Below are 144,179 nucleotides of genomic sequence, written 5' to 3'. Positions count from 1 at the left end.
ATGCAGGGAATAACTTTGATATTATATACTTGGATCTTAGAAAGGCTTTTGATACTGTTGCACATGGAAGACTGCTACACAAATTGGAGCAGTGTGACATTGGAGGCAAATTACTGCTATGGATAAAGGGGTGGTTGAGGGGGAGAAGACAGAGAGTGGTAATCAATGGACACTGCTCATCGTGGACTGATGTTATTAGTGGCGTCCCTCAGGGCTCAGTGTTGGGTCCATTGTTGTTTTCTGTATTTGTGAATGATATTGATGATGGTATATCGGGATTAATGTCCAAGTTTGCAGACGATACAAAGGTTGGCAGGGTTGTCAAGGACACTACTGACACTATGCTGCTGCAACAGGATCTGGAAAGGTTGAGCAGATGGGCTGAGAGGTGGCAAATGAAGTTTAACATTGACAAATGTAAAGTACTACACATGGGAAACAGCAACCCCAGAGCAACGTATCAACTCTGTGGTACAACACTGACAGTGGTAGAGAATGAAAGGGACTTGGGGGTGGTTGTGCAGGCAGATATGAAGTTCTCTGAGCAGTGCAGACGGTCTGCTAGAGTAGCTCATGGAGTATTGTCAATGATATACAGGAATTTTTCCAGCAGGGATAAGGAGGTGATTATTCCCTTGTATAAGGCGATGGTCAGGCCACACCTAGAGTACTGTATACAGGTCTGGAGGCCTCATTTCAAGAAGGATGTAGAGCTGCTGGAACGAGTACAGAGAAGGGCAACAAGATTAGTGAATGGAACAAAGGGGTGCTCTTACGAAGAACGGCTTAAGTTTTGCAAATTACAGTGTCTGGAGACTAGGCACCAGCGAGGTGATCTGATAGAGGTGTATAAAGCCTTGAATGGTTTAAGCATGCTCAATGCTGATGGGATTCTTCCTCTAGCTCAGAATAATCACCTGAGAGGGCATAAATTCAAATTGAGGAAAGACAGATGTAGGATAGACGTGCGGAAATTTGCCTTTAGCCAGCGGGTGGTTGGTTGGTGGAACAGACTTCCATCCCTTGTGGTGGAGGTTGATAGCCTAAATAAGTTTAAGGCTCAGCTGGACAGGTATTTTGAACGAACGGAGGGGTGAAGTGGAAGTGGTTTTTTTTTTTTTTTTTTTTGGCTGATGCTGCATAAGCTTGCTTTCTTGCATCAAATGCCTCTACTAATGCTAATGCTAATGCTAACTTGAAGGACCCTACAGTACAGGAATGTATGATACCCTCCAGAAATTAAAACGGAAAAAACGAAAAAATCGACAACTGTACCGGTAAGTTGTCGATTTTTTCGTTTTTTCCGTTTTAATTTCTGGAGGGTATCATACGGAAGTGTTCTACGCAGTATATTGAGGTAAACTCCTCTTATTATTTTACTAATGTTACCTGTAACAGAAAGCACAGATTTGATCGCAACTTACCACTGGTCTGCATCAGGATCGAGTTTCATTAGCCTCGTTGTAGAGTTTGGTGAGTTGAGAAAAAATTTCTAGTCTCTTCAGTTGTGTTTCAGAAACAGGCTGATGGAGCTTAAATTTCTTCAAAATCCCAAATGTTCACGTGGTCTAGTTCTACTATCAATTGTTCCACTATGAAGTAACTAGAGGCTCACATCTGGTGAGTATGGGCTTGGCACACCCATGGCCCTGAGCTGTATATCATGATTCTTCACTTTCTTGTTGATTTCCTTCTACTTTTGTCTCTCTCTCTCTCTCTCTCTCTCTCTCTCTCTCTCTCTCTCTCTCTCTCTCTCTCTCTCTCTCTCTCTCTCTCTCAGGGTAACTCTAGAATTTTTTCTGGCTGGTGCAACATAAGCCTCAGGCTTCCTTGAACCATATTGCTAATAATAATAATAATAACAACAATAATAATAACAACAACAACAACAACAATAATAATAATAATAATAATAATAATAATAATAATAATAATAATACAATACAATACAATACAATTTATTTTATCATATAATAATAATAATAATAATAATAATAATAATAATAATAATAATAATAATAAAACAGTGTTGGGGTGAAGAAGGGGGAAATTAAGATCCTCAAGAAGCGGTAATCTGGAGAGGGAGATGGAGAAATGAGGAAGTTTGCACGTCCGCTTAAGGATTCAAAATTCTGTAAAGAAACTTTTTAGATTATAGGCATCCGATGCTCATAGATGTTGGAAGCATACATGATTGCAAAAAATATTTTAAAATAATATTCACATTCTAATCTTCACTAGATCTAACTTCACCAGCCAGAAACGACCTCAGATTCTCTCAGTATAATGTTCTTTGCGGATTTTAAAGGTGAGCTTGGATTCTAGAGAGATTCCAAGGAACTTAAATTCAAAACAGTACTTAAAATCTGACCCTGGACAAGAATTGGCAGCTGAGAGGTTTTTCCTTACAATCTGATTACTGAGTTTTGGTCGAATTCTGATTCAGGTTAAAGAAGGTAAAGTAATTATTAAAGTTTTAGCATTAGCATTAACATTAGTAGAGGCATTTGATGCAAGAAAGCAAGCTTATGCAGCATCAGCCAAAAAAAAAAAAAAAAACCCACTTCCACTTCACCCCTCTGTTCGTTCAAAATACCTGTCCAGCTGAGCCTTAAACTTATTTAGGCTATCAACCTCCACCACAAGGGATGGCAGTCTGTTCCACCCACCAACCACCCGCTGGCTAAAGGCAAATTTCCGCACGTCTATCCTACATCTGTCTTTCCTCAATTTGAATTTATGCCCTCTCAGGTGATTTTTCTGAGCTAGAGGAAGAATCCCATCAGCATTGAGCATGCTTAAACCATTCAAGGCTTTATACACCTCTATCAGATCACCTCGCTGGTGCCTAGTCTCCAGACACTGTAATTTGCAAAACTTAAGCTTTTCTTCGTAAGAGCACCCCTTTGTTCCATTCACTAATCTTGTTGCCCTTCTCTGTACTCGTTCCAGCAGCTCTACATCCTTCTTGAAATGAGGCCTCCAGACCTGTATACAGTACTCTAGGTGTGGCCTGACCATTGCCTTATACAATGGAATAATCACCTCCTTGTCCCTGCTGGAAAAATTCCTGTATATCATTGACAATACTCCATGAGCTACTCTTGCAGCCCGTCTGCACTGCTCAGAGAACTTCATATCTGCCTGCACAACCACCCCCAAGTCCCTTTCATTCTCTACCACTGTCAGTGTAGTACCACAGAGTTGATACGTTGCTCTGGGGTTGCTGTTTAGCATTAGCATTAGCATTAGCATTAGCATTAGTAGAGGCATTTGATGCAAGAAAGCAAGCTTATGCAGCATCAGCCAAAAAAAAAAAAAAAAAAAAAAAAGTAACATAAATAAATAAAAATAACCACTTCCACTTCACCCCTCTGTTCGTTCGAAATACCTGTCCAGCTGAGCCTTAAACTTATTTAGGCTATCAACTTCCACGACAAGGGATGGAAGTCTGTTCCACCCACCAACCACCCGCTGGCTAAAGGCAAATTTCCGCACATCTATCCTACATCTGTCTTTCCTCAATTTGAATTTATGCCCTCTCAGGTGATTTTTCTGAGCTAGAGGAAGAATCCCATCAGCATTGAGCATGCTCAAACCATTCAAGGCTTTGTACACCTCTATCAGATCACCCCGCTGGTGCCTAGTTTCCAGACACTGTAATTTGCAAAACTTAAGCCTTTCTTCGTAAGAGAACCCCTTTGTCCCATTCACCAATCTAGTTGCCCTTCTCTGTACTCGTTCCAGCAGCTCTACATCCTTCCTGAAATGAGGCCTCCAGTCCTGTATACAGTACTCTAGGTGTGGCCTGACCATTGCCTTATACAAGGGAATAATCACCTCCTTATCCCTGCTAGAAAAATTCCTATATATCATTGACAATACACCATGAGCTACTCTTGCAGCTCGTCTGCACTGCTCAGAGAACTTCATATCTGCCTGCACCACCACCCCCAGGTCCCTTTCATTCTCTACCACTGTCAGAGAACTTCATATCTGCCTGCACAACCACCCCCAAGTCCCTTTCATTCTCTACCACTGTCAGTGTAGTACCACAGAGTTGATACGTTGCTCTGGGGTTGCTGTTTCCCATGTGTAGTACTTTACATTTGTCAATGTTAAACTTCATTTGCCACCTCTCAGCCCATCTGCTCGACCTTTCCAGATCCTGTTGCAGCAGCATAGTGTCAGTAGTGTCCTTGACAACCCTGCCAACCTTTGTATCATCTGCAAACTTGGACATTAAGCTTGATATACCCTCATCAATATCATTTATAAATACAGAAAACAATAATGGACCCAACACTGAGCCCTGAGGGACTCCACTAATAACGTTAGTCCACGATGAGCAGTGTCCATTGATTACCACTCTCTGTCTTCTCCCCCTCAACCACCCCTTTATCCATAGCAGCAATTTGCCTCCAATGTCACACTGCTCCAATTTGTGTAGCAGTCTTCCATGTGCAACAGTATCAAAAGCCTTTCTAAGATCCAAGTATATAATATCAAAGTTATTCCCTGCATCCAGTTCTTTTGTGACTGCATCATAGTATCCAATCAAGTTGGTCAGGCAAGACTTCCCCTTAACAAAACCATGCTGTGTCTGAGCTATAACTGAAGTCTTGTCTAAATGATCCTGCAGTGCTTCTTTAACCAGTGCCTCCATTAATTTTCCTGGAACAGAAGTTAAGCTCACAGGTCTATAATTACTTGTGTCAGCCTTTGATCCTCCTTTGTGAATTGGGGTCACATTTGCACATTTCCAGTCTATGGGTACCTCCCCTGAGTCCAAGGAAGCTCTCATAATTATGGCTAAGGGTTTGCTTACTTCCTTTGCTGCCTCCTTTAATATAACTGGATAGATCCCATCCACCCCGGGTGCCTTTCTTGTGTTTATCTTCAACAGTTTCTCCTCCACTTTACTCCCAGTTATTTCAAGATTCTGTAGCTTACTGCTAGAGTTGAATACACCTCTGGCATTCCCCTCGCTGAATAACTCCTCATGTGTGAATGTCGATGCAAAATATTCATTTAGTTTGTTAGCTACCTGAGCAGGATCATCAACAGTTGACCCATCAATATCAAGTGGACCAATCTGATTCATCCCCTTCCTTCTAGAGTTTACATAAGTAAAGAACTCTTTGCTGTTTTTCTTTGCATCCCTTGCCAAGGATTTCTCGTAATCTGCCTTCGCCTGCCTAACCTCCTTTGTAACTTGGTTGCATATCAACTTGTATCTATCATAGGCTTCTGTGCATTGTGTTAATTTATATGTATCCCATGCATTTTTCTTCTCTGCCATATGCCTCATTAGTTCATCTGACATCCATTTTGGCCTAAACCTTGAACAATATATCTTAGTTGGTATGTAAAGCCTAGTAGCTTCCAAGATAAGTTCTTTGAATGCTTCCCATTTTGAATTTGCTGTTGGTAACATCATCAGTTGGTCCCACTGTATAGAATTTAAATACTGTCTCAGTCCATCGTAGTCGCCTTTACGGAAGCAATAACCCTTCCCTTTACCCCTAATGGTAGTTACCTCTTTCAGTAAATCCCACTTCAGCACACTGTGATCACTGCCACCTAGTGGTTCATTTATCTGCAGATTCTTAATGCATGAAGAATCACTGCTGATAATCAAATCAAGAGTATTACTCCCTCTAGTTGCCTCCCGAACATGCTGATGTAGAAAACAATCATCCAATAAATCCACAAAAGCCCTGCTAGTGTGTGAGTAACCAGCCCCCAAATTCCAGTCAATATCTGGGAAATTAAAATCTCCCATTATAAGACTCTCTGATTTACTGGCCCACTCTATTTCCCTGTACAGTTCCTTATTATACTCATCAGAGTCATTAGGCCTATAGCACACTCCTACTCTCAATTTTGATCTCCCAATGCTTATGTCACACCAAACTGACTCAACACTGCACTGTCCAGCGATGTCGACTGGCTTCACTTCCTTGGTTTTTATGTGTTTCTTAACTAATAGCATAACCCCTCCCCCCTTCCTATCCTGTCTATCCTTTCTGTAGACGTTGTACTCCCCAAATTGCAGTTCTGCATCCCTTATATCTGTGTGACACCACGTCTCTGATATCCCAACAATATCTGCCTTCGATGTTTTGAGCAATACCTCAAATTCATCAAATTTATTTACTAAACTCCTAGCATTGGTGTACACGCAAGTATACCTGCACCTGTTTCTATTCTTAGCTACCCTAACACAACCCATGTGTTTACTTGTACCGCAATGTCTCCCAGCAGTCTCTGAAATACCATGCATCTTGTTTTTCAGGCTTCTGCTCATTCTAATAGAAGCAGTGCAAGAATCTCTTTCACCTCTGCCAGTGGCTACTGTCAATCTATTGGTCTTTGTCTCCCCCCAAGCTAGCAGTTTCCGACCCACCTAACACTGCCTCGATAGCATCAGCAAATATTCTTGCACCCTTTCTATTTAAGTGTATCCCATCCCTGTAGAAGCAATCTCTCCTGTTAACAAGTACAGTCCAGGCTGAAAAAAATTCTACCCCTTGAGCCTTGCACAATCCTTCCAGGGCCGAATTGATCGACAAGGCTCTCATCATATACTCCCTCCTATCGTGTCCGGGCAGAATTGCAGACACTTTCAAATTCAACCCTAGAGTTTTCGGCAGAAGAAGCAACATTTAAAAACTTTAAGCAAAGTGTGGAAGATATAACCCCAGTTTTTATTTAAAAAAAAAAAAAAATGTGTAAAGATGGCAGCAAACAGCAACCCTAACCCCTTTGAGGGTTCCTTCTGTCATGGGGTTCTTGGTTAATACTTGATCCCCAAATTAAAAATGACGTATTCTTTTTGATAGAATGGACTTAATAAACGAAAACACAGAGTTTTTGATTAGAAAGAAATGTTCAAGTAGAGAACGGAGGCACTTAACGGAAACCAATCAAATATTGCCCTGGAATATGTTCAGGACAACAACATGAAGCCAACCCATCCCCTGATTCCAGCAATTAAGAAAGTTAAGAATTAGCTAGACATACTTTAGTCTGTTAAGTTAAAAAGCATTCGTTTTTCTGATAATCTGACCAAAAAACTGAAGAGACGGAGATCGTTTTAAAGTCTAACAATCCGACTGGCATATTTGTTTTAGGCAGAAGAATCACTCTACACTTCAGCCGAGAAGGAGAAACCGAGACTTACATGAATATTCTGTTGACCATAATAATAATAACTTGTGATTTTGAAAGCATAACTTGGTAATTAATCTAACCTAAGACTAAAGCATTAAGTAAATTATTTATTCTCTCAATCGGTTCTTGTTTGGAGATATTGATCCTACGAAAGGTCAGCATATTAATTGAGTAATTTCCCCATAATGGATACATCACTCTTGGTAGAGGAGAAGAATCTGGTTATGTGGTCGACCCATTCTAACGGTTGTAGGATGTGGAGAGTGCTTGATTTAGCGTGGAGAAACAGCTGAAAAGATTTTCCCTTGCCTAGCATTCCTGTTAATGAAGAAGCATAGTGCTCGCTGCATTAGCTGTTGGAAGAGTTTCCTTACATCAGCGATGTCACTGAAAGTGTCGATCGATAGGTTCCAATTTTAATTTCGATGAGTAGATTGTTTTTCTTTAAAAGTAGATAAGAGCTCCTCATTTCACCATGATTTGGAATGATGCAAAATTGCACAAGTCTTAGTTATTGCAGTTTGAATAATGAAATTAATTCAGTGCAAAAGCCAGTTTGGAGAGGAAGTTTGGCAGTTTGGAGAAGAAGATTTTTTAAAGAATTCCAAGGACACATTTCAAATAGAAATTTGGCCATCGGAATGTAGATGAAATTTGGGTTTAAAATCTTTTCAGCCAACCTTGTCCAATGGTCATGGGCAACCACTACATTGGTTTTTGTCCTGATATAAGTTCAAAGAAAACTTAAGGTCAGAATTAAAATAGTTGGTGTCTGCTTCAGTGACATCGCTGTGGTTGCAGTTTGAAAAAAATCCTGCAAAGTTGTGGATTGAGCCGTCTAGCAGGTACCTAACATTAAAAGTTTCGTACTTTAAAAACAAATTTTAAAGTCTCTTTCACACACACACACACACACACACACACACACACACACACACACTGTATTCTACCTGTAATTTCACCATACCATATGAATTACGTGTTATCAACTAATCAAGTATTATTATTTTTGTTGTAATCTGTATGTACTTCTCTTCCAGTAATGTTCTATGCCAGTTCGGGCTATTATAAATACAAAAAAATAGAACAATTTAAAAATGCGCAACATTAAAAATCCTAATCCAATATGTTTACAGTATGTTTACTGTTGTTGTAGGGTTTTAAGCGCGTCATCGACCAAGGCCGTATTGCCCAGTATATATATTTTCTTTAAATCTACAGTTCCTCTTCTAGAATATAAAACTACTGTGTCGGGTGGTTCTTACTGCTAGGGTGAACTGCGTTCCAATAAGTCTCCCTCCCATTGGTCCTGGGACGGGATCAATGCTTATTGGAAACGTGGGTATGGTGCTCTTAAGCGAACTTGGCGTCCCATTCGTGTAAGCAGAACCTGTTAATTCACGAGTAGGCGTCCCTTCGTTGGGCTCCGTAGTGGGCATCGGAAACTTTCTGTCTACTCCTACGAGTAATTTAAATCTTTGAAACCGCTCTGGGACCTCTAAAGAATATAACACCAAAAAAAGGGGCTCACATCTGGTGAGTATGGTCTTGGCACACCAAGGGTCCTGAGCTGGATATCATTATTCTTCCCTTCTCTCTCTCTCTCTCTCTCTCTCTCTCTCTCTCTCTCTCTCTCTCTCTCTCTCTCTCTCTCTCTCTCTCAGGGTTTTTCAGAATTTTTTTTTTTGGCTGGTGCAGCAATTTATTATTATTATTACTGTATATGCATGGATATCTACTGAATGATCACATGAATGCTTTATCAGCAGTTCTCAAAATGCTATGCCTAAGGCTGGGGATCAACTGCACGTGATTTCAGGTCAAATCCAGAAACATTGCTCGAACTAGGAGTGGTAGTATTGTAAGCGACCATTCGTTGTTACTAAGGGGTAAAGGTTTTCTGCTACTGGTGGCGCAAACATTCACTAGGACTCACCTAATGCTTTTTCTCAAACCCAATAATTTTCTTTGTCGTTAGTTTGCACTATCTGAAACGAATTTAAGACTGGCGATGACTAATTAAAGACTAGAATTTAAGACTAATTAAAGACTGGCGATTTTGAGAAGTGTGCTCAATAAACTAGCTTCCAGTGTTACTAGTGCACTTGCGATAAAAGGCTCGATAATTCGAATGAAGCGATAGTATTTCGTGCGATTAGCAATTCACCCGAAACCACATGCGGTGACCATGCAGAAACATACACAATCACATGCACTAACAAAAAATTTTTGGCAGGTTTTTGTTGTAGCAGGATATTTAGGAGCATCAGCGAGTAAGGCCATATTGCCCCGTTTATACTGTCCCTAAATTTTGTCCTGTATGTTCTGTGGTCAATTTTGTTTGCTGGGCGAAAAAAATAAGTAGCCAGGAGAAAAACCATGCTACTTCACCTGAGACAGACTCGGCCATGTTGTGGAAAAAAAAAAAAAAAAAATTTAACTATTATTTTTAGGCCACCTGAATAATTAAATTCATCTGCTGTGCTGTGTGTCTTATGTCTGTTAATTGCGTGTGTTCTATGGTCGATTTGTCCGTTTTGCTGGACGAAAACCCGTTTGTGGGGGAAACCTCGCTATCTACGCCTGAGATCGACTAACTCGGCCGCGGAGTGAAAAGAGCCCACTAAAGTTCCTCGCGTCATAGACGTGATTTGAGTCCTTACCTTTTCCACCCTGTGTGGGGAGGACAGTGACGATACCACTACGTTACCCATGTAGAGAGCCATGTTGTGAAAAAGGCCCTTAAAGATTCCTCATGTCAATGACGGGACTCAGGGCTGGCCACCCCCTGGTTGAGAGGGGTGCACTGAACCCAGGCGCTAAAGTTCAAGGGGCACATGAACTTGAAACTTACATACACATATGATTTTAAAGGGGGACACAAAATTTCAATTGGCACCAGGGCGCGAAATTGCGATTTGCACTCAGGTACCACATACCCTAGGAACAGCCCTGTCGGGACTCGAACTCAGGTCTTTTCCACCGGCTGTGCAGAAATTTTTTGTGGATCACAAAGCTTTACAAAACTTTTTTTACAATACTTGGTGCAGCAATGAGTACGAGTTTATAAAGAATAATCATTATAAAGACATCCTTAGTAGCACATGTGGAAAAGTTTAGGCTCAAATTATACATATGTGGTCATTGTATGGTTTTATGTTTATCAGCAATATTGCGTCGCATACACCGATGAGCCAAAACATTATGACCACCTACCTAATATGATGTTGGTCCTCCATGTGCAGCCAAAACAGCTTGTACTTGGCGAGGCATGGATGCTACAAGATTTCTAAATGTGTCTAGTGGTATCTGGTACCAACATGTAACCAGCCGATCCTTTAACTCTTGTAAGGTCCGTGGTTGAAACACTGCAGATCGGAGTTGCTGTTCCAACACAAACCACAGATGCTCAATGGGACTGATGTCTGGGAAATTTGGAGGCCAGGGCAATATCTGGAAGTCTTCATGTTCCATGAACCAGTCTTGAGCAATCCAGGTGGTGTGGCATGGCACATTATCCTGCTGAAAGAAGGCACTACCAGAGGAGAAGACCATTTCCATGAAAGGGTGTACCTGGTCAGCAATGTTATTTAGGTGTTTGTGTTGGGTTGCCTGAGCAAAGCCCGGAGTTTCCCCCATTAGCCACTTCATTTCTTCTTGTAATATGGTTTCTCTCTTCCAGCCATTGTTCCGTTGTGTTTAGTGGCCAGATCGGCAACCTGGCAGGTGGGGGGGCAGAGATACCGAGTCGCCGCCTTCACCCCCAACCCACCATGTGAAGACATGCCGGGTTCTACTGTTGTCATGCTGAGCACTCCTAAAGAACTTTAGGAGTGTTCTAGGTAGAGGAAGGAGGGGGATAGAAAGGGGGCAGGTCTAAGGGAAAATCGGCCCGAGTTAGAAGGAATAAGTGTTAAGCAAGTAGAAAGATTCCCCCACTCAGGATGGTGGGGGAGTAGAGGAAAAGTTGAGATTTGGCGTTGTCGTCATTTAATTATTGTCCATAGGCATGCCGCGTTTTATTGTCATCATTCGGAGCACTCCTAGAGAACTTTAGGAGGGCTCAAAGTAGAGGAAGGAGATAGAAAGGGGCCGGTCTAAGGGAAGATCTGCCCTAGATTGAAGAAATAAGTGTTAAGTAAGTAGAGAGATTCCCCCACTTAGGATGGTGGGGGAAAGGTGAGTTTTGATGTTGTCGCTTAATTATTGTGCATGAGTTACTGATTGTCAGGTCCAGTTCAGGCGTCCTCTGGACCTGACATATAGGTGGTAGATTTCAGAGTGCCTGGCACATGGATGACTGGACCCAGGGTATTCCAGCAGAACATCTCCCAAAGCATGACACTGCCATCACCGGCTTGTTTTTGTCCCACAGTGCATCCACTTCCCCAGGTAAATGACACACACACATATCCGGCCGTCCACATAGTGCAACAGGAAACGTAATTTATCAGACCAGACGACCTTCCAATCACTCAAGGTCCAGTTTTGATGTTTGATGGCCACTGTAGGCACTGTCGCCAGTGAACTGGTTAGCATGGGCACTTGGAGAAGCCTGCAGCTATGCAGCCCCATTTTCAGCAGGGTTCAATGTACCGTGTGTTGTGACACATTACTCCCATCAACCAGAATTCCAATTACTGGCAAGTTATGCCATAGTTGCCACGTACCATTTGGGAGAGCCTTCACTCACCTCGAGCATCATTGAGCTGCCTTTTCCATCTGAAGAACAGGAGTAACACTGATTAACGGAGCTCAGTATCAGGTGTTTTTTATACCATGTCCCGACCCGCACACCATAGTTCATCTGCAGTTGCTTCAATTTGCATAACGACTCGCTGGTCAAAATGTTTTGGCTCATCAGTGTATATATATGTCTGCAAATTGCATGTTCTGTGAGTTATTTGCAGTTTGCTCGATGAAAAACCTGTTTTCTGGAGAAAAACTATGCTACGCTTGCCTGAGACCTACTCAGCCACAATGTGAAAAAGACCCATAAAAATTCCTTGCATTATTGACAGGATTCAAACTCAGGTCTTTTCCACCTGGTGTGAGGACAGTGATAATACCAACTGTGCTACTCATAAGGGTTATGCATGTGTGTGTGTGTGTGTGTGTGTGATTAGGCACAAAGGCTTTGAGGTGTCAGCAGGGTTGGCCCGAAGATAAAAGGTCCACCAAGAAATTATAACTTAAAATCGTGATATAAAGTAGGTTTGTATGGTTAAAAAAATTAAACAGAGCAATTACTTATATTTCCTTTATTATAACTCAAATTAACAAATGCAATAATAAAGGCTAAGTATATAAAAATGAATAAATCAGATACAAAAGAAAAATAAGTACTTTTCTGATTGAACAGAATTATGGAATAAATTTTTTATATTCCTTACTTTGAGAAGCAAAAGTATCGATAATTTTATTAAGCTCAGTTAAATGTAGTACATCTTACTCTATATTCATTATCATTAGAGCCTGTAAAATTTCTTCTCCAATGTTGGCAAATGCAATTTGATTGTAACAAAATACATGTTCCTGTAGTACTTGTATGGATGACAATGTTAATAGTGGACAATAATCATGGGATACCCAACTAATAACGAGTAGGTCCACTTTTTTCCCAAATAAGGGCAGTCATACAGCAAGGCATTGGGTTCACTAGTTCACAAAAGTGTTCCACCGGTATTTCCATCCATGCTTGCTGCACTATTATCCATAATTCCCTAGCATTTCTGGTGGAGGAACCAAAAACCCAAACGGACCTTTCCACATCATCCCAAAGATGCTCCATAGGGTTCACATCCAGTGAACGGGGAAGACATTCTATTGTGGTAAAATCTGCAGAATGCTCTTTGAACCATGTTCTAGTCACCACGGCTTTGTGGGGAGGCCACTGTCCTGCTGGAAGAGTCAATTGCCCTGTGGGTGCACGATGATCATGAAGGGATGCAGATGGTTTGCAAGGATGGACACGTAACCTAGACCATTCAGAGATGCAACTAGATGTACAAGGTCCCAATGCCTGCCAGTTGAACATGCCCCATTACTGACCGTCCACCTGCCTGAACAATTCCTTGGTGACATGACAGGTGCATAGCTTCGTGCGGTTTCCACCAGATATGAAATAACTGGAAACTGAACTCATTGGACCAGGAGACTCATCTTCAATCATCCAAGGTCCAGTGCAGATGTTCTTTTGCCTAGCTGAAGTGTAGAGTCCTGTGTCAGCAATGGAACTCTGGTGAGTTGGTGGCTCGCATAACCTATTGCGGCTAATGATCGCTTGATAGTCTTGGTGGAGAAGTTTCTGGCACCTCCCTTTGAAGTCGGCAGTGATTTGTGCTACTGTTGCTCTCCGGTTGACTTACACAATGCCAGATAGACGTCAATGAGCACATTCATTCACCACCTTTCTCCATCCACGATGAGATGTTATTCCGGAAATGGCATATTCCTGATATACTCTTAATACTGTCGAACGGAGATAGTGCAATTTCTGTACTACTTTGCGATAGTGACCCATGCATCAGGCACTGACTATCACCCCTCTTTCAAAGTTGGTTAACTGATGACATTTCTCCATACTGACATTACCATCTACGTGAATGCAGTGTACCTATACAGGGTGTTTCAGTTAAACGTTTCAGAACTTCTAAGAGGGGTAGGGTACATCCTGACAACTCGAAATCATATAGCAATGTTGGGTCGGAAATGCTTTCCTGAAGCGGTGTTGTACACAGAAGCACCATAAAGAAAACAGACCGTAAGTGAGAAATCGTTTTAATAATACATGAAAAGAAGCAAAAGGTACATGGATTAAAGTAAGTGTTCAAAGTTTCTTCCACGGGCTACAATGCACGCCTCACATCTCCGACGCATGGACATCCAAACATTCTGGAATACTCCAGGCGAATTTCGAATTTCTTGAACAAGAACGCCAAGTTAGTAGGATGGATGATTACACGAACGCAGAGTTAGCCGATATGCATTTGGCGTACTTGTTATATCATGGCCCTAAGATATAACACGTACGAGTTTCCTTACAGTTCACCTCTAAAAAAAAACGATTTTTTAAAATGGAGCAAGGCCCCTTATAATGTGAGTCCCTAAACTGTAACTTGTTTAGCATATATGTAAATCTGGCCCTGAGTTTAGTTAATTTCAACTGAAGAGAGTTTCCCCCAAAATTATTCTGGCTTTTTCAGTCTTCACGATATACAAATCATCCCATGAACATATACTTCAATTAAATCCGGCAAAGATATGAAAGGCAAGCACTGGTACCATTAAAACAATATATATATATATATATATATATATATTTTTTTTTTTAAATATTAAACTAATTATGCACTTCATTCAAGTAACAAATTCAAATGACTATGTCTGTATATGCATACTGTTTGGGTATGCAAATGTACAGTTTTAAACAGAGCAGGCCAAATGTGTTTTTCTATATTCCACAGAGCTCCAATATCCAGCCCGTCTGAATAATGTTCAAATGGCACAGAGATGCCATGAGTTTTATAGTAAACCAAATGTTGATGGCATCCTTACTGTTTCTCTGACAACACCCATAAGGGTATATAAATTTAAACTGAAACAGGATGGTTGCAAGATATATGTGTGAAAACTTGATTTCTGGTGAACAACCTTCTGGTGTTGTGGAAATGAATACTTTGAATAGAGTTAAGGAAGGATTAGACAAATTATTAGAGAAGATGACTTTTTTTTTGGCTGGTACAAGGAAGCAAGCTTATGCACTACAAAAATATATTCACAATTTTCAGACTGTTAACCAGCATTATTGAGGGGTGGGTGGGAATGTGCAATTAGGATCACAGTTAATAATCAACTCCAAGGATTTTCAAAGCGTAGTAATTCTTAAACATGATGCATAAAACTGACTTTATGTTCAGCATCTGCGAAAAACTAGTCAGCTAAATGAAAAGGTTATTTATACATGGGTAATGCACTTCCATCATTTCTACTACCCAGGTAGTATGCATGCATTGTTTAATTATATCTCATATTGTGAATACTTCCACAATGAGTTGCCGAGGTATTGCACTGCTTTGAATAAGAAACACTTCATCAGTGGAGAAGACTAATGTTACTTATTCTTGGCGGATACCACCACCCAGATGGCACCACTTCAAAGCTTGTTAGCTTACTCATCAGAGGGTGGGCAGTTACCCTATTGTTGCAATAGTAACAACCCGGTTATGAAGTATAACTCCATAACAAGCTTTGAAACTGTGCCATCCACAATATATCAAAGGCAGATATTGTTGGGATATCAGAGACATGGTGTCACACAGATATAAGGAATGCAGAACTGGAATTTGGGGAGTACATCTACAGAAAGGATAGACAGGATAGGAAGGTAGGAGGGGTTATGCTATTAGTTAAGAAACACAAAATCCAAGGAAGTGAAGCCAGTCGACATCACTGGACAGTGCAGTGTCGAGTCAGTTTGGTGTAACATAAGCACTGGGAGATCAAAATTGAGAGTAGGAGTGTGCTATAGGCCTAATGACTCTGATGAGTATAATAAGCTGTACAGGGAAATACAGTGGGCCAGTAAATCAGAGAGTCTTATAATGGGGGATTTTAATTTCCCAGATATTGACTGGAATTTGTGCGTTGGTCACTCACACACTAGCAAGGCTTTTGTGGATTTATTGGATGATTGTTTTCTATATTAGCATGTTCGGGAGGCAACTAGAGGGAGTAATACTCTTGATTTGATTATCAGTAGTGATTCTTCATGCATTAAGAATCTGCAGATAGAGGAACCACTAGGTGGCAGTGATCACAGTGTGCTGAAGTGGGATTTACTCAAAGAGGTAACAACCATCAGGGGTAAAGGGAAGGGTTATTGCTTTCATAAAGGTGACTACGATGGTCTGAGACAGTATTTAAATTCTATACAGTGGGACCAACTGATGATGTTACCAACAGCAAATTCAAAATGGGAAGCATTCAAAGAACTTATCTTAGAAGCTACTAGGCTTTATATACCAACTAAGAAATATTGTTCAAGGTTTAGGCCTAAATTGATGTCAGATGAACTAATGAGACATATGGCAGAGAAGAAAAATGCATGAGATACATATAAATTAATGGGTAACACGGAAGCCTATGATAGATATAAGTTGATCTGTAACCAAGTTACAGAGGAGGTTAGGCAGGAGAAGGCAGATTATGAGAAATCTTTGGCAAGGGATGCAAAGAAAAATAGCAAACAGTTCTTTACTCATGTAAACTCTAGAAGGAAGAGGATGAATCAGATTGGTCCACTTGATATCGATGGTTCAACTGTTGATGATCCTGCTCAGGTAGCTAACAAACTAAATGAATATTTTGCATCAACATTCACACATGAGGAGTTATTCAGCAAGGGGAATTCCAGAGGTGTATTGAACTCTGGCAGTAAGCTAGATAATCTTGTAATAACTGAGATTAAAGTGGGGGAGAAATTATTGTAGATAAATACAAGAAAGGCACCTGGGGTGGATGGGATCTATCCAGTTATATTAAAGGAGGCAGTAAAGGAAGTAAGCAAACCCTTAGCCATAATTATGAGAGCTTCCTGGGACTCAGGGGAGGTACCCATAGACTGGAGATGCAAATGTGACCCGAATTCACAAAGGAGGATCAAAGGATGACACAAGTAATTATAGACTTGTGAGTTAAACTTCTTTTCCAGGAAAATTAATGGAGGCACTGGTTAAAGAAGCACTGCAGGATCATCTAGACAAGACTTCACAGGCGCCTCCGTAGCCAGGTGGGAAGGAGCAGCAGTGCGTAGCACACGCTTCTTGATTAGCCCGGGGTTCGAGCCTGTCACCACCAAATACGGAGGATGCGGAAAGGTCAGGGAATGACCACCGCATATCCCGGAGCAATATGGCCTTAGTTGCTAATGCTCCTAAAAACAAACAAACAAACAAACAAACAAACAAGACTTCAGTTATAGCTCGGACACAGCATGGTTTTGTTAAGGGGAAGTCTTGCCTGACGAATTTGATTGGATACTATGATGCAGTCACAAAAGAACTGGATGCAGGGAATAACTTTGATATTATATACTTGGATCTTTGAAAGGCTTTTGATACTGTTGCACATGGAAGACTGCTGCACAAATTGGAACAGTGTGGCATTGGAGGCAAATTGCTGCTATGGATAAAGGGGTGATTGAAGAGGAGAAGACAGAGATTGGTAATCAATGGACACTGCTCATTGTGGACTAATGTTATTAGTGGAGTCCCTTAGGGTTCAGTGTTGGGTCCACTATTGTTTTCTGTATTTATAAATAATATTGATGATGGTATATCAAGCTTATGTCCAAGTTTGCAAACGATACAAAGGTTGGCAGGGTTGTTAAGGACACTACTGACACTATGCTTCTGCAACAGGATCTGGAAAGGTTGAGCAGATGGGCTGAGAGGTGGCAAATGAAGTTTAACATTGACATATGTAAAGTACTACATATGGGAAACAGCAACCCTTGGCAATGATATACAGGAATATTTCTAGCAGGGATAAGGATGTTTATTCCCTTGTATAAGGCAATGATCAGGTCACACCTTGAGTACTGTATACAGGCCTGGAGGCCTCATTTCAAGAAGGATGTAGAGCTGCTGGAACGAGTACAGAGAAGAGCAACAAGATTAGTGAGTGGAACAAAGGGTTGCTCTTACGAAGAAAGAGCTTAAGTTTTGCAAATTACAGTGTCTGAAGACTAGGCACCAGCAAGGTGATCTGATAGAGGTGTATAAAGTCTTGAATGGTTTGAGCATGCTCAATGCTGATGGGATTCTTCCTCTTGCTCAGAATAATCACCTGAGAGAGCATAAATTCAAATTGAGGAAAGACGGATGTAGGATAGATGTGCGGAAATTTGCCTTTCGTCAGCGGGTGGTTGATTGCTAAAAAAACTTCCATGTATCATTGTGGAAGTTGAGAGCATAAATAAATTCAAGGCAGAACTAGACAAACATTTAGAGTGAATGGTTGGGTGAAATGGGAATGGTTTTTTTTAAATTTTTTTGTCCGATGCTGTATAAGTGTGCTTTCCTACATCATATGCCTCTACTAATGCTAATATCATCATCATCAGCCATTTTTAATCCACTGCATGATGAAGGCCTCTCCAGTAACTTTCCAGTCATTCTGTTTTGTGCAATGGCCACCCATTTACTACCCAGGAACCAGTGAATTTCATCTATCCATTTCCATCAGTGTCTTCCAGGTTTTCTTCTAGCTCCTTTTGGGTACCATTCTGTTATTTTTTTAGTCCATCTGTCATCATGTCTTTGAGCTATGTGTCTTGCCCAAGACCATTTTAGTTATTTAGTTTTATAAGTATGTCCTTTACTTGAGTTTGCTTCCTAATCCATGTGTTTCTCTTCTTATCTAACAGTCTGATTTCTAATATAATTCATTCCATTCTTCGCTGTGTAGTTCTCAGCTTCTCTTCCATTCTTTTGGTGAGTTCCCAAGTTTCACTTTCATAAGTGTATGCTGCAATGTATACTTCCCACCATGACTTATGGTGGGGAGTATACATTGGTTCATTATTTTAAATTTCATACAAATTCGGATATTGTTTCCCAGTATGCTATCCATCCAAAATTTATTCTTCTCTTGACTTCCAGCCATTTATCATTATTACAGCTAAAGACTTGTCCCAGATAAATATATGAATCCACCTTTTTCAATTACTGCTCCGTCAATGATTATATCCTTTTCTGTGGAATACTTGTTCATCATTACTTTTGTTTTAGCCATATTCATCTTTAGTCCGAAATCCTTACTAACTCTGCATAACTGATTTTAGATTTTCCTCTAATTCTTTGGGATCATGGCTTATGATCACAATTTCATCTGCAAATCGTAAATGGTTTAAGTACTCTCCATTCACATTGACTCCTTTCTGAGAATAATCTTCTGAGAGCTTCCTCAAGGGCAGCAGTAAACAACTTCAGAAATATTGTTTCCTTGTCAAACTCCTTTCTCAATTTTAAATTTGCTACTGTCTTTGTCTAGTCTAACAAAGGAGTTAGCATTCTCATATATTTTCTTCAAAATCATAATATATGGGGTATCTGTACCTTGTCTTTCCAGTGCCAGAAACATTGCCTTATGCTGTATGGAGTCAAATACCTTTTCATAATCCATAAATGCCCGGCATAATGGTGTTTTGTATTCATTTGCTTACTGATATCAGTAAGCAAATACCCATCATGATATCAGTAAGCAAATACCCAGATACCCATCATGCTGGATATCATCAATCTTCTCTTTCTTGGTGATTCCCTTTTGACTCTCTCTCTCTCTTAGGGTAACTCAGGAATTTTTTTTTTTTTTTTTTGGCTGGTGCAGCATAAGCCTCAGGCTTCCTTGCACCATATAGCTAATAACAATAATAATATCATGCTTATTCTTAAAGAATACATCCAGTATCCACTTATGGAATGTCTCAACCTCAACAACTGAACCTGATTTATGACAGTTTATATCACACATAAAGTTTTGTCAGGTGAAGATCATCCCTTCTGAGATTCAGAATTTTCAAGTATTTTTTCTTGTTCTTCCTGTTAGTTTTTTTTATATAACATTAAGCTGATTTACAATTTGAGTAGTATCATCTCTAACGGGCAACATGAAATTTATTGAAACTGGATTAAAATTTTACATGCACAACCTTGTTTACCTGATAAGATGTGTACTATACAGAACAATATCATGGAAACACAAATAATTAGAACCTGAGCAGGTCCCGAAATAAGGAGGATAATACTGGAATTTTTATTAGTGTATTCAACTGAATGAATGTAAAAGGTATGTGGAATTAATCTTTAATCATTATAAACTTGTCCAAGAAAAAATTCATTAAGAAAGTGCAATGTCAACTCAGCATCTTGTAAAACCAAAGAACAGTGAAGCAGAACCTATCAGCAATTCGTATGCAAAATATTAGTTAAGATTAGGCATTAAGGCAGAGTGAAGGAGAGAATGGAAAACTGGTTATTTTCGGCAATTAACAATAAAGGCTAATTAGAGTGGATAGATCTTTACTGTATAACAGTAGAGGGTTGAAATTGTGAAAATGGCTGAAAAACAAGAAGATTAAATAATAAAACAAATCTTCAACAATGCAAGTATCAAAGGGCATGCAGAATTTTGAGTTATCATTTCTTGACAAGTAGGGCAAATTAACCCAAAATTAACTAGTCCACAGTTTCTGGGTGTGCCAGGATATGATGCTAGAGCATTGCTGTAATATACAGGACTAGTAAAATCAGAAATCAGATGTGTGATTTGCCAAGAGTCTTATTCTACTTGCTAAATATCATTCTAGTTTGCTAGAAGGCAAGAGTAAGGATCTTGGTAGCCAAAAATATTCATCTCGTACTGTACACAGGAATGACACAAATGAAGGGAGAGAAACATACAAAAATATGGCTAGATGGTGTCTTCAAGCTGTGAAGGCTACAGGAATTTGTGTGGGAACCAAGTACAAAAATGATGTGTAACAAGAGAAAATAAGTCAGTATAATCCAATTTTGTTTGCTTTATAAAATTATTTCAACAAAAAATATTTTTAATTCTGAATATGCTACTGAATGCATAATTTTTTATGAAATCAGCAGTACTAAGTTCATGTGCATTATATAGATACTGTTCTAAAAATTGGTAACACCTGTTGAATGAACTCATTAATTTGTTATTAAGTCATAATCATCAATTGTTTGGAGAGGTCTAGGTTTGAATTCCATCAGAGACAGGAATAATTACGAAAGCTCTTCAGGCCAATTTGCATGTTTTGCAGGCTGAAAAAGCGTAATATAACTAGATTTTTTGGTCTGCTAAAGGGAATTCATGTGAGGCAGAGGAAGTAGGGCCCCTCTCCCAGGAGCTCTACTCCCTCTGCCTCAGATGAACTTTATTACTACAGTAATAAAGTTCTAAAATAATTTAGAAAGAATACCAAATAATATAAATTTACAGAAATGGTAATAAATTCAAATTTATTGCAACCCCTTGATAGCATCAGGTCCAAATTGCATTATATATCACTATAAATGAAGACCACAGCGTAACCAACATTGTGAAGTAAAAATAAATAAAATATACTGACTATTGTACCCCATCTCATTCGGATGTGATGAGTCATTGCATTTGAAATACAGGACTTCCATGTCAACAACAGCCTGTGAGTCACTACATTCTGAATGCAGCTGGTCACTGTTGCAGGTGAAACCATTGGTCATGTCATTATGATTGTTTATTATTTTTCGTTTGTCTCTGTTTTTAGCAATATTTCATGCAATTTGGTCCTAGTACCACCAAAGGGGTGCCACTAATTTTAATGAATTGGCATTTTTGTAAATTTATATTATTTAGTATTTTTATTAATTGCCATTCTTCCTAAATTATTTTAGGAGCACATTCCTTCTGCAAAACCCTTCATTTATTCCCACCTTCATTTGGTAGTTGCAGTTACATACTAGTTTACTTTTTTTTTTTTATTTGCTACTTACTTGGCTTACCATACAACTGGCATATTCTAATTTTATATATATATATATATATATATATATATAATTATATATAAAAATAAAAGAAAAATTATAATATTTTATTTTTTTGTATGCTTAGATGCCTAGGTTAATATTTGCTACTTGATAATGGCATACTTTTTTTAAAAAACATTTTAAGTTTATTAAACTTTATAAGTGACATAGGCTGAAACACTTAATCCCTTAGACAAGGTTCTGATTCACAACATTTCAAAAAACTGAAATATTCTTTTTTGTAAACAAACATTTTGTAAAAAAAATTAATAGAAAAAATAGCATCCTTCATTAATAATTTTAAGCACACAAGAGAGAGAGAGATTTTGAGTATTTACAAATAGTATAATATCACAATTTTTAAATATACATTTAGTTCTAGAAATATGATCAGTGATTTTTGTATACAAAAGTAGAAACATAACATGTAACTTAAAAAAATTAATTTTACTATTGGGATAAAAAAATGCTTTCTATTACTAGAAGTATTGAAGCACATGTACATATAGTAATTGCATTTCAGATTTCTTTAGTTGTATAATTACAATCGAGTAAAAGCAACCCATGATATAACACTAATTTGCACATTTTTTCAAAAAAAAACGTTTTTATAAAATTCCTATAAGTCACCGATGAGAAGCCAACAAGATTTAAAGTGGGAAAAACAGCAAATGTTCTGCTGGAGAAACTAAAAGAATAATTTAAATCAAAATGATCAGCAAACATGATGTTAGTGGTAGCCCTGTCAAATGGCTTCAATGAAGCCGTACTGTAACATATAAGTTAGTGCAAAAGCATCATTTTAATGTAGCCATCTACCAAAGTAGTTAAATTAATTAATTAAATTGGCATCGTTTTGGTTATATCTCATATTGTGAATGCCTTTGCCATGGTATTGTACTACCTCAAATAAGTAACACTTCACCAGTGGGGAGAAGACTACTGTTACTTATTCTCAGTGGATACCACCACCCAGACGGCACCATTTCAAAGCTTATTGGCTTCTCCTCGATGGGTGGGCAGGTTTTATAGTTTTACAGTCTATAGACAATAGTTTTATAGTCTATATCACTGCACACCAGGCATCTCTCATACTGTGAAGTTATACTTCATAACTGGGTTGTCACTACTGATACACCAGGGTACCTACCCACCCACCGAGGAGAAGCCAACAAGCTTTGAAACGGTGCCTTCTGGGTGGTAGTATCCGCTGAGAATAAGTAACAGTAGTCTTCTCCACTAGTGAAGTGTTACTTACTCAAGGTAATACAATACAATGGCAACTCATTGCAAAAGGCATTCACAATGTGAGATATAACCAAAACGATGCCAATTTAATTAATTAATTTAACTGCTTTGGTAGATGGCTACGTTAAAATTATGCTTTTGCATTAACCTATATGTTAGTCATTCTACCTCGTAGCATGAGGCTTTTCCCTTAAATATTTTATAGCCTTACTGTAAATAAGACAGCACATATGCAGAGACAGTCTTTCAACAACAGACACTGCAGCTGGTCTTTTAACAATGGATGCAATGTTTCTTATATGTGCATATTTTTCATTATTGAAAGACAGTACTCTGCCTATAATATTAATTAACAATATTTATTAATAAATAATTAATAATCATTAATAATTAATTTTAAACTAACAAATAAAATGTACAGAAATTTTCAAAAGTGAATAGCAACGTCAAAAAGTTAGTTACTTTGGTAGCTTTTATAGTAGCTTTGTGCTTTATTATTCAGAAATTCTTGTTTAAAACAACTTTGTATTAATACAAAACAAAAAATACTGAAGTAAATGGTATTAAAAGAATTACACAATTAAGTTGTGAATTTCAGTTGCAATTTTAAATGCAATTCCAGCAAGAAGTTAAAATTAAAATGTGTTGCATCAAGGATGCGAATGATAAATACAGAACAGCCCCATCACACGGTGGTTAACTTTGTGCTAGAGCAGATTATAATGAAGGTAAAAGGGGTATAAGGAAGATATACTAATATAGGAGAAATACTAATTTATCAATGCTTCAAATTATGTGATTTATGTGACGAAATAAATTCCTATCACAGGTGAATAGAAAGAGTGTAAAAGAGTATCAAATACAGAAGAGTATCAATTACAGCACAGAAGAAGAAGAAGAGAATATAAATGAGTATCAATTACTGCAAAGAAATGCATTTTACAAGGGATTTCAGAGAAATTCTCTGACATTCAGTTGACTGCATAGAAATTTTATAACAGTATTTCGTGTATTTTGAAATACATAGTTCAACATGAAATATGTATTTTGAAATTCTCAGTCTTCTTCAGAGGCAACAATATGTAATCACAACTTAAAATGCCATAAGAAAGAGATAACAGAAATTTATTCAATGAAAAACACCTAAAAAATTACATAATTTTTTTAGGTTCTGCATACATACAGAAGTGCTCTGTATATATACAAATTTCATTATATTAATATCATTAACTTCCATTGCAAGATTGAATACATCAAGTTAATAAAACCTATTTTTCTAAATGTAACAAAAAAAAATACAAATAGACAAAAAGATTACTATAAACAGAACAAAAGTTTCAAGGTTAGAGTAGTCAATAATTTACAGTTAATTTCTTGATGAATTCTATATCATACAGAAATTATAACAAAAAATGAAATGCCATTTGTGATACAGTTGTGCCATTCTTTAGAAGAAGACTGAGCTGCCTAACTACAAGCAGAAAGAAAATCCACAATCACACCATTATTTTTAGTTTTGACATATAGCATAAAGAAAAGAGATTTGCCTATATTAATCAATATGAGTGACACCAAAACAGATATCCAAAAATATCTCTGGAATAAACATTAAACTTAATAGAAATTCATTGAACCATTAACATTCTATTTACAGAATGCAATATATACATTTAAATTGTGATTTTTTTTCCCCAAACATAAAGAGGCAGTCACACACAGTGATTATTTTCCACTGTGTATTTTAAGCTGGACAGATATGATGCGAATGCTTAAGACTATCTCAAATGCAATTCTGCCAGAATTTTCCAAAAATTTCTCAATTTTGTAATTATATAATGTGACTGAGTAAGATGGAGATAGTAGACTACTACTGCAATAAGCCTGCACATATTTTACAATATAAATGCTTTTAAGATTACAGTTAATGTAATTTTTTAAGAAACTTCAATCACTACTGTATATGAATAAAAATGAAGTTTAAATTTTCAATTATTTATACAGGAAGATTAAAAATTAATGGGATTGAGCCTAGAAATATGTTACATATTATGTTTTCTGAAAAAGGTATTGCAAATAGAACTAACAGTTCTATCATCTTAATGGTATATTCATATGCATATATTAAATTTTGAGATTACTTAAATTTTCCTATATTTATTATAACTGAGTTCAACAGACTGCCAACTATCCACATTTAGTGTGGGCATTTATATTTGACAGTAAATAGTAATAAATAGCTTACTAAGAGTAAATCAAACTCTTTAGTTAACAAAATGCATAAATATGGCCAAATTAAAATAACTACACTTCTGTGTACATGCAAAAGGAATGAATAAGTTAAATTTATTATGCAACAGCTTTTATACCAACATAATTAAATCATTAAACTTTCCAGCTTGAAAATTATTAAAATGGAATAAATATATATGTATAAATAAATCTCTATGAATCTTGTTAATCAGTTCAGTTACTATGCTGGTGGTTGTTAAGAGTTTCATACTAAATTTCACATTTAATATAAAATTATTAATTTTCGCATGATTTTATTTTCATATGTGATTTTCACATTTAATTTCACTAAATATCATATATTGATTCTATATATATAAATGTTTTTGAAAAACTACTAAAGAACACAAAATAAAAAAACTAACATATCAAATATTTAAAATAATCAGGGTGCAGGCTTATTAATTAGTATAATAAAGAGCAAGATGCCTACCAATTCAAATTAACTAAGATTTCACTAACATAGTTCACTTGTGCAGTGCACTTTTATTTTATTTTTTTTTTATTTATATTAATGATCAATGTCCTTGATAACGTATTCACTTTAAGTTAAATTAAATTACCTTAATATTTTACTAGATAAAGTTGCGATGTTTATATTTATTAAGTGAAATAATGAATTTACTGCTCCAATAGCTGCATGACTGTGTCAGCCAAAAGCATCAGCTTTTACTTTCAAAATTAATAGGAAAATCAAATTTTTAAACATTTTAAAGAAATATATACTTGTGCAAATTAATACATATGTATATATTTTATTTTATTTTTTTCCAAAGAGATGCAAATTACATAATCCTCAGGTATTTATATCACATCATTACTTGTTATTTCATTTACCACATGGTATAAGCAGAAATTACAGGATGATTTTTTTATTCATCATACTATTTCTTTTCTTTGCAGTTTTGCAAGCATCAAATTTTTTGTACCAACAACAACGCTTTAATAGATTATATATTCAGAGTCAATAATGCTATAATAGTAATAGTATTTGCCATATAGTGCAAATACTATTACGATTATAGTAATAGTATTTGCACTATATGGCAAACTGGTAAAAAAAAAAAGCAAGTAGATAAGAAAATATAAATTATATGCTTCCCTCCTCACAGGCATGTATACAGTTCACTTTTAAATTTATTCACTGTCAGCCTCAACTACCTGTGAGAGCAGCTTGTTCCAACAATCAATGACTCACTGGCTAAAAGAAAACTTCTTACAATCTAATCTAAACCTCAAGCCATTTAATTTGAATTTATGACTCCTAGTTCTGGAATTCTTTATTTTAGTTTGTACACTGGTGTGCAAAATTTAAGGACCAGTCAGGTTTTCATCTGTAGCTTCTCATAGGAGTGGTCTGGATATGGGGAAAGCATACCAAAGGAACCTCGTGAGGTACAGAAATTATGAAGGAAACAACACCGACACAACAATTAATTCATCCATAAACAAAACGGTACAGAGGAACTTTGCAAAATTGGCAACATAGCACTGGCTGCCATGATACAGTTGCATCACTGCCAAAGATGGAACAAAGGGAAAAGGTGGTCATCAGTAGGAGATATGGCCAATGCAGGCTTTGCACTGCCCGTCCATACTTAGAACAATGTTGTTGATAAGTTCTTGTGGTAACATCATCCATTCCTCTGTCAGTGCCATCTTCAGCTGGTGGACGTGCTGCTAGGTGTCTCCTCAGAGTATCCCATGTGTGTTCGATGGGATTTAGGTCGGCAGAATGGGCAGGCCAATCCACACGAACAATGTCCTCTCCAAAAGCATATCACAGCTGCAGTGCAATGGGGTGTGGTGTTATCATCCATAAACACGAACTCGGGGCCAATGGCACCTCGGAATAGACATACATGGAGAAGAATTACCTCAGTACAATACCACCTTCCAGTATCTGGAGTGGTGTACATCCATCCAAGATAATGCCTCCCCAGACGAGAAAAACTCAACTGCCATATCGATCCCTTTCAGTGATGTTTGTGGGGTGATACCATGTGCCAATCTCTTGCCAGATTAGCTGACGTCCAGAATCGCTGCTGAGACTGAATCTACTCTCATCAGTAAAGAGTACCTTAAGTAAAGATTTTGTGGTTGTAACCTTTAGAAATAGTGTTGGTCCTTAAGTTTTGCACACCAGTGTATTTCACATTCATTCATTTTACTAATCCCTCTCAGTGCCTTGTAAACCTCAATCAGGTCACCTCTAAGGTGTCTGGTTGCCAAGTTCTGTAGTCCACAGAATCAGAGTCTTTCCTCATACATTCGTCTCTCTGCCAATCTCACCATTCGGGTTGTCCATCTTTGGACCCTTTCAAGAAGCTCAATGTCTTTTTTTTCAGATGAGGTACTCATACTTGAACACAGTATTCCAAATGTGGTCTTATAATTGCCTTATACAGTGGGATTATGACCTTCCTAATCTCTAAAGGATAGTGTTTGACAAATCATCAATAGGACACCATGGGCTTTCCAGGCTGCCTGTTTACACTGTTCAGAAAACTTCATATCTGTGCATATTGTAACTCCCAGATCCCTTTCTTCTTCCTCCACTGTTTTTAATCCAACCCTACCAACAACATCATTACTTACTCTGTAGAAAAATGTTTGGAGATTTGGACTGAATACTGCAGGAGCTGTTCTAGAATTACTGGTTTAAATTTTTGACAATAGGGTGGTTTCTACTCTGTGGTAGAAACCACCCTGTTGTCAAAGTAGTGTATGGCAAAGAACTGGTATGGTTTTCAATGTAACCAGATTTAAACCAATGTTATTTTTATCTCTGGAATTATATCAAAGGTAGAACGTTTCTGAAGAATCCACAAACCGTTCCTCTTCTGAAAAAAGTGATTGAAAACAAAATTTCCTTCTGTGTTGGAAAAAACTTTGGAGCGCATTCTTGTAAACTCCATGCTATGACTGACATATTATTGATTAACTTGAAGAACACATTCAACATATTGTGGCATGAATTTCCAAATGCTGCTAAATATAGTTCAAGCATTAATTTCTGTTTCTACAAAAATTATGTTCTTCAGAAGAATAAAACAGTATGATACATAAAAAAATGCCCTGTACATCTACTCTATATTTTGAAGGATAGATAGCAGCTAAAGGATTAAAATAAAAGACTTAACTTTGTGTGTGTGAGAGTGAGAGATGAATTTCCAACACTTATTACAATCAATATTTAGTTTTTAATAAACTTAATCTACTATCTCTGTTAATAGTACCTTTCATTTTAATTCTTTATTAAATTTCTCCAATGCTTTGCTTTTCTCCCAATGTATAAGAGATTATTATTTATTTTTTTTTTTAATTGAATCAAGCATAAGTTTTAGTACTCATTTGGAACAAAATTCATAAACTACAGAATTGAATAATTAAACTTTCAAACTTGTTTGCATTAGGTAGGCATCTCACTATTCAATAAAATCAAGTACTGTATTAGAAAATTAAAAAAATATGCTGATGAGTTGTATCATCTAGACAGTGTTTCTATAATTTTGGATGTGCTTTACATATTTCTTCTCCTTCTTTAATTTCTGCTGAATTTCTAAAAAAGAAAATATGAGATAAATTAAGTTCTTAATAATGTGAACTACCTTAGGAAAATAATGATAGTGATAAAATAAATAATGAAAAAATGTTATTCTACTAGTGAGCTAGAGCTTTGTGAGCAGTTATTAACAGATTCTTCTGCTAAGCATTTTATTATAAATTGTGTTGTTTAGAATAAAATTAAAAAGTGCAACCCATGAGATATCTGTGTAATTTGTGTGAGTGTATATTTTCTAAATAGTATTCCAGTGCAATAGGATAGGCATGCATTTTTACTAGTGATGGGTATAACTCAGTGGTTTCCATAATCAAATGATTGCCATAATTGAGTATTTTAATTATCAAAATAATTGATTATGAAATAAAAAAAAAAAACACAAAAGTTAAAGAAATGCCAGTGAAATAATGTTATCAAAACTAAAGCTTAAGCTGATTATGAGACCATAATTGATTATTCAATTATGACCTTTCAACTATGCCCATCATTACATTTTACAATGTAATAAATGCTTTTAAACTTCCATTGCATAATTTTTGTTTGTTTCTTACATATTTAATCATTAAATTTAATCATATAGCAAGATTGAAAGTTCATTAAAATGTGTATTATTTTGAGCCTAGGAATATTTCACATACCATGTTTTTTGAAAAACATTACTCAGATCTCATAACAGTTTGGCTTGGGACCGGGAGCAATGCAGCAGTTTTCTTTTACCAAATGTCACTCAGCCACCTGTCAGGAGATTGTCATTTTTTGCACTGATTGGTAGAAAACTTCCACATCCAATTGGCCATCTTATGGCTTTCTAACTACCTTTTGTATATTAATTGTGATCCTTGTTTAGTTGTCTTTTTTCTTTTTTTTTTTGCATGTCTTAAAAGTGTGTTAATAATCCTGATTTATTTTGATGACCCCAAAACAAGTTTGTTTGTTATTTGGTTTTTTGGAGCATTAGCAACTAAGGCCATATTGCTCCGGGGATATGCAGTGGTCATTCCCTGACCTCTCTGCATCCTCTGTATTTGGCGGCCATGGGCTCGAACCCCGGTCTAATCAAGAGGCATGTGCTATGCGCTGCTGCTCCTGCCCACCTGGCTACGGAGGCGCCACCCAAAACAAGCGTTTGTTTCAGTGATTAGTATGTATATACTGTAATTTGTTTAGACTTCTGCACTAATTATTCCCTGAATATTAGTATAACTAGTATTTTTATTTAGAGTTGCCAGCATAGGTGATTTTGAATAATAACATTAGCAAGATTACTATTTTTTTCATATTTATTAAAATTTTAAGGCAGTGATTAAGTCACATCTTGAATATCACACATAGGTCTGGAAGCCTCATTTTAGGAAGTATGTGGATGTGTTGAAATGGGTGCAGAGAAGAGCAACAAGATTAGTGAGGTGAACAACAGGTCTTGAGGCCTCATTTTAGAAAGCATGTAGATTTGCATGAGCATGTACAGAGAAAGGCAACAAGATTGGTGAGGGGGGGGGGATGAAGGGATCCTGTTACCAAGAGAGGCTTAATTTCCGCAAATTGCAGTGGCTGGAGACTAGGCACCTGCAAGGTGATCTCATTGAAGTGTATAAGGCCTTGAATGGGTTGAGCACACTGAATTCTGATGGGATTCTTCCATTTGTTCAGATTACAAACCTAAGAGGGGCATAAATTGAAATTAAGGAAAGACAGATATAGAATAGATGTGTGGAAATTTGCCTTTAGCCAGCGGGTGGTCAATTGCTGGAACAAACTTCAATCTGTCATTGTGGAAATTGATAGGTTAAATAAATTTAAGGAGGAACTGGATAAACATTTGGAGCTAATTGTTTTGTAATTTTTTTTTTGGCTGATGCTGCATAAGCTCAAAAACTTGCTTTCTTGCATCACATGCCACTACTACCACCTGTCGGAATGGGTGCAAGGAAGAGTAGCAAAATTAGTCAGGGACACAAAAGGGTACTCTTATCATGAAAGACTTCAGTTCACAAATTAGTGTTAGTATTAATAATGGCAAATGATGCAAGGAAGTAAGCTTATACAGTATCAGCCAAAGGGGAGGAAAAAACAGAATATATCTTATTTGTCAATCCTCTCTAATAATTTGTATAGTTTTCTATAAATTTATTCAAACTATCCACTTCCATAAAACCAGATGGAAATTTATTCCAACAATCAAATACCTGTTGGCAGAAAGCAAATTTCCACATATCTGTTCTACAACCATCCTTCCTCAATTTTTAAATTTGTTTCCTTGTGTGTCGTGTGTGCTGTCTCAGCAAGAGTAGAGATGCCATCAACACTTAGTAAACTAAGTTTCAATAGCAAAAGCTTAATTTACGGTACTCACCTTGGATGATCTGCAGTTGTTATTTGGGTGAATGAATGACTAAATTTTGGGTTTGGGTAATTTAAAGTTAAGTGGATTAATTGGTAAGTTTACGGGATGAGAATAAATTAATTAAAAACAGAATTAAAATATGCGCAAGGAGGCAGAAGTGCACAACTCCATCCCTGGTTGTCATGGAGAATTAATTAATTAAGAACTCTAAAATATGTGAAATAGATGAGGCCAATAGTCATATCGGTAGACTTTCATTTTGTTAAAAACGTCTTCAGTTGGAAAGTTTAGCGGAGAGAGAATGCATGCTGTATTTTAAAGGAATTTATGTTCCCGTGATGCACTTTGCGACATGCGGTAATCTCAAGTGTGTGAGATTCCAAACTGGGGAAAGGTTGGAGGGTAGTTTCACATTTATGATGTTTAATTTAGAGTAGTGACGGAACCATTCTATGATGAGGGCTTCGTATTGGAAAATTTTGTAACTGGTTTTTAGTTTTACTATGGTAATGGCTGAATCAGTATTAGTATTAATAACGGCCGCATGGTGCAAGAAAGCCTATGGCTTATGCTGCCAGCCAAAAAAAATAAAAAATAAAATAATCCGAACAAAACAATGATAAAAACAAAAAATAAATAAAATAAATAACTAAATAATAATAAATAATAAATAAAAAATATATATATAAATAAAATAAAATATAAATAAAAAGGAAATTAAACCTATCATCCTATGCGCTTCCCTTACCCGAAGGTACTATCCAGATGACCTTTGAATTTCCCCAAACTGTCGGCCTCTACCACCCATGAAGGCAACTTATTCCAGTAATTTATAACTCGCTGGCTAAAATAAAACTTCCTGCAGTCCAATCTAAACATTTCCTCCCGTAACTTGAATTTATGTCCCCTAGTTCTAGCATCATTTATAATCTTGAAAATTTTGTCCTCATTCATTTTACTGATGCCTCTCAGAGCCTTAAACACCTCAATCAAATCTCCTCTAAGGTGTCTAGTTTCCGAACTCTGCAACCCACATATTCGAAGTCTTTTTTCATAAGGACGCCCTTTTGCCGATCTCACCAGGCGAGTTACCCTTCTTTGCACCCTTTCAAGAAGCTCGATGTATTTCTTTAGGTGCGGTCTCCATACTTGAACACAGTATTCCAAGTGTGGTCTAACATAAGCCTTATATAATGGGATTATCACGTCCCTATCTCTACTTGCAAAAGTTCGATAGATCATCGATAGGACACCATGGGCCTTCCTTGCAACCTGTTTACAATGCTCAGAGAATTTCATGTCTGACCGTATCGTAACACCCAAGTCCCTTTCCTCCAGTACTGGGTTTAGTTGAACTCCACCAAGTGAATAAGTTATTTTGGGATTACTGTTTCCCAGGTGTAATACCTTACACTTTGTTGGATTAAAGCACAGCTGCCATTTTTCTGACCATTCTTGAAGTCTATCTAGGTCTCTCTGAAGAAGCTCAGCTTGACAGTGATCATTAACTACTCTACCAATTTTAACGTCATCTGCAAATTTAGACATCACGCCCTCTATCCCTTCATCAATGTCGTTTATGAAAATTAAAAACAACAGTGGTCCTAATACTGATCCTTGGGGAACCCCACTTCTTACATCAACCCAATCTGAGGAATAGCCATTTATCACAACCCTCTGCCTCCTGCCCTGAAGCCATCCTTCTATCCATCTAAGGATTTTCCCAGTGATTCCAACCTGTTCCAGCTTATAAAGCAACCGCTCATGTGGGACTGAGTCAAAAGCTTTGCTGAAATCTAAATAAACAATGTCGAAATTATTCCCTAAATCCAGCTCGTGAGTGACCCTTTCGAAATAGCGAACCAGATTTGTTAAACATGATTTTCCCTTTACAAAACCATGCTGAGTATCCTTGAGAATTTCAATTCGATCCAAATGATCCTGAATTCCACCCTTGATCATTGCCTCCATGATTTTCCCTACTACTGAAGTCAGACTGACAGGTCGATAATTTCCAACTTCAGTTTTAGAGCCACCCTTATGTATGGGAGATACATTTGCACTTTTCCAATCCAAGGGAATCTCCCCAGAGTCTAGTGATGCTCGCATAATTAGCCTCAATGGTTCAATGCACTCGCTTGCCGCCTCTCTTAAGATTATAGGGTATATTCCATCAACTCCAGGAGCCTTACTGGTCTGTAGGCTCGAAAGTTTTTTCATTAAAGAATCTTGCGAAATTTCAATATCATTAATTACATATTTTTTAACTTCGCTCCCACAATTTCCCATTGCCATGGGGCAATGGGAAATTGTGGGAATCAACTAGGGGGGGGTGATTGTGGGAATGCATGTGTGATGTGAGCTCGGTGCTGGATTGTCCTGTTCTGAAACTGTTATAGTGATAATATGCCCATGTATTGGAGGTTTTAGTGGAACCGAAATTCAACTAAACATATCACAAAAGGAAACACGCGTATCATCCTCCCCTACCATAGTGATCTTGCGGGACAATTCCGCCAAGCGTTCGCGGGCACAGACATTACACTTATATTTTCCGCAAATAATAAACTTGGATCTTTGTTAAAAATATAAAGAAACACAAATACTTGACAAGTGACATGAACAACATTATATATTTGATTAAATGCCAACAAAATTGCAATGCTTGCTATATTGGAAGTACTACAACAAAATTCGGTTCCACTAAAACCTCTAATACACGGGCACATTATCACTTTAACAGTTTCAGAACAGGACAATCCAGCACCGACCTCCCATTACACGTGCATTCCCACAACCACACCCCCCTTCCTAGTTGATTCAGCCATTACCATAGTAAAACTAAAACCAGTTACAAAATTCTCCAATACGAAGCCCTCATCATAGAATGGTTCCGTCACTACTCTAAATTAAACATCATAAATGCGAAACTACCCTCTAACCTTTCCTTGGTTTGGAATCTCACACACTTGAGATTTCCGCATGTTGCAAAGTGCATCACGGGAACATAAAAAAAAAAAAAAAAAAATTCCTTTAAAATACAGCACACATTCTCTCTCCGCTAAACTTGCCAACTGAAGACGTTTTTAACAAAACGAAAGTCTACCGTTATGACTATTGGCCTCATCTATTTCACATATTTTAGAGTTCTTAATTAATTCTCCATGACATGTCAGGGACGGAGTTGTGCACTTCTGCTTCCTTGCACATATTTTAATTCCGTTTTTAATTAATTTATTCGCATCCAATAAACTTACCAATTAATTCACTTAACTTTAAATTACCCAAACCCAAAAATTTAGTCATTCATTCACTCAAATAACAACTGCAGATCGTCCAAGGTTAGTACCATAAATTAAGCTTTTGCTATTGAAACTTAGTCAAATCTCATGGTATTTTAAGACATTCTATAATTTATCTAATGTAGCTTAGTTTACTCAATCCATCTAAAGCCTTAAACATCTGTCAGATCCCCCCCCCCCCAAGAGATGCCTGGTTTCCAGATGCTTCAGTGAAGCCTTTTTAGGAATAGTACGTTTCTCTAGGGTTACTTCTACCCATATGCAGTACTTTGCATTTGTCAATGTTAAACTTCAGTTGCCAGTTCTCAGCCCATCTGCCCAAATTTTCTAGATCCTGTTGCAGTAACACACACTGCCATTACTGTCATTAACAAGCCTGCCAACATTTGTATCATCTTCAAACTTCGACACTAAGCCTGATATACCTTTATCAATATAATCGATAAATATACAAAACAACAGTGGACCCAAAATCGAATCCTGTGGCACTCCACTAATAATATTAGTCCATGAAGAGCAGCACCCATTGATTATCACCCTCTGTCTTGTCCCACTCAACCATCCTTTTATCCATTTATTTTTACCCTTAATACCATTGTGCTCCAATTTGTACAATAGTCTTCCATGCACAACAGTGTCAAAAGCTTTCCTGAAATCCAAGTATATGATATCAAAATTATTTTTTGCATCCAGTTCCTTTGTAACCACATCATAATATCCAATCAAATTTGTCAGACAAGACTTTCCCTTAACAAACCCATGTTGGGTCTGAAATATTGCTGCAGTCTTGTCTAGATGATCCTGAAATGCATCTTTAACCAGCGAATCCATTATTTTACCAGGAACAGAAGTTAAACTAACTGATCGGTAATTACTCGTGTCACCCTTCGATCCCCCTTTGTGAATTGGGGAGCCATTTGCATATCTCCAGTCTGTGAGGACCTCCCCTGAGTCCAAGGATGCTCTCATAATTATGGCTAAGGGTTTGCTTACTTCCTTTTCTGCCTCCTGTAATATAACTGGATAGATCCCATCCACCCCAGGTGCCTTTCTTATGTTTAACTTCAACAATTTCTCCTCCACTTTACTCTCAGTTATTAAAAAATCACTAAGCACCCTGCTACAATTTGATAACATTCTGGCATTTTCAAACCTTAATAACTTCTCATGTGTGAATGTAGATGGAAAATACTCATTCAGTTTGCATGCTATCTGAGCAGGATCATCAACAATTGAACCATCGATATCAAGTGGACCAATCAGATTCATCCCCTTCCTTTTAGAATTTATATAAATAAAGAAATAGTTGCTGTTTTTCTTAGTATCCTTTGCCAAAGATTTCTTGTAATCTGCCTTTGCCTACCTAACCTCCTTTGTGACTTGATTACAGACTAGCTTATATCTGCCATAGGCTTCTGTGTTGCCTCATAATTTATATGCATCTCATGCATTTTTCTTCTCTGCCACGAGTCTCATTAGTTCATTTGACAACCATTTAGGCCTAAACCTTGAACAATATTTCTTAATAGGTATGATATGTTTAGTAGCTTCCTTGAATGCTTCCCACTTAGAATTTGCTGTTGGTAACATCATCAGTTGGTCCCACTGTACAGAATTTAAAAACTGTCTGAGTCCACTGTAGTCACCTTTACAGAAACAAAAACCCTTTCCTTTACCCATGATGGTAATTTATCTTTAAGTATATCCCACATCAGTACACTGTGATCACTGCCACCTAGTGGTTCCTTTATCTGCAAATTCTTAATACACGAATGATCACTGCTGATAACCAGATCAAGAGTATTACCCTCTCTGGTTCCTCTTGAACATGCTGCTGCAGAAAACAATCATCCAATAAATCCACAAAAATCTTACTAGTGTGTGAGTGACCAATCCACAAGTTCCAGTCAATTTCTGGGAAGGTAAAATCCCACATTATAAGACATTCTGATTTACTAGCCCACTCTTATTTCTCTGCAATTGTTCATTGTACTCATTCGAGTCATTAGGCCTATAACACACTCCTACTCTTATTTTTGCTTTTGCAGTGCTTATGTCACACCAAACTGACTCAACAGTGCACTGTTCATCTATATCAACTGGATGCACTTCTTTTGATTTTATGTTTTTCTTAATTAACAGCATAACAACTCCTCCCTTCCTATCCTGTCTATCATTTCTGTACACATTGTACTCCCCAAATTCCAGTTCTGCATTCCTTATATCTGTGTGACACCATGTCTCTGCTATCCCAACGATATATCCACTTTGATGTCTTGACCAACACTTCAAATTCATCAAATTTATTTACTATACTTCTAGCATTGGTATACATACAAGTATACATACACCTATTCTTATTCTTAGTTACCCTAGCACATCCCATATACCCACCTGTTTCACGATGACTGCCATAAGTCCCTGAAACCCCCAGCACCCCTCTCTTCAGGCTGCTGCTTATTCTAATAGAAGTAGTGCAAGAATCACCTTCACCTCTGCCTGCGGCTACTTTTAAGCTTTTAGTCTGTGAATCTCCCCAAGCTAGCAGTTTTCCTACCCACCTAACACTGCCTCTATAGCATCAGCAAATATTCTTGCACCCTTTCTATTTAAGTGTATCCCATCCCATCCCTGTAGAAGCAGTCTCTCCTGTTAACAAGCAAAGACCAGGCTGAAAAAAATTCTACCCCTTGAGCCTCACACATTTCCTCCAGGGCAAAATTGATTGACAAGACTCTCATCATGTACTCCCTCCTATCGTGTCTGGGCAGAATTGCAGACACTTTCAAATTTAACCCTAACTCACGACTTTTTTGCAACATTAACCTGTACTTGTTAAGTAATTCCACCAGTCTCCTACTCTTAATATCATTAGTGCCAACATGTACAATAATATCACCTTTTGTGCCCTTAAAAGATGATATCCGCTCTACAACGTCATCAACTTTTTCCCCTGGCAGACATATCCTGGTTCTATTCCATCTATCCTTTTTACACAATATATTTATATATATCTTTATTGCAGGCAGTGATTGGTTACATGATTGCCTGATGCAATAATACCCACAACAGCGATAATGCTAGGGGTTTAACATTAAATAACTTATACAGGAAAAATTACTTAAAACATATATTAGGACATAAAACGTATAATTACATATTTTACATATTTTCCCAGTCTCCCTGACAATAGAATCACCAACAATAACTAACTCCTGTGGGAGCAGTACATTCTGCCTTGGAGGTTGCCACTGTGTTGCCTGATGCCCAGGAGTGAGCTCTGGTGTTGAGTTGGGCAGCTGAGAGCTCGACGGGCCCCTCATATTAATTTCTTCGAGGGCATCTACCATGCACCTCAAGCTCTCAGACGCCCAGTAGAACACTGAGTTGATGCCTAATTTCTAGACACTCTTCGCACTTCGCACACACAAAGACATCCTTCTTGGCTAGATCATGTTCTGTTTCAGAGAGTTCGGCAAACATTTCACAAGTTGCACATTTTTTTAGGCTGTGATGCGTTGGAGAATCATCCTCCTCAGTTCTCCCCCGAGTCACAGCACTTCTGCCACTTTGCTGCTATAGTCTGTAGGGACACTTGGAATACTGTGTTCAAGTATGGAGACCGCACCTAAAGAAAGACATCGAGCTTCTTGAAAGGGTGCAAAGACGGGTAACTCGCCTGGTGAGATCGGCAAAAGGGCGTCCTTATGAAGAAAGACTTCGAATATGTGGGTTGCAGAGTTCGTAAACTAGACACCTTAGAGGAGATTTGATTGAGGTGTTTAAGGCTCTGAGAGGCATCAGTAAAATGAATGAGGACGAAATTTTCAAGATTATAAATGATGCTAGAACTAGGGGACATAAATTCAAGTTACGGGGGGGAAATGTTTAGATTGGACTGCAGGAAGTTTTATTTTAGCCAGCGAGTTATAAATTACTGGAATAAGTTGCCTTTATGGGTGGTAGAGGCCGACAGTTTGGGGAAATTCAAAGGTCATCTGGATAGTACTTTTGGGTAAGGGAAGCACATAGGATGATAGGTTTAATTTCCTTTTTTTTTTTTTTATTAATTATTATTATTTAGTTATTTATTTTATTATTTTTTTGTTTTTATCATTGTTTTGTTCAGATTTTTTTTTTTTTTTTGGCTGGTGCAGCATAAGCCATAGGCTTTCTTGCACCATGCGGCCGTTACTAATACTAATACTAGTCTAGGGAATGATATTTTAAATTAATAAGATCAAAAAATTTAATTAATTAATTGTCAATACTACACTATTTAATAGAATCCTAAATGCAGTGATACGTATTACGCTATATAATTTTACGTTAGAACTACCTGGTTACCACAATTAAAAATTTGAATTCCCTACCACTCTATACAAAAACAATGGCAGCAAGATTCAAACTAAACAACGGTTTTACGTATATTAAGTAGTAATCTACAAAAACTGTTATCTAAATTAAAAATAACCAGTGCAACTAGAAATATAAGGCTACTTATAAAGTACAACATAATATAAAATAACAATTAGCTAAATAAAATGGTAAAAACTTATTGCTTTTTCGGAGCCTGTAATTCACAGCTGTAATTTTTAAAGAGAGTCAAAGCCCTCTGACTCTCTTTAAAGGTAGTCCACATCCTTCCTAAAATGACAGTTCCAGACCTCTATGCAGTACTCAAGATGGAATCTAACCATTGCCTCATACAATGGGATAATTACCTCCTCATCCCTGCTGGAAAAATTCTTGTATATCATTGACAGAGCCCCTCAAGTTGTCTTAGCAGACTGTACATTATCTTTGAGTGTTGTATCAACCAACTGCTAAGTTATTCTGGAATTACTGCTGCATTTAAACCTTGTACCTTATATTTATAAATGTTAAACCTGAATTGCCACTTCTCAGCACATCTGTATAATTTTTCTGGGCCTTGTTGCAGTGGTGTTGTCTTGATTCCTATCATTAGTGACACTGCCTATCCTTGCATTATCTGAAAACTTAGATAATAAACTTGATATACTTTTGATATCATTAATAAATGCTGAAACAGTAAAAGACCCAACACTGAACTCTGAGAACTCCACTAATAATATTAGTCCAAGAAGAGCAGTGTTCATATTAGTCCAAGAAATGTCCATTCATAACCACTCTCTGCCTTCTGCCACTCAACCATCCCTTTATCCATAGTAGAAATTTGCTCATAATGTCATGCTGCTCTAATCTGTACAACACAAGTTGCACATTTGTGCAACTTGTGTTGTACAGATTAGAGCTTGTGTTCTTTTATGTTGAGCAGTATCAAAGCTTTACTATGCTAGGTATATGATGTCAAAATTATTTTTTCCATCCATTTCATTTGTTACTGCATCAGAGCAGCTAATAAGATTAGTCAGACAAAATCTCCCCTTAACAAAAACTATGTGCTGTCATTTTCATACAGCTGCACCTGTTGAGATGATCCTGCAATACTTCATGAACCACTGACTCCATTATATTATTTTGCCTGGAACAAAGGGCAAGCTTACAATCCTGTTCTGTAGTTACCTTTTTATTTCCTCTTTGTGAATAGGAGAGACATTTACACATCTCTAATCTGTAGGGACATTCCCTGAATCAAAGAATGCTCCTAATTATGGTTGAAGGTTTGTTTAACTCTTCTGCTGCTTCTTTTAATATAATTGGATAGTTTCATCAGCCCTAGGTACTGGCCGATCCAGAAAAAAATAACAGGAGGGCACTATTTTATGCCTTTTTTGTGCACAAACAAGGCACAAAATAATGCACAGAACAAAACAAATATGACTCAAATGCAATATGACTGGCAGACACAACTTTGAATTACTTTGAAGTAAATATTACACGTGACCAAACTGCATGACCCTTGAACTAAAATGGTGATCCCATCAGAATCAGTTGAAAATAGCTAAGCCATAATGCAAAAATAGCTAAAATCCTATGTTAACAATGAAAAGAAATTTTTTTTGTAGCTAAAAGGAATTTAAACAATTGGTGTATATTCTCCAAAAAACAACAGGGGGAGGGCATGTGCTCCTACCCTGAATCTGCCTATGGCTCTAGGTACCAAGTGAAGAAATAAAATGTTGTTAGTCTACAAATTAGAAAGCTTATGCAGGATGGAATAATTGAAGCCACATTAAACCTAATTGAAAAAACTGCTAATTTCCTAGGAAATGTTATTCTATGAAATTATCATCTCATTTTTAAAGAATCACTGAGTTTTTTTTGGTTTATTTATTTATTTATTTTAATTGTTAATGTCCTTAAAAATACATTTCTTGCATGAATATTTTTTTAAATCAGATTTGGGCACATCTGATTTTTTAAATCAGATTTGGTATCCATGTTCAACAGTGATGAACATGGATACCAAAATGAAAGGTGAAATGGTTTCATCTTTCATTTTGGATTCTACCGTCATTGTCAAGGAAAGTGGAATCCAAATATGCTGACTGAGCAGTGTTGAACACTGATCAGAGAAGCTTTAAATGTCCATTATAAAATAAAATAAAAAAATGATCAAAAATATTTTGTATTTAATTTGTTATTTGGAAAATTAAATGCACTAGACATAATCCTTATGGGTTTTGATAATTAACTATATAATATCGGTGTAAATACACCATAGTTAACCCATATATTTGAGCTACGATTGTAGCGTAGAAGGCATCGTTTTAAATGTATCTCATAATGTGGTTGCCTTCACAACAAGATAGCTACTATTGAATTACTTCAAATAAATAACGCTTCTCTAGTAGAGAAGACTACTGTTATTTATTTTCAGCGGTACCATCACCCAGACGATCGTTTCGAAGCTTTTTGGCTTCGTCATCAGTGGGCGGGCAGATACCCAGGTAATACAACAAGCCATCTCAGTTGCGAAGTTATATCCACATTATGAGAGATGCCAGAAGGGTGTGGTGGTAATGTATTTGGAAAATTAAATGCACTAGGCATAATCCTTATGGGTTTTGATAATTAACTATATAATATCGGTGTAAATACACCATAGTTAACCCATATATTTGAGCTACGATTGTAGCGTAGAAGGCATCGTTTTAAATGTATCTCATAATGTGGTTGCCTTCACAACAAGATAGCTACTATTGAATTACTTCAAATAAATAACGCTTCTCTAGTAGAGAAGACTACTGTTATTTATTTTCAGCGGTACCATCACCCAGACGATCGTTTCGAAGCTTTTTGGCTTCGTCATCAGTGGGCGGGCAGGTACCCAGGTAATACAACAAGCCATCTCAGTTGCGAAGTTATATCCACATTATGAGAGATGCCAGAAGGGTGTGGTGGTAATGTATTTGGAAAATTAAATGCACTAGGCATAATCCTTATGGGTTTTGATAATTAACTATATAATATCGGTGTAAATACACCATAGTTAACCCATATATTTGAGCTACGATTGTAGCGTAGAAGGCATCGTTTTAAATGTATCTCATAATGTGGTTAACCCATATATTTGAGCTACAATCGTAGCTCAAATATATGGGTTAACTATGGTGTATTTACACCGATATTATATAGTTAATTATCAAAACCCATAAGGATTATGCCTAGTGCATTTAATTTTCCAAATACATTACCACCACACCCTTCTGGCATCTCTCATAATGTGGATATAACTTCGCAACTGAGATGGCTTGTTGTATTACCTGGGTACCTGCCCGCCCACTGATGACGAAGCCAAAAAGCTTCGAAACGATCGTCTGGGTGATGGTACCGCTGAAAATAAATAACAGTAGTCTTCTCTACTAGAGAAGCGTTATTTATTTGAAGTAATTCAATAGTAGCTATCTTGTTGTGAAGGCAACCACATTATGAGATACATTTAAAACGATGCCTTCTACGCTACAATCGTAGCTCAAATATATGGGTTAACTATGGTGTATTTACACCGATATTATATAGTTAATTTGTTATGTACATTATCAAAACCTTTCCTGAAGTTTTTCCACAATTTTGTCCTTAAGCTTTACACCTACAAAAATATATATTATTTGAACATTTTTCTGAGAAATTGAGTTGGACATCAACTAGAATTAAACAAATAAATTTTTAATTATTAACTTATATAAGTAAATAATTGCTTTTATTGCCAATCTGCATAATTTATTTGCTCACTACTGTTACATAGTAAATCTCAATAAGAATATTACAAGCATTTTTAGTAACAAGTAGCATGGAATATAGGCAAGATAGATAAGTTTGTTTGGCAGAGTATAATTACTTCTTGGAGAGTTATTTTTTTTCTTTATTTTCTGTTTGATAAAAAAAATATTCAAGGAAGCAACACAAATGATAAATATAAATAAGAAAACTTATTGCTTGGAAGATATGAGGGTTGAAGGTCAGAAGGTTGATAAAAAAAAAATATCCAAGGAAGCAACACACATGATAGATATATATGAGAAAGCTTTCTGCTTGGAAGAAATACAGTGATAAAATGTAATTTTTGATATAACAAATAATAAAAAAGTTATATAAAGAATTATGAAAAAACGATTAAACAAAATATTATGGGCAGAAATTCTACAATCTATTTGGCTCTTAGTATGTTTATCATGGACAACTTGATAACAGGTCCTAGCACACATTTAAGGAAGAGTACCATTTAACAACCCAATTCTAAAATATCTTTGAGCAGTAGACTTATCAAAGGTATTTTATTACCAAATTAGAGATAAATAACTAAACTTAGAGATAGATAATCTAAAAAACAGTCGAACAGTCGATAAAAAAAAATTGAACAGCTAACTGAAAACAAATTATGTTTTTATTTATTCCCTTGAAATCCTTAATTTACAAAAGAATGAACTGAATTAAATTACACGGATTCAGAAAATAAATTTCAATCTTGGAAATACAAGCTGGAAAGTAGAGAAGTATATTTAAAGTTTCAATGAAAAATAATGGACAATATCACCACTGAATCTATCCAGGAATTTTTAGCAAATGAAATCCTCAACTGCTAAAGTTAGCAGTTTTTTAATTTTTTTAAAAATATTTTGTTAATTATTCAGTTCATAGTAAAATATTTTGTGATACCATAGCACTTTCTGAGGTTACACCTCAGAATTTATGGGATCTCCCACCTTGATCAGATGAAAAATTTATAAGTTACATAGTGTTCCTTATAAGGAGATAGTAAGATTTTTATTTGTGCTAATTTATAATGATTTTAACATTACAGTTAATGTGAAAAAAAAAAAAAAAAAAAAAAAAAAAATAGGTGTGTTCACCATTTCATAATTCCATTGTAAACAGATTTATCATGGAATCCAAAGAATAGAATACAGTTACCCATCTTACCACATCTTATATTCTTGAATATAAAGCGCCTCCGTAGCCAGGTGGGAAGGAGTAGCAGTGCATAGCACATGCTTCTTGATTAGACCAGGGTTCGAGCCTGTCACCACCAAATACGGAGGATGCGGAAAGGTCAGGGAATGACCACCGCATATGCCGGAGCAATATGGCCTTAGTTGCTAATGCTCCTAAAAAAAAACCAAACCTTGAATATAAAATCACAATAAAGTAATAGGATGGATTTATTTTAGCAAAAGTGATCGTATACTTATCTTCCATCTTGATATCTCATTTTTAATCTCTTGCAATAACTAACCAATTTACTTAGTTTTATTTTAAAACATCCACTAAGTGTAAAAATAAAAGATTTAAATATGCAACTCCTATGGTACTTACTGAATGAAAGAAATCAGCCGGTCAGCTTCTCTCCACCCTGAACGAAGGGCACCATGAACTGAAGAGAAATATTCTTGATCAGTAGCTTCTCCAGCAAACAGAACTGATGGCCACTGAACACAAACAGTTTAGTTTAGTAAATACAAATTTAATGATATTTTACTGAATTTTAGTTCATTGATAAAATCTTATATACAATTTTGATGTTTTAATACAAATTTTAAATTACTGCTATAAAGAAAAAAAAAAATCACTAAAATGCCTGTCAATTGAAGAAACATTTAATTAAAGAGTTAAAAAGTTTTACTAGAAAGATACATTTCTTGTGCATATATACAGATAACATATTTGATGATAAAAATGAGAAGTTTTTTTTTTTTTTGTTAGTTGTTGGCGCATCGGCTTCTGTGGCCATAATGCACCCTCCCAAGGTTTTTGCACTACTCTGATCCAAGCCCAAAGCGGGATTTGAACCTGCGACCTTTGGGTTGCCAGGCAGGCACTTTACCCACCCGGCTAGCCTGGTCACCAAAAAAAAAAAAAAAAAAAAAAGAGAGAGACGTATATAACTGGCAGGCAACTCATGATTTAATCAGATGAATAAATAATTTTTGTTTTGGACATTTAAAGACAAATACATATTCACAATACACAATTCACATTATGAAAATAGAAATGAATCTGCAATTTTGAATTATTCTAAAATTAGGTAATATAAAATACATTAATGCCTAGGATAACTATAAATGAATATTACAACTTATAAATTTAATACAATGAATGCACAATGAGCCACTAGAGAAAAACTCTGAAAGTTGATTTTAATATTTCACTATCCAGTTTAGTGTGGACTCTGCAGCTTTCTATAAACAAGATATTTAAATTCCTACTAACTTAGTAGTATAGTGTACTTTAGATAACGATTTTGTCAGATATAGAATGTAAGTTTTTTAAAATTTGTAGGTTATATTTTAGGGTTAGATCAAGAGACTCAGAAGGCACACCAACTCTGATGATGGCATGGCAAAGCTTCATCTTGTTGGAATATAAATATCCCTAAGAATCCTGGCACAGTAACAATGAAAACTTTATCAAAGGCATGAACCACATGAAGGTATCACCTAGATATCATTAGATCATTTTTAGTTGCTTCCTGAGCATTCCTTTGGCTGCTTTCATCCACTGCTTTTTTGGAATCATTTTCAGAGTGGAATTGTTTTTCACCTCCCCCCCCCCCCAAACCTTTTTGTTTATTTGTTTGTTATTCGGTTTTTAGGAGCATTAGCAACTAAGGCCATATTGCGTGGCCAACCGCCTTCCCCAGCTGCCAGCTAAGGACCAAAGAAGAAGAAGAAGAAGGCCATATTGCTCCGGTGATATGCAATGGTCATTCCCTGACCTTTCCGCATCCTCCGTATTTGGTGGGCACAGGCTTGAACTCCGGTCTAATCAAGAAGCGTGTGCTATGCACTGCTGCTCTTGCCCACCTGGCCATGGAGGCACCACCAAACCTTTTTGAGTGGTCAAAACATAAGTTCTTCAAGAGTGTCAACAGCTGCAGAGGCACTGTGAGGAAGAATTTTGAGATCAATGTTTGTCTTCACGTAGCTTCATATTGCATTATTGAGCACTTTTCACAGTTCTCCCCTTGTTCATGTGACTCTCCAAAATAAACCCATTTTTGTCCCAAAATATGGTTAGCATTACCTTCATGCAGATATCATGGCTCAGAAATTTCTATAGCTTTGGGAACTAGAATGATGCACTCTTTCAGTGCATCTTTACTTACTTTCAGGCTGAAAGTAATACACCCAAAATTCATTCCCAGTCACTATATGGTTTAGGAAATCATCCATTTCAGCTTCAATACCAAGCAGGCAATGGAGAGAAGTACACAAACTCAATTCATCAGAGGCATGAGTGGCTCAGAAATTTATGCATCATCAACTCTGCTCAGGTAAAAAAGTGGTAACTAAAGAAATTCTTTTATGGTATCCAGGTGTTAGTTTTACAATGAAAGATGTGTTTTGCAAGAAGAGGAGGCGAAATTATTATATTTCAGCAAACAACTGTAAGCTCTCAAAAGGTTAATTATAAATGCACAGTGCTATTTTAATGAGTTTACAAACTTCATGAATATATAAAATTCAGTACATGTTTAATGTAAATAGCTTATCTATCAACTGTTTTATTTGCTAATTTCATATTTATAAACAAAGTAAACAAGATGTTTATTTGTAAATTAACCTCACCTGTATAATTTTCCCACTTTCTGTAGTTCTCACACAATAGAGTGGTTCAGTGAGATCTGTTATTTTACCTCCAGTTCTTTCAAAGTCAATGGTGTGACTACTATAAGACCCTTGCACAAAGTGATTTCTATGCCAAGAAGACCTAAAAGTTTAAACATATTTTGTATTGTAGGTGCAGTAAACATTAGAAAGAGAATTTTTTGTGAATTCCACACACATAAAATAGTCTATAATAAAACAGATGATTAAGAACTTTAATATAAAAATCAGTACAGAATATAAATGAAAATAATTAAAAAAGAATACAAGCATAAAATTATAAAGCTTTATTTATTTATACAAACATAATAAAAATAAGAATAAGACAGGCATAAAATATACAGATACAGTAACTTTGGTAGCATATGAGATATGGCAATAAAGTTCCTAGACTGTTGCTGTTGCAGTCATGGTCAATGAGGTTGAAAATAAATGGAAGTAGTATGTTGTAGTTCAAACTTTCTCCAACAGATGGTGTCTGTTGTCCAGTAGGCTAACAGCTTGCAAATAACAACCAATTTTGTTAGTAGTGTTAAAATTCCATGTTACAGTTTTGCAAGGGAGCAAAGAACGAATATCAAATTTTGCTTTAAACTGGGAAAATCTGCAAGAGAAATGCATGAAATGTTAAAAACTGTTTCTGGTGATGAGACTTTAAGTCATATGTGTTTTTGAATGGTATAAGTGGTTCAAAGATGGACATGAGGATGTTTGCAATGATCCAAGAAGTGAACATTTGTCAACCTCTTGAAATGAGGAAAACATAAAAGTTCAGAAAATTGTGACAAGAAATTATCATTTGATCCTCAGAAGGATAGCTGATGAGTTGGATAAGGAGATGATTTGTCAAATTCTGCATGAAGATTTAGGAAAAAGGAAGGTCAGTGCAAAATTTGTGCTGCACAGTCTCACACATGAGCAGAAGCAACCAAGAGTGTCATCATGTGAAGATTTCATCCAGACTTATAAAGCCAATCCTAATTTCTTTGACTGTATTGTCACTGGACATGAGTGTTGGGTGCTTCAGTACAACCCAGAGATGAAGAGTCAGAGCATGCAGTGGACTTCAAAATCACCACCAAGACCTAAAAAGTTTTGTTTACAGAAGTCTAGGATTAAGATGATGCTGATCATATTTTTCAACAAATGGTGCGATTCACAAGGATTTTTGCCCAAAAGGGAGCAAGTAATTGCTGCTTCTACATACAAGTGCATCAAAGAGTACTAAAGCATATTTCTCAGGTGATGCCACAATTTCAAAAGAAAGGCAACTGGTTCTTGTTGCACAACAATGCCCCCACCCATTCTGCATCCATATATTATCCATATATTATAGAGGATGATTCTAAATTATTGTCGGGGTTTCCATGGCCTATAATTTTCAAACCAGAAACAACAAAATAAAACTGCATAAGAATATGAAATTGTAACTCAAAAAGTTTTATTTGGCAACACTGTACTCGCCACATTGATGTCTGGGAGATATCGATGGCATTACTTCAAAATGGCAACTGTTCAAGAGAAGGCAATATGTGTACTTTGGTTTTTCGAAACAAAGTCCATTATCACAACACAATGTCATTACAGAACTCAGTCCGCCTTCAGATAATGCTATCCAACGTTGGTTAAAGCAATTTCAAGAGACTGGCAGTGTTCTGCACCAAAAAGGAGCGGGAAGACCGAGCACTTCGCAGGAAGATGTTGATTGAATTCATGAAGCGTTTTCTTGAAGCCCACAAAAATCAACTAGATGAGCTTCTTTGCAGTTAGGTATATCACAAATGACTGTTTGGAGGGTTGTTCATAACCGCCTTCACCTCCATGCCTACAAACTGCAGATTGCACAGGTTTTAAAGCTGAATGATAAATCCTGCCATTTCCAATTTGCCCAAGACATTTTGTCAAACGTCGAAGCTGATTAAAATTACCTTCGGAGATGGAAATTTAGTGATGAAGCAACGTTTTACATGCTATCTCAAGTCCAGGACTTAGCAGTAGTAGTGGCACGTGATGCAAGAAAACAAGTGTATGAGCTTATGCAACATCAGCCAAAAAAAAAAAAAAAAAAAATTTACAAAACAATTCCCTCTAAATGTTTGTCCAGTTCCTCCTTAAATTTATTTAACCTATCAACTTCCACAATGACAGATGAAAGTTTGTTCCAGCAATTAACCACCCGCTGGCTAAAGGCAAATTTCCACACATCTATTCTACATATAGATGTTGACTTCAACGAGTTTTGTCAAGATCGACAATATAGATAGGAAAAGAATACTCAGTGGGGTAGCTAGGGCTACGATTATTATAATATGAGTCTTGAGAAATGTATACTCTTAATCCAAATCAACTATGTATATAATTATGCACTTCAATGTATATCCTTATAGTAGGCATTTTTGAAACAAATGGTTTGTACACTCACTTAATGTTCTAAAATAATAGTATGTAGTATAATCGTGTCATTTCAACATTTTCTTGTACCTTATTTCACTTATATATTATTTTATTATTTATTTATGTATTTTCTGGCTTATTGAGGCAGTAATGTCTCTGCAGTACATCGTTAACCTCTGGCCACTATGCCATGACTGGCTGTTACAACTACTATTATGTAAATTATCATTCTAAGCATTGCAATAAAGATTCTTCTTCTTCTTCAGTAAGAGTTCTGAAACATCACATCTGCATCAAATTTAGTGTAATCAGGTTACAAGCACTTGATAAACTAACTTTTAAATATTTGCATCATATTTCATTACATTATTTAATTTATTTGGATTATAAGAATTGCCAGTTGACTGTGAATTATTTTTAAGCAAAAATATTTATTTTACTTTAGCTTCACTATGTATAGTTTATTTTGTGAAAAGAGCTATTTTGCTTGCTCTTTGCCTTTGCCAAAATTTTTTTTTATTTATTTTTTTCATTTGACTGAACAGAAATCACTCACCATACTGCTAGTATTGTTCATTGTGTTATGTAATATACACACAATACATTCTATTTAAAATTCCTTCATGTTTCTTCATTCATCCAAATGCTAAATAAAACACATCTAACCTCCATCTTTCTAAACTATACAGTATACATAAATAGCACATTCTATTTACAGTTCACTAAGGCTTCCCTTCATTATATTCGTAAATTGGCATAAAAATGAAACCAAAATGTCATCATTTTTAAATTATGGCATCTGTTTTTTTTTTTTTTTTCCTTTACTTTTACAGAGGAAAGTAAGGAACGGTCACTAATTTCATTAATCAAATCTCTCAAATTTACCATGGTTACTGGCTGTCTTGGCAATGCAGAATTTCAGTGAAATATCATGTGTAATTCCATGTGAATTAAGTTTATAATATGAAAGTTAAATTCCCACACAGTAATTATTTAACAAATGGTAATGTGTTTATGGTATTCATATATTTAAATGTTGAATTCTGTCATCAGACCTAATCAAAAAATGAAGGCTGGAACAACCTATACAGGAAAGAAAAGTATATATATTTATTAGAGCCTCTTTCTAGATAGTGGTAAGCATATACCAAATATTCCTCCACTTTCAGAGGAAGACATACAGACCCTCTTTTCAGCACACAAATTAATCATGTGACGAGCACACCCCCATTACCACCAGGTGCTCAATTTCCTTCTTTTAATGCATGTGTTACTACAGTTTCTAGGCCTGACATTACAGGAGCATTATTAACTAACTGCCAGATAGCTTTCAAAAGGGATCTCCCATGCTTTCAGGTGTTCAGAAAAAAAGATGTCCAATCACCTTCCAAACACTGGAACTGAGAGCAAGCTACTTTCAATTTGACCATTTTATTTATTAGGAAAGGTCACCACAATGGGACATAGCTTGTAATCATTTTGATTACTTCATCTATTTCAACAGGAAATACCACATTTTTAAAGCCATTACTGCCTCTTCTTTCCCCTCTCTATCCAATTTCACTAACAGTGCCTACTGTTTTCATTTTCTCATCAATATTTTTTTTTGCTATTTCACTTTCAGTAAACATGTATGTAAACAATGTTCCTTGCATGATTAGCACAACTCAGTGGAAAATTATGTTCTATAATAAACAATGTAAATAAGCATTCAGAATGTATGACAACATTGCCTTCACTCTGAAATGCTATATCTATTTTTAAGTTTATTTCTATGCACTGTATATTATTTTTTATTTTATTATTATTTTTTCAATTAGATAAGTTATAGAATTTCTTAAATTACCGATATGATTGGACTCAAGTTCGAATAGCAAAGCTTAATAAACGGTATTCACCTTAGACAATCTGCAGTTGTTACATGAAGTAAGATGAATGAATAATTTTAGGGTTTAAGAGGCTTGAATAATTTAGAGTTTAAATGAGTTAATTAGTAAGGATATGGAATTAAAAACGGAATTAAAATATGCTCACTGGTTTCGTATATTTTAGAGTTTTTAATCAATTAATTCTTCAATGACAACCAGGGATGGAGATGAGCACTTCTACTTCCTTGAGCATATTTTAATTCCATTTTTAATTTTTAATTCCGTATCCTTACTAATTAACTCATTTAAACTCTAAATTATTCAAACCTCTTAAACCCCAAAATTATTCATCCATCCTACCTCATGTAACAACTGCAGATTATCTAAGGTGAGTACTGTTTATTAAGCTTTGCTATTCGAACTTATTTTTTTTTTTTTGTTTGCAAATGCCTGATTACATCATGTTTCCAGCCACTTGAAAATTAAAAAATCATATCTACATAGAGTACACAAAAGCAAAGACATCACCTTTTCCAGCTTTAAAATACATGAAAAATGTTGTGTACATGCAGACTTCATTGTATTTCTTTGAAGGACATTTATTAAATCAAGTTTGGCTTTGTACCACAAAAGACGAAAAGCAAAATTTTAAGCTTGAATTGTTTTTAAAATTTAGAATTTAATAGCAAACCATAATTTTACTGTTAGTAGAGTTAGCAGCTATGCTTGCATTTGCTGACTTTTACTTTCTTATATCAAACTTTTATCATAAACAAAGCTTAAAAATTTGTTTACCTTTAAATTGTCATTTAATATTATTTTTTGAAGACATCAATTACAGAATCTTTTTTCGTTTTGTATTTGATAAGGATATATATCAAAGAAAAATATATACTTGAGAATGTATGATTTTTAGTTGTTGCTAACATGGAAAAATTTATGATCAAGTTTACTTCTTCCACACCATCTTATATAGGATAGAAACTGAACACAGTTCCTACCCTATATAAAGCTTCAATTGTCAAGAATCTTTGCCATAACTGAGAGGTTGCTTAAAAGGATCAACCACAATAATTGCAGATTTGACAAGGACCTCTAGTGGTGATAAATTTTAGACTGATAAAAATCAGAAAATAAGTTATGTGCATATATTCAAAACATTTCCTTTGGCTGAAGTAGAGTGTTAGTCAGTGTTAACTATGTTATATCATGTGGCTGTTAGCAAAATACTGCACATGAAAACAATGTTTTATCTTGCAGTTTTCTATGGTAATGTGGCAAAAATAATGGATTGAAATTAATCCAGATCAATATCTAAAGATTTGGTATTTAACTTTTCTTTTCATAACACTTGAGTAAACTGTATGAGACTGTTCATACTGTTCAATTCATACTGTTCAATACTTAATAAGTATGAATATTAAGAAGAGAAAATACCAAGCTGAAATCAATTAAAATAAGTAAAAACATTCCAAATGTAGAAGTGCACCTCAACATTCTGGTTCATTACCACAATTTACAAAGAATTTGGGAACTGAAACTTCAGTTTTCTGCAATAGCTTGTCTGCCAATATAGAAGCAAAAAAAAATGAAAGGTTTTCATTTTTGCTGACATTGCTATCAATCAGAGTTATGAAGCTCCCCCACCTCTCCAAGAACTTCCTTGGAAACTGAAACCATGTAATCTGTAATTACAAAGCAAACTGGCAATTATGAATAAGCTACAACAAGCAGAAGTATTACCATCTCATTAATATATGCAAAATGAACTCCAATTTCCATTCTGTATACATAATATAATATAATATAATATAATATAATACAATACAATACAATACAATATAATATAATATAATATAATAAGCTTAGAGGGGAACAGGCATTCTGTGTGTTATCAGACATTCAGTCTAAAACACTGATGGATCCAATATCTTTCTATTTCAGAAGATTAGGAGAAGTCTGGTTGGCCTGCCTCCCTAAAATCCACTCATGCACACCTTTTTGATGGCAAGCCCTGTTACATCACTTAGGTGGCAACGAACATGTAGAGTGGTTCTTTTCAAGATGCCTGGTCAGCGTGAAGAGGAAAAGACAAAACCTCCAGCACATGACAGTAGTAGTAGTAGCATGTGATGCAAGAAAGCAAATGTATGAGCTTATGCAGCATCAGCCAAAAAAAAAAAAAAAAAAAAAACACACCATTCCCTCCAAATGCCTGTCCAGTTCCTCCTTAAATTTATTCAACCTATCAACTTCCACAACGACAGATGGAAGTTTGTTCCAGCAATTAACCACCCGCTGGCTAAAGGCAAATTTCCAGACATCTATTCTACATCTGTCTTTTCTTAATTTGAATTTATGCCCCCTTAGATTCGTAATCTGAACAAGTGGAAGGATCCCATCAGAATTCAGCGTGCTCAACCCATTCAAGGCCTTATACACCTCAATCAGATCACTGCGCAGGTGCCTAGTCTCCAGCCACTGCAATTTGCAGAACTTAAGATAAGAGGATCCCTTCATTCCCCTCACCAATCTTGTTGTCCTTCTCTGTACACGCTCAAGTAAATCTACATCCTTCCTAAAATGAGGCCTCCAGACCTGTACGCAGTACTCAAGGCGTGGCCTGACCATTGCCTTATACAGAGGGATAATCACCTCCTTTTCCCTGCTAGCAAAATTCCTATATATCATTGACAAAACCCCATGACCTGCCCTGGCAGCCTGTCTACATTGCTCAGAAAACTTCATATCTGCCTGCACAGTTACTCCCAGGTCTTTTTCATTTTCTACCACCTTAAGTGGTAGAAAATGAAACAAATGACCCTCAGTCCCCAGTGGCTTTCACTCCCCCTCTTATGGCAGCAGGAGGATCAGAGTGGAAGCAGAGGGTGCTAAGAATCTCTGGGTACAACCAGGCTGCCATGCACAGAATCTGAACTTGACTTCTTACAACATAAGATCGCTCATCAGCGAAGACAGGATACTAGAGCTGGAAAAGGAATTAGAAAATGTAAATTGGAATACCATCGGTGTGGCTGAAACAAGAAGAAATGAATCACTTATAAATCTGCTGTACACCAATGGAAACAGTGAAAAGAGTGAAGGTGGAGTTGGCTTTCTGGTCCATAAAGATATAAAAAAATAACATTTTGGAATTCAAAAGTACATCACCAAGGATGGCAAGGCTACTACTCAGGATTTCTAGGAGGTAAAAACTAAAGATTATAATGATATATGCACCAACATCAAGCCGTGATGATGAAGAGGTTGAAGAAATGTACACCAAAATTGAGAGACTTCTAGATGAACAGAAAACTCACTACACCATGATTACGGGAGACTTCAATGCTAAGGTTGGAAAGATACAAAACAGCACAGAAAGGAGAACTATAGGAAAATTTGGAATTGGTGAAAGAAATAAAAGAGGTGAAAGACTTGTGGAATTTGCAGAATCTCGAGGAATGTCAGTAATGAACACTTTTTTCAAGAAAAGGGTGAACAGAAAGAGGAGATGGAAGAGCCCAAATGGATTAACAACTAATGAAATCAACTTCATCCTCACTAAGAGAAGATATATCGTGAATGATGTTAGCATATTGAACAAGGTAAATGTTGGAAGTGATCACAGAATGGTAAAATGCACACTTGATATAGATGTAAGAAAAGAAAGGAAAAAACTGACTCGAGTAAATAATATGAAGGTCTTTGAGATAACAGAAGAGGAGAAAAAGCAGTGTGTACAGGAACTTAAGAACAAGTTTGAGCTTCTGCAGACTATTCACCAAGATATCGACGAGGAATATTACAACTTTTTGAAAGTGATAAAGCCCAAGAAACTTATAGGTAAAAAGAAATCCAAAGAAAAAAAAAAATAGTCAAGAAACACTTGTCATGATGAAGATGATAAATGAAGAGCAAGAAAAACACTGACAAGAAGAAAATTGAGTATACTGAATTATGCCAAGCCACTAGAAAGAGACTCAGAGAGGACATAAGAAAATTTAACACAAGAAAAGTAGAACAAGCATTAAGGGAAAACAAAGGATTTAAATCAGCAGCCATGAGCAATAATACAGAAAGACAAATGATACTGAAACTGAAGAATAGCAATAGTGTACTTATAAATAGCAGAGAAGGCATAATTCAAATAGCAGAAGACTACTATAAAGAGTTATACAAGGAGCAAGGGAATGATGCCAACAGAGCGGATGATGGATCACAAATTAGTAACACGTACAACCTATCTGATATCCTTCTTGATGAGGTAGAACATGCGTTGAAGAAAATGAAGAATCAGAAAGCCCCAGGGGAAGATGAAGTTACTGTAGAATTGTTAAAATTGGGAGGAAGAGACATGACACAAAAACTGGCAAGACACTTCACAAAATGCATTAGAAAAGGTGTGATGCCTAAGGAGTGGAATAATGCAATCATAGTTTTGCTGCATAAGAAAGGAGATAAATCAGAAATTGGAAATTATAGACCAATTAGCTTGTTATCCCACATCTACAAGTTGTTCACAAGGGTCATTACTAACAGATTAGAAAGAATACTTGATGAGAATTAACTGAAAGAGCAAGCTGGCTTTAGGACAGGATTCTCAACTATGGATCACTTTCACGTAATGTCACAGCTAATGGAGAAAGCAAATGAATATAAAACACCATTATGTCTGGCATTTGTGGATTATGAAAAGGCATTCGACTCCATACAGCATAAGGCAATGTTTCAGGCACTGGAAAGACAGGCATAGATACCCCATATATTATGATTTTGAAGAAAATATATGAGAATGCTACCTCCTTTATTAGACTAGACAAAGACAGTAGTAAATTTAAAATTGAGAAAGGAGTTCGACAAGGAGACACAATATCTCCAAAGTTGTTTACTGCTGCCCTTGAGGAAGCTTTCAGAAGATTAGACTGGTCACAGAAAGGAGTCAATGTGAATGGAGAGTACCTGAACCATTTACGATTTGCAGATGACATTGCGGTCATAAGCATTCAAAGATCTCAAAGAATTGGAGGAAAATTTTAATCATTTATGCAGAGTTAGTAAGGATTTTGGACTAAAGATGAATATGGCTAAAACAAAAGTGTTGATGAACAAGTATGCCACAGAAAGGGACATAGTGATTGAAGGAGTAGTAATTGAAAAGGTGGAGTCATATACTTATCTGGGACAAGTCATCAGCTGTAATAATGATAAAAGGCTAGGGTCAATAGAAGAATAAAATTTTGGAGGGACAGCATTCAGGAAATATAGTCACATACTGAGGAGCAATATCCCAATTTGTCTGAAACATAAAATAATGAACCAATGTATACTCCCCACCATTACTTATGGAAGTGAAACTGAGAACTACACAGTGAAGAATGGAACCAATTATATTGGGAATCTGACTGTTAGATAAGAAGAGAAACACATTGATTAGGTAGCAAACTCAAGTAAAGGACATTCTTATCAAAACTAAAGAACTAAAATGGTCTTGGGCAGGACACATAGCTTGAAGACATTATGACAGATGGACTAAGAAAATAACAGAATGGTACCCAAGAGGAGCTAGAAGAAAACCTGGAAGACAATGACGGAGATGGACAGATGAAATTCATGAGTTTGTGGGTAGTAAATGGATGGCCATTGCACAAAACAGAAGGAACTGGAAAGTTGCTGGAGAGGCCTTCATCCTGTAGTGGATTGAAAATGACTGATGATGATGATGAATATAATATAATATACTACAATTTTATCAATGTGCATGATTATGAGTTTCAAGTGGAAAGTGTAGATTGTCTGAAAGGTTTTATTGTTTTTGCTAGGTGATAGCTTTACTATTATTAGTAAGGCTACCATAGGTTCAGGTCTTAGTTTAAACTTTTCCAGATTTTGTGTGGGGGGGGGATGTTTTAGAATTATTTCTTTAAAAGTGTAATAAAACATGCAAACCATTTTGAAAAGCTATGGAAAAAACATATTTGATTACAGCATTCTTAAATACAGTAAAATAGTCTGAAGTCAAACAAGAAAACAAAAACTTAATGACAGTGTCATCACATTTTTCTTTTTTTTTTTTTTTTTTTTTTGTTGTTCCTGTTCAAATATGCAAGTACTCATTTCTTACTGACCTGATGATTTGTACTGGAAAAGGAATATCGCTTTTATTCAGAAATTTCCTTAAAAGTTCAGTACAAGTTTTTATAATATCCTCTTCAGGCACACTTTCCATATATTCTGCCTCGTGGCCTCCAATCCAGCCAACAAGAATATTAGGCTGTTTTCTGACTATATCAAATCCTGAAATACCTTTCACCCATTGGGCTGATGCCTACAATAAAAGAAAATGATTTATATAGAGTGATTAAATTTTTAAAGGAATTTGATAACAGGACACAACAACAGTCTTATTTTAAGAGCAAATGAATTGATATATATTTGATATAAGACTAATTTGAATTAATTTCGGATTTAATTTGGAATTTAGAGAAGGGGGGAAGAAAGGAGAGTAGACTTTCCATTTTTTGTACAGTGTGAATGTCAGGACAAGAACCAGTATTGATCATAGTCATGTTAGAAGTTTCTTTAATGATCTATTTTTATAATGTAAGTATTTCATTTCATGATTTTAAGATTAAATCTAGAATTCTGATTAAGATTAATGTTGCTACATACTTTTGATAAATTATCTTTTTAAGGTGATAACTAAATGTTAGAACCTTCTCTTATCAAGAGTGTGTTCACTGAAGAATTGTTATGGTTTTAAAAGTTATTTAAAAGTTATATATAAAAGCATAGCAATCGATTTGGCTTTTGTTCCTTATATTTATATATCATATAAATACAAATATGTTGGGTTGCTTGAATTTAAGTTTCGTAATATTTGGTTTATATTGTACTTCTACTGTTCAGCACTCATTAATGAAATTAATACACCCAGAAATTTATATATTTAGTTTGAATTGTGCATTGGTCTAGGTATTCCTGTAAGAAAGAGATAATTTAATTTACAAGTTAAAATGAACTTTTAGAAATATGAGTACCATCAGTATTGCATATGGCTCAATCAGAAGTGATGCAGGTCACTAAATAACATGGTGGCGAGTCAAGATGACAGATATTACCCTGCGAGATAGTTCTCCACCCTTGTTATACTTCTGATCTCAGCTGGACAACAGTTTGAGCTAGATGAGGCATAGAGATATCAGTACACTTAAGTAGTAAACTTAGTATGTTCAATTTTATGTAGGAAAAGCAGCTTTGGGCACTACTTACAATAATGTTTATTAGCACTCCTAGCACCAGCTTTTGCCAATTACTTAATATATGTAATTTAAAAATTAATCATGCTATGCCATACAGTCATTGAAAAATTTAACGTGTACAATCTTATACTATATTTATTAGTAGGATCCTTTGTTGTTTTGTAGGTTTTATGAACTATCAATATACTGTAATGTCCTTTCAATATAACTGTTTTACTCATTATACTGTGGGGATCACTAGATTGTATGTATAGCTTAGCTTAATTTTCAGCACTCACCTCATAGTAATCCGCTTAGCTGGTGGAGAGTTTTACCACATACATAGTGGTTATAGGATTCTAATAACTTACAGGGATTTTGGGTTTAAAACTAAGTTATGGGCTATAAAAATTTTTCTCAGAAAGGAAAGTGCACCTTCCATTCTATGGTTGCCTAATTAAATTAAATTAAATGAAATGAAGAAAAATAGAAGCTAATAGCCGCACACGAGCGACTTTCGAAAATTCGTCCTCAGTTAGCTATAGTCGGGGGGGGGGGGGGGAAGAGAGTGCGCTTGTGTTATATATGGGTTGGGTTCCCGAAATGCATTTCAGTGCACGTGGAAACTTAATACGTGCTAAATTCTTGGTGGAAACTTAATATGTGAGGGGAATGCCAGAGGTGTATTCAACTCTAGCAGTAAGCTACAGAATCTTGAAATAACTGGGAGTAAAGTGGAGGAGAAACTGTTGAAGATAAACACAAGAAAGGCACCCGGGGTGGATGGGATCTATCCAGTTATATTAAAGGAGGCAGCAAAGGAAGTAAGCAAACCCTTAGCCATAATTATGAGAGTTTCCTTGGACTCAGGGGAGGTACCCATAGACTGGAAATGTGCAAATGTGACCCCAATTCACAAAGGAGGATCAAAGGCTGACACAAGTAATTATAGACCTGTGAGCTTAACTTCTGTTCCAGGAAAATTAATGGAGGCACTGGTTAAAGAAGCACTGCAGGATCATTTAGACAAGACTTCAGTTATAGCTCAGACACAGCATGGCTTTGTTAAGGGGAAGTCTTGCCTGACCAATTTGATTGGATACTATGATGCAGTCACAAAAGAACTGGATGCAGGGAATAGCTTTGATATTATATACTTGGATCTTAGAAAGGCTTTTGATACTGTTGCACATGAAAGACTGCTACACAAATTGGAGCAGTGTGACATTGGAGGCAAATTGCTGCTATGGATAAAGGGGTGGTTAAGGGGAGAAGACAGAGAGTGGTAATCAATGGACACTGCTCATCGTGGACTAATGTTATTAGTGGTGTCCCTCAGGGCTCAGTGTTGGGTCCATTATTGTTTTCTGTATTTATAAATGATATTGATGATGGTATATCAAGCTTAATGTCCAAGTTTGCAGACGATACAAAGGTTGGCAGGGTTGTCAAGGACACTACTGACACTATGCTGCTGCAACAGGATCTGGAAAGGTTGGGCAGATGGGCTGAGAGGTGGCAAATGAAGTTTAACATTGACAAATGTAAAGTACTACACATGGGAAACAGCAACCCCAGAGCAACGTATCAACTCTGTGGTACTACACTGACAGTGGTAGAGAATGAAAGGGACTTGGGGGTGGTTGTGCAGGCAGATATGAAGTTCTCTGAGCAGTGCAGACGGGCTGCAAGAGTAGCTCATGGAGTATTGTCAATGATATACAGGAATTTTTCCAGCAGGGATAAGGAGGTGATTATTCCCTTGTATAAGGCAATGGTCAGGCCATACCTAGAGTACTGTATACAGGTCTGGAGGCCTCATTTCAAGAAGGATGTAGAGCTGCTGGAACGAGTACAGAGAAGGGCAACAAGATTAGTGAATGGAACAAAGGGGTGCTCTTACGAAGAAAGGCTTAAGTTTTGCAAATTACAGTGTCTGGAGACTAGGCACCAGCGAGGTGATCTGATAGAGGTGTATAAAGCCTTGAATGGTTTGAGCATGCTCAATGCTGATGGGATTCTTCCTCTAGCTCAGAATAATCACCTGAGAGGGCATAAATTCAAATTGAGGAAAGACAGATGTAGGATAGACGTGCGGAAATTTGCCTTTAGCCAGCGGATGGTTGGTTGGTGGAACAGACTTCCATCCCTTGTAGTGTAGGTTGATAGCCTAAATAAGTTTAAGGCTCAGCTGGACAGGTATTTTGAATGAACAGAGGGGTGAAGTGGGTTTTTTTTTTTTTTTTTTGGCTGATGCTGCATAAGCTTGCTTTCTTGCATCAAATGCCTCTACTAATGCTAATGGGGGAGAAATTGTCAGGAATCTTTTTGTTTAACACATTGAGTGATGTATGGCGCTTAAACCATTCGATGACGAGGGCTTCGTTTTCAAGGATTTTGTAGCTGGAATTTAATTTAACTACTGTGATGGCTGAATCGATGAGTGGGTTGTGATTTTGAGATTGGACGTGTTGTGTTTGTTCTGTACTTGCTGAATTAGTTTTGAAGCTATTAAAATGGTAGTATGCACGCATGTTGGGAATTTTTGATATTCCGAATTTTGCTGTTGTACTGCCTATGTAACATGCTTGGCAATCTGATTGGCATCTGATCAAATTTATAATGTTGTTGTGATCTTGTGTCTCGTACTCGTGTGTTGTCTTGTATGAATTGAATTTGGAACTTAATTTGTTATAAGATGTGAATATTAATTTGATATCTGTATTTTTAAAAATCTGTTGAAGTCTTCTAGCATATTGTTGATGATATGGGAGCGCGATAAGCGGTTTATGTATCTTATTCTTGTTCACGTGGTTAATAATTTTGTTTGGGTTATTAGTGTTATTATGAACTTTGGTGATGGTTTCTTTTATTAGTTGTGATGGGTATTTTCTGTCGATGAATTTTTTGGTGAGGTATTGCAATTTCACAGATAGGTCTGTTTGTGTGTGGCTATATTTTACAGCGTTGTATATCTGGTTGTATAGAACTGCTTTTTTGATGTATAGAGGGTGGTGCGAGTGGTAATGTAAGAATTTACCTGTACGTGTGTTTTTTCTGTATATTTTGGTGCCTAAAGATGTGCTTATTTTGTATACAGTGAGGTATACAAAAATTAATACAAAAGTTAGAAAATTAATTTTATTATCGGTTTCTACTTCGAGGGTAAATTTGAGTCTTTCATGTGTTGTGTTAAAGGTGTTCAGTACAGTATCGATGGTGGTTCTGTTGCCTATTAAGAGGATGTCATCTGCACATCTTATCAGATTCAACAACATACAGAGCTTGCAACACGTTTAACATTAACAAGCTTAAAAATAAACTTGATGGGATCCTAAGAAGATTCAGAGCCAACGAACAAATTAATTTACATACCCTCCAGCAAATAGGCATATGCAGTAACATTCTCCCACACATTTTTGGAATAGTCAAACTACATAAACAAGATTATCCTTTAAGGCCCATCATTTCCTATAAACAGTCCGCCTATGCTAACCTATCCATATTCCTCGTCAAAATTATTTCACCTTTAATGAGATTTTCTCGGTTCAGGGTCTACAATACTAAACAAGCACACGAACGTATAACTTCCATAACCATATCTGAAAATGATATTCTCGTGTCCTTCGACATCGTCTCCCTATACACAAATGTGCACATCGAATCCATGCTACTGGCCCTTAAAGAACTATTAATTAAAGACGACACATTGACAAAACGTACCGACTTAAACATTAATGACATTTTATAACTCACATCACTGTTACTTGACGCCAAACAATTTAAATTCCAAAATAACATCTACGAACAAATTTTCGGCCTTCCCATGGGCCTCAGTATCTCTGCCCCTTTATCCGAGATCTACCTTGCATCTATCGAAGAAAAAATTCTCCAACTCTTCCCCCCAGGAATTAAACTATATATGAGGTATGCAGATGATGTCCTCTTAATAGGCAACAGAACCACCATCCATATGGTGGTTCTGTTGCATATCTGACTGCACACTTATCCCCACCTGGGGGTAAGTGTGCAGTCAGATATGAAATTTTCTGCAAACAGGCCGTTAGGACAGCTCATGGGGTTTTGTCAATGATATACAGAAACTTTGCTAGTAGGGATAAGGAAGTGATTATCCTATTTCAGAAGGAAATGGGATAATCCCTAGACCTTTATACAGTTCTCAAGATGCAGCACCTAAACAGGAGACCTCATTTTAGGAAGGATGTAGAGCTGCTGTAATGGGTGCAGATAACGGAAATGAGATTGGTGATGGGAAAAAAATGGATGAGCTTAACCAAGAAAGGTTTCGAGTTCTGAAAATTGCAGTATCTGGAGACTAGGCACCTGTGAGGTGATCTGATTGAGGTGTTTTGTCTTTGAATGGATTAAGCAAGCTTAATACTGATGGCATTCTTTTTCTTGCTGAGACTACCCACGCAACATAAGGGGGCATAAATTCAAACTGAGGAAGGATGGTTGCAGAATAAATTATGAAAGTTTGCCTTTGGCCAGCAAATGGTTGATTGTTGAAAGAAACATTCATCTTTTGTTGTTGTGGAAGTGAATTGTTTAAATAAATTCAAGGAAGAATTAGGTAAACTAGTGGAGGGGATGGACAGTTGACATTGGTATTTTTTTATTTATTTATTTATTTTTGGCTGTTGCCTTATAAGTTTGCTTCCTTGCATCATTTGCCACTATTAATAATAATACTAATACTATTGATATTGATGTATTGCAGTGCTATTTCAGCCTGATAAGATTCAGAAGATACTGATAAGATTCAGAAGGTACTGAATCTTATCAGTATCTTATCACAATCTTATCGCGGGGGTTACGTTCCTGAGAAATGTCGCGAATACCGAAAACGCGAATACTGAGTTATGGCTCCCATAGTAATAAAGAGGTTCTGTTCCAAAGTATGAAATATATAAGAAAAACTAGTCTAAAATTTTTTCTATGTAGGTATTATATGTACCTTCATAATATGACTATGTACATAGACAGTACGTAGTGAAATGCAAGCATAAGGCATCAAAATGGAAATAAGAAACAATTTAATATTAAATGTAATATTTATTAAAAATTTCAAACAAATCTTTCAAACTAGCGCCTTTGCTAGCAAAAAAACTTATCCCGCCAGTGCTATCACCAGTTTCGCTAAAGTTTTGATAAAGGAGTTTTGCCTTTTCACGAATGATGAGTGAACTTAACGGAATTTTATTTTGAGTTCCGTCTTCTATCCACAGATTTAAAGCTTTTTCCATTTTTCTAATTTAACATCACGAGTTACAGAGCAAATTTTTGAAGCAATTAGCGCATTTTCAAGGACACTACGGCGGATTTTTTCTTCCGATTTTTTGATTAATCGTACCTTTGACTCATTGATTTTATAATGTTTTGCCACTGAGGAGACACTTTTACTATTAGAAATTTTATCTAATAACTCAATTTTATTCACTAATGTTATCACCTTCTTTGATCTTTTCACATTTCTCTTGTTATTTGTAGCTATAATTTTGTAGGGGTTAGAAAGAACTTGTCCACAATAAAGTCACTTTCTTCCGTTAACACACTTGAAAAAGTCTGTTTTACACTGCAAAACGTTAGATTTATCATTTTTGTAAGCATATCAATTTATAAATTGATAAATTTATAAGCATATAAATTAAAAGCAACGACAAAATCTTCCATGACAAGCGCATAACACATACTGAACAAGGATTAGCGAGAAACATCCACGCTCGCGATTTTGTCACCCCTCTCCCCCCCCCACCTACTGAGCGCTGTTTTGACCGGGAAAGATAATTTTAGCCACGCCCATGTTTTTTTATGGCGGAAAATATTCACACTGCTTTAAAATTAACATTTTTTTTAGGCTTCATTTTATATTAAATCAGCAATCGCGAATACGCGAAACCGCGAATACAGATACCACGAATAGCGGGGGTTTACTGTATATATATGTTTTATGGCTTCTTCCAAGTAAAGGGGGTGGGGGTGGAAATAAAATTCTGGCATCGGTTGCTGAGAGTTGCAACAAGTTGGACTGCATTTTCATTAACATTAGTTAATCACACAATAACAAAAACATACACCCGATCTTAAGAATTCTGTTTAGTATTTATCTATCAAATAAATATTAAGAGAAAATATGCCATAGTTTTTTGGCAAAAGCCCAACAAACTAAGACATTCCAATACCAATATATTTTGTTAATTTTATTCCTATTCATTCGTATTGCAATTATTCAAGCATGCTTTATTGATGTTATGGACATACACAGATTATAAATGGAGGCCATTTTTATGTATGTCTCATCAAAAAAATAAAATGCATAAGTATTAAATAATAAAATAAATTTTCAATTCTTTATTTTTTTAAAATTTATCCATAATTTGTCTTTATGATTATTGCTGTATTTACAACTAAGTAATACTGCCATTAGGCAGATAATAATATGTTATTAATAATATTTCCATAATTAGTGCAAAATAAAAAATGATTAAGCAGATTAAATCTTAATAAAGATTCAGAACAAAAGCCTCAGACTGCAGAAAAATTTACAGACATATAAGTTAGAGCAAATGCACCATGTCTATATGCAGTAAATTAACTAAAATTATTATAGTGGCATCGTTTTGCTGCCTCTCATATTGTGAATGCCTTCACGACAAGTTGTCTATTCACTTATACTTTGAATAAATAATGCTTCCCCAATAGAAGACTATTACTTATTTTCAGTGAATAACACCACCACCAAGACAGCTGTTTCAAGGTAGTAGTACTGGCATGTGATACAAGAAAGCAAGTGTATGAGCTTATGCAGCATCAGCCAAAAAAAAAAAAAAAATCACACCATTCCCTCCAAATGCCTGTCCAGTTCCTCCTTAAATTTATTTAACCTATCAATTTCCACAATGACAGATGAAAGTTTGTTCCAGCAATTAACCACCCGCTGGCTAAAGGCAAATTTCTGCACATCTATTCTACATCTATCTTTTCTTAATTTGAATTTATGCCCCCTTAGGTTCGTAATCTGAAAAAGTGGATGGATTCCATCAGAATTCAGCGTGCTCAACCTAAGGTTATTAACATTAGCATTGGCATATGATGCAAGAAAGCAAGCTTATACAGCATCAGCCAAAAAAAAAAAAAAAAAAAACACTTCCCATTTTCATCCATCCAATTCTCTCCAAAAGTTTGTCCAGTTCTTCCTTGATTTTATTTAAGCTATCAAACTTCCACAACAACAGATGGAAGTTAGTTCCAGCAACCAACTGCCTGCCAGCTAAAGGCAAATTTCCACACATCTATTCTACAACTGTCTTTCCTCAATTCCAGTTTATGCCCCCTCAGGTTCATAACCGGACAAGAGGAAGAATCCCATCAGCATTGAACCTGCTCAAACTATTCAAGGCCTTATACACCTCAATCAGATCGCCTCACAAGTGCCTATTCTCCAGACACTGCAATTTGCAGAACTTAAGCCTTTCTTGGCAAGAGCACCCACTTGTTTTCCTCACCAATCATGTTGCCCTTCTCTGTACTCACTCTAGAAACTCTACATCCTTCTTAAAATGAGGCCTCGACCTGTATGTAGTACTCAAGGTGTGGCCGGACCATTGCCTTATACAAAGGGATAAACACCTCCTTATCCCTGCTAGCACAATTCCTGTATATCCTTGACAAGACCCCATGAGCTGCTCTGGAAGCCTGTCTATACTGCTCAGAAAACTTCATATCTGACTGCACAATTACCCCTAGGTCTTTTTCATTCTCCACTACCCTGAGTGTAGTATCACACAGTTGGTACATTTCTTTAGGTTTACTGCTACCCATATGCAGTATTTTGCATTTATCAATGTTAAAGTTCAGTTGCTACCTCTCAGCTCATCTGCCCAACTTTTCTAGATCCTGTTGCAGTAGCATACTGTCATTAACAACCCTGCCAACCTTTGTATCATCTGAAAACTTGGACAGTAAGCCTGACAACCCAGTTGTGAAATTAAGTCCACAATAATGTTTAGTATTTAGTAGTCATTTAATAATATTTAGTAGTCAGCTATTATACCATCATGGTGCCTACTCACCCTGGGTGGTGGTATCTGCTGAGAATAAATAACATCTATCTCTATTGGGTAAGCATTACTTATTTGAAGTATAACCAAATAGGCAACTCATGAAGGCATTCGCAATATCAGATATAATGAAATGATGCCACTATAATAATTGCAGTTAGTTCACTGCGTATAGACATGATGCATCTGCACTAACTTATGTCTGTAAATTTTCCTGGCTTTTGCCGTGAATCTTTATTAAGTATTAAACTGCAAAACACCTTTCAGCATCTCTCATATTGTGGACTTAATTTCACAACAGGGCGGCCAGCTGTTATGCTATCAGGATATCCCCCTCTCCCAATGATGAAGGGCCAAATAGCCCTGAAATGACTGTCTGGGTGGAGGTATTACTTATTTAAAGTATAACCAAATATGCAAATCATTGTGAATGCATTCACAATATGAGACATAATGAAACAATGCTGTTACAATAACTTCAATTAATTTACTGCATATAGACACAATGCATTTGCACTAACTTAAATGTGTGAAAATTAAATTTTTATGAAAAAAGTTATGATAAATCTGAAATTCAGTAATAAAAGGCAGTTATTAAATTTTTAATTTAATTTATTTAGTCATTCAATTTTTCAGGGTCAAAAAATAAATCTCAGTACAGTAACCTACATTTTTATTTTTGGCATGATTCATTAAAGTATACTATATACATATTATATAGATATTAGTTTATACTTTTATTAATTTTTTAATTACACTTTTATTATTTACTTTTTCTTTTATGATAATTAAAGTTTGTCTACTCCAAGGCCTCTGCAGAAGTAAAAGGCTGGAAAGTATTTGGATCTGGTATGTTTACTATGCAGAGGATGCAGAAGAAAATTATACAAAAAATATTTATACAAAGGAACAAATGAAAGGTTAACTGCCCCTCATGTGTGTAATTCTGTAACTGACTTCTGTAAATAGCATACTTCTGTAAATAGCATACTTCTGGGATTAAAAGGATGTCATTACTTCTGAAACTAATCAAAGCAATACAGGCATTGAAAATATTTCATGAAATGAAGCATTCAATACTTTTCTATGGCAGCCATTCTATGGTAGACAGAAAGACATTGGACCCATAGCATTAGTATTATTGTTCCCATTTGGTTAATTCTTCCTTCCTTACCAATAGTTGGAGTATCTCCAGATGAATGATTTTACACAAAGTACACTATAAACTGATTACTATCTCCAAATCACATATCTGCTATGAATGAACTTTGTTAATTTAACTAACCACTGATTTCACTATGGCTTGGCTATCGTCATGCAGCAAGACAGTTCTGTATAAAAAGAGAAGACCTGAGCACATTCTCCCACCAACTAAATGTAAACTCCTCTGGCATATATAATTGTCAACAGACAATAAATGGAAAATTTATTTATTTATTTATTTATATATTTATTTATATATTATAATTCTTTTGTATTATCATTCTATTGTGGTTTAATTCGTCTTTGTTCATCATTAATGTCATTGTTTTTAGCCATGATGGCTAATTAAACATTGTCCGCGCCGGTGTTTTTTACCTATAGATATTATAGCCAATACATTACTGGTCTTTAAGCTAGCCTATTCTCGGTTATCTTAATTACACGTGGCCTATACATTTAGGATTTTGCAACTTGTTGCGCATTACTAAAGAAGTTTTCATAACACTTATTGATGAAAAACTGTAGCAAACTGTAGAAAAACTGTAAGATAACCGAGAATAGGCTAGCTTAAAGACCAGTAATGTATTGGCTATAATATCTATAGGTAAAAAACACCGGCGCGGACAATGTTTAATTAGCCATCATGGCTAAAAACAATGACATTAATGATGAACAAAGACGAATTAAACCACAATAGAATGATAATACAAAAGAATTATAATATGTACTCTGTTTGTACCCATACATTGCTAAAACAGCTACTGGGACAACAGAAAAAGCTAGATAGAAATTAAATAAAACTACTTTAATAGAATATTAAAAATAAAATGCGAACTGAACCATCATAATACAAAAGAATAATTATATATATATATATATATATATATATATATATATATATATATATATTTTTTTTTTTTTTTTTACATTAATATATTTCAGTTTTTGTGAAATATAATGTTGTAAAAATTTATTCCCTTTAGCAAAATGCTGTAACCTTAATTTTTTTTATATATGTTGATTAGTGTGGGCAAAGTGGACTGTTCATCTGTATCTTTGCAAAATAATTGACAGTGTTTTTACAGGGGAAAAAAATTCTGTTAAATGATATTGGTCCATACATGTAGTATTGCATCAAAGAAGTCAGATTAAAAGCTCTTAATGAAATTCTTGACACAAGAATGGCATTAGACTGTGGACAACACTGAAGGATTGCATACTGACATCATACTTTGGTGGACAGAAAAATGTGATATTCTGTATTCTTTTCAGTAAATGTAAATCATCTTTTGTCAACCCTTCAGACTGTCATGGACTGTTTTGTGAAAAATAGAATAAATAATAATAAAAAGATAAAGCTTGTCTGTGATGCCACATTGCTGAATTTTGCTTCTTAGAATATGAGGGACACTATGGAGAACAATTTCATCCTCAAGATTTCACACCATGAGAAACAGCACCACTGTTTTCCATCAAAGTAAATTCTGGAACTAGAAACTTTCCTTGTATAATTCTCTTCTGATACCAATGGACTTAGTACATGTCAATTCTGAATAATTAGTTTCTGAACAGAAGTCAAGAGAATAGACAAATCATAATTACACTTAAAGAAAGAAATAATGAACACTGAAATTCAAATTATTTTTTTCTTAAAAATATTACATACCTGAGGCAGAAATTTATCAATTTGATCATTAGTCCATACAAGTTGATAACCAAGGGTATCTTTTTCCCAAAATGCCTCTTTAAATATCAAAAATATCTTATTAATAGTTCCAAATCCAAGGTTCATTATTATATTTTTCTTAATGTCAGGTAACTCTGGAATAAATAGCGAACTACAGTATTTTTTTAAATATCCAACTGACGGAGTAACTATAACATGAGAGGCAAACAGCATTTCACCATTCTCACATTCTACAGCAACTGGGCAATCAATTTCTTCTATTATCTTTCCCATTATTCTTTGTCTTCTAGAATTTAAATTCTGTCTCCAGTATATATGTTTTACTGGCCTGTTTAATTTTATACTTCCATCTGGTATATCTGAAATCAATGTATCTATAAAACTGTGAAAACCAGATTTAAAATTAATGTTATAAACTCCAGCACATTCTTGCCAATCTGAATATCCTTTATTTGAAATTTCATTCAAGTCATTGCATGCATTGTCTATGTTTTCAAATCTCATATACCAATCAAAAATGCCTTTTTTTATCATTTCTTTGTCTGGTGAATCATGACAACTTTTCATATATTCTTTGAACTGCTTCTTAAATAATTCTCCAACAGGCTGAGGAATTTCCAGATCAGAAGGTGGTGATGAATGATAACTACTCATTTTAAGTTTATAATTATTTAAAACCATGATAACTTCATCAATAAGTTCTTGACATAAAAACTGTCCTGAATATGTGCAAAAATATCCCTTTCCTTCTACAGAATAATCAACAGTAGCATCAGCTAGAAGATCCCTATTATTAGTATATTCAAATAAGGGATTGTTCTCTTCTCCATGAACCCACTGGGCTCCTAATTCAAGAACAGCATCACCTGTAAATAGCAGCAAAAATCAAAAAATTCTTATTAGTAAATAGTGATTAGACATTAAATAATTTAGAGAAGGTAGATATTTATTGATAACTTCAGGTAAAGTGGATAATTACTACTATTGACTAATTCTGATTGCTGGTTATCCTATCCTATCCTATTATCTACATAATTATCCATCATCCCCTCCAATACTGATCCTACCACTCCCATATTGCAACACTTGCCACGTTATCTGTAAGGCATTTACTCCCACTTTCCAATCATCTAGTTTAATCACCTCTCTCAAAATTACTGAATCCTTTGCTGAGAGATATGCCATTACACATCTGAGCATTGCTCAAAATCATGGATTGGCTATCCACAAGTTTTTCCTAATTGACTGCTTGCTAATTAGAAATCAAAAAACTTACTTCATAAGTTTATAATAAATTGACAAGCAGTCAATTTATTATAAACTTATGAAGCAGAAGAGTAGAGCAAAATTAAAATAGTAATTGGCACAATTGAATATGGTCATCAAACTTGATATCCACAAAAGCAGAACTAGGCAGTGAGAGGGTTTTTTCACACACGCACACGCACACATTTTACAGCACAACAATTGATGACAACAAAAAACCTCATAACTGCATCTTTTTTTTTTTTTTTTTTTTTGACAGGGAAGCTAACTCTGCAATTGGAATATTTTTTGTTTGTGCCTGTGAAAATATATGAATTGAATCTGTGATTTACTTAAAACTATTTTGTAATTAAATTTCCATCCTTTCTCTCATATAGAGAGATGAGGTTTATTGTCACATTATGTGTTATTTTAATAGCCTGTTCAAAGTCTATGGGTGCATTCTTCTAATTTGCTATAACCATACATGTAATACTGTGTAGCATACAGTATAGCAGTAGTCTTGGTTGTAGAACCTAAAAGGGAAAATGCTGCCATTCAAAATTCTGGATACTTATTTTAGAAAACAGAATGAGATGAGTTCAATCTGCATCAGTTTCAAGTGATCTATTCATAATACTGTTACACACCTGCCAACATTTAGAAATCAAAAATTGTTTTTTTTTGTTTTTTTTTTTATCCAGCTTTAGCTGGAATGCTCTGAAACTGCCAAAGCATTTAGACACTTTCAAAACAGCACTCACAGACATTCCTTAAAAATTAATGATAAATGAGTTTCTTAAAAATTAATGATAAACTATTTATTATAATTATTAATGCTCATAAAGATGTCAGTATACTGCAATCATTAATTACAGTTAATTGTGATTAATTAACTAATATGAAGTTCTCTGAGCAGTGCAGACGAGCTGCAAGAGTAGCTCATGGTGTCTTGTCAATGATATACAGGAATTTTTCTAGCAGGGATAAGGAGGTGATTATTCCCTTGTATAAGGCAATGGTTAGGCCACATCTTGAGTACTGTATACAGGTCTGGAGGCCTCATTTCAAGAAGGATGTAGAGCTGCTGGAACGGGTACAGAGAAGGGCAACAAGATTAGTAAATGGAACAAAGGGTTGCTCTTACGAAGAAAGGCTTAAGTTTTGCAAATTACAGAGTCTGGAGACTAGGCACCGGCGAGGTGATCTGATAGAGGTGTATAAGGCTTTGAATGGTTTGAGCATGCTCAATGCCAATGGGATTCTTCATCTTGCTCAGAATAATCACCTCAGAGGGCATAAATTCAAATTGAGGAAGGACGGATGTCGGATAGATGTGCGGAAATTTGCCTTTGGCCAGCGGGTGGTTGGTTGGTGGAACCGACTTCCATCACTTGTTGTTGAAGTTGATAGCCTAAACAAATTTAAAGCTCAACTGGACAGGTATTTCGAACGAACGGAGGGGTGAAATGGGAGTGGGTTTTTTTTTTTTTTTTTGGCTGATGCTGAATAAGCTTGCTTTCTTGCATCATATGCCTCTACTAATGCTAATTACTAGGATTTAATAACTCTTTATCACATATTAAACTTTCTCATTTAAGATATCTCAGACAACCTAATTAAAATATAGATTGCCCTGTGCAGTAACATAATGTAATATTATGTTATGTAATAAAATAATTTAGAAATTTAATTAATAACTGGACATTAAGAGAAATCCAAATATTTCAGAACACTGAAATTTTATTTGTGGGAACTGGAATAAAATATACAATGAAATTACAGATTAAGATGTCTACAGTCTAGAATAAATATTACCATGGTGTATTTACACCAATATTATATAGTTAATTATTAAAAACCCATATAAAATTATGCCTTGTGCATTTCATCTTTAAATACATTATCTGTACACCATTTGGCATCTCTCATATTGTGGAATCACTTCGCAACTGTGATGGCACATTGCATTACCAGGGTACCTACCCACCCACCGATGATAGGCCAACAGCTTTGAAACTGTGCAGTCTGGGTGGTGGTATCCACTGAGAATAAATAACAGTAGTCTTCTCTACTAAAGAAGGGTTACTTATTCAAAGTAGTGCAATACCTGGTATCTCGTTGTGAAGGCAGCCATAATATGAGATACAATTAAAATGATGCCTTTTACACTACATACATAGTTTGAATTTATGGGTAAACTATGGTATATATACATCGATATTATATAGCAGGGGTGGCCAATGAGTCGATCGCGGATTTAATTTCGGTCGATCACGACGAATTTTAAATATACAGTAATCCTTCGATTTGTACACCTTGTGCAATGAAATTTTTGAGATGGTAGATCGCGGCGCATTTTGAAGGAAAAAAGTAGATCGTATCACATATTAAGTTGGCCACTCCTGTTATATAGGAATAAATATTACATACAGTACTCCAGTCATGATACCCAATAAAATAAAGCAAAGAGAAAGACTGGAAAAGAAAAGTCAGGAACAAAGATAGGTCAAGTGGTCAGTTTACACCTCCTTGATTGGATTTAAGGCTTCTCTTTACTGTTAGCCACACTGAATGTAGAGGGGATGAAGTGATGCTGCTGCTGCTGTATATGCTGTTTCTGGTTGAACTGTAAACCTGGCTTCTACTATGGTCTGGAAATATAACTGAACTGAAGATTTGGGGGTTGTGGCTACTTTTCAGGTTATATAAAATTTCATTGTGTATCTATTCCAATTCCCACAGATGAAGGACTTGCAGTGTTCTGAAATGTTGGGTTTCTTGTAATGTCATCTAAATTACATTATATGGTGCAGTGTATATTTTAATCAGCTTGGTCATCGCTGAATAGATAATCATGTCTTTCAACAGCCTCATTTTGAATATCCCAGAAAAAATTTTATTTTTAGCTTATTTTTTTATTATTTTTTTAGGATCAGCATTTTGCCTATGGACACTTACCAAAATTGATAGTTTGTATTCTTCCTCCTAGATAATTCTGTGCTTCCAAAATAACAATATCTTTAAAACCATTTAATGTTAACTGCTGAGCACAAGCTAATCCTGCACTTCCACCACCTATTATAATAATTCTAGGACGTAAAAGTTGTTTAAAAGGGCTGATGTTCATGCAGTTCCAGTCCACTGTATGGTCACCATCAGACATTAAAAATAATTTATAATTTTCAGACTCTGTGGTATAATCTCCATTATCTCCTCCACTAAAACCAAAAAAAAAAAAAGATAAATTAAAAAAGAAATGAGGAGTGACAATACACATTTCAAATATGTATATGTAAAATAACTTTCTGATGTAAGGCTCTATAATTAACATGCACAATCTTTCTTGGTAGAATAAAATTATGATAATCCTCCATCTCAGTGAAATGAAACCAAAAAGTTCATCATAGTTAGGAAAAAAATTTATTACTAACCATATCGTAGGGACAAACAAAATTCTAAATAATTACATAAGAGAAATGAAATAAGTAAACTATTACTTAGTCATATGTTAAATGAATTTGTATGTTAGAGGACAGCAAAACTAATAATGGTTTTAATTTATTCATAGGGAACCACAAAGAAATAACATCACTGGCCTGCAGCAAAATGCAAATCACTGAATAAGATCATCAAGGGATGCTAAACAGGACTGGGAGAGCATTATAACATTGGGAAACTAAATAAATGCTGTCTAGGCAATAAACTGATACACTGACCATTAAATGAAATTTTACTGTAACTAAAGTTTTTACAAATAATATAAAATCAAAAAAAAAAATCATTTAAATACCATAAGAACCGCTGATTACAATAAGTCTGCTGTGGCCGAACATTTCTGGGAGAAGCAGCATCAAATCTCCCCGGAGGACGCTATTATTTTGGATCGTGCGCACGGATACTAGGAGCGTAAATGGCTCAAGGGTTTATGGATTGGCTCATCCAGTAAGAATACTATGAATAGAGACGGAGGTATGCGTATTCATCCTATTTTTGAAGCAATTGTATTAAGTTTGGATGAATGATTTTGTTTGCCATGTACCCAAACCATTTCTGCTGGTTCTGCCCAGGTGTCGATGGAACCACATGGAGAAATACCACGTGTGGAGGTATTCATCCTATTTTTGAAGCAATTGTATTAAGTTCGGATGAACGATTTTGTTTGCCATGTACCCAAACCATTTCTGCTGGTTCTACCCAGGTGTCGATGGAACCACATGGAGAAATACCACGTGTGGAGGTACCGTGAGCCTGCTATATAAAGAGATTTTGCAGGAAGTCATATTAATGTTGAAGAAGGGAGCTGACGCTCTCGAAAGCTTCAGGTTTTTAACGGATTTTAGCATATTTTATAGTAAATGATCTTTTATTACAGTTTTTAGCATTCTGTAATATACAACCATTAGTTTATTGTAAATAATTTGTTTTTGATTTTATATTATTTTTAAAAACTTTAGTTACAGTAAAATTTTATTTAATGGTCGGCGTATGAGTTTATTGCCTAGACATGAATTTTCCCGACCTCAGAGGCCTCTTTCAGGATAAATAAATGCTGTTCCAGACTCCCAACAAAATCTTAAAAAGAGGCTATTAAAATCACTGAAATTTCTAAAACTCTAATGATCTTATAATCCTTACAGCAATATAACCAGAAGAGAATTATACATTATATGAAATGTTACACAAGTGACAAAGTAAAATTCTGGCCCTGTTGTGCAAATTCAAGAAGAATGTAGTGGACTAAAGCAAATAATAAATAATGCCAATATCTCTGCTCCTCGGAATTCATACATCGGCAACATCATCAATACTGTAATCAATCTTACTTATTCAGTAAGTAATAACAAATCTTAACATGAAGAACATTAAATCAAAGCTGCTAAAAGGGAGAAAACAAAGAAACTGATATCCTAGAGAATGATAATGCATATACTTCCTCTAGTTGTGAAATCTTGAGAAAAATTACTAAAATCAAAATAGGCAATAGGATCAAGAATAAAGCATTAAAAAACTATCAAGTGGCTGAAAAGCAATCAAAATAGGTGTGAATATAAAAGGAAGGGCCACATGTGCCTAAAAACAATAAACACAGTGTAATAAGTTTTTTTATTAAAAAATAATAATAATAAGCTTTTTGGACTTGTTTCTTTAAAACATGACAAAACTTTCTGATTTTCCTTAGCGTAACCCTTTCTGGAGAGAGCTCCCTGAGTGAGTATGGTCTCTGGAGAGCAAGCTTTCTGTCAGAAATTGGCTCTATGGAGTGTTCCTTTGCGAAATTTGAAATTTCATAAAAATAAAATTTATACATAAATAAAAAAAATACAAAAACAGAAAAATTAAAAAAAAAACTATCTTCTACATTTATTTATGCAGCATATGATTTAAATCCAAATGCTATATTCCAGATAATTTTTACTTTAAGTCAAAACTGAACAACAATAGCTAACTTGGATTTCAACTCTGATTTTAAAAACTATTGTTGTGCTACTACCTATTTCAAAGTCAGCCTACAATTATTTCGAAACACAGATAGGTGGTGGCAACATTTACCGGAAGGTTTCAAGATAATTTGTACATAAAGAAGACATTATTTGAAACATACACACACACACTTAACACCTTATCTGTTAACACACTTAACACCTTATATTTACTTCAGAAAAGATATTAAGATCCAGGAATGATTATTATTTTCTAAACAAAAAAGATTTAAAGTAGTTTGATTATTTTAATCAAAGTAAGGTATTTAAATCATAAATTATTGATAAAAAAATCATAAAACTTTAATAAACTGACACAAAATATATGATATATTTAATAAACTAAATAAAAAGAAGTCATAAAAATTTAATGAATCTAATATGACAAAAAATGTTCAGGTCAAATCTTCATCTAAATAAACATTTAGATCACCTGATTCTTTGTGTGTATTACTTCCTATTGGAAGTAATACAATAGTTGCAAAGGAAAATTTCAAAAGCACTTTAGCTACAGGATTTAGGTGAAACTGTTTTAATTGCTGAGCATTCTTATATTTTGGACAACTTCCTTGGAAAAATTAATGAACTAAATAGAAAAATCCATTTAGTTCATTATCACTTTCAGGTCCCCCCCCCCTTTTTTATATAAGTAATAACTGCTGAGTGGAAAAAAGCTAAAATAAGATTAACCATGATAAACAACTTGGGCCTTTTAATATCTTATGGACAATGTAAGGATATGTCACTTTTTTTTCTTTTTTCTTACATAAAGTAGCTGAAGATATTGAGTACAATTGTTGAACATATCAAAAGAGTAACTGATAATGAAAAATGGTGATTGCCTCTTCCTATGGTCCATATCAATTCTCTCCAATCCACTGGAAATTCTCAACAAGGAAAAATAACATAGATGTTTATATAAAAAAATGGACCCTGATGATTCTTTCTCTGCAGAGTATGAACTATAATCATTTTTTGGTAGCGCAGTAATATTTCCTGGGAATTTTATTTCTTACTCTGATTGTTTTTTCAATTTTACTAATTGTCTGATAAAACCTTTCTTGATATACCATTATATGGAGCAATTAGTTTAAAATTTAAAAAAAATCGATGCTATTCATCCTTCCTCTATGCCCTTTAAATGTGTGCATTTTTTATGTGATGTACTGCACATTTCATTAGTTTTGCTGGAATGCAAGCATAAGGAATGCAATCAGAAAATTACTGGTGATTTTTGAATGTGTTAATGAATAAAGATTCAAAAACATCAAGTTTATAAACTGTTGTGTTCGAACAATACAAGAAACATAAATATGGAGTTTTTGCTAGAAGCTTTATAGTGCAAGGGCAATTAAAAGCCAAATGGTTGTGATAATTCTAATCAATGTCTGATGTACAGGTTTTATTATCACATATTATAATAGCACTGTCTCTATTTTAGGAAAGTGAATGCTATGTCTACACCAGATTCACTGTCCAAGACTAAATTCAGGGTAAGAGCAGGCAATCTGGGTTGTTTGTCTTATTAAAAACTAGTCTGTTAAGTTTTGTTGTTTTTGGTAAGACATGTGGACTCCAACTTTGCATTAAATCAAGCAATTTAAGGCCAGCTGGCTAATTTGCTTTTGGTTTGTTTCTGCAATAAATTTTCCACTGTAGGTCAGAAAGGCATTTTGAAAAGGGATAGGGGGGAAGCAACAACAAGCAACATTTTCCTTCTAATATGTAATAAGATATTCATGAGCATCAATATACAGGCTGAGGATAACTCAGGAGGATTATGCTGGATAAATATAGAGTATGTGAATAGACCCTTACATAATTTGAAAGTGTCAAACTTCATCCCTACAATTTTTTATTCCTACGACCTACTGATTGCAAGGATAAAAAGTTTTGTAGGAACAGAGATCCAAACACATTTTCATTCTGAGTTATAGCTAGTTTTCTTATTTTTTAAACAGTGAAGGTAAGTAGGTCTGAACAACAACAAGAATTAGTAAATTTGTAAAAATTAGTAAATTAGTAAAAATAAGAACAACAACAATTAGTAAATTTGAAATCAAGTGCATATCTGACGTCGCCGTATATGCATGCAAATTTTGAAATGAATCCATCTACTCTTTCTGTAACTATTCTTAAAGTGAGTTATCAGAGGCAACTGTTCTTAAAATGAGTTGATTTTTCAGTTATCAGTTGCCTTGGAAGTTACCTGTAAGTGAACCATTATTCTTCTTGTTCTTTTCAATCTACATGTTAATTTTTTTATCTTGATCTTGAATAAATGGTATTCTGATGTCAATATGGCAGATATTCATTTAATTTATTATAATAAGAGCTATTATCTGCTCAATATCTCCTATATTTTTTGTTACTTTTAGTAAATAATACAGGGATTACCTTGATCTCTTTGTAGGAAGGCTTCTTATCCAACTCTCCTAGTCCATCACATAAATTAATTAAAATACAATGAATTTAATAAACTACATTTTAATGTAGTTCCCTAACAATAGCTACGACACAGACAATAACCCAGAATCACTGTCTAGACCCCAACCCAACTCCAAAACTATCAACCGTGATGCAACCATCAGTATTGGAAAACATTATGTCAAATTTACTCATAGTAGAAAGAACAACTAAATTAGAAATACGTGAAGACAAATTTATTCCTCCTTAAGTTAGATGGAAACTTTTTGATACTTCGTGTTCACAGGATGGATTTATTTCATTTATGGAAGAGCAAACAGGAATAGCCATGAAATAATCACCATATAGCATCATTTCCAAATTATATAAAAATTTCTTCATCAGAATGGATGTTTTGATGAATAGTCATTTTGATGAAAAGAATTTGCATTAATGCATTAACATTTCATGTGTATTCAACATAGTATATTTTGTGTTAATTCTTAATTCAGTCACCGGTTCTTAGATAAATGTTATTAAGAACTTTCATTAAGAGCTGCAATTTCTGTAATGAGTTTTACTGTTATAAAAAAAAATTCTATCTAAATTAGTACATTACTTCCTTTCCTAAACAAACTGAGGCATTTTAAAATTTATGTTTGAGTGATTTTACTTCTTTTTAATTTGAATTATTCTCCATTCAAATAGGAATAAAATGGCCCAGAAGCATATTCACAGAGAGAGAGAGAGAGAGAAAGAAAATCAACTTCAGTGATGGGCCAGATGGTATGTTCTTTAGTCCTTTCATGAGTGTGTATATAGATCTACGTTTTTGATAGGTGTGTTGCCTGTAATGCATATGTAGATCTACACTTTGCAGGTCATTTCAAAAAATGCATTTTTTTAGTATATTCTGCCATTTCTTGTGTTTTTGACTAACAGTAGACACAATTTTAATAGATATTAGAATGAAAATAGAAATTCTCTAGAATTCAGATCAATAAATTGAATAAATTAAATCTGTTGGCATAAATAAATAAACAGGTTCAGAGGATAATGTTGCATAAAAAAGCAATTTTTTTTTATCTTTTTTATGAATTAAATTCTGTTTTTGTTTTTTTCAAAATTGTTTGATTTTTGACAATAATTTACTTTAATGTTGAATGATTAATCAAATCAAAATAAGAAAAAAATTAATATTTAAAAGGCATTTATGTAAAAAGTTTTAATTTTTTAAAAATTTAACTTGAAGGAATTTATTCCAAGGGCCCATTGCTATCGGAAAACTTGGACAACTTGCTCGTGAAAGGTTAAGTACTAGGATGAAACAATCATAGATAAAACACGGACAGAACCTTAGAAACTTTCTTGTAACATTTTGATATAATCGGGTTTAAATATGTCATTCATAAATCTGAAATTAAACAACTATATGCAAATTTATGATGAAAAAAGAATTATTGCTTGAAAATTATATCAGAGGGATTTAATAAATTTCTGTTTGCTTGCTAAACATGTGCAATAATTATATGCAATGTAACAAACAATAGTACACTTTAGACCTTTTTAATTTGAATATACCTGTATAATTCTAGTATTCTGCTTGCCTCTCTCAAGCCTGTGATGTATGCTCCATGGACAGTTGAGAAAAAACTGGAGTGAGTTGCTTCACCAGCAAACAGCAACACAGGATACTGCAATAAAATATAATATAATAAAATAATAATAATTATTAAATTTATTATTACTTTGTTAAAAGTTAATTTAAACTGCCAACTGTGTATAAAAGTTGTCAATATGATACCTGGATGATTTTATAAAATTCTTAAGATCAATAAATGGATCAGAATTTAATATTTATTACTAATGAGCCACTGAATAATGGACTATATAAATGAGTTGACTTTGCATTAGCAAAACCTACCTAATACCCCATAGGGTCAACATTTTCCCATAACACAGACTGCTGTACATGTCTTGGCATGGACTTGACAAAGTGTTGCAAGATGTAGATCCTGTGGTAGTGCTATCCATGCATTGCAAAATGTGTCCAGTAATGACCTCACATTATCAGGTGGATGGTTGTAGCATCAAAAGTCCTTTTCCATTAGGTTCCAAACATGCTCAAGTGGGGTAAGATCAGGTGAACTGGGTAGCCATGGGGGAAGCAGAAGTTCCTGAAACTGGATGGCAACCTGCTGGGTCTTATGGCATGGCATGCAATGTTGCTTTGTTGATAGATGCTGGAGTTGTATGGATACATGAAGAGGTGTGTTTGGTCAGCAATGATAGAAACATAAGCATTCCCATTAAGCTATTGATTAATGGTGATCAGAGAACCCAGGGCATGTCAAGAAAACAGTCCTCAAACTATAACAGCACTGCCTCCAGCCTGCCAAACACCAACAGTTCATCCAGGTGCCATGGCCTCCTGTTTCTCTAAATGTGGTTATACCCATAAGCACGACAAAGTTGTAAATGGGAGTCATCAGACCAGGTGATTGATTTATGCATGTCAGCAGTCCAGTGTTGGTGCTGACATGCCCATGCAGGGTGCAGTTTCTTGTGTCTCAGAGTGAGCACTGGTACTAGTGGCAGCTGTCAACTGGCATAGCCTATATGAGTTAATGTCTAGTTAATTTCCACAGTCTATGTGGAAACTGCTCTTGCAATTCCTATGTTATACTGATTGGTTAGCTGGCCACTTTCCTGCAGTGTTACAAACGGGTCACATGATAACCACAGGCATCAAGCACATGTGGCTGTCCAATGTAACAGCAGTCAAATAACCTTTGCCTGGTTATTTGACTGCTGTTGAGTCAGTCATGATAGGCTTGTGACAACTACAGAATAGGAGCACTTAACTACGTTGCTGAGATACTAGCACTTGCTAATAATACAAGTGTTTTCTTTTCTATAAAAAGATACTTACATTTTTATCATTCTATAAACAAACTTTGGTGTACTTTTTTTTTTAGATGTATTTTGACACATTATGTGCTGACCTGGCAGCATATCAGAACTTAAGAAGCCTTGCATGTCAGATGGTGCAAAGACAGTAATAATTATACAAGGTGATAATAATTTACTTAATGTAAAAGTTTTGACACAATCATTAATCTACATAAATGAAACATAATAACTAAGTTTCATTGTGTGACTTCAAAGAAAAAGAAATATGCAAATAAGGCACATCTGATCAATTTTATGAAAATTAATAGTATGACACAGTTTTACATCAGTTTTCACTATTTTTGAAGAAATTGTTAATGGACATTTCATTATTGTATCCATAAATCGACAGAGATGTGTATATATCTTGGAAAATGTCATTCTAGACAAAGAAACATGTTTGATGAAATGACAACAAGACAGGCAATCCCCACATACTCAGAGTTACTGAATTATTAAGAGAATATTTTGGTGGAATAAATATCAGTAAAGTTTTAGATCAGATTTTTGGTTATTGATTAATGGTTGTGGACTTATCTAAAACGGTGCATCTACAGACATAACCCAAAATTCTTGTACAACTAAAGAGGGTTGTCCATACAGAGAAAACAAACATGTCTAGAGATCAAATTTCCTTTGCTTTACTATTGGGATGTCTTTGTGTGTGCACGATGCAAGGAGTGCAAGGAAATTAGGCGACAACTCGGCGTTGTTATGGGCCTATATGAGACCTTGAAGGACAGGGTGGATGCCCTCGAAGGAAATAAATTGAGGGGCCCATCAAGCTCTCAGCTGCCCACATCAACGCCAGAGCTTGCACTTGGTCATCTTGCAACACAGAGACAGCCCCCAAGGCAGAATGCGCTGGTCCCACAGGAACTAGTAGTTGTTGGTGACTCTATTGTCAGGGAAACGGGGAACATGCTTTGTAAAAAGGATAGGTGGAACAGGACCAGGGTATGTCTGCCAGGGGCAAGGGTTGATGACGTTGTAGAGCAGATATCATCTTTTAAGGGCACAAAAGGTGATATAGTTGTACACGTTGGCACTAATGACATTAAGAGTAGGAGACCAGCGGAATTACTTAACAAGTACAGGTCACTGTTGAAAAAAAGCCGTGAAGTAGGGTTAAATTTGAAAGTGTCTGCAATTCTGCCCAGACACGATAGGAGGGAGTATATGATGAGAGCCTTGTCGATCAATTCGGCCCTGGAAAGATTGTGCAAGGCTCAAGGGGTAGAATTTTTTTCAGCCTGGAATGTACTTGTTAACAGGAGAGATTGCTTCTACAGGGATGGGATACACTTAAATAGAAAGGGTGCAAGAATATTTGCTGATGCTATCGAGGCAGTGTTAGGTGGGTCGGAAAACTGCTAGCTTGGGGGGAGACAAAGACTAATGGATTAACAGTAGCCACTGGCAGAGGTGAAAGAGATTCTTGCACTGCTTCTATTGGAATGAGCAGAAGCCTGAAAAACAAGATGCAGGATATTTCAGAGACTGCTGGAAGTCATTGTGATACAAGTAAACACATGGGTTGTGTTAGGGTAGCTAAGAATAGAAACAAGTGCAGGTATACTTGCGTGTACACCAATGCTAGGAGTTTAGTAAATAAATTTGATGAATTTGAGGTATTGCTCAAAACATCAAAGGCAGATATTGTTGGGATATCAGAGACGTGGTGTCACACAGATATAAGGAATGCAGAACTGGAATTTGGGGAGTACAATGTGTATAGAAAGGATAGACAGGACAGGAGGGGAGGAGGGGTTATGCTATTAGTTAAAAAACACATAAAATCCAAGGAAGTGAAGCCAGTCGACATTGATGGACAGGGCAGTGTCGAGTCAGTTTGGTGTGACATAAACATAGGTAAATCAAAATTGAGAGTAGGAGTGTGCTATAGGCCTAATGACTCTGATCAGTATAATAAGATACTGTACAGGGAAATAGAATGGGCCAGTAAATCAGAGAGTCTTATAATGGGGGATTTTAATTTCCCAGATATTGACTGGAATTTGTGGGTTGGTCACTCACACACTAGCAGGGCTTTTGTGGATTTATTGGATGATTGTTTTCTACACCAGCATGTTTGGGAGGCAACTAGAGGGAGTAATACTCTTGATCTGATTATCAGTAGTGATTCTTCATGCATTAGGAATCTGCAGATAAAGGAACCACTGGGTGGCAGTGATCACAGTGTGCTGAAGTGGGATTTACTCAAGGAGGTAACTACCATCAGAGGCAAAGGGAAGGGTTTTTGCTTTCGTAAAGGCGACTATGATGGTCTGAGACAGTATTTAAATTCTATACAGTGGGACCAACTGATGATGTTAAAAACAGCAAATTCAAAATGGGAAGCATTCAAGGAACTAATCTTGGAAGCTATCAGGCTTTACATACCAACCAAGAAATATTGTTCAAGGTTCAGGCCTAAATGGTTGTCAGATGAACTAATGAGACATATGGCAGAGAAGAAAAATGCATGGGATACATACAAATTAATGGGTGACATGGAAGCCTATGATAGATATAAGTTGGTCTGTAACCAAGTCACAAAGGAGATTAGGCAGGCAAAGGCAGATTATGAGAAATCCTTGGCAAAGGACGCAAAGAAAAACAGAAAAGAGTTCTTACCTATTTAAACTCAAGAAGGAAAGGGATGAATCAGATTCGTCCACTGGATGTTGATGGTTCAACAGTTGAGGATCCTGCTCAGGTGGCTAACAATCTAAATGAGTATTTTGCATCTACATTCACACATGAGGAGTTATTCAGGAAGGGGAATGTCGTAGGTGAAGTAAACATTGGCAGTGAGCTAGATTATTTTCTAATAACTGAGAGGAAAGTGGAGGAGAAATTGCTGAGGATAAACATAAAAAAGGCACCAGGGGTGGATGGGATCTATCCAGTTATATTAAAGGAGGCAGCAAAGGAAGTAAGCAAACCCCTAGCCATAATTATGAGAGCTTCTTTGGACTCAGGGGAGGTACCCATGGACTGGAGATGTGCAAATGTAACCCCAATTCACAAAGGAGGATCAAAGGCTGACACAAGTAATTATAGACCTGTTAGTTTAACTTCGGTTCCAGGAAAATTAATGGAGGCACTGGTTAAAGAAGCACTGCAGGATCATCTGGACAAGAATTCAGTTATAGCTCAGACACAGCATGGTTTTGTTAAGGGCAGGTCTTGTCTGACCAATTTGATTGGATACTATGATGTAGTCACAAAAGAACTGGATGCAGGGAATAACTTTGATATTATATATTTGGATCTTAGAAAGGCTTTTGATACTGTTGCGCATGGAAGACTGCTGCACAAATTGGAGAAGTGTGGCATTGGAGGCAAATTGCTGCTATGGATAAAGGGATGGTTGAGTGGCAGAAGACAGAGAGTGGTAATCAATGGACACTGCTCAACGTGGACTAATGTTATTAGTGGAGTTCCTCAGGGTTCAGTGTTGGGTCCATTGTTGTTTTCTGTATTTATAAATGATATTGATGATGGTGTATCAGGCTTAATGTCCAAGTTTGCAGACGATACCAAGGTTGGCAGGGTTGTTAAGGACACTACTGATACTATGCTGCTGCAACAGGATCTGGAAATGTTGAGCAGATGGGCTGAGAGGTGGCAAATGAAGTTTAACATTGACAAATGTAAAGTACTACATATGGGAAACAGTAACCCCAGATCAACGTATCAACTCTGTGGTACTACGCTGACAGTGGTAGAGAATGAAAAGGACCTGGGGGTAATTGTGCAGGCAGATATGAAGTTCTCTGAGCAGTGCAGACGAGCTGCAAGAGTAGCTCATGGTGTCTTGTCAATGATATACAGGAATTTTTCTAGCAGGGATAAGGATGTGATTATTCCCTTGTATAAGGCATTGGTCAGGCCACACCTTGAGTACTGTATACAGGTCTGGAGGCCTCATTTCAAGAAGGATGTAGAGCTGCTCGAACGAGTACAGAGAAGGGCAACAAGATTAGTGAATGGAACAAAGGGTTGCTCTTACGAAGAAAGGCTTAAGTTTTGCAAATTACAGAGCCTGGAGACTAGGCATCGGCAAGGTGATCTGATAGAGGTGTATAAGGCTTTGAATGGCTTGAGCATGCTCAATGCCGATGGGATTCTTCCTCTTGCTCAGAATAATCACCTCAGAGGGCATAAATTCAAATTGAGGAAGGACGGATGTCGGATAGATGTGCGGAAATTTGCCTTTAGCCAGCGGGCAGTTGGTTTGTGGAATAGACTCCCATCGCTTGTTGTTGAAGTTGATAGCCTAAATAAATTTAAGGCTCAGCTGGACAGGTATTTCGAACGAACGGAGGGGTGAAATGGGAGTAGTGGTTGTTTTTTTTTTTTTTTTTGGCTGATGCTGAATAAGCTTGCTTTCTTGCATCATATGCCTCTACTAATGCTAATGCTATTTGTTACTCTAATCAAAGCTGTCATAGAATCAGAAGGACGATATCTGTAGCCAAATAAATTGAGACCACACAATGACTTGCTTATTATTTTTTCTTTTACACAAATTAACACTGTTACCTCAAAACATTTACATTAAGTTAATTTATCACAACTATTAAAATTAGCATTAGCATTAGTAGAGGCATTTGATGCAAGAAAGCAAGCTTATGCAGCATCAGCCAAAAAAAAAAAAAAAAAAAAAGAAACCACTTCCACTTCACCCCTCTGTTCGTTCAAAATACCTGTCCAGCTGAGCCTTAAACTTATTTAGGCTATCAACTTCCACGACAAGGGATGGAAGTCTGTTCCACCAACCAACCACCCGCTGGCTAAAGGCAAATTTCCGCATGTCTATCCTACATCTGTCTTTCTTCAATTTGAATTTATGCCCTCTCAGGTGATTATTCTGAGCGAGAGGAAGAATCCCATCAGCATTGAGCATGCTCAAACCATTCAAGGCTTTATACACCTCTATCAGATCACCTCGCTGGTGCCTAGTCTCCATATCTGATACAAAGTTCCCTTAATGATGCAGATGAGCTGCCAGGAAAGCATAAGGTATTTTATACCCTATACTTTTTAACGTATTTCTATAATATATAGGAACTTGATAGCATGGACAAAGAGACCATCATTTCACTGGGGGGGGGAGCAACGCCTCAAGATCAGATATCTATGTGAGGATGTTAAAGATATCTTTTTTATTTGCAAATTGCAAAAACTAGAGGGACATGTATTTAAGGAAGGCTAGTTGTGGACTGGCTATAAGAAAGTTTTCTTTAAATCAAGTTTTTTTGACTGTTGAAGTAAGTCTGAATAAGTTCATTCGATAATCAAGAATTAGAGGGCTTATATAAATAATAAGTTCACTGAATAATCAAGAATTAGAGGGCTTATATAAATTCAAAGAAGGGTAAAGTTAATACATAAATGAAATCAATAGGTTTTTTTTTTTTTTTTTGTGAAAATGATGCTAAAGAAGCTTAACTGCCTTACATCATTTTACCTCTACCAGTAATAGAAAAAATAAAGTTTACCTTTTTATTTTCATCATCTAGATACACAGGCTCAGCTAAATCAGAAGGCAAAATACCATATTGTTCACATGCCATGGAGAGATATGTATAAGAACCCTGGGAATATGGATCACCACCCCATGTAGTCCTGTCAAATTATTTTAAACACTGAGAAAGAGAAAATATTTACACTGTAAAATATTTAAACCAAAGAAATTAATAATTTTATTCATAATAGTAATCCTGGAGGATAGAAAACAAACACAAAATAAAAAACTCACTATAATATTTTTATAAGACAAAATAAAAATAAATTTTAAAATTACATGTTAAGTTTTCCAATACCAAATAATTTATTTTGTCACCAATTTCAAGTTGTAAATGTGAAAATTTCACATGCTTAATAACCATTAAATTAAATCATGAAATAAAATTACAAAAATCTAATTTATGAAACACTGGAGCTGGAATCATGACCTACAAATTTAATTGTCAGTATAAAGTTTGCTAATATGAGTGCCGAAATGGGGAGGAACCATCTTCAAATGCTTACAGCGGCTCAAACAGATGAAACTGTGCAACACATTATAAAATTGAATAACATCTATACAGATATAACTATGTATTTAACATCACCACAGTTAGGAACATTATGGCCCTTGCGCTGTAAAGCCTACACACAAACAAACAAACAAACAAGCTCACAGCAGGAGCAGCAGATGGTGATGAATATTTCTGATTGAAATTTTGTTATTCTTTCTTGTAACTGTCAAGATTTTCTCTGTAACATTACAATATTATAGTCATAACAGCATTTGGGGGGGGGGGATACACTAAACTTTGCATTGGGGCCCACTTTTTCTAGTTACAGCACTGACAGAATTCCATGGTAGAGTCACTTGTCAATCATTCATTTGTGAAATTTTAGATTTTGAATCAAATTCCATCAATGACTGTAGAAATCTTTTAAAGGACTTTTCATGGCTATACTCCAGAATAGTGTGCACCTCCAGGTACTTCAATGAAAGCAAGAAAGAAAGCAGTGATTGACAGGTGAAGTGCCCTCCCACTCACTGCTGTAATTGACAGATGGATGTCATGCAAGAGTACGTGGTTGTTTGAGATTGTAGCAGTAAATGTGAAATTATTATTTTCTTGGTTTCAGCTTGCTTGCAACTGTGTGGATTGCTGCTAGGTTTATCTTGTTCTGGCTATTGTGCTGCATTGTTGTGGTAACCCTTGTTTTTTTTTTGCTGCCGTGTGCTTTCGTCACATTCTTTTTCTTATTTTTAATTCTTATTTTGCTATTTTTGTGTTGTTTTTTGTTTTTTTTTCCTTGTTTAGTCCCAATGGAATATGTGAATGAGAAATTGTTGTATGGTTTAAAAAAGGTCGGATGTAAGGCTGTGATTGACTGGTGTATGCATGCGAAATTGATTGCCTCTGAGTATAAGTGTTACCAGTGTGGATGTCCAATGAAATTGGCCGAACTAAAGGGCCATATGGATGAATTTGAGTGGGTGTGCAGAAAGAAAGGGCAATCCTCATCATGTTAAAGAATCTGTATGCAAGGGATCGTGGTTCTCTGAAAGTAAATTAAGTATGATTGAGATGCTTCTTCTAACCTATTTTTGGGTTGAGAAGGTACCTTTTAATTTTTTATTTATGAGGTGCATGTTAGTCAAACCACGGTGAGTGACTAGAGGAGTTTTTGTAGAGAGGCTTGTGTGGATTTGTGTTTGCAAGAAAGGAGTATGATAGGTGGGGTGGGTGCTATTGTTGAAATTGAATAGAGTAAGTTTGACAAAAGGAAGTATGAAAGATTTAAAAGAATGAATGGGCACTGGATGTTTGGTGGGGTTGAACGAGGCACTTCACGGTGTTTTTTCAGGGTCATGGAAAATCGGAGTAAAAAAGTCCTCCTGAACAACATTAAGACTTCCATTTTGCCTGGTAATTAGCATTAGCATTAGCAGAGGCATATGATGCAAGAAAGCAAGCTTATTCAGCATCAGCCAAAAAAAAAAAAAAAAAAAAAAAGAAAACAACCACTACTCCCATTTCACCCCTCCGTTCGTTCGAAATACCTGTCCAGCTGAGCCTTAAATTTATTTAGGGTATCAACTTCAACAACAAACGATGGGAGTCTATTCCACAAACCAACTGCCCGCTGGCTAAAGGCAAATTTCCGCACATCTATCCGACATCCGTCCTTCCTCAATTTGAATTTATGCCCTCTCAGGTGATTATTCTGAGCAAGAGGAAGAATCCCATTGGCATTGAGCATGCTCAAGCCATTCAAAGCCTTATACACCTCTATCAGATCACCTCGCCGATGCCTAGTCTCCAGGCTCTGTAATTTGCAAAACTTAAGCCTTTCTTCGTAAGAGCAACCCTTTGTTCCATTCACCAATCTTGCTGCCCTTCTCTGTACTCGTTCCAGCAGCTCTACATCCTTCCTGAAATGAGGCCTCCAGACCTGTATACAGTACTCAAGGTGTGGCCTGACCAATGCCTTATACAAGGGAATAATCACATCCCTGTCCCTGCGGCGCCTCCGTAGCCAGGTGGGAAGGAGCAGCAGTGCGTAGCATACGCTTCTTGATTTAGACCGGGGTTCGAGCCCGTCACCATCAAATACGGATGATGCGGAAAGGTCAGGGAATGTCCACCGCATATCCCCGGAGCAATATGGCCTTAGTTGCTAATGCTCCTAAAAACCAAATAACAAACAACAACAACAAACCCTGTCCCTGCTTGAAAAATTCCTGTATATCATTGACAAGACACCATGAGCTACTCTTGCAGCTCGTCTGCACTGCTCAGAGAACTTCATATCTGCCTGCACAATTACCCCCAGGTCCTTTTCATTCTCTACCACTGTCAGCGTAGTACCACAGAGTTGATACGTTGATCTGGGGTTACTGTTTCCCATATATAGTACTTTACATTTGTCAAAGTTAAACTTCATTTGCCACCTCTCAGCCCATCTGCTCAACCTTTCCAGATCCTGTTGCAGCAGCATAGTATCAGTAGTGTCCTTAACAACCCTGCCAACCTTGGTATCATCTGCAAACTTGGACATTAAGCCTGATACACCATCATCAATATCATTTATAAATACAGAAAACAACAATGGACCCAACACCGAACCCTGAGGAACTCCACTAATAACATTAGTCCACATTGAGCAGTGTCCATTGATTACCACTCTCTGTCTTCTGCCACTCAACCATCCCTTTATCCATAGCAGCAATTTGCCTCCAATGCCACACTTCTCCAATTTATGCAGCAGTCTTCCATGCGCAACAGTATCAAAAGCCTTTCTAAGATCCAAATATATAATATCAAAGTTATTCCCTGCATCCAGTTCTTTTGTGACTACATCATAGTATCCAATCAAATTGGTCAGACAAGACCTGCCTTTAACAAAACCATGCTGTGTCTGAGCTATAACTGAATTCTTGTCCAGATGATCCTGCAGTGCTTCTTTAACCAGTGCCTCCATTAATTTTCCTGGAACCAAAGTTAAACTAACAGGTCTATAATTACTTGTGTCAGCCTTTGATCCTCCTTTGTGAATTGGGGTTACATTTGCACATCTCCAGTCCATGGGTACCTCCCCTGAGTCCAAAGAAGCTCTCATAATTATGGCTAGGGGTTTGCTTACTTCCTTTGCTGCCTCCTTTAATATAACTGGATAGATCCCATCCACCCCGGGTGCCTTTTTTATGTTTATCCTCAACAATTTCTCCTCCACTTTCCTCTCCGTTATTAGAAAATAATCTAGCCCACTGCCAATGTTTACTTCACCTACGACGTTCCCCTTCCTGAATAACTCCTCATGTGTGAATGTAGATGCAAAATACTCGTTTAGATTGTTAGCCACCTGAGCTGGATCCTCAACTGTTGAACCATCAACATCCAGTGGACCAATCTGATTCATCCCTTTCCTTCTTGAGTTTAAATAGGTAAAGAACTCTTTTCTGTTTTTCTTTGCATCCTTTGCCAAGGATTTCTCATAATCTGCCTTTGCCTGCCTAATCTCCTTTGTGACTTGGTTACAGACCAACTTATATCTATCATAGGCTTCCATGTCACCCATTAATTTGTATGTATCCCATGCATTTTTCTTCTCTGCCATATGTCTCATTAGTTCATCTGACAACCATTTAGGCCTGAACCTTGAACAATATTTCTTGGTTGGTATGTAAAGCCTGGTAGCTTCCAAGATTAGTTCCTTGAATGCTTCCCATTTTGAATTTGCTGTTGGTAACATCATCAGTTGGTCCCACTGTATAGAATTTAAATACTGTCTCAGACCATCATAGTCGCCTTTACGAAAGCAAAAACCCTTCCCTTTACCTCTGATGGTAGTTACCTTCTTGAGTAAATCCCACTTCAGCACACTGTGATCACTGCCACCCAGTGGTTCCTTTATCTGCAGATTCCTAATGCATGAAGAATCACTACTGATAATCAGATCAAGAGTATTACTCCCCCTAGTTGCCTCCCAAACATGCTGGTGTAGAAAACAATCATCCAATAAATCCACAAAAGCCCTGCTGGTGTGTGAGTGACCAACCCACAAATTCCAGTCAATATCTGGGAAATTAAAATCCCCCATTATAAGACTCTCTGATTTACTGGCCCATTCTATTTCCCTGTACAGTATCTTATTATACTCATCAGAGTCATTAGGCCTATAGCACACTCCTACTCTCAATTTTGATTTACCTATGCTTATGTCACACGAAACTGACTCGACACTGCCCTGTCCATCAATGTCGACTGGCTTCACTTCCTTGGATTTTATGTGTTTTTTAACTAATAGCATAACCCCTCCTTCCCTCCTGTCCTTTCTATCCTTTCTATACACATTGTACTCCCCAAATTCCAGTTCTGCATTCCTTATATCTGTGTGACACCATGTCTCTGATATCCCAACAATATCTGCCTTTGATGTTTTGAGCAATACCTCAAATTCATCAAATTTATTTACTAAACTCCTAGCATTGGTGTACACACAAGTATACATGCACCTTTTTCTATTCTTAGCTACCCTAACACAACCCATGTGTTTACTTGTATCACAATGACTTCCAGCAGTCTCTGAAATATCCTGCATCTTGTTTTTCAGGCTTCTGCTCATTCCAATAGAAGCAGTGCAAGAATCTCTTTCACCTCTGCCAGTGGCTACTGTTAATCCATTAGTCTTTGTCTCCCCCCAAGCTAGCAGTTTTCCGACCCACCTAACACTGCCTCGATAGCATCAGTAAATATTCTTGCACCCTTTCTATTTAAGTGTATCCCATCCCTGTAGAAGCAATCTCTCCTGTTAACAAGTACATTCCAGGCTGAAAAAAATCCTACCCCTTGAGCCTTGCACAATCTTTCCAGGGCCGAATTGATCGACAAGGCTCTCATCATATACTCCCTCCTATCGTGTCTGGGCAGAATTGCAGACACTTTCAAATTCAACCCTACTTCACGGCTTTTTTTTTTCAACAGTGACCTGTACTTGTTAAGTAATTCCGCTGGTCTCCTACTCTTAATATCATTAGTGCCAACGTGTACAACTATATCACCTTTAGTGCCCTTAAAAGATGATATCTGCTCTACCACGTCATCAACCTTTGCCCCTGACAGACATACCCTTGTCCTGTTCCACCTATCCTTTTTACAAAGCATGTTCCCCGTTTCCCTGACAATAGAGTCACCAACAACTACTAGTTCCTGTGGGACCAGCGCATTCTGCCTTGGGGGCTGCCTCTGTGTTGCAAGATGACCACGTGCAAGCTCTGGCGTTGATGTGGGCAGCTGAGAGCTTGATGGGCCCCTCAATTTATTTCCTTCGAGGACATGCACCCTGTCCTTCAAGGTCTCATATAGGCCCATAGCAACGCGCGAGTTGTCGCCTAATTTCCTTGCACTCCTTGCATCGTGCACACACAAAGACATCCCCCATGGCAGTATCATGTCCCGTACCCGATTGCTTCGCAAACATCAAGCAAACAGTGCATCTTAAAAGGCTGTGATTCAGAGGGCAACTGCCCCCCTCAGTTCTCCCCTGAGTCACAGCACTCCCATTAGCTTGAGCCTTTTGCTTTGCTGCTCTGGTCAGAGTCATGATTTCGATTTAAATGTCAATAAAATTACAATTTCAGAACAAAATTAAAACCTTAAACTTGTAACTTAACACAGTTATAAAGCTATATTTATTTTTCAGTATCGAGTGTTATCTACGAGTTCCCTTTATATAACTTCCGTATCAAGTATGTACTAATTATTTGTTACGTTTGTACTCTAAGTCGTTATATATATATAGTTAAAAGTACAATTTAATTGACAATGAAGTTTAACAAGATTAATAGATCTACTGATTAATTGACAATATTATATTATGCACTATACTATAATTCCGGATATGCTGTATGCTGTAACACTGTCGTATCGGACTGTTGCAAGTCTTATGATTGTCTGGGGATGAAGATTTTAAGCATATAGCAGTAAATCACTTTCTTCATTTCACTGACCCTGAAACTTGTGCTATCACCAACAGTATTGAGGGAATGTGGAGTGCTATTAAACAATAGTTTATGCCATCGAGGACTGTGGATGGTCAGTTTGACTCCTACCTCGCAAAATATATGTGGCGGCATAGGCAATCTGGTAGCGAAAAGGTCATGCCTGCAAGCCAGGACTGATGAGGTGAGTTTTCTTTGTTTTCATTTAGTTTTTTTGAGAAAAAAGGTTAGGTTTCGTTTAGTTTTCAGTGAAAAAAAGGTTATGTTTTTACGCAACTTCGGGAGAGATTCAAGCAAACAACCAGTCATTGGCTGCGGGTAGGACTCATGAGGTGATTTTTGTTTGTGTGGACAAATCTGGGGCAGATTCAAGTAAAACAAGTATGGTTTTTTTTTTTTTTTTTTGTTTTGGCTTAGGTTAGTTAGATTTGGTTATGTTAAGGTAGTAATTTGGAATGGATTGAAACAATTGAAGCCATTTTATTGCTGAAGTAAGGAGTTTTATCAGATTCTGGAGTTTCATGAAAAAGCATTTTTTTTGGACATTTTGTGCATGTAGAAAGAGAAATTTCATTGTAAACGCACGTGGCATTGTCTGGTAATGGTGGATTGCAAAAGCAGGAGTTTTGGGATAGGAGCCCTGAATATTTTGTTTTGAAAAGTATTTATTTAGACATTTTGTGAATTGAGAAAGAGCTATTTTGTCATTAGCACATGTGGAATCGTTTTGTTTTTGTGAATTTTCGGGTCTGACGTACCGACATGTCACGTGACATCCACATGTAATCTGAAGGAGAAAGGGTTATTTGTTATTTGGTTTTTAGGAGCATTAGCAACTAAGGCCATATTGCTCCGGGATATGCGGTGGTCATTCCCTGACCTATCCACATCCTCCGTATTTGGTGGTGACGGGCTCGAACCCCGGTCTAATCAAGAAGCGTGTCTACGCACTGCTGCTCTGAAGGAGAAAGGGAATGCAGTGAGTGGGCAGAGTTACAACTTGTCAATCACTGCTTTCCCACTCTTCTGCTCATTGCCATTTGGGAGGATGCACACTCTTCTGGAGTATTACCCTTTTCACTATGAGCTATAAGTTAGTCAGCCACTGGGGTGTGGGATCCCTCATGAGATAACTACAAAAATACACTTCTATTACTCTTAGTCTGCCATGTAATAATTATATTTATATAAATAAATTCACATTTTCCTTAATATTTTCGCAAAGAAGGGATGAGAAAATTTTATGATGGGAGCTACAAGCACACAAAAAATACATACCTTATTACTTTTACAGGCTGTGGTATATGAGATGATGGTAACAGTCGCTGTAATGCTTCTTGGCAACCTTTAAGTACTTCCTTTTCAGGGATAGTTTCCATGTAGATAGCTCCTTTTCCACTAATCCAAGCACATAACATATTAGGCTGGTGTGGTACATAAGCAAATCTGTTTATGTATCTGTGCCATATTTTCTTCAATGGTTGTCCAGTGGATGCATTCTCCTAATTTGGTGATTGGAAGATTAAAAGAAAAAAAAATCATCACTAAAGTATTATCAAATAGCATCATACAAACTCAATTTATGAGTTAAGAATTATTTGTTAAATTATTTTATATATGTTTATCACATGTAGACTAAAATACATACTTGTATTTATCATGCATAAGTTGAGTATAAAAAATGCATCAAGTACTAATAGTGTCAGAAGTGATACTATTGAGTCACACCCAAAGAAAGGACAAATGAGGCAAAAAGTAAGTTTATATAGCATCAGCAAAAAAAAAAAAGAAAAAAAAAGCACTTCCCATATCACCTGTCCATCCCCTCTAAGTTTGTCCAGTTCTTCCATATCAGATGGAAGTTTGTTCTGAAAATCTACTAATCACTGGCTGAAGGTAAATTTACTTTCTATCCTGCAAGCATCCTTCCTCAATTTGAACTAATGCCACGTTATTTGTGTAATCTTAGCAAAAGAATGGATGCTATCAGCACTGAGCTTAGCTTACTTAATCCATTCAAATCCTTAAACACATCAATCAGATCTCCTTGCAGTTGCCTAGTCTCAGTCTGCAATTTGTAGAACTCAAGTCTTTCTTGGTAGGAACACTCTCCCCCTGTTTCCTCACTAATTTTCTCTGTTCTGGGGAAAATAATGTAGTCACTGGTGAAAAGAAGTAATGCAGGATCATTTAGACAAGACTGCAGTTATAGTTCAGACACAGCATGGATTTGTTAAAGGGAAATCTTGTTTGACCAATTTGACTGGATACCATGATGTGGTCACAAAAGAACTGGATCCAAAAACTAATTTTGACATCATATACTTGGATTTCAGGAAAACTTTTGATACTATTGCACATAAAAGACTGCTGTACAAATTGTAGCATTTATGGAAAGTTTCTGCTATAGGATAAAGGGATAGTTGAGTGAGATAAGACAGAGAATGTCTTCATGGACTAATGTTATTAGTGGAGTGCCCCAGGGTTCAGTATTGCACTCATTGTTGTTTTCTATATTTATCAATGATATTGATGAAGGCTTATCAGGTTTAATGTCCAAGCTTGCAGATGATACAAAGGTTGGCAAGGTGGTTAATGACAGTAATGATAGTATGCTACTGCAACATAGCATTAGTAAAGGCACATGATACAAGAAAGCAAGCTTATATAGCATCAGCCAAAAAAAAAAAAAAAAAAAACCTTCTAATTTCACTCATCCACTCGCTCCAAATGTTTGTCTAATTCTGCCTTGAATCTATTAATCTAGAAAAGACATGATCTAGAAAAGTTGGGCAGATGGGGTTTCACTGCTTTAAGGGTATTCCATAATTCTAATGTATTCGATCTCCAATCCACCCAATTAATAGATGCCATGTATTGCCTTAAACTGTATTGTCCCTTTTTCTAAAATTAAAGCCTATGCCTTTAACTATTGCAACATTTTTCTTCATTTTTCAACTAAAGACTGCCAATGGTTCCTGTGCTGTAAGCCCTGTGATGTTATCTGATTCATGAGTAATAATGAGGTTTACTGTAGGACCTTCTTACCCATAGTGCTTGTACAAATAACAATTATTTTATTACCCACAGTGAGTTTCCTTCCCACCTGCTTCAATCGATTAGGGGACGATTGAAGTCAGATATAACAAGACATTCATACTTGCTAGCCATTCCATCTGCATATAGAGACTATTATTGTACTCTTCACAATTCTCTGGTCTGTAGATTACTCTCAATCTTTGCTTCCAACTAACTCACACCACATATTCTATGCTGGCAAGCATAACCTCTGACTCAGCAAATGCTCTTTTCATGCTCAGGCAGCTTCTGATAAGAAGCATGATCTTACCACCTCTTCTATCTTCCCTATCCTTCCTAAATACATTACCAATTTCTGAGGGGCACCACATTTCTGTTAGCCCTATTATGTCAGCATTAATTATCCTAACCAGGAATTTGAACATACCCATTTTATTGACAATGCTCCCAACATTACCATAGACACAGTTAAGACTAATTAATTTGTTCTCATTTTGAATTGGTTACCAATATTAAAGTGAAATCATTTTAAAAATCAAATCAGAATTTAAAAAAAAAAAAAAAAAGTCAAAAAGGTTTTTTTTATTTTTTTTTTTATGTAAAACTATCTTCTACATCTATACCTCTTCATTCAATTTCATTAATTCTGGATCACAAATTGCAGGGAATTTTGGCTTTTATAAACCAAAATTTTATATTTATTATAAATTCTGAGCCTTCCATCATTCTACAGAATGTTTCAAAAGTACATGCAAAAAATTCTGTAACATATTACAGAGTGCAAAAGAAAAAAAAAAATAAGCAGACAAACAATATGAATAAACATTTTACTAGGTATGTGTGTCTGCTTATTCCTGGTGTTTAAGCCAGCCCAAACTTGGTCTGGTGAAGTTAATGTCTGGCTGAAACCAAAGTCCACGACCTACTTCCCTCCTTGGACAATTATGCACTACTCACACTGTGGTAATACTTTGGAAATGGACTCAGTATCAGCACAACACCACTCAACAGAGAGGATCAATACAGGATTGGTTGTGGCAATTACATTTAAAATTTCAACTGACATTGGCTCAGAGCTCAGAAATCAAGCCCACTAAGAATAAGATACAATAAGAATACTTGTGGAATGGGTCTATGTCAATTTGGTATAAGAAAATTCATTATATGACAGTTCAGTATACACAAAAATTTGGTGAGTATGATGAATTGTTGAATTAAAAGAATTCAGTGCAAGAATTCAGTGTATGACAAAGCAAGACCAAAAATACGAGGGGTTTCCGAAAAGTAAGGTAACACATTTTTTATCCCTCACCTGATGAAATTCCTCATCCATGGTGAAATGCTTTCCTGAAAGGTGTTTTTTCAGAGGACTGAACAAATGAAAGTCTGAAGGTGCTAAGTCTGGGGTGAAGGGGGGGATGCAACAGAGTTTCCCAAGGATTACAGTGCAACCACTCATGAGTGGTGTGGGCAGTGTGTGGAGTTGCATTGTCATGCAATAAAATCACACCGCTTGTCAGGAGTCCTGGTCATTTGCATTGAATGTTGGCTTTCAGTTTTTCCAACATTGCACAGTAAAGCTGTGCATTGACTGTTCCTCCCTTCGGCAAGAAATTCACCAACAGAACACCTTGGCAATCCCAGAACACTGTGGCCATGACTTTTCGGACACTGGGAACAGTTCTGAATTTTTTGTGCACAGGAGATTGTGGATGTTTCCAGGTCATGGAGTCTTGCTTGCTCTCTGGGGTAAACTGATGAACCCATGTTTCGTCTGCTGTGACTATGTGAGCGAGAAAATCCTCTCCTTCGTTGCTGTATTGCAACAGGCTCTCCAGACACATCCCCAAGCGGGTTGCTTTGTCATCATGTGACAATTGTCAGGGCACCCAGCGACTGCACACCTTTAGAAAGCCAAGGACATTGTGAATAATTTTGTGAACAGTCGACTTACTCACATTCACTAGTTGTGCAATTTCACGCAGTTTCACTTGCCTGTTTTCAAGAACGATGTCCTTAATGTGCGAAATATTGTCTTCTGTCTTTCTCAATGAAGGCCTGCTGGCCCGATGTCGATCTTCAATGTCAACACAGCCCGCTTTAAATTCATTGCACCAAAAACACACTTGCTTCTTTGTCATCATCTTTTCGCCATACAGAGCAACCAGTTCATGGTGAATGTCACTTGGTGAAGACCCTTTTACTTGCAAAAAAGTGAATAACTTCACGAACACCTGTTTTGGACCACACTTGCACAGTAGCCGCCATTTTACAACTGGAATCTGCTGTGAGGCGACAGTACCACAACAATGCACTGGCAGTCTTTTTGAACATTATTAAAGGGCCTATCTGTCCACCACGTTTCATCTCATTGCACCATTATTAAGGAAAAAAATGTGTTACCTTACTTTTCGGAAACCCCTCATACAAACTTTTAAGATGCCATGCTAGAGAGATCACACTAACCACCTTCATTTGCAGGTACATTAGTATATATGCATAAAGTGCCTATTGTCTTTAGCATGTCAGTCCATCCATCCACATGTAATTACTCAACTCCTAGTGGATGACTTTTCACAAAGTTTTACACTTGGTTCTTTCAGAAAAATCTGTTCAGTCCTCCCAAATTTTAATAAAATCAAAGCAATAGAAATCCAGTAATTATTATTTCTGTGCCAGTCTGTCCTCATGTAATAATGTGACTTGCAATGGATCGATTTTCATGAAATTTTATATTTAGCTCTTTTAAAAAGATTTGTACAGCCCTCCCAAATTTCATTAAAATAGGATCAATAGAAATCTGGGGCCTCCAAAACTAACCATGGATTAGTTTTGGAGGCCTTGAGGATACCTGTACAGTCCTAAAATAGCAGAATTGCTCATTATCTTCAGCATGACTGTCCATCCAAAATTTTAAAGTGTTCACAATAGTCATGCTAAGGATAATGAGTGCATACCCACTTTCCAACCTGCCTAGGATAGGATCTAGCTGAATACTTTACACAAAATAAATGGATTAAAAAAATATATTGCTTTCTTCTTTCTAAAAGTTCTGCATTCTTCCTGTCTAAGTAAGCAAAATTTTTATTTTTTTCCCAAACATTTTATTTAAAGATTTCCCTAATTTCTGGTCCATATGTGATAATACCAAATTGTACTTTTTTTTTTTTAAGCCTCCAAACACAAAAGGTATTAGAACCTATAGTACCATACATGGGTTGAAGGCTGAAAAGATGAAAGAAGACACTTATTAACATCAGACTTGAATTTCTGTAGATTGTAATCTTGGAAATATGTGTGATGGGAGGCTGTTACAGAAAACAGAAGTTGAAGAGATAGATGAGAAAGAAGCAAATTTGGCTCTACAACCACTGTCGCAGAACCAGCAAAGCTGATTGCAGCACATCTTCAGAGTGGTTTGGGAGAGAGAGAGAGAGAGAGAGAGAGAGAGAGAGAGGGGCGAATTATAGAACCAATACAGAAGAACAGTGCCCATGGAAGTATCTATAGAAAAGGAATATAGCAGAAATAGAATGTCAATAAGACAGAGAGTGCAGAGACTTTGTAAGAGATGGGTCATTAATTAATCTAACTGCTCTCTTTCAAATGGAGTCAAAACCTGAGAGAGGTTATGGGGAACCACCCCAGATGTAGGAACAATATTCCATAGAGGTGTGGATTTGAAAATTGTACACAGTGAGTAGCTGTTTAGAAGAAAAGTAACACCAAAAATAAAAGCGAAAATCCAGTTTTTTAGATGAAGAGAAAGTGATGTGCTTATGCAAAGAGAGATTAAAAGTCAGGGTAATCCCTAATAGAGATATGTAATCTTGTCTAGAATTCTGAGTGTCATTGAAGATAAGCAGAGGAGCAGAAAAATCCTTTTTTGTAAGGATTTTTTATCCTTGTCCCAGTGGAGAATTACTTGGAGATTAACATTTAAAGAATTGGTAGTGGATATTCAAGAAGTTGAAGCTGTTTGTGCAGGGCAAGGTTTCTCAAGATGGAAGGTGGAATGCAATGTGCTATTACCAGCAAAACTGTGCATAGGATTTCCAGTCAATGGAAGAAACACTAGAATTAGTGGAGAAGCTAAAAGACAGACCTGTCTACTCTCACCTGTAGTGATGCAGCCAGAGAGAAAACTGGATAGCCAATTACAAAAAAAAACATACACTGAATTGTCGTACTTACTAAATTGTTGTAGCCACCAATTGTCTTTCACCAAACTGTCACATAAGCAAAAAATCATGCACCAAATTGTCATGTAGACCGAATTGTCATATATAGAGAAAAAAAAAAGTAAAAAAGTAAACTGCAGTCATTATCAATCCAATGCATAATGGGAGCCTCCTCACAATTCATGTTGAGGGAAATGGACCATAATCTGCCATGCTGGTCCAGTGCAGGTTGGCAGATCAACCATATTTAGCAGTTAGAGGCTTCAACCCCGGTCTACTCAAAGAGTGTGTGCTACTCCCACTTGGCTACTATCACCCAAATGACAAGACCTCCTGCAGAACGAATTAGAGCAGTGGTGTCTAACCTATGGCACGAGGGCAGGATATGGCCCGTGTGGAAAGTAAACTAAAACAGCATTTTAAATTTTGTTAATTATGAGAAAAATTTTCTCATTAAATGTTTTGTTCAGTAAATGTAATTGTGTATTGTACTTAATAAAATTTTTGAATATTTTCAATTTTAGGTGTATCCTTATATTTATTTATTCACCTTAATATTGAAAAGCAGTGATCCTCTTCAGGTTGTAAATTTTCTAAAGTGAGCATTTAAAAGCAAAAGTAAGGTATTTTTTAAAAAATAAAAGAAAGTCATATTTTTATAATTTAAATAAAATCTAAAAAATAAATTACTGACAGATTTGTTACACAAAAGTGTTGGGAATTTGCATTTTTTATAATATAAAATGGCTATATAATATATAACCTTTCAGGCTATATATTATATAGCATGAAAGTAAAAAACGGTAACATGAAAACAAAAACTTCCTTTTACATGTAACAAGATATGGAAAATGTAACACACTAATTTTTCTCGAATCGCTCAGTGCAGCCTGTGAAAGGAATCTAGCTTTGAATATGGCATCAGTACCGAAATATATAACCTTTCAGGCTATATATTATATAGCATGAAAGTAAAAAACGGTAACATGAAAACAAAAACTTCCTTTTACATGTAACAAGATATGGAAAATGTAACACACTAATTTTTCTCGAATCGCTCAGTGCAGCCTGTGAAAGGAATCTAGCTTTGAATATGGCATCAGTACCGAAAAAAGGTTGGGCACAACTGAATTAGAGTACCAGCTTAAGCTGTGATCAAACTGACATTCTTACAAACTGGCTCTAGTAGCTTGTTTTCAGCAGTCAGGAAGGGAATTTTAACTGACCTACTGTTAACAGGGGTAGAAAGTGTGCCTAGATAAGCTGAGGGTATCAGATATGTCAAATGTGGCACTATTATGTATTAGTTTTTTTAAATTAAAAGCCATTTTTGCAAAATACTTTTGTCATATACAGTGAAACTTTTCCTAACGGATACCTCTCTTTAACGGACATCTTCTATAACGGACATTTTCAAATTACCCAACTCTCCTCTATTGATTTTAACGTGTTTTCAGCTTCTGTCTAGCGGACATTCTCTGTAACGGACGCGGACAGGCAATCTGCACTGTTTCGTTTAGATTAGCACTTAATTTGATCTCCCCATAACGGACAGCTGGCGAGCTCACGGCCCTTTTTCTAGGAACGTTTCTTCCACATATTGCCTCAATCGTGTGTTTATTTTCTATTTCCGATTCTCTGAATTTTATCAAGGTTTATGTCGCGGTTCTAAACCCTTTTTCAAGAATTTTAAGGCACATGTAAAACTTCTGATTAATTCGGTGTGTGCAGGGGGGGGGGGGAATTTTGTCGGCCTTTTGTCTTTTGAGTTTCAGTTTTCAGTTTTGTTCATTGTCGTGTGAAGTGCACAATGTCTTCTCGTAAACATTTAACTTTAAAAGATAAAGTCGAACTCATTAATGCGTATGATCGACAAAATAATAGTGTTCGCAATCTCGCTGCAAAATTCAAAATCGGGAAGACGCAGGTAAGCGACATCCTAAAGAAAAAAATGAACTGCTCAAACAATTTTGGCAACATGGAAATGATCAGGTTCAAAAATCATTCCCGAAAACTGTTGGACTTCAAATTGACAATGTTACGCATTGTCGCGCATGTGCTAATTTTGTCGCGCATGTGCTAAAAAAAAATACCCATTAATGGGCCTATTATTAGGGAAAAGGCTTTGGAGGTTGCGAAATCTATGGGAGTAAATGAATTCAAAGCTTCTGTGGGATGGCTAGACAAGTTCAAAACTTGGCATAAAATTTCTTGGAAAACCGTAAGTGGTGAAGGTGGATCTGTTGATACTGGGGTTGTAACAGAGTGGAACATCAAATTGGAAGATTTATGTTGTGATTTTGAAGATAAGGATATTTACAACCGTGATGAAACAGGGTTGAAGGTTGTTTTTTAAAGCTCTTCCTGAAAAAACAATGAGTCTAAAAAATGAAAAGTGCCAGGGTGGAAAAATTTCTAAGGAACGCTTGACTGTACTATTGTGTACAAATATGCTGGGAGACTTTGAACAACCTCTTGTTATAGGAAAACCACAAAATCCTCATTGTTTCAAGGGCATAAAGTTGAATCTTTTGAATGTTGACTGGAAGTCTAATAAAAAAGTGTGGATGACACGAGATATAATGAGCGAATGGATAGGTCACTTTAACCAAAACATGATTCGTCAAAACAGAAAAATTATTCTTTTCATGGATAATGCTGCATCTCACCTGCATATTGAATTATCCAACATTCAAATCGTTTTTCTGCCACCAAACACATCTGCAGAGTGTCAGCCCTTGGATAAAGGGATAATAAAAAATTTTAAACTTCACTACAGAAAACATGTTTTAAGACATCTCATTGCAAACATGAATGATGTAACATGTGCGAGTGATCTTGCAAAGAAACTCAGCATCCTAGATGCGATTCAATGGATTTCCTCTTCAGTAAATGCAATTAGAAAACAAACTGTCATGAACTGTTCTGTAAAGTCTGGCTTCTCAAACGCAAAAATTGAAGTTGTGAACAGCAATGTGGAGCACCAAGAAGAACAAGAACTTCAACATCTATTGATAATGTATGATATTTCCGCTACAAGTGACCCTGGCTACAAAGATATAGACTCGAACCTCACTACAGAAGATGGTGCTCTAGATATCCACGACATTATCATCGATATTTTTCAAGAAGTTCCTCATGAGGATGAAGAAATGGAAGGAGGTCATTCTGTCGAAGAACATATTAACGACGAACCACCGATGAAAATAGAAGAAGCGCTCATACAATCGTTTAAAAATGTTTTTCGCCACTGAAGAAGATACTGAAGGACTTTCAATGGTTTCTTCACTCCAAACAAATGTTGAAAACAAAATTATCAGCCGGAAGAAGGTGCAGAAGAAAATATGTGATTACTGTATGTATTTTTCTTAAGATAAAGTCATAATATGCATAGCACAATTGTATGTATATTATTTACAAAAATATTGTGCAAAATCTGTATATAATTTAATTTAATTTTACATTAAACGTTTAACAATTTTTTTTTATCTCTTGTGTATGTAATTGTATATTATTTACAAAAATATTGTTCAAAATCTGTATATATTTTAATTTAATTTTACATTAAATGATTTTTCTTTCTTTCTTTTTTTTTTTTTCTCTCCCTCAGACTTCTTGTTAGCAGACACTTCTCTCTAACGGACACATTCTCGTTCCCCATGGCTGTCCGTTAAAGGGAAGTTTCACTGTAGCATAAATAATCCAATAAAAACCAAACTTGCATCAAGATACTGTACAAATTGTGGGGATTTCCTGCACTACTAAGCATAATTCTGACAATTCAAATAAATTAGCTTTATTCATTTTTTGTGACTATGATTTCACATTTTGACGACACAATCAAAGTGATTTTTAAACACATTTGTTTCATAAAATTTGCTCCTACAGCAGAAAAAGTACATTTGAAAGCCCAAATACATTATTCAGTCTACAGATAAATGCAAACTTCACATGTTAATTATTGACTTTGGTATTACTTAGCTTTAAATTTTTTTTTCCTTAAACAGAAAACTGACATACAGGGCTCCCATGATTTGGTCAGAGCATTGGGCTACAATCAATGATACTGACGGACCACAGGAAACCCACGAACCACTCACAGTTACTGATGGACAATACACATCATACTGGATGTGTATTGTCTGACAATACATATCATACAGGGTCTATGCTGCATCTTGCCATGCAGCATAGACCCTGCTTAACCCAAAAGCATATGTGTGCAAGGTCTTTGAGATCCTGCATGATTTCAATGGTGTTGAGTACTTCTTCTGCTTGGCCAACAACAGCTAAAACTCCCAATACCTTTCAACAAAGAAGTGTTTCCTTTTATTTCTCCACTGAAAATTCCAGAAATCTGTTAGTTATTATACAAAAAGGAAAAATGCAGGATCCAGTTAAGCCTAATCTTGATAATTATACGCACGTATTGAAAAAAAAAAAGAATTTAAAATTAGCAGTGTCTCTCTTTCATCCAATTATTGAAGCACTCTGGCTTTCCATTCTATGGTAGTGCCTCCAACCATTATACTCTCTGGCTGTATTATTGAAGAGTGTGGGTGGTGTACAATTGTTGAAGAACATGGGATTTTTTTTATTTACATTTGTTCTCCTGGCAGTAAAGATAATTCCTAAATAAGGAGGTGATAAAAAAAAAACCACGAATAAAGTACTTAATAAAGGGTTTTATTTAAAAAATAATTAACAATGTGCTTTAATACAAAAAATGGATTTTTCACAGTTTGTTCTATAGGGATGGGATACATTTAAATAGAAAGGGTGCAAGAATATTTGCTGATGCTATCGAGGCAGAGTTAGGTTGGTCGGAAAACTGTTAGCTTGGGGGGGGGGGATACATGTACTAATGGATTAACAGTAGCGCTGGCAGAGGTGAAAGTGAAAATTCTTGCACTGCTTCTATTGAAATGTAATTGAGCAGCAGCCTGGAAAGCAAGGCAATGGGGATTTCCAGGACTGCTGGGAGTCATAGTGGAACAAATAAATACATGGGCTGTGTTAGGATAAATAAGAGTAGAAACAGGTGCATGTATACTTGTGTGTGTACACAAATATTAGGAGTACAGTTAATAAATTTGATGAGCTTGAAGTGCTAGTAAAGACATCAAAGCCAGATATTGTTGGGATATCAGAGACGTGGTGTCACATAGACATAAGCATGCAGAATTGGAATTTAGAGAGTACAATGTGTACAGAAAGGATAGACAGGACAGGAAGGGAGGAGGAGTTATGCTGTTAGTTAAGAAACACAAAATCTAGGGAAGTGCATCGAATTGATGTTAGTAGACAATGCAATGTTGAGTCTGTTTGGTGTGGCATAAGCACTGGGAAAGGAAAAATGGAAGTAGGTGTATGTTATAGGCCTAATGATGAGTATAATGAGCAAGTGTGCAGAGAAATAGAGTGGGCCAGTAAATCAGTGTCTTAAAATGGGGGATTTTAATTTCCCAGAGATTTACTGGAATTTGTAGGTTGGTCACTCACACACTAGCAAGGCTTTTGTGGATTTATTGGATGATTGTTTTCTACAGCAGCATGTTAGGGAGGCAACTAGAGCGAGTAATACTCTAGATCTGATTATCAGTAGTGATTCTTGATGCATTAAGAATCTGCAGATAAAGGAACCACTAGGTGGCAGTGATCACAGTGTGCTGAAGTGGGATTTACTCAAAGAGTTAACTACCATCAGGAGTAAAGAAGGGTTTTTGCTTTCATAAAGGTGACTACGGTGGTCTGAGACAGCATTTAAATTCTATATGGTGGGATCAACTGATGATGTTACCACAGCAAATTCAAAATGGGAAACATTCAAAGAACTTATCTTGGAAGCTACTAGGCTTTACATACCAACTAAGAAATATTGTTCAAGATTTAGGCCTTAATTGATGTCAGATGGACTAATTAAACATGTGGCAGAGAAGAAAAATGCACGGGATACATATAAATTAACATGTGACACAGAAGCCTATGATAGATATAAGCTGGTCTGTAACCAAGTTACAAAGGAGGTTAGGCAGGAGGCAGATTATGAGAAATCTTTGGCAAAGGATGCAAAGAAAAACAGCAAAGAGTTCTTTACTTATGTAAACTCTAGAAGGAAAGGGATGAATCAGATTGGTCCACTTGATATCGATGGTTCAACTGTTCCTGCTCAGGTAGCTAACAAACTAAATGAATATTTTGCATCTATATTCACATAGGAGGAGTTATTCAGGAAGGGGAATGCCAGAGGTGTATTAAACAAGATTATCTAGTAAGCTAGATAATCTTGTAATAACTGAGAGTAAAGTGGAGGAGAAATTATTGAAGATAAACATAAGAAAGGCACCTGGGGTGGATGGAATCTATCCAGTTATATTAAAGGAGGCAGCAAAGGAAGTAAGCAAACCCTTAGCCATAATTATGAGAGCTTCCATGGACTCCGAGGAGGTACCCATGGACTGAACATGTGCAAATGTGACCCCAATACACAAAGGAGGTTCAAAGGGAGACAGGTAAATACAGACCTGTTAGTTTAACTTCTGTTCCAAGAAAATTAATGGAGGCACTGGTTAAAGAAGCATTGCAGGATCATCTAGACAAGACTTCAGGTATAGCTCGGACCCAGTATTGGTTTGTTAAGGGAATGTGTTGTCTGACCAATTTGATTGGATACTATGATGTAGTCACAAAGGAACTGGATGCAAAGAATAATTTTGATATCATATATTTGGATCTTAGAAAGGCTTTTGATACAGGTTATAGAGTTCAACTCACTCAGAGAATGGGATTAGCATTAGCAAAGGCACATGATGCAAGAAAGCAAGCTTATATAGAATCAACCAAAAAAAAAATTTTTTTAAAAATACCGTTGCACAGGGAATACTGCTGCACAAATTGGAGTAGTGTGGCATTGGAGTCAAATTGCTGCTATGGATAAAGGGATGGTTGAGTGGGAGAAGAGAGAGAGTGGTAATCAATGGATACTGCTCTTCGTGGACTAATGTTATTAGTAGAGTCCCCCCAGGGTCAGTGTTCAGTCCATTGTTGTTTTCTGTATTCATTAATGATATTGATGATGGTATATCAGGCTTAGTTTGCAGAAGATACGAAGGTCGGCGAGGCTGTTAATGACACTAATGACAGTGTGCTGCTGCTGCTGCAACAGGATCTATAAAAGTTGAGTATATGGGCTGAGAGGTGGCAACTGAAGTTTAACATTGACAAATGTAACGTACTGCATATGGGAAACAGAAACCCCAGAGTAATGTATCAACTCTGTGGTACTACGCTGACAGTGGTAGAGAATGAAAAGGACCTGGGGGTAATTGTGCAGGCAAATACAAAGTTTTCTGAGCAGTGCAGATGGTCTGCAAGAGTAGCTCATGGTGTCCTTTCAATGATATAGTCAGGAATTTTTCTAGAAGGGATAAGGAGGCGATTATCCCCTTGCATAAGGCAATGGTCAGGCCACACCTTGAGTACTGTATACATGTCTGGAGGCCTCATTTTAAGAAGGATGCAGAGCTGTTGTAATGAGTACAGAGAAGGGCAAAAAGATTAGTGAATGAAACAAAGGCCTTAAGCCTTTCTTCTCTTATGAAGAAAGGCTTAAGTTTTGCAAATTACAGTGTCTGGAGACTAGGCACCTGTAAGGTGATCTGATTGAGGTGTATAAAGCCTTGAATGGTTTGAGCATGCTCAATGCTGATGGGATTCTTCCTCTTGCTCAGAATAATCGCCTGAGAAGGCAGAAATTCAAATTGAGGAAAGACAGTTGTAGGATAGATGTGCGAAAGTTTGCCTTTAGCCAGTGGGTGGTTGATGGAACAAACTTCCATCAGTCATAGAAGTTGATAGCTTAAACAGATTCAAGGCAGAACTAGACAAACATTTGGAGTGGGTGGATGAGTGAAATGAGAAGGGGGGTGTGTTTTTCTTTCTTTCTTTTTTTTTTTTTTTTGGCTGATGCTATATAAGCTTGCTTTTCTTGCATATGCTCCCTTGCTAATGATAATGCTAATAATAGATTGAGAAAAAAAATGGCATCAAAAAATGAAAAATTTTGGAATTGTTTTTTTCTGATTTTTGGGGTTATAAATGGGGTTATTTTTTCCTGAATGCAAATGTGATCCTTAAAAAACATTTTTAAAATTGCTTAAGAGCTAATAAATTATAGGATTATAGACTAATAAATTATAGGATTATAGACTAATAAATTATACTTTAAAAAATACAAGACATTATAAGTCATTTTCAAATATGTAGGAAATATAGGAGAGTAAAGGCACTCTAAATGACAACATATATACACATAACCATATTAAAAATTCTCTCTTGGTATAATACAATAGTAAATAATATAATAAAATTAAGCAATACTGCATCATTCAAATTTTGCAATCATCTGCAAATTTTGATAAATTGAAAATTTAGATAAATAGATATTAAATTTATCTTAAATTGTGGAACAGCATTCTCTCCTTCTTCAGTGCCTATTTTAAGATAAGAAAATTTAATTTTTTAAAACTGATTCTAATTCTCTTTACTGTACAAATATTCCTTCATGACAATACTGCAGTTTCACCACTTATTGCTTGTCTGGAGAAGCCTGGGTTCAAATAGGCAATCTGAGGATTTCCTTAACAGTACAGAGCAATAAGAAAAGGCCACGAGTTGCAAGTGAAGTCTGGAATTTCACCCAGATGTGACAGGAGAGATTACAAAATGATAGCCTTATCAATCAGTTTGGCCCAGGAGAGACTGTGCAAGGCTCAAGGAGTAGAATTTTTCTCAGCATGGTCTCTACTTGTTAACAGGAGAGACTGTTTTTAAATGGATATGACACTCGGATAAATATCCTTGCACCTTTTCTTAAATAGAAACAGTGCATGGATATTTTGCTGATGCCATTCAAGCAGTATTAACTCAAGGTGTGGCCAGCCTGACCATTGCCTTATACACAGGGATAAGGCGGTGATTATTCCCTTGTATAAGGCAATGGTCAGGCCACACCTTGAGTACTGCATACAGGTCTGGAGCCTCATTTTAGGAAGGATGTTGCTAGAATGAGTACAGACAGGCAACAAGAAAGGAACAAAGGGGAGCTCCTACAAAGAAAGGCTTAAGTTCTGCAAATTGCAGTGTTTGGAGACTAGGCACCTGCAAGGTGATCTTGTTGAGGTGTGTAAGGCCTTAAATGGTTTGAGCAGGCTCAATGCTGATGGGAAGGGTTTTTTTTTTTTTTTTTTGGCTGATGCTGTATAAGCTTGCTTTCTTGCATCATATGCCTCAACTAATGCTAATTAGGAGAGTCCAAAAATTTCCAGTTTGGGGGGGGGGGGGGGGGATACACTACTAACAGTTCAGCAGCAGCCCAAACAGAGGTGAAAATGATTCTTATGACACTGATATTAAGACATGCACCTGCCTGAAAAGCACGATGCAGGGGATTACAGGCTTGCACGGAGTTCTCATGCAGCAAACAAATATATGGGCTGTGTGGATAATAAACAATTATACAAACAGAATGGGTCAATAAATCAGAATCTCTTTCAATGGGGCATTAAGAATACCCACTATATGGCAGTGATCATAGTGGATTTATGTGAGATTTACTTATGACTGTGAAGATATGACTGTGACAGGTAAAGGGAAGGGATTTTCCTTTCTTAAAGGTGACTGCAATGGCCTTTGTCAATTTTTAAATCCTCAGCATAACAAATTGATGATGTTAAAAATTACAAATAATAAACAGGAAGTGTTCAGGAAAGTAATCATAGAAGCTACTAAGCTTTTTCTACCAACTAAGAGAGAGAATCTAAAGTTTAAGCCTAAATGGATGTATGATACGGAAGTTGTATAAAGCATAACAGAAGCAAGCAGAAGTTGTATAAAGTTGTATAAAGCATCCTCAGCATAACAAATTGATGATGTTAAAAATTACAAATAATAAACAGGAAGTGTTCAGGAAAGTAATCATAGAAGCTACTAAGCTTTTTCTACCAACTAAGAGAGAGAATCTAAAGTTTAAGCCTAAATGGATGTATGATACGGAAGTTGTATAAAGGGAACTCGTAGAAAACACTAGATACCGAAAAATATATATATATAACATAACTGTTTTGGGATATAACTTAAGGATTTAATTTTTGTTTTGAATTTTATTGAATTAAATCGGAATCATGACTCTGACCAGAGCAGCAAAGCAAAAGGCTCAAGCTAATGGGAGTGCTGTGGTTCAGGGGAGAACTGAGGGGGGCAGTTGCCCTCTGAATCACAGTCTATTAAAATGCACTGTTTGCTTGATGTTTGCGGAGCAGTCGGGTACGGGACATGATACTGCCAAGGGGGATGTCTTTGTGTGTGCACGATGTAAGGAGTGCAAGGAAATCAGGCGACAACTCAGCGTTGTTATGGGCCTTTATGAGAGCTTGAAGGACAGGGTGGATGCCCTCGAAGGAAATAAATTGAGGGGCCCATCAAGCTCTCAGCTGCCCACATCAACGCCAGAGCTTGCACTTGGTCATCAGGCAACACAGAAACAGCCCCCTAGGCAGAATGCGCTGGTCCCACAGGAACTAGTAGTTGTTGGTGACTCTATTGTCAGGGAAACGGGGAACATACTTTGTAAAAAGGATAGGTGGAATAGGACCAGGGTATGTCTGCCAGGGGCAAAGGTTGATGACGTTGTAGAGCGGATATCATCTTTTAAGGGCACAAAAGGTGATATAGTTGTACACGTTGGCACTAATGATATTAAGAGTAGGAGACCGGCGGAATTACTTAGCAAGTACAGGTCACTGTTGAAAAAAAGCCGTGAATTAGGGTTGAACTTGAAAGTGTCTGCAATTCTGCCCAGACACGATAGGAGGGAGTATATGATGAGAGCCTTGTCGATCAATTCGGCCCTGGAGGGATTGTGCAAGGCTCAAGGGGTAGAATTTTTTTCAGCCTGGACTGTACTTGTTAACAGGAGAGATTGCTTCTACAGGGATGGGATACACTTAAATAGAAAGGGTGCAAGAATTTTTGCTGATGCTATCAAGGCAGTGTTAGGTGGGTCGGAAAACTGCTAGTTGGGGGAGATACAAGGACTAATAGATTAACAGTAGCCACTGGTAGAGGTGGAAGTGATTCTTGCACTGCTTCTATTGAAATGAGCAGAAACCTGAAAAACAAGATGCAGGATATTTCAGAGACTGCTGGGAGTCATTGCGGTACAAGTAAACACATGGGTTGTGTTAGGGTAGCTAAGAATAGAAACAGGTGCATGTATACCTGTGTGTACACAAATGCTAGGAGTTCGGTAAATAAATTTCATGAATTTGAGGTATTGCTCAAAACATCAAAGGCAGATATTATTGGGATATCAGAGACGTGGTGTCACACAGATATAAGTAATGCGGAACTGGAATTTGGGGAATACAATGTGTATAGAAAGGATAGACAGGGGAGGAGGGGTTATGCTATTAGTTAAAAAACACATAAAATCCAAGGAAGTGAAGCCAGTCGACATTGATGGACAGGGCAGTGTCGAGTCAGTTTGGTGTGACATAAGTATAGGGAAATCAAAATTGAGAGTAGGAGTGTGCTATAGGCCTAATGATTCTGATGAGTATAATAAGATATTGTACAGGGAAATAGAGTGGGCCAGTAAATCAGAGAGTCTTATAATGGGGGATTTTAATTTCCCAGATATTGACTGGAATTTGTGGGTTGGTCACTCGCACATTAGCAAGGCTTTTGTGGATTTATTGGATGATTATTTTCTACATCAGCATGTTTGTGAGGCAACAAGAGGGAGCAATACTCTTGATCTGATTATCAGTAGTGATTCTTCATGCGTTAAGAATCTGCAGATAAATGAACCACTAGGTGGCAGTGATCACAGTGTGTTGAAGTGGGATTTACTCAAGGAGGTAACTACCATCAGGGGTAAAGGGAAGGGTTTTTGTTTTCGTAAAGGCGACTATGATGGTCTGAGACAGTATTTAAATTCTATACAGTGGGACCAACTGATGATGTTACCAACAGCAAACTCAAAATGGGAAGCATTCAAGGAACTAATCTTGGAGGCTACCAGGCTTTACATATCAACTAAGAAATATTGTTCAAGGTTTAGGCCTAAATGGTTGTCAGATGAACTAATGAGACATGTGGCAGAGAAGAAAAATGCATGGGATACATACAAATTAATGGGTGACATGGAAGCCTATGATAGATATAAGTTGGTCTGTAACCAAGTCACAAAGGAGATTAGGCAGGCAAAGGCAGATTATGAGAAATCCTTGGCAAAGGATGCAAAGAAAAACAGAAAAGAGTTCTTTACCTATTTAAACTCAAGAAGGAAAGGGATGAATCAGATTGGTCCACTGGATATTGATGGTTCAACAGTTGAGGATCCTGCTCAGGTGGCTAACAATCTAAACGAGTATTTTGCATCTACATTCACGCATGAGGAGTTATTCAGGAAGGAGAATGATGCAGGTAAAGTAAACATTGGCAGTGAGCTGGATGATTTTGTAATAACTGAGAGGAGAGTGGAGGAGAGACTGTTGAGGATAAACATAAAAAAGGCACCTGGGGTGGATGGGATCTATCCAGTTATATTAAAGGAGGCAGCAAAGGAAGTAAGTAAACCCCTAGCCATAATTATGAGAGCTTCTTTGGACTCAGGGGAGGTACCCATAGACTGGAGATGTGCAAATGTAACCCCAATTCACAAAAGAGGATCAAAGGCTGACACAAGTAATTATAGACCTGTTAGTTTAACTTCTGTTCCAGGTAAATTAATGGAGGCACTGGTTAAAGAAGCACTGCAGGATCATCTAGACAAGAATTCAGTTATAGCTCAGACGCAGCATGGTTTTGTTAAGGGCAGGTCTTGCCTGACCAATCTGATTGGATACTATGATGTAGTCACAAAAGAACTGGATGCAGGGAATAACTTTGATATTATATATTTGGATCTTAGAAAGGCTTTTGATACTGTTGCACATGGAAGACTGCTGCACAAATTGGAGCAGTGTGGCATTGGAGGCAAATTGCTGCTATGGATAAGGGGATGGTTGAGTGGCAGAAGACAGAGAGTGGTAATCAATGGACACTGCTCAACGTGGACTAATGTTATTAGTGGAGTTGCTCAGGGTTCAGTTTTGGGTCCGTTGTTGTTTTCGGTGTTTATGAATGATATTGATGATGGGATATCAAGTTTAATGTCCAAGTTTGCAGATGATACAAAGGTTGGCAGAGTTGTTAAGGACACTACTGACGCTATGCTGCTGCAACAGGATCTGGAAAGGTTGAACAGATGGGCTGAAAGGTGGCAAATGAAGTTTAACATTGACAAATGTAAAGTACTACATATGGGAAACAGTAACCCCAGAGCAACGTATCAACTCTGCGGTACTGCACTAACAGTGGTGGAGAATGAAAAGGACCTGGGGGTAATTGTGCAGGCAGATATGAAGTTCTCTGAGCAGTGCAGACGAGCTGCAAGAATAGCTCATGGTGTCTTGTCAATGATATACAGGAATTTTTCTAGCAGGGATAAGGAGGTGATTATTCCCTTGTATAAGGCAATGGTTAGGCCACATCTTGAGTACTGTATACAGGTCTGGAGGCCTCATTTCAAGAAGGATGTAGAGCTGCTGGAACGGGTACAGAGAAGGGCAACAAGATTAGTGAATGGAACAAAGGGTTGCTCTTACGAAGAAAGGCTTAAGTTTTGCAAATTACAGAGTCTGGAGACTAGGCACCGGCGAGGTGATCTGATAGAGGTGTATAAGGCTTTGAATGGTTTGAGCATGCTCAATGCCAATGGAATTCTTCATCTTGCTCAGAATAATCACCTCAGAGGGCATAAATTCAAATTGAGGAAGGATGGATGTCGGATAGATGTGTGGAAATTTGCCTTTGGCCAGCGGGTGGTTGGTTGGTGGAACCGACTTCCATCACTTGTTGAAGTTGATAACTTAAACAAATTTAAAGCTCAACTGGACAGGTATTTCGAACGAACGGAGGGGTGAAATGGGAGTGGTGTGTTTTTTTTTTTTTTTTTTTTTTGTTTTTTTTTTGGCTGATGCTGAATAAGCTTGCTTTCTTGCATCATATGCCTCTGCTAATGCTAAAACAATGGAAGAAGATGCCCCTTCCTATTCCATGGTTAAGAAATGGAAAGCAGAATAATTAATAGCATCCATTTTCCCCACCAACAGTGATGTCATTTCTGCATGGATGCATTCCTGGAATGCCCAAGAGAAAAAAACTTTCTTTTCAGCTGGAATCAACACATTGCAGCATCGGTGGCAAAAGTGCACTGACTACAAAGTAGACTATGGTGAAAAGTGATATATTATTAGATTCCTCCAACATCATTTATTTATTCAGGCCACAAACATTTCAAATGCTCCTCATACAAATTTAAAGGCCACACACAAAAAGAGGGGTGGAGGAGAAAGAGGAAAGAAAGACAACTTCTAGTACTACCAAATGATGCAAGAAAGCAAGCCTACAGAGCATCAGCAAAAAAAAAAAAAAAAAAAGAGATTCACCAACACTTCCCATATCACCTGTCCCTCTGTTCTAACAGTTTGTCTACTTCTTCCTTGAATTTATTCAAACTACCTACCTAAACAATCCCAGATGGGATTTTGTTCCAACAAATGACTACCCACTGGCTGAAGGCAAATTTCTGCATATTTATTCTGCAACTATCCTTCCTCAGTTTGAAATTATGCCTCCTCATGTGTGTAGTGTAAGCATAAGAACGGATTCTAGCAGTATTGAGCTTACTCAATCCATTCAAAACCTTAAACCTCTCAGATTTCCTTCAGGTGCTGAAGTTTGTAAAACTTAAGCCTTTCCTGGTAAGGGTGCCTTTGTGTTCCTTTTAATAATCTCATTGCTATTCTGTGCACCCGTTCCAACAGATCCACATCCTTCCTAAAACGGGTCTTATATGCAGACCTATATGCAGTACTAAAGGTGTTGGCCTGACCATTGCCTTATACAATTGCAAAAATCATGTCCTTATCCCCGCAGTCACAATTCCTATATACCATTGACAAAACACCATGAGCTGTCCTAGCAGCCTGTCTGCACTGCTCTGAAAACTTTGTATCTGACTGCACAAATACCCCCAGGTCTCTTTCATTCTCCAGTAACTTGAGGGTACTACAACAGATTTGCTATGTTAACTCTCAGATTACTGATCCCCATATGAAGTACCTTGCATTTGTCAACATTAAACTTCAATTGCCAATTCTCAGCCATTTGCCTAATCTGTCTAGATCTTATTGCAGTAGCAGTAGCATACCCCAATTCCTGTGAACCATTCTTCAGAGGGTTCAAAAAATAAAACCCAACTAGTTTAGTAAGCAGCACTAACCACTGTCTTTACAAGTAATGGCTTGGAAGGCATGGACTGCAAACTTTCACAACTAGATACCTTGGAGGGGGGTACAGAACACTCTAAAGGGGCTAAGTAAAGTGAATGAGGGAGACATATTTTCACTGGTATGAAGGATTAAAACAATGAGGCACACTTGGGCAGCATGTTTGATCACCGGAATAAGCTACCCTCCACACATTGGAAAGATGAGTTTGGTACAGCACAAAGTGGAATTGGTTTGTTGTTGTTGTTTGGTTTTTAGGAGCATTAGCAACTAAGACCATATTGCTCTGGAGATATGCGGTGGTCATTCCCCGACCTTTCCACATCCTCCGCATTTGGTGGTCATGGGCTCGAACCCCAGTCTAATCAAGAAGCGTGTGCTACGCACTGCTGCTCTTGCCCACCTGGCTATGGAGGCCCAAGTGGAATTGGATGGTCACTTATTGTTGACAGAAGAAAAAGTCCACTTCTTTATCATTTAGTCATTTCAATATTAATAGCTGCAACTAGGTAAGTTATATAATTAAGAAGAAAAATTTTTTATGGTAGTAATAGCAATAGAGGCATATGATGCAAGAAAGCAAGCATATGTAGCATCAGCCAATAAAAAATAAAATACACACAACCATTTCCTCTAAAAGTTTGTCCAGTTCCTCCTTGAATTTATTTAAGCAATCAACTTCCACAAAGACAGATGGAAGTTTGTTCCAGCAATTAACCACATGCTGGCTAAATGCAAATTTCCGCACATCTATTCTGCAACTGTCTTTCCTCAATTTGAATTTATGCCCCCTTAGGTTCGTAATCTGAGCAAGTGGAAGAATCCCATCAGAATTCAGCATGCTCAAAACATTTAAGGCATTATACACCTCAATCAGATCGCCTCACAGGTGCCTAGTCTCCAGCCGCTGCAATTTGCAGAACTTATGCCTCTCTTGGTAAGAGGATATCTTCATTCCCCTCACTAATCTTGTTGTCATTATATATACATGGTGAAGCAAACCTACATTCTTCCTAAAATGAGCCCACCAGACCTGTACGCAGTATTCAAGGTGGCGTGGCCTGACCATTGCCTTATACAAAGTGATAATTGCTTCATTTTCCCTGCTAGCAAAATTCCTGTATATCGTTGACAAAACACCATTACCTGCTCTTGCAGCCTATGTGCATTGCTCAGAAAACTTCATATCTGACTGCACAATTAATCCCAGGTCTTTTTCATTTTCTACAACCCTAAGTGTAGTACCACATTATGTCATTAACAACCCTGCCGACCTTTATATCATCTACAAACTTCAACATTAAGTCTGATATACCTTCATAAATATCATTAATAAATATACAAAATAATAGTGGGCCCAAAAACAAAAACTGTGGGACTGCACTAATAACATTTGTCCACAAAGAGCAGAGTCCATTGATTACCACTGTCTGTCTTCTCCCGCTCGAACACCCTTTTATCCATTGTAGCAACTTACCCTTAATACCATTCTGCTCCAATTTTTACAGTAATCTTCCATGCGCATCTGTGTCAAAAGCTTTCTTGAAATCCAAGTATATGATATCAAAATTATTTTTTGCTTTGAGTTCCTTCATAGTATCCAATCAAATTTGTCAGACAAGACTGTCCCTTAACAAACCCATGCTGTATCTGAATTATTGCTGCAGTCTTGTCTAGATGATTCTGCAATGCATCTTTAACTAGTGACTCAATTATTTTACCCGGAACGGAAGTTAAACTAATTGGTCTGTAATTACTTGTGTCACCCTTCGATCCCCCTTTGTGAACTGGGGATACATTTGTACACTGTACACCTCCAGTCTGTGAGGTCTTCCCTGAGTCTAAGGATGTTCTCATAATTATGGCTGAGGGTTTGCTTAGTTCCTTTGCCACCTCTTTCAATATAACTGGATAGATCCCATCCACCCCAGGTGCCTTTCTTATGTTTAACTTCAACAATTTCTCCTCCACTTTGCTCTCAGTTATTACAAAATCATTAAACGCCCTGTTACAATTTGATAAACTTCTGACATTTTCCTTCCGTAATAACTCCTCATGTGTGAATGTAGATGCAAAATACTCACTCAGTTTGTTTGTTATCTGAGCAGGATCATCAACAGTCGAACCATTGATATCAAGTGGACCAATTAGATTCATCCCCTTCCTTTTAGAGTTTACATAAGTAAAGAAATGCTTGCTGTTTTTCTTACCATCCTTTGCAAAGATGTTTCGTAATCTGCCTTCGCTTGCCTAATCTGCTTTGTGACTTGATTACAGATTAGCTTATATCTGCCATTGGCTTCTGTCGCCTCATAATTTATATACATCCCATGCATATTTCTTCTCTGCCACATGTCTCATTAGTTCATTTGACAACCATTTAGGCATAAACCTTGAACAATATTTCTTAATTGGTATGAAACTTTTAGTAGCTTCAACGATTAATTCCTTGAATGCTTCCCACATAGAATTTGCTGTTGGTAACATCATCAGTTGGTACCACTGTACAGAATTTAAAGACTGAATCCACTGTAGTCACCTTTACTGAAGCAAAAACCCTTTCCTTTACCCCTGATGGTAATTATATCTTTAAGTAAATTCCGCATCAGTACACTGTGATCACTGCCACCTAGTGGTTCCTTTATCTGCAAATTCTTAATACACAAATGATCACTGCTAATAACTAAATCAAGAATATTATCCTCTCTGGTTGCCTCTTGAACATGCTGCTGCAGAAAACAATCATCTAATAAATCCACAAAAATCTTGCTAGTGTGCAAGTGACCAACCCACAAGTTCCACAATATCTAGGAAGTTTAAAGCCTCCATTATAAGACATTCTGATTTATTAGCCCACTATTTCTCTGTACAATTGTTCATTGTACTCATTCAAGTCATTAGGCCTATAACACACTCCTACTCTTATTTTTGCTTTCCCAGTGCTTATGTCACACCAAACTGACTCAACATTGCACTGTCCATTATGTCAACTGGATGCATTTCCTTTGATTTTATGTTTTTTTTTTTTTAAATAACAGCATAACCCCTCCCTCTGTAGCCGAGTTGTCAGGAGCGGGAGTGCAGTAGCACATGCTCCTTGAGTAGACCGAGCTTCAAGCCCCTGACTGCTAAATACGGTCGAACTGCCAACCCGCACTGGACCAGCGTGGCAGATTATGGTCCATTACCCTCAACATGAATTGTTGAGGAGATTTCCATCTTGCAGTGGGTTGATAATGGCTCGAGGTCCCGATGGTATTTCTCCACTTGTTCTCAAAACCTGTACTTCTGAACTTACTCCTATTCTTTGCTGCTTTTTTTTTTCACTTTCTTATTCCAAAGGTGTTTTTCCTTCTGCTTAGAAATTTCTCAAATCCAGCCAGTTCCTAAAAAGGGTGACAAATCCCTCCCATCCAATTATCATCCCATTGCAATTACTTCTACTCTTTCTAAAGTAAAGGAGAAATCAATTAACCGCCAACTCTTAAACTACCTAGAAACCTTCTGTCTGATCAACAATCGCCAGTATGGATTCCGTCAGTGTTGATCCACTGGTGACATTCTGGCTTATGTTACCCATTTATGGACTAATTCAATGGAAAGGTTCGGTGAAACACAAGTAGTTGCTCTTGACATCTCAAAGGCTTTCGATCGTGTTTGGCATAAAGGTCTTCTAAACAAGCTTCCCTCTTATGGTTTGCGAACTGTTTTTAGTAATTGGTTATCCAGTTTTCTCTCTGATCGCTCACTGAGGGTGACTGATGCTCACTGATGGTAGATGGCTCTCTGTCTTCTAACGTCTCCACTAATGCCGGTGTCCCCCATGGTTCAGTCCTTTCTCTCACTCCTTTCCTCTTGTATATTAATGACTTTCTTCCATTGACTGGAAATCCTATCCATAGTTTTGCCGATTATAGCACATCGCATTCCACTTTCCATTTTGAGAAAACTTGTCCTGCTCAATCAGCTTCAACTTCTCGAAAATCTGCTACCAATTCCTTAAATGCCGATCTTTAGGTAATTCTCCAGTGGGGCAAAGACAACTTAGTTGATTTCAATCCTTTTAAAACTCAGTCTTGACTTATATCTTGCAAAAAGGATTCTTCTGCTCCTATGCTTATCTTTGGTGACACTCCGATTTCTAGGGAAGATGATATATCTCTTTTGGAGATTAACCCTGACATCCCATATACCCACCTGTTTCACGATGACTGCCATCAGTTCCTGAAACCCCCAGCACCCCTCGCTCAAGGCCGCTGCTTATTCTAATAGAAGTAGTGCAAGAAGTTGTTTGGCGGAACAGACTTCCATCCCTTGTTGTGGAAGTTGATAGCCTAAATAAATTTAAGGCTCAGCTGGACAGGTATTTCGAACGAACAAGAGGGGTGAAGTGGAAGTTTTTTTTTTTTTTTTTTTTTTTTTGGCTGATGCTGCATAAGCTTGCTTTCTTGCATCACATGCCTCTACTAATGCATCACCTTCCCCTCTGCCTTCAGCTACTTTTAACTTTTTAGTCTGTGAATCCCCCCCAAGCTAGCAGTTTTCCAACCCATCTAGATGTTATATAAACAAGTATAGTGTATGGAGTATCTATAATTGCATGCTGTACTTGCTTACATCATTCTGCCATTTTAACTAACTTAAACAGATGAGAATCACCTCAACCTTTCTTCCTCAAAAGATCTACTGTACAGTGTATAAGGTTGACTGTCAACTTTGAAAACTCTATGATGGACATTCATAATAATAGCTCCAGGTCAGAATTAAGGAACATACAAATGAAAACCATGAGTTCAAACTACAGAAGCCCCATTTCCTTGCAATGGAGTGCATCAGAATATCATGAAACTTCACGGAGGCATGGGTATACAACATAACCCAAAATGCAACATCGATAGGAACAGACAGAGCAATTCTATTCCCAAGCTTTGTTGATGCCCTACAGAGAAGCTGGGAAAGTCTGCTGAAATGCTTAAGAATCAACCCTAGCCTGAAGTTTTCACTAAGGAAAAGTGTCCATACCAGAATGACAATGAATTACCACAACACTCAGGACACTAATGAGATCACCCAACTTAGTTCCATCCAGGTCACAAAGATAAGCAAGGCTTATAATAGAAAGAGCTGCTTTGGACAGATGGCAAATGCACACAGAATGAAGAGGACCATTCAACAATCACTCTTCACCAACAGCTCACCTTCAAGTCCAATACAGCTCAGAATGAACCAACAATTAAAGCAGAGCAGATTCTGCAGGATATTCATTCTACAAAACAGATTCTATAAGACAATCATTCAATAGCACAGATTCTATGGGAAATTCAAACAAGTTCATTCTTCCTTAGTAGGTCACCTAGCAGGGCATTTTAGTAGCATTTAAGTTCCTTGTTAGCTATCACTCACATCTTTCTACCATCAAGGACAGTTTTAATAAGGAACTATGATGTATAACTATTTTGTTTTAACATAATTTTAAATTAATCAAATTATCTCAAATACAAACTGAATATTTTCAGTTTAATGTTACTGTGTTAGAAAATTTATTGATCAATTCCTTCTGTTCAACAACTGCATGTATAGAAATGTGCCTTTATTGCTTAATTTAGTTTTCTACTGAAGAAGTTAAATAAAACTGTTGCACAATTTTTGCAAGGTAAATTTAATGTCAATCTAAATTTCAGTAAATCAAAATTTTTATTCAAGGATGCAGTGAAGTCATTAATTGCATTTTAAGACCTTCATTATCAAAATGCCTTTCTACTTAATATAAGTAAATATTATACCTTTTCTAAGCTTATATTCCAATAATTTTTTCCTTCATGATCAGAGTTATCAAGCCATAATGCTTTAAATATTTCTTGAGCACTCCAGAACTGCGTTTCAAACTGTAAATATATTTTATCTACTACTCCGAACCCTAAGCACTGAATAGCTTGCATTTTTCTAGGTGGTAGAAGTGGACTGAATATTTCATTAGCAGTCTTCAGACATCCTAATGGAATAGTACAGATTACATGATCTGCCATATACATTTCCCCATTCTCACAATAAATATGAATGGGATAATTTTTTTTTGTCTGGAAATTCTCTGTGCTCTCTCCTAAAGTAACAGTCCTATAATGAGGCTGATGTCCATTTTCTAAATTTTTCCATTTAATCTTTGATACTACATGATTTGTCAGTATCCAGTTTGAAGGTATACATTGCAAAAATATTTTCAGAATGCTACTGTAACCATATTTCAGTTCAACAAGATGGCGACCTTCACATTCATGATATTGATCAATTAGTGTAGCAGATACATCAGATAAAATATTACTTCCATTCACTTCATTCTGGAGTCTCACATAAAAGTCAAAGCATGCCAGTTTAAGTTCTCGAATGTCTGGTACATCATTGCAATTTCTGAGATATTCTTGAAACCTTTGATGATAAAATGAATAAAGTGATAAGCATGATGATTTAGTTAAATTTTGTTTCTTGTAATCTGCTTCTGTTGGTCCTTCTTTCTCAAGTTCAAAGAGGAAACTGAGTGAATCATAGATTGCATCCTTTTGTTTGTCTGTTCCTCTCTGGGAGTATAGAAAAGAGTCACTGTATTGAGGTGCATCCATATCTACCAAATCGTGTTGTTCTGCAAGCTCATACAATGGATTCTTTTTCTGCCCATGAATCCACTGAGCACCCATTTCAACAAATGCATCACCTAGTAAAAAATAGCAAAAATAAATTTAGCACAATAATATTAACTAAACTGTAAATAAATTAAGAATAATAAACAATACAAATTTATTGCAAAACATTAAAGATGTAAGAATGGCAGACAATGTGAATACTTTGGTAATATTTAGAATAAAAGAAAATTCTGACCCTCTATTTTCTATTTTTTTGAAAAAGAATGCTTTAGTTTGGAAAATGACAATCTCTCTCTCTCTCTCTCTCTCTCTCTCTCTCTCTCTCTCTCTCTCTGTAACTGTCCAGTTTGATGGTATACATTGCAAAACTTTCAGAATGCTATTGTAACCATTCAGTTTAACAAGATAGTGCACTTCACATTGCTGATATTGCTCAATCAGATACATGAAATTGTTTGTTTGTTTGTTTGTTATTTGCTTTTTAGGAGCATTAGCAACTAAGGCCATATTGCTCCGGGATATGCGGTGGTCATTCCCTGACCTTTCCGCATCCTCCGTATTTGGTGGTGACGGGCTCGAACCCCGGTCTAATCAAGAAGCGTGTGCTACGCACTGCTGCTCCTTCCCACCTGGCTACGGAGGCGCCAGATACATGAAATAAACAATCAATCAGATATACATCAAATAAACATTACTTCCATCATTTATTTTTATGTCGCCCATGACAGTCAAAGCATTCTTTTTCTCCACCTTTTCCAACAAGTTGCACTGGTATTAAACTACTCTCGAAATAGTAATTCCCAGAAGAGTAATATTTTTCTATTTATGTAACCTAATATGTTTCTATTTATTTGTAAGGGTAAATATCACTCATATTTATAAGAGTAATATTTTTCTATTTATTTAGCAAGCACAACTGCAGGTGTAGTTGCACACAGCCATTTTAAAGATTCAGAATTTTTTAACAGAGGGAAAAAAAAAAAAATTTATTGATAGGTGCTAGACTTATCATTGAGTAGACTGAATGGTTTTAGAAAACAAGAACTAAAAACAAACTGCTAATGAGCTAAAAGAAGGTATTACTGTTCTGACTACTGTTTTTATGGTACTGTTTTCTCATCAGAGAGAAGGTAGGCTGATACCAGATAGTAATACAAATTAGCAAAATAGTTCAATAAAATAATGCTTTATTGAAATAATTTTCCTTTTGTAAAATTATTTTTTTAATGTAGCATTAGCATTAGTAGTGGCATATGATGCAAGAAAGCACGCTTATACAGCATCAGCCAAAAAAAAAAGAAAAAACTAGTTATCCATTCCCTCCAAAAGTTTGTCTAGTTTTTCCTTTCTAGTTTTTGTTACAGCAATCAACCATGGCTGGCTAAAAGCAAATTCCACATGTCTATTCTTTCTTTAATTTGGATTTATGCCCCCTGCAGTGGGCAAGAGGAAGAATCCCATCAGCATCGTGCTTGCTCAAACTATTCAAAGCATTAAACCCCTTGGCCAGATCACCTTGTGGGTATCGAGTCTCCAGATGTTGCAATTCGAAGAACTGAAGCCTTTCTTGGTAAGAGCACCCCTTTGTTCCAATCACCAATCTCGTTGCCCTTTTCTGTACTCGTTTCAGCAGCTCTACATCCTTCCTAAAATGAGGACACCAGACCTGTATGCAGTACTCAAGGTGTGGTCTGACCATTGCCTTATACAAAGGAATAATCTCCTCCTTATCCCTGCTAGCAAAATTCCTGTGTATCATTGACAAAACCCTATGAGCTGCCTGGTAGCCTGTCTGCACTGATCAGAGAACATCATATCTGAATATGCAATTACCCTCAGGTCTTTTAATACTGCACTACCCTGATTGTACATAGTTATTGTTACCCATCATATGCAGTACTTTGCATTTGTCAACGTTAAACTTCAGTTGCCACTTCTCAGCCCATATGCCTAACTTTTCTAGATCCTGTTGCAGTAGCATACTGTCATTAACAACCTTATACCAACCTTTATACCATCTGTAAAATAGGACATTAAGTCTGATATAACTTCATCCATATGATTGATAAATATGGAAAAACAACAATGGGCTGAACATCAAACCATGGGGGACTCCATTAATAATATCATTTCACGAAGAGCAGTATTCATTAATTACTACTCTCTGCCTTCTCCCACTCAACCATTCCTTTATCCATAGCAGCAACTTACCCTTAATGCCACATTGCTCCAATTTGTATAGCAGTCTTTTAGGTGCAACAGTATCAAAAGCTTTCCTGAAAACCAAGTATATGATATCAAAATTATTTTTTGCATCCAGTTCCTTTGTGACCACACTGTAGTATCCAATCAAAGTGGTGAGACAAGATTTACCCCTAACAAACCCATGCTGTGTCTGAACTATAACTGTAGTCTTGTCTAGATGACCTTGCATTACTTCTTTAACCAGTGACTCCATTCCCCAATTATCATTCCATTGCAATTACTTTTATTCTTTCTAAATTAATGGAGAAATCAATTAACTGCCAACTCCTAAACTATCTAGAAACCCTCCATCCGATCAACGATCACCAGTATGGATTCTGCCAGTGTTGATCCACTGGTGATATTCTGGCTTATGTTACCCATCTATGAACAAATTTAATGGAAAATTTTGTTGAAACTCAAGCAGTTGATCTCAAAATTTTAATGGCTTTTGATCATGTTTGGCATAAAGATCTTCTAAATAATCTTCCATCTTATGGTTTGCCAACTGATTTTTGTAATTGGATATCCAATTTTCTCTCTGACCACTCATTGCAGGCAATAGTAGATGGCTTGCTGTCTTCTAACTTCTCCACTAATGCTGGTATTTCCGCTTCTTGATTAGACCGGGGTTCGAGCCTGTCACTACCAAATACGAGAATGCGGAAAGGTCAGGGAATGACCACCGCATATCCTGGAGCAATATGGCCTTAGTTGCTAATGCTCCTAAAAACCAAAAGACCATCTTCCATTTACCGGAAATCCTATCCATAATTTTGCTGATGATAGCACATTGCATTCCATCTTCCAGTTCGAGAAACCTTACACTGCACAAAACTTCAACTTCTTGAATATCCACTACCAATTCCATAAATACTGAACTATACGTAATTCTCCAGTGGGGCAAAGATAATTTAGTTGATTTCAATCCTGCTAAAACTCAGTTCTGTCTTATATCTCGCAAAAAGGATTCTTCTGATGTATGCTTATCTTCAATGACACTCTGATTTCGAGGCAAGATCATATATCTCTATTGGAGATTACTCTGACTTTTAATCTCTCTTGGCATAAGTACATTACAAATATTGCTTCCTCTGCTGGTTTGAAACATTCAACAAGCCAGTTTAGATGCTGTTGTTGTTATTTGGTTTTTAGGAGCATTAGCAACTAGGGCCATATTGCTCCGGGGATATGCGGTGGTCATTCCCTGACCTTTCCGCATCCTCCGTATTTGGTGGTCACGGGCTCGAACCCCAGTCTAATCAAGAAGCATGTGCTACGCACTGCTGCTTCTGCCCACCTGGTTATGGAGGCACCCAGTTTAGATGCACTCCTAATCATGTTTATGTATATACCAGCTTTTTCCCATATTAGTTTTCAGTTAGTGACAATCCCCCTTGTACTGTATAAATTGGTCTTTGAATCTGTCTCAGACATTCCCCCAGGTATGCCATGCTGGGCTTGCCACCTGAGAGTCTAAAGTGCTGATGGAACGGATATACGGATGACACTTGTCATGTGGACCCAATTTTGGCAAAGTAGTTTGGTCTGTGACAGCCAAATCCTCTGCTTGCACCTTCATGATGGTGGGACTGTTAGTAACCATGGGTATCTAAAAATGAGGGTTTTCCCTTTCGCTCTTGGCGTTACCTTTCTTCCAAACAGCTGTTCAGTCTGTACAAATCGCAAATCCAACCTACCATCGAATATTGTTCCCACATTTGGGGGTGGTGTCCTCAAAACCTCTCCCAGGTTTCTGGATTCCACTGAGTTAGGTTAATTAATGACTCATCTCTAACAGAGTCTGTCCACTCTTTGTCTCATAGACATTCTGTTTCTGCTGCATGCCTTTTCTATAGAATTGGCTGCTGTAATTCCCACTCTCTCTTCCAAAGCAGTCCAAACATGTGCCACAACCAGTAAACACCCTTTTACTGTCCAAATTCAAACTCAAAGAATCGACTTTTCTTCTTCTTCCTCATTTATTCATTCTACTTCGTTTTCTGGAACAACCTTCCTTCATACGTATTTCCTGAAAATTACAATCTACAGAAATTCAAGTCAAATGTCAACAAGTATCTTCTTTCATCTTCTCAACAGTCTGCTCATGCATGTTACTAAGTAGCATAGGTTCTAATACCTCTTGTGTTTGGAGTTTTCGTAATAAAAAAAATTCTTTAAGTCTCAGTAAGAACTGCACAATCATATTAAACATGTTATTTAACATTCTAACTAGGTTAGCATCTCAAAACAAGATGTGTTTCACAGTCATGAATAAAATAAAACAGTTCATTATGTAAACTACAGTATTATTAATACACTGAAATTTAAGTCAATTTTACCTTCAGGTTTGGTATAAGTTCTTCCTCCAGTTCTATCCCTTGCTTCCAGTATTATAACATTCTTAAAGCCATATTTTTGAAGCTTGAAAGCAGCTGCAAGACCTGCCATTCCTGCCCCAATAATAATAATGTTTTTTTCATAATGCCTCTTTGCAACTGAAGATGCCATCCTTTTAAAAGTTAATGAAGCAACCAAATTCTGAAAGTAAATAATATTCATTTATAACATACCATTATTACATTATATCAATGTAATATATTCAATAAAAAAGTAGCTTTAATCACAGAAAGTTTTTAAAAATTCTATTTCAATTAAGTTTCTATTTCAAATAATTTAAATTCTTTTCCAGAACTGGTAATGTATTATGCCAGATTTGATCACTAGGTTCTATAATCAGGATACAAGGAACCATCCATGTTTCTTTGGAAACATGGATGGTTTCCCTATATTCCCTATGCTTATAAAACCTAAGGGTTGTTCAATCAACTCCTACTTAATGCAGGAAACAGTTGGAAAGTATGAAGAGTTGTCCAGTCAATTCTTACTTACTATAGGGATCAACTGGAACATATATTATAATATAATTCTTGCTACTACTGATATAATTGAAGAAATAAGAACTTCATTAAGAACCCCTATATTGCAAAATATAGCCTATATGACTAAATGGAAACTTAAACACATACAAGAGATGTTTGAAAAATTCTGAGACTGTTCATACTATAACACTAAAAGCTACAATAGAATACCCAGCATCATGGGGTGGAGCACCAAGTTAACAATATAAGGGTAGCTATTAAACATGATTGTTTGTCATGCAGAAAGTGCCTTAAAGCATATTTAGTATGGTTAGGCAAAAGGTGTGAAAAAATTTGATTTTGGGGCCAAATTCATGACTCTTTGTTAAGCCATTAAAGCTAACTTTGTTGCACCCCTCTGGGCAGCCTTGAAGAAAAGGCATCTTTTTAAATTTGTAGTCCAAGAACAGCTCACAATGAACTTCTGAGAATGTGATTACAGGAAACATGAATAACAATGCAATATCAGGAAAACCACAAACCTATTCAAGGCATTTTACACAGAGAAGCCTCTGAAAGCAAGAGGAATGATGCACTACAACTTGCTCTGTTCCTTCATCTGTTCCATATGACAATGTCAAGGATGTTATGATCCCCTCCCCCTTTGTGTTGCTCAGGATCACTATATGCATATCATGCCTAACAGTGATTAAATTTTGCATGAAGTTAAGAAAAAAATGGCCAAGAGACACTGGAGCTTAATCTAGCAAGCTTATAGACTGGATGCATAAGTAGGGCACTGGTAGAGGAATTAAGGACATGTAATTACATGTGAAGCCATACCAGGGTCCACAATGTGTGAACTGCCTAACATCCAAATATGTGTTTGGAGAGAGAGTTCACCACATTAAACTGAACGAGAGCTGTGTATATATGTACAAGGCAGGTGCCTCATGATCTCTATGATAAGCAAACACAAATGTACATGGAGGTCAGTATCATGAAGCAAAAGTAAAATAGGATAAAATATTTTTTATTGTCCATTATTATGAGTGATGAACTATGGACCAGAAAATATGATTCAGAATCAAAATATCAAACATCTGAATATTAAATTCCTCTCCACTGAAAAAAATTTCATATAGATCCTTATGCTGATTCTCTTTTCTCATAATAAATGTATCATTGTGCAAAGCTGGGCACCTTATAACCAAATGGTTATGAAGATTATTATATATAGAGTTTGTGGTATTACTCGAAGAATAAAGGTGGGGGGGGGGGAAACAGCCAGATATGTCAGATACACCATGGCTACTGCTGGATAATGTTAGATTGCAAGTTGCACATGTAATAATAATAGAGGCATATGATGCAAGAAAGCAAGTGTATGAGCTTATGCAGCATCAGCCAAAAAAAAAAAAAAAAATTCACACAACCACTCCCTCTAAATGTTTGTCCAGTTCCTCCTTGAATTTATTATTATTATTAGTCATAGGGTGCAAGGAAGCCTGAGGCATATGCTGCACCAGCCAAAAAAAAAAAAAAAAATTCTGAATTACCCTGAGAGAGAGAGAGAGAGAGAGAGAGAGAGAGAGAGAGAGAGAGAGAGAGAGAGAGAGAGAGAGAGAGAGAGAGTAGAAAGGAATCACCAAGAAAAGAACAGAAGAATGATGATATCCAGCTCAGGACCCTGGGTGTGCCAAGCCCATACTCACCAGATGTGAGCCCCTGAGGTTTTTAACCTATCAACTTCCACAATGACAGATGGAAGTTTGTTCCAGTAATTAACCACCCACTGGCTAAAGGCAAATTTCCACACATTTATTCTACAACTGTCTTTCCTCAATTTCAATTTATGCCACCTTAGGTTCGTAATCTGAGCAAGTGGAGGAATCCCATCAGAATTTAGCATGCTCAACCCATTCAAGGCCTTATAAATCTGTGATCTGATTGAGATTTATAAATCTCAATCAGATCACATCACAGGTTTGTTTGTTTGTTATTTGGTTTTTAGGAGCATTAGCAACAAAAGGCCATATTGCTCCAGGATATGCCGTGGTCACTCCCTGACCTTTACGCATCCTCCGTATTTGGTGGTGATGGGCTCGAACCCTGGTCTAATCAAGAAGCGTGTGCTACGCACTGCTGCTCCTTCCCACCTGGCTACGGAGGCGCACCTCACAGGTGCCTAGTCTCCAGCCACTGCAATTTGCAGAACTTAAGCCTCTCTTGGTAAGAGGATCCCTTCATTCCCCTCGCCAATCTTGCTGCCCTTCTCTGTACACGCTCAAGCAAATCTACATCCTTCCTAAAATGAGGCCTCCAGGCCTGTACGCAGTACTCGAGGTGTGGCCTGACCATTGCCTTATACAAAGGGATAATCATCTTTTCCCTTCTAGCAAAATTCCTATATATCATTGACAAAACCCCATGACCTGCTCTTGCAGCCTGTATGCATTGCTCAGAAAACTTCATATCTGACTGCACAATTACTCCCAGGTCTTTTTCATTCTCTACCACCCTAAGTATAGTACCACACAGTTGGTACGTTCCTCTGGGGTTACTTCTACCCATATGCAGTACTTTGCATTTGTCAATGTTAAACTTCAGTTGCCATTTCTCAGCTCATCTGCCCAAATTTTCTAGATCCTCTTGCAGTAGCACACTGCCATTACTGTCATTAACAACCCTGCCAACCTTTGTATCATCTGAAAACTTTGACACTAAGCCTGATATACCTTCATCATTATCACTGATAAATATACAAAAGAACAGTGGGCCCAACACCACACCCTGTGGAACTCCACTAATAATATTAGTCCACAAAGTGCAGCGTCCATTGATTACCACCCTCTGTCTTCTCCCACTCAACCACCCTTTTATCCATTGTAACAACTTACCCTTAATACAATTCTGCTCCAATTTGTATAGTAGTCTTCCATGCACAACAGTGTCAAAAGCTTTCCTGAAATCCAAGTATATGATATCAAAATTATTTTTTGCGTTCAGTTCCTTTGTAACCACATCACAGTATCCGATCAAATTTGTCAGACAAGACTTTCCCTTAACAAACCTATGCTGTGTCTGAATTATTGCTGCCATCTTGTCTAGATGATACTGCAATGCATCTTTAACCAGTGACTGCATTATTTTACTCGGAACAGAAGTTAAACTAACTGGTCTGTAATTATTTATGTCACCCTTCGATCCCCCTTTGTGAATTGGGGATACACTTGCATACGAAGCCCTGTTGGTCACCAGAACATTCACCCTATAGTCCAGATCCCACCCCATGCAGTTTCTGGATGTTTACAATTCTTCTGGCTGCAGATAAGAGGCCATGAATTTGGTAGCAAACAAAGCACAGCCACTACACTGAAGAGCATCTCTTAAAAAAAAAAGGTAGCCTATTGCATGTGTTTAAGAAGTGGACAGAACCCTGCAATAAGCAAATTACATATGATGGTCCCTATTTCAAGGGCGTGCTAAGTCATGGGCAAATAGGGCACTCATGTGGGTGCATTTCTTATTAAAGGTGAAAAAAATGAAACGTTTAAATTTTAATTTATATGAGATACAATATGAACTCTGCCTCAGATGCTAAATTAGCTAGGCACAGCCCTGGTTCCTAACACTCTGGACAGTTCCATATAGTTCTAGAGAAGCCTGTGTAACAAGTATTAAGTATGCTAATATTATAGAGTTTCTTCTTTTTGGAGGTTACCCCATTAGAATTTAACACTTCCATTCAAATAGCTGCTATCATACTAAGGACCAGTTTTAGAGGAAATTTGTAAGGCTGAATCTGTGTGCTGCCACAAAAAGGTTCAAGCCTTATTGTTACCTAATTGCATTAATATACGACCACTACTATGCATATTATGAGACTTGGATAATGTATGACTGTTACCATGCATATAATGGGGACTTTGAAGACTTGTCACTTAGATGTAACACGTTAACATGTGAAGTGCAGAAATCAAAAATTCCTTCATATTAATATCATGCGTCATGGGTGTTTCACCATTAGAATTCTGCATTTCCATCCACACAAAACATAAAATGACCACCACCCAAATTATTATTATATTATTTCTCCCTGATGGGGGAATTCCAATCCATGATGGGTACTGCTACCAAGTACACAGGGTGGTTGTAATGTCTGGTGTTACCGTTGGTCGAGGAAATCTGACTATCCTACAGGTGTTCAGGATTGCGACTTTCTGAAGTTCCTTGTAAGTGTTCTCTGGGAGACCTATTGCTGCTAGGCTGATATGTAGAGTCTTTGGGACCATACCGTTGGTTGACACGATGATGGGGATGGTCGATACTTCTTGCATATGCCACATCTCCCTGACCTCATGTGTTTTCTGGACATTGCTAGTGTTGGGCACTGTTATGTCAGTCAGGTATATATAGTCTTTTCCATCTTGTCCACAAGGGTTATGTCGGTCTGTTGTGCAGGATCGTCTTATCCGTTATTATGGTGCGGTCCCAGTACAGCTTGTGGGTTTGGGTCTCTAGTACTGCCTGGGGTTCATACTTGTAGTATGGTACACTTTCTTTGGTCAACTAGTATTTCCTCACTAGCTTCTGATGTATTATCCTGGCTACCTGGTCGTGTCTATGAGAGTACTCAGTCTGAGTGATCACCTTGCACCCCGCGGTGATGTGTTGGATCGTTTCTGAGGCCAGGTGGCATCGTCGACATGTGTCATCTGACATTCCGGGCTCCTTTGCGATGTATTTTCTATAGTTTTTGGTGTTGATTACCTGGTTTTGGATGGCCAGCACGAATCCTTCAGCCTCGGGGAAGAGAGTCCCACTTGTCAGCCATGCATTGGAAGTGGTGTCGATGTGAACTTGATGGAGGTCATTGTAGTGTCTGCCATGGAGTGTCTTCTTTGCCCATCTTTCTAACTTCGTTTCTTGTACTGTCTGGGCGGGAGGGGTTTCCTCACTTAGGTTGAGTGGGGTATATCACTTTTCTATCTTCCTTATGGCCTGGTGCTGTGTTGTTCTCGAAGTAATCCTTCAGGTTAACTATCACTGTTTTCTGCTGTTCTATCAGGTCTATCAGGCCTCTTCCTCCCTCTTTCCGAGGTATTGTTATTCTCTCCACTGCTGACTTCGGGTGGTGTTGGCGACTCTTGGTCATCATTTTCCTTGTCTTTCACATGATATCTTCTAGCTCGGTGTTACTCCAATCTATGACCCCAAATCTATAGGTGTTTATGGCTTTAACTGTGTTTCCTCCATTCAATTTTGCTTTCAGCAGGCTATTATTATTATTATTATTATTAGCCATATAGTGCAAGGAAGCCTGAGGCTTATGCTGCACCAGCCAAAAAAAAAAAAAATTTCCCATGTTACCCTGAGAGGGAGGGGGGGGAAGAGAGAGAGAGTTTGTTGTTTGTTTGTTATTTGGTTTTTAGGAGCATTAGCAACTAAGGCCATATTGCTCCGGGAATATGCGGTGGTCATTCCCTGACCTTTCCGCATCCTCCGTATTTGGTGGTGACGGGCTCAAACCCCCGGTCTAATCAAGAAGCGTGTGCTATGCACTGCTGCTCCTTCCCACCTGGCTATGGAGGTGCCAGAGAGAGAGAGAGAGAGTCAGAAGTAGAAGGGAATCACCAAGAAGGCAAGAAAGAGAAGAATAATGATATCCAGCTCAGGACCCTAGGGTCCTGGGTCCTGAGCTGGATATCAATATAAAAAATATTTTGAAATTTTGTTGATATTTTGAAATAATACTAAGAACATAACACTATTATATATAAAAAAAAAAAAAAAAACCACCTTTGTTTTCACAATATATAACTGGAATATAAAAAAAAAAGAAGCACAACAAAATGATTAGTTGGTTTCATCACACAGTGAATACATATTTACACCTCACATTAAATGTTAATTTCTTTTTTACTAGAAAGCCTTTCACAATTTCTTTCATTTCCAAAAAATTAGCAATATCACATTCAATGAAAATCAGTGCTAAGCTATGTGGACCTTCTTTTTCCTTTATTAACTTTTTTTTTTTTTTTTGTTCCTTCAAATTCCTGAAAGGTTGGCAATTACCTCCACCCCAAGATTATTGGGAAAGAATGTTCATGCATGCTATGCAGAACAATTCTTATATACTATCCTCTTCCACCACTCCTGCTCCCAATACCCCAAGACTTGACTTTCCTTTCTCTGCTTAACTGGTGCCTTTCACCCTCAAAGGCTGGATCCAATTTTGATGTAAGTTTGGTTTTGATTCCATAAATATGGAGTCTGTTGCCTCTACAGAATGCTTCTCTTGGCAGTCATCTACACTGCCAACCTCTTCAATCAACCATTATATTTACTCAGTGCATGAATTGAACTTGGATGTGCAGGAATAATATTCTAATTGGTGAGTTATTTGGTTTTTTTTTAGGAGCATTAGCAACTAAGGCCATATTGCTCCGGGATATGCGGTGGTCATTCCCTGACCTTTCCGAATCCTCCGTATTTGGTGGTGACGGGCTCGAACCCCGGTCTAATCAAGAAGCGTGTGCTACGCACTGCTGCTCCTTCCCACCTGGCTACGGAGGCGCCAATTGGTGAGTAACTTCATTAAATTAAGCTCATCTTGTTCCTTCTTTAAACTTCCAAAAGGCTTTTAAAATGTTAAGATGGTCTTCTTTACAGATTACAGGTTTATGAACATTAATAATTAATTATGGCATCTAAATGCCAGACTAATGTGAATTGGTGTACAACATTTGCATTTGTTGGATAAAATTTTGACAAAAAATATTCTGGTTATTAACATTTTTTAAATTTAAGTATGTACTTACTTGAACTCCAGTATACCAACTGACATATTCAGAAATCTGCAATGGGGGGGGGATGGACTCAAAATTTGTAAAAAGATAGTTACATGGAACTAATTTACTTAATAAAATTAATATACAAATAAAATAAAAATTAATTTGTAATAAAATAAAATAAATTGGTGATATCTTTTTACTGTATAAAAAAAAATTAGAAAAAATAGTCTCACATGGGCCTGCCATAGTAGGAAACAGTGGACTCATTAATTAATTAATAAAATTACAAAAACAAAAAATATTAATTGGAATAAGTGTTTATTTTCAAAATGTACATGAAAAAAATATTATAATAAACTGAAGCAAACCTGAATGTGTCTATTTTAGAGGCCAAAAACAAAGGGAGGGATCCAAAATGAACAGTGACGCACCAACCTCTGAATTTTGTGAAGGGGAGAGAGAGAGAGAGATGAATGGATTTGCAAGATTGGTTCCAATCATCCATCCATAGGATATTGTTAGGCCATTCCTCATCCTCTTAAAACTTCACAAGAACTTGCAACACAAAGATGCAGGCTATATTCATCTGCTTGAACATGGGAGATCTTACACAGAAACATGCCAAGTGGTTTCAGAAAGAAACATGAAGAGCCTTCCACAGCATGCACATTAGTACCTCTAACTGACATGAAACAGAACGTGAACTAGGATACATATTGGATTTCAGCTTCCTTACTACAACAAAGACTTCAGCAACGATTTCCATAATGGTACAAGACTGAGTTCTTAAGTCTCTTTCATATAAAAACTATCTCCTCAAATTTCCTGATCAAATGCTCACTGCTTTGCATGGGCCATACAGGGATTATGTGCACATTGTTATTCCTATAGCATTACATCCCTGCACATAACAATGCTTCACAAACTCACCAAAATGCATCCCTAGTAGTGTTATTGGGAATAAATGATTGCCTTGTTCTTTGCAAATGGTCATCCTACATCTGGTGGCTTAAATAAATGAATTATGTAAATTTGCAAATTACATAATATGCAAATTTGTATGTTATTTGCATAATATGCATATCAGTATAATATTGCAAATTTTCATATTATACTGATATGGACAATCTTGTTTTTCATTTTTTTGAGGAGGGGGGGGAGTACTGGAGCTCAGGGTGCAATACAAATATTAAATAATTTGGACAAATTAAACAAGTACAATCATTACAAAAATATTATTACTCTGTGTAATGTTATTTTTAAGTAAAAAGAACAACAATGTTTTACTTTAATATAATTACTATAATGATTGTTTTGTAATTTTACAAAAAAAAATTACAAAAATTGGGATTTAATCACTAAAATTTCCCATTCAGAAATTTAAAAGGATAAATTTCTTAAAGTAATACCAAGAGCAAAGGAATACAGTCAACTTGGTGTATTAGTTTGATATAATTGGAAGAATGGTTCCTGATAATGCTGACTTTGAACTTTAAAAAAAAAAAATACATTTTCATAAAATTTAATTAAAATGCATAATTATTATGAATAAAAAATTTATAAAATTACATTACATTCATATACTTCAATGTATGCAGTAGGATTAATAGGATGACAGACATAAGTACCACCACTACAAAATTTATGTTGATATGCTGTATACATTGTATTGTTGCTCATGTGTGTTAAATGGTTATAATGATACTCATCCACTAACCAAAAACACTTAGGTTCATTATTTAAAAGAGAGAGAGAGAGAGAGAGAAAAAAGTTAAAAAAAAAAAACACACACAGTGATCATCTCTAATTTCTCTGTAATTGTACACAGTGATTCTGTAATCTTTCCCATATGCTTAATCATCTCTGGAAACCGCATTTTAATAACAATTGTTTTTAAAAGATTGTATAGTATCATTTTAAGTGAGACTTTTTTTAATTGATAATTTGATGATTTATTTGCATCATAAACACATATACTCCCTCCTGAGGAGAAGAATGAAGTAGAAAGATACATTTCTCAAGCTAGAGACTGATCTCTATATTTAATCATCCAAGTAGTACAACAACTCTACAGATAAATGAGCATGTATAAATAGATTTTTTTTTTTTTTTTTTTTTTATTTCCTTTTGGCCTACGATGCAAATATTCTTCTTCGGCAGCACTTCAGATAGAAGCTATTTTAATCTCATTGAGGTAACAACACTTGTTAGGTACTTATTATTAATTAAGAATACTTCGGAACAAATATGATTATCTTGTTATCACTAGAGATATGTTTTCGGCTTACGGAATAAACAAAAAAAAAATGTTACCATAAAATCCAACACTGAGCTGTTACTTCTGTAATCTTTCCCATATGCTCGACTCGTAGTTCACAAATGCTTTTAGTTTTCCTTAAAACTAACTACATTTAAACACAAACACGTTCACGGACTCAAAATATTCTGCTTATTTCTAGAATAAAATCTAAATTGCTCTCACTACTGCATGAAAAAATTATAAAATTTGTGAAAACAGACAAAATGTTTCCTCAAACACTGTTCCTGAACCGGTGGAAGATCAACTAAGATCACCATCTCTTCTTTCATAAGTAAGAAACTTCTGACCATTGCTTTTAAATTTACCTAATTTGTAAAATAGAGGGGCAGTGGATCTCTCTCTACCCCTGAGAAATAAATAAGCAAACTCCAAAGTATTTACACTTTGGAGTTTGCGAAATTTGTGCGTTATCAAGATACGTTGTGTGTCACTTACTCACTACAGCCGTACTCGCACTTTCATGATCAGCTGGGTTAAGGTTCAAGGCCAGCTGTTTAAAAGTATCGCTAAAGCAGTCTCTACATGACGATACCAAAGGGGACAGATATTCAGGCGCTAAAAGAGTCTCTTTTTTCTTCTTTTTTTTTTTTTCTTCTTTTACACTTAGTAATTATTTTTATAGAAACGAAGCGTTTTAGTGTACTAGTTATAACTGGCATTAATTTGGCAGACAACTTTCATTCAGTCAACTTTTTTTTTTTTTTTTATGTAAACCCCAAACACGAGAGGTATTAGAACCTATAGTACTTAGTACCGTGATTGGGTTGGAGGTTGAGAAGACGAGAGAAGATATTTGTTGACATTAGACTTGAACTTCTGTAGACTGTAATTTTCAGGAAATACGTATGAAGGAAGGTCGTTCCAGAAAACGGCAGCTGAATGAATAAACCAGGAAGATGAAAAGTTGGTTCTGTGAGTTTGAAGTTGGACAGTAAATGGATGTTGGCTGGTGGCGGCACGTGTTCGGACTATTTTGAAAGAGAGAGCGGGAATTATAGCAGCCAATTCAGAAGAACAGTGCCCATGGAATTATCTGTAGAAGAGGCATGCAGCAGAAACAGTACGTCCATGAGACAGCGAGTGCAGAGACTCTGGTAGAGATGAATCATTAATTAACCTAACTACCCTCTTCTGAACAGAATCAAGAAGCCTGAGAGAGGTTTTGGGGGCACCACCCCAGATGTGGGAACAATATTCCATGGTAGGGCGGATTTGCGATTTGTAAAGAGTGAACAGCTGTTTGGAAGAAAAGTAAAGCCGAGAGCGAAATAGAAAACCAAGTTTTTTTGATGCAGAGGAAGAAATATTTGTAATGTGCTTGTGCCAAGAGAGATTAGAAGTCAGGGTAATCTCCAAAAGAGATATATCATCTTCCCTAGAAATCGGAGTGTCGCCAAATATAAGCATAGGAGCACAAGAATCCTCTTTGTGAGATATAAGACAAGAATGAGTTTTAAAAGGATTGAAATCAACTAAGTTGTCTTTGTCCCACTGGAGAATTACCTGAAGATCGGCATTTAAGGAATTGGTAGCAGATTTTCGAGATATTGAAGCTGATTGTGCAGGACAAGTTTTCTCAAAATGGAAAGTGGAATGCAATGTGCTATAATCGACAAAACTATGGATAGGATTTCCAGTCAATGGAAGAAAGTCATTAATATACAAGAGGAAAGGAGTGAGAGAAAGGACTGAACCTTGGGGGACACCGGCATTAGTGGAGAAGTTAGAAGACAGAGAGCCATCTACCATCACCCACAGTGAGCGATCAGAGAGAAAACTGGATAACGAATTACAAAAAACAGTTGGCAAACCATTAGATGGAAGCTTGTTTAGAAGACCATTAGGGCAAACATGGTCATTAGCATTAGCATTAGCATTAGTAGAGGCATTTGATGCAAGAAAGCAAGCTTATGCAGCATCAGCAAAAAAAAATAGATAAATAAATAAAAAATAACCACTACCACTTCACCCCTCTGTTCGTTCGAAATACCTGTCCAGCTGAGCCTTAAACTCATTCAGGCTATCAACCTCCACGACAAGGGATGGAAGTCTGTTCCACCAACCAACCAACCAACCACCCGCTGGCTAAAGGCAAATTTCCTCACGTCTATCCTACATCGGTCTTTCCTCAATTTGAATTTATGCTCTCTCAGGTGATTATTCTGAGCGAGAGGAAGAATCCCATCAGCATTGAGCATGCTCAAACCATTCAAGGCTTTATACGCCTCTATCAGATCACCTCGCTGGTGCATAGTCTCCAGACACTGTAATTTGCAAAACTTAAGCCTTTCTTCATAAGAGCACCCCTTTGTTCCATTCACCAATCTTGTTGCCCTTCTATGTACTCGTTCCAGCAACTCTACATCCTTCTTGAAATGAGGCCTCCAGACTTGTATACAGTACTCTTGGTGTGGCCTGACCATTGCCTTATACAAGGGAATAATCACCTCCTTATCCCTGCTAGAAAACGTCCTATATGTCATTGACAATACACCATGAGCTACTCTTGCAGCCCGTCTGCACTGCTCAGAAAACTTCATATCTGCCTGCACAACCACCCCCAGTCCCTTTCATTCTCTACCACTGTCAGTGTAGTACCACAGAGTTGATACGTTGCTCTGGGGTTGCTGTTTCCCATATGTAGCACTTTACATTTGTCAATGTTAAACTTCATTTTCCACCTCTCAGCCCATCTGCTCAACCTTTCCAGATCCTGTTGCAGTAGCATAGTGTCAGTAGTGTCCTTGACAACCCTGCCAACCTTCGTATGGTCTGCAAACTTGGACATTAAGATTCATATACCATCATCAATATCATTTAGAAATACAGAAAACAATAATTGACCCAATACTGAACCCTGAGGGACTCCACTAATAACATTAATCCACGATGAGCAGTGTCCATTGATCGAAAGCCTTTGAGATGTCAAGAGCAACTGCTTCTGTTTCACCGAACTTTTCTATTGAATTAGTCCCTAAATTGGTAACATAAACCAGAATATCACCATGGATCGACACTGACGGAATCCATATTGGCGATCGTTGATCAGACGGAAGGTTTCTAGGCAGTTTAAGAGTTGGCGGTTAATTGATTTCTCCATTACTTTAGAAAGAGCAGAAGTAATTGCAATGGGATGATAATTGGATGGGATGGATTTGTCACCCTTTTTAGGAACTGGCTTTCCTTCCAAGCAGAAGGAAAAACACCTTTGGAATAAGAAAGTGAAAAAAGCCGGCAAAGAACAGAAGTTAGTTCAGGAGCACAGGTTTTGAGAAGAAGTAGAGAAATACGATCGGGACCTGGAGTCCTCTTAGCATCAAGATTGGTCAAAATCCTTCTGATATAGGAGTAGAATTTTTTTCAATGTGGTCTGTGCTTGTTAACAGGAGAGACTGCTTCTACAGGGATGGGATCACTTAAATAGAAAGGGTGCAAGAATATTTGCTGAAGCTATCGATGCAGTGTTAGATGGGTCTGAAAACTGCTAGATTGGGGGGATTCACAGATTAAAAGGTTAAGAGTAGCCGCAGGCTAAGGTCAAAGTGATTCTTGCACAACTTCTATTAGACTAAGTAGCGACCTGGGGCCAGGGGTGCTGGGGGTTTCGGAGAGTGATGGCAGTCATCGTGAAAGAGGTGGGTATATGGGATGTGTTAGGGTAACTAATAATAAGGATAGGAACATGTATACTTGCATGTATACCAGTGCTAGAAGTATAGTAAATAAATTTGATGATCTTGAAGTGTTTGTCAAGACATCAAAGGCGGATATTGTTGGGATAGCAAAGACGTGGTGTCACACAGATATAAGGAATGCAGAACTGGAATTTGGGGAGTACAATGTGTACAGAAAAGATAGACAGGATAGGAAGGGAGGAGCTGTTATGTTGTTAATCAAGAAAAACATAAAATCAAAAGAAGTGCATCCAGTTTATATATAAATGAACAGTGCACTGTTGAGTCAGTTTGGTGTGACATCAGCACTGCAAAAGCAAAAATAACAGTAGGAGTGTATTACAGGCCTAATGACTAGAATGAGTACAATGAACAATTGTACATAGAAATAGGGTGGGCTAATAAATCAGAATGTCTTATAATGGGGGATTTTAACTTCCCAGATATTGACTGGAACTTGTTGGTTGGTCACTCACACATCAGTAAGACTTTTGTGGATTTATTGGATGATTGTTTTCTGCAGCAGCATGCTTGAGAGGCACCCAGAGAGGTTAATATTCTTGATCTGGTTATCAGCAGTGATCATTCGTGTGTTAAGAATTTGCAAATAAAGGAACCACTAGGTTGCAGTGATCACAGTGTACTCATGTGGGATTTATTTAAAGATATAATTACCATCAGGGGTAAAGGAAAGGGTTTTTTTTCCCATTAAGGTGAGTACAGTGGTCTCAGACAGTTTTTAAATTTTTAACACTGGGATCAACTGACGATGTTATCAACAGTAAATTCTAAGAGGGAAGCATCAAGGAATTAATCGTGGATGCTACTAAAAGTTTCATACCAAGGTTTAGGACTAAATGGTTGTCAAATGAACTAATGAGACATGTGGCAGAGAGGAAATATGCATGGGATGTATATAAATTATGAGGCGACACAGAACCCTATGGCAGATATAAGTTAGTCTGTAATCAAGTCACAAAGGAGATTAGGCAAGCGAACGCAGATTACGAAACATCTTTGGCAAAGGATGCTAAGAAAAACAGCAAGGATTTCTTTACTTGTGTAAACTTTAAAAGGAAGGGGATGAATCAGATTGTCCACTTGATATCGATCGTTCGACTGTTGATGATCGTGCTCAGATAGCAAACAAACTGAGTGAGTACTTTGCACTACATTCACACATGAGGAGTAATTAAGGTTTGAAAATGGCAGAAGGTTATCAAATTGTAGCAGGGTGCTTAATGATTTGATAATAACTAAGCAACTTAGCAAACCCTTAGCCATAATTATGAGAGCATCCTTGGACTCGGGGGAAGTCCCGACGGACGGGAAATGTTCAAATGTATCCCTAATTCACAAAGGGGGATCGAACGGTGACACAAGTAATTACAGACCAGTTAGTTTAACTTCTGTTCGGGGTAAAATAATGGAGTACTGGTTAAAGATGCATTGCAGGATCATCTAGACAAGACTGCAGCAATAATTCAGACACAGCATGGGTTTGTTAAGGGAAAGTCTTGTCTGACAAATTTAATAAGATGTTATGATGTGGTTACAAAGGAACTGGAGGCAAAAAATAATTTGATATCATATATTTTGATTTCAGGAAAGCTTTTGACACTGTTGCGCATGGAAGTCTATTGTACAAATTGAAGCAGAATGGTATTAAGGATAAATTGCTACAATGGATAAAAGGATGGTTGAGTATGAAAAGACAGAGGGTGGTAATTAATGGGTGCTGTTCTTCGTGGACTAATGTTATTAATGGAGTCCCACATGGTTCAGTGTCTGGTCCTCTGTTGTTTTGTTTATTTATCAATGATATTGATGAAGGTATATAAGGCTTACTGTCGAAGTTTGCAGATTATACTAAAGTTGGCAGGGTTTTAATGACAGTCATGGCAGTGTGCTACTGCAACAGGATCTAGATAATTTGGGGAGATGGGCTAAGAAGTAGCAACTGAAGTTTAATCTTGACAAAAGCAAAGTACTGCATAAGGGTAGAAGTAACCCCAGAGAAACGTACCAACTGTGTGGTACTAGAGTTAAGGTGGTAGAAAATGAAAAAGACCAGGGAGTAATTGTGCAGTCAGATATGAAGTTTTCTGAGCAATGCAGACAGGCTGCCAGGGCAGGTCATGGGGTTTTGTCAATGATATATAGGAATTTTGTTAGCAGGGAAAAGAGGTGATTGTCCCTCTGTATAAGGCAATGGTCAGGCCATGTCTTGTTTACTGCGTACAGGTCTGGAGGCCTAATTTTAGAAAGGATGTAAATTTGCTTTAGCGTGTACATTGAAGGACAACAAGGTTGGTGAGGGGAATGAAGGGATCTTCTTACCAAGAGACGCTTAAGTTCTGCAAATTGCATTGGCTGGAGACTAGGCACCTGTGTGGTGATCTTATTGATGTGTATAAGGCCTTCAATGGGTTGAGCACGCTGAATTCTGGTGGGATCCTTCCACTTGCTCAGATTACGAACCTCAGGGGGCATAAATTCAAATTAAGAAAAGACAGATGTAGAACAGATGTGCAGAAATTTGCCTTTTGCCAACGGGTGGTTACTTGCTGCAACAAACTTCCATCTGTCGTTGTGGAAGTTGATAGGTTAAATAGATTTAAATAGGAACTGGACAGGCATTTGGAGGGAATGGGGTGATTTTTTTGATTTTGGCTGATGCTGCATAAGCTCATACACTTGCTTTCTTGCATCACATGCCAGTAGTACTACTACTACATCCTTTTGACGGAAGACTACATGAGGCATTGAGTGGAGCATGTTGGGAATGATGGGAGGTGTTTTACCAAGATCATTAATACAGGATAGCAGGTCAGCTTTTTCGCTTGGTTGATGTGACAATAGAACAATCTTGTTTGGACAGAGGTGGGAGCAGAGATGTGCAAAAGTTGCGGCCAATAGCTTTGGCAAGAGACGAGAATGCTCGGCTACAATTAGGGCAAGAAGTAAGTTTTCTACTTTTAGCCTGTTCAAACTCTAGTTTGGACTGATTAATGACTGCTTTACAATTGTTGCGAGCTTTGTTATAGGCAGAAAATGAAACTGAAGAATTAGAAACAAGCCAATTACGATATGCAACGGTTTTCTCCTGAACAGCCTTAGCACATTTATTGGAAAACCAAGGTTTAGATAAGGGATGAGATTTTAAATTGGGGATAAAGGATTCCGTTCCTACAAGAATAATTCTACTGACACGATCTGAGCAAACGTTGACATCAGAAGTTTTGAAACAGTAGTCCGACCAAGGAAAAGAAGAAAAGAAATCTCGCAGGTCATCCAATTTTGCATTCTTGTAATGCAAATAATACGATGTTGGGAATAGCCATGAGATAAAGGCTCAATTGGAGAAGAAACACTCACCAAATTGCGATCTAAGGTGCCTAAACGACCACTCACTTCGACCGTGTACTTAACAGGGTTGTTTGTGAGAAAAAGATCAAGCGTGTTGGCTGTATGGTTAGGGTTGTCCGGTATTCTTGTAGGTAAATGAACAATCTGTGCAAGGTCATTAGTAATTGGAAAAGCCTCAGCATCTCGACCTGCTGGGTCGGTCTGACTGGAAAACGGAAGGGAGCTGGAATTGTGAATATTAAAATCACCAAGGAAAATTACCTCACTGTTAGGAAAATTGAACTGTAGAAAGTCTAGTTGCAAAGCAAAGAGCTCCAAGTGATTAATGGAGTTGGGAGAACGGTAGGGACAACAGATGAATTTGACACAATGAGCTAGAGAGAGATTTTAAGCCAGAGAAGATCGAAAAGAGGAGATTCCAAATTACCAAGTCTCTGATAGGGAATATCGGAACGGACATATGCACATGTAGCACCTTTGAGGCGAAAGGAATGATTCAGCGAATAATTTGGGCAACTGAGATGAGCAGTAGTTGAATCAACCGATAACT

At 36.8% G+C, this 144,179-nt stretch overlaps 1 protein-coding gene across 1 annotated transcript; it reads right to left on the bottom strand.

Annotated features, from left to right (window-relative positions):
- Positions 1-28,725: 28,725 nt before the first annotated feature.
- On the bottom strand, positions 28,726-136,709 carry LOC150087409 (uncharacterized). The gene is made up of 12 exons (XM_090372050.1): positions 136,580-136,709; positions 126,951-127,149; positions 121,513-122,435; positions 94,393-94,616; positions 86,609-86,735; positions 79,728-79,840; positions 73,219-73,478; positions 68,992-69,878; positions 56,929-57,128; positions 46,503-46,644; positions 44,251-44,363; positions 28,726-28,860 (listed from the first exon to the last, which is right to left on the bottom strand). Exons 2-12 carry the CDS (start codon positions 127,117-127,119, stop codon positions 28,803-28,805), a joined length of 3,216 nt encoding a protein of 1,071 aa, XP_090228176.1. The 5' UTR covers positions 127,120-127,149; positions 136,580-136,709; the 3' UTR covers positions 28,726-28,802.
- Between the last annotated feature and the right edge of the window lie 7,470 nt (positions 136,710-144,179).

Source organism: Mastigoproctus giganteus, chromosome 4 (genome assembly GCF_048544385.1).
Source record: "Mastigoproctus giganteus isolate SK-2022 chromosome 4, ASM4854438v1, whole genome shotgun sequence".
NCBI lineage: Eukaryota > Metazoa > Arthropoda > Arachnida > Uropygi > Thelyphonidae > Mastigoproctus > Mastigoproctus giganteus.
The sequence above is the reverse complement of the archived record's forward strand: the minus strand, read 5'-3'. Positions and strand labels throughout refer to the sequence as shown.

Bases quoted from the DNA above. Each gene is read 5' to 3' on its own strand.
- LOC150087409 (XM_090372050.1), bottom strand. From the start codon at position 127,119: ATGGCATCTTCAGTTGCAAAGAGGCATTATGAAAAAAACATTATTATT. The intron at 69,879-73,218 runs GTAAGTGTCCAT...TGCTATTTACAG, and splicing joins AATACAAACTATCAATTTTG to GTGATGCTGTTCTTGAATTA. The intron at 57,129-68,991 runs GTATGTAATATT...CTTTTATTGTAG, and splicing joins TTGATAAATTTCTGCCTCAG to GCATCAGCCCAATGGGTGAA.